Source organism: Gymnodraco acuticeps, unplaced genomic scaffold (assembly GCF_902827175.1).
Source record: "Gymnodraco acuticeps unplaced genomic scaffold, fGymAcu1.1, whole genome shotgun sequence".
Classification (NCBI taxonomy): Eukaryota; Metazoa; Chordata; class Actinopteri; order Perciformes; family Bathydraconidae; genus Gymnodraco; species Gymnodraco acuticeps.
This window is the reverse complement of record NW_022990928.1, coordinates 98,903-239,472: the sequence shown is the minus strand read 5'-3', so window position 1 is coordinate 239,472 and position 140,570 is coordinate 98,903. Positions and strand designations below refer to the sequence as shown.

The window sequence follows — 140,570 nt, the reverse complement described above, 5'->3', positions numbered from 1 at the left end:
CCTGTAAGTGGCACTGTACTTCCACACGAGACGGCTCGAAAGCGCTGGAGACGCTGTAGTCAGGGGTTAAATTGGGCCGGGGCTGTCCGGGGCTCAGCCCCGGCACATATACGATGCTCTGGCGTCATCACCCTCGCTCATTTGTTATTTGTTTAAGCCATATGTTAAAACATCTCTCGTTCTTAATATAGACTTTATTTAGGGTCGATATGTGTTGACTTTACTTTAAAATAGCAGATCTCTGTGACAGGATATAGTTTTTCCGCTTAGTGAACGTGTGTCTCTGCTCCGATCAGGAGCTGCAGCACCGCTGCTCCTTCGTGCAGAGAGTCTGCAGCGGTGTGTAGCACCGGTGTGCAGTGGTGTGTGTGTGCAGGGTTGGGTTGTAACTGAATACGTGTAACAGCGTTACGTAATCAGAATACACAAATCAAGTAGGCCTAACTGTATTCAGCTCGCGTTACATTTGAAAAACGAGTAATCTGATTACAGTTACTTTCGTAAACCTGAAGTGAATACATTTTGGATTACTTATTGGAATTATTGGTGGAAAGATTTCCTCACAACATTTCATATTCATTACTAAAGGTACAGCCGAATCATCACAGCGCACAAAACCTACCGCCGCAGATGGACCAAAAAAGGGAGCGTTTTAAAAAGAAAAGGGGCGGGTCCGCTCAGTGAAACGACCCGTCTTGTAACACGGAGCCCGTTTCCTACACCATCAGGGCCGGTTCTAACAAATTTGCTGCCCTATTTTTGCTGGCGCCCTCCCAGAGCTGACAGCGCAGCGCCCCCCCAGATCTGGCGCCCTAGGCGACCGCCTATGCCAAAAACCGGCCCTGACTTAACCAAACAACTTATTTAATTTGTTATCACAATTACTAATGTCATGTTTTTTTTTATTCTTGAAGAGAATGTCTTTTTTCTGGCATTCTTCCAGGATTAACAAAAATAAGAATAACATTGAGAAAAATCTTTGAAGTAAATGGCTGTTGTTAAACGCTTCCCACATTTACTTCAATCATACAGTAGAAAAGTTAAAAGTATCCAAGGAATACACAATAGAATATATAAAGAATAAATGAAAAATCTCTACAAAAGACCAATACACTACCAAAACAGAAACTTATTGACATAGGTAATATACATCAAAAAGGCTTCAAATGTATTCAGTATTGTATGAACATGTTTTAATTGGGGTGTGGACGTCATATCCCCTAGGGGTCCGGGGGTATACCCCCCCCCCCCCCCCCCCGGGAAAAAATGTTTGAAAATGTAAAGTAAAAGGCTTCAATCTGGTGCACTTTAAGCACACATTACTAGAGACTAGATCTAAGGGGTACAACTCTAAACACCCATATGAAAAAGATCGGTTTACATTTTAATAACCAAATATGTGAACATAACCAATAACCTACCATAGCCAATAACAAATTAATGTAACTTATTTTATTTGTGTTGTTCATTCATATCTTATTTTACCTAGTTAACACTGTACACCATGCTAAATGTATGTCTGCATAAAGCTGAGTTATGATCGGTCATAATAACACAGAATTTGGTGATGATCAAATAGTTAACAGTGAGATTTACTCCCATAGTTTTGGCCATACTCGCGCAGCCCTACAAATGAATTGAGATTTCCACACAAATGTTCTTTAGCAAGTGTGCAGAGCAGTGTTGATTTAAAAAAGCAATTTGAAGGTTGGATATTTGGAAACCTTTTTTTGTGTATATATTAATAATTTAAGATGTAAATGAATTCCAGTTTATTTGTAGTACTTTCTATTTGTATTGTGACATTTGGTGGCATCAATGTGTGTACAGTATTTGATACAGATAATGGAGCAGTTGATTTAGGGCCACAGTGTATATCCCTGAAGGTCAAATAATGAGATCCTCAACCTCCGTCCCCCTCTCGCACCTCCACGCAGAGCCCCCCCCTCCACATATCAAATCGCACTTTAACCCCTGGCTGTAGTACACATGCCGAGCCTGTAAGTGGCGCCACAAAATACACCAAAAGCAGCGAAGAAGACGCCCGAGCATGGTTGCCCAGCCCTTCTGTTTAAGTCCCGCTGTGGATTTAATATGGGCATAGATATGTCTCATAATTATTTGTGTGAACATAAAAATAATTTGTGTGTAAATATGTGATTTGTAAATGTAAAACAACATCCACAAATGCATTTAAAAGATTTGCAAACTCACAAATACATTTGCAAGTGTAAAACGGATCTGCAAATACGCTAAATATGTTCACAAATTAAAAAAAAGATCTGTGAATATCTCTTTAACATTTACACCTTTCGATCAGGCATTTGTGAATCCAATTTGTATTTGTGGACCAAAAATGCGCTTGCGGATCTCAAATCTCTGTTCACGGATCTCAAATCTCTGTTCGCGGATCGTCTTTTTACACACACGGAATTTTGAGACATATTTTCCGCCGGTCTCGGCTAAAATCTACTCGTGTCACTCGGTTATTTTCGGAAACCACGTGATGGCCTGCTGATGGCGACATTTCCGCATGATTTCAAAGTAAGAGCATGATGGTTTGTTTAGCTGTTTTTGTATTATAATGAACAGCGGGACGTTAGATGCATTCTTCATCACCATCACCATCATCATCATGTCATAGTGATACAGTTAGTTTGTGTTATTGATTCAATATAGCATATATCGAGCACTTTCGTTGATGTTGAAGTGCAGGCTATACGCCACTTTCGGGTCCCGGGGGAGCAGCTGGCAGCGAAACAGCTGTTTCGCTGCCAGCTGCTCACCCGGAGCTGCTCCCCCGGGACCCGAAAGTGGCGTATAGCCTGCACTTCAACATCAACGAAAGTGCTCGATAGAATGCATCTAACGTTCCGCTGTTCATTATAATACAAAAACAGAGCATTAAACAAACCATCATGCTCTTACTTTGAAATCATTTGAGATCCGTGAACAGAGATTTGAGATCCGCAAGCGCATTTTTGGTCCACAAATACAAATTGGATTCACAAATGCCTGATCGAAAGGTGTAAATGTTAAAGAGATATTCACAGATCTTTTTTTTATTTGTGAACATATTTAGCGTATTTGCAGATCCGTTTTACACTTGCAAATGTATTTGTGAGTTTGCAAATCTTTTAAATGCATTTGTGGATGTTGTTTTACATTTACAAATCACATATTTACACACAAATTATTTTTATGTTCACACAAATAATTATGAGACATATCTATGCCCATAATTTAACAACATGTACTTCATATAATTCTCCATGTCCACTTGTTGCTGATGGTTGTGATAGAGGAGCTGTAGATTTTGCACTAACATCCGTAGCTACTGCTACTGACCATGCTACAGCAGTGAGCAGCAGAGCTGGGGCAATTTCTTCATCGTTATCAGGAAAATTATCGTATAGGGCGTAGCCTACACACGGAGCCGTTTGGCCCCCCAGAGTGTTCAGTTTGCAGATCTATCCACCTTGGGACCCGTTATCGTTTGCGGGGTCCGTTTCCGCATTTCCGTTACGGCCTCGTGTGAACGAACGGGCTATACGAAAGAGAAAAGTAGCGGATACAACCGTTTGCATTCTCGTGTAAACAGCACCTTAGACAGTTGCTTTGAAGCTTTTTATTGGGTACTTAGCATAATAATCTATGCTAGCTGCTCTGTGAGGCTGTATTTTAAGCTAATTGCTAATGTCAACAATGCTAGCATGTTGATGTTAGCAGGCATTGTTTTATGTTCGCCATTTTAGTAAGTAGAAAGCTACTTCTTCATAACTCCAAAGCATGGTCCTTAAAAACAAAAGTAAATACAAAAAAACATATAGAATGTGACCAGTTTTATGATAAAAGAGAGTTCCATGAAAGGCGCTAGTTCCGTGTCAGCTTCTCTTCCCCACATATTATAAATACACTTGATTCACCTCTGTAGATAGCACCCATCACCTAACAAATACAAATCCATGTTCATTGTGTCCTTTGCCAGACAGGAAGTGGAAACAAACTCTGATAGGCTCTTTGACCGTGTAAACAAATCCCAGTTGCCATGACATAGTTTTACCTCACTGCTTCTATAAATGAATGAAACACTCCCTTTTGTGCCTTCTGATTTAAACTCTCCTTGGCTGTCTTGCGTGAGATGGAGCTCTCCGGCCTTTCTTTAATAGTTATATTGTCGCTGGTGACCCTGAAGTCTGAGTTATTTATACCTTTGAGTCAAAACTGTTTGGGATTTCCCTGTCCTCACATTAATATTTGATAAACATTTCTGGCACAAGAAGACAACAACATCTTGAAAGCAGGAAGATTCATATCAACAGAGTCCTCCGGTTGCCTGACCCGCACAGAGAAAACACAAATTGGACAGCCGTGTGTTTGCTGCTAATTAATAATAGCTGCTGCTGCTCTGGATGCAGTGCAGTGGGGTCATCAGGTCCGTATGTTCAGGAAAACAACTTGTGCGTGTGCTGATTGAGGTTAGGAAAACACGTTATCATACAAACTGAACAAGAAGTCTAGCTGCTTCCTGACGTTTAAACAGAGCAACACGTAGGTCCTGGAAGCTTTTTTCCCGCTTTACTAATTGTATGCCATGTCCCTGAAGGAGACAAGTGGACATTAGTGGGTGATTGTGTAAAAATAGGAGACAGTAAATAAATGTATCTATAGGGCATTGCTTAATACATTATAATGTTAGGATGACCCAATTGAAGCTCACTTGTGTGCTTTGGCACCAGGGGACCAAATGTGAGAGATCCAGCCCATTTAGTTGAAAGCTGCTAGAATTAGCTTTGTTACTAGTGTAGGGACTCAGGCCCATTTGGACCACTCCCAAATTACTTAGCATTTACATTGTCAATGTTGTTTTGTGCTGAAGAACACTTGCATCATTTTCTTTGTTACATTTGTTTATGGTGTCGCTTAAGAGTAGAAAAGCTAATTGAAAGATCCCAAGCTCGTACATTAAATTAAACCTTCACATTATGCCTTTATATTTTTGTCAAGAACAATCCTCTTGCCTGCCTTCCTACTTATCACCTATTCTAGCGATGAGACCAACGCATGATGCTCACTCGCAGATATTAGAGGAGGGCAGCAGTGTTAAGAAATGCTTTTGCCACTCTACCTGCCCACGGCTACTCACGTTAAATAGCAGTCCACTTCTGAGTTTTGGTACAGTTAATTCATCAAATCTGCCATGAATCCGTCAGCCTAGACAACCCTTTAATGAGGGCCATCAGGTATTACTGCAGACAGGAGCCAATGCAAGAGCCCCACCAAAGGAAACATTTGAACAAGGCTCAATAAGAAACACTTATGTTTTATTCCCAACAACAACAATACATTTAGTATCATAATGTGTTGTGTTACATTTTATCCTGTTATGCCCAGTATGCTGCCCTGCCATCTTGTCTTGTCTATTCCATTCATTTTTGATTGTTTTCCATGATCCAGCTTCAGGAGACATGTTTTATTCTCACACAGTCTGACATGCCAATAGCAAGTCCCAGTCTCCTCAAAGTCTACTACAGATCTGTTTCATCCATGCAAAAGGCTCTGGCTGAAGCCACATTAGTCTTTACTGGAACAGTGAGAAAAGGTGAGAACCTCTCCCGTCCTGGTGACCTTTGTGTCTAACAAGCTGGTGTCAATCACCTAACCGTTTTTTGCTGAAAAGAGTAAAGGGACAGCAGAGGCAATGACGCCCAAATGTTCAAACTTTCCAGCCGTGCTGAAAGTGTGAGCTTTGACATCATTCAGATAATTAAAAGAGCAGATCAGACTGGTGATGTGATTGGAAATGTAAATGGTGCTGCTGGCAGTGTTTGTTGTTCTATCATCAGGGCTACCGAGCTACTATCAGGACAGTCGTGTGATATCATGAATTTTAAGATGAGATCGAGTCAGATTCCAAACAAAGCCTGAAGGAACCAGCTGTCTCTGCACAGGGGGGCCTGTGCATGTAGTCTGCGACAGCTTAACTCACACATCAAACAACTGTCAGACCCCCGCCAACCCTCACACACACCTCAACACCAAGAACACACACCTAACGCTCTTTTAGCACTACGAGAGTGCGAGCATCACCAAAAACACTCTCATAAACTCATACAAAGTCCTGATAAAAGATCAAGGAGACGATCTGCGGCCCTGCAGACAGACTGTCACTGCAGTGTGTGTTGTTGTGTGTTTCTGCCTTTGTGTTTATTTTGAGATGCAAGTACTTATCCATTCCTGCATCCCCCGGAGATGCTGTCTGCTAGTCAGTCATTACTGCTGCATGACAGTCAAATGACGGATGGATGAGAGATTATGTTTGGTTAGATAAGAGTGCACAAACATGAGGAATGTCTTCATGGTGTGTGGTTTACAGCACAAGGCCACACATGAGAGAACAACAGCAACAGTAACAACAATCAATTTGAGACACAGGTGGGCAATCTATAGGAAAAACACAAGCTGTGGTGGAAACAGGGTCTACTGCATGCTGAATTAAAAAAAATGGACCCTGCAAGGAGGTTCACAGTCCAATTGAAACTTGTCACTCCTAAAGACTAAAAGATGAAACATTTGGATATTTCTCCTGCCGGATATGTGTCATGTATCTGAAGTAAACATAATTTAGTGTGTTGTGTTGCTTATCCTGTCTGATGAGGGGATTTTGGGAAAAAGTGAGTGGGTGGATTGATGTGTTCATCAAGGCCTGACGTTTAATTTAGCTGTTTATTCACATCCATGTCAGCGTACTCTGCTAAAAACAGACCTCTGTCCCACCAGAACACAGAAAGGAAACTGGCTTTATGCTTTTTTTCCTGTTCTGCCGGACGCACAAAGAGCTGGACGGACAATCAACACCAGTGGAAGAGGACAGAGTTTGGGTTGAGGCACACAATCGCATCAGTTTGATGATCAAAAACCGCAAGATGGTATCTCCATTATTGGCAACAAATATTGAGAGAAAATTACGGAGGAAAAGCTGTAATCAATCCTCATCTTTATAATCAGAGGAAGAAAGGCGGAGATGAGCGGGGAAAGGAAGGTGGAGGGTGGAGGAAGGGATCAGTGGAGGAAAAGATTGTTGAGTGATACAGTAGTTGTGTCTAAAGGTCGCTGCCCTGGCGCCACCGCTGCCTCACTGCTGAGAGACGGACCGCCTGAAGACTGAGCCGACCCACCTGGGCCAACAAATACACCCCAGGGACAGGAAAGAAGAGAAACAGAGAAGAAGAGTGCTACTTGTTGAACCTCTTAACATGGCATACTCCTCTATTGTTTCACTTAAGTAGCATTACACTTTAAAAAAATGCACACTGTGGCAGTATCAAATATTCTGTTTCAGCTATTCATTAAAGCTGTGCATACAGTGTTGCAGTTTAATACCAAGCGGAAAACTCTGGGGAAGAGCCGGTGTTGTGTCAAATTATGCACCCCCGTCGTGAAAGGCACCCCCTTGCCTGCCGTAAAAAGCGACCCCCAAAAAAAGATGCTTCTATTAATCCCACCCTCAAGCACTTTGGAGGGTATAGTTGTTGACTAGTACCAATCAATGGAGCAAGTTTCATGTATGTGACACGTGTATTGTCAGAGATGGCAAGTGGTGCCTATCGTGGCAACCAGGCTGTTCATAAAAAGCACCACTCAAAATAAAAAAAATTATATTAATCCCACCCTCAATCACTTGATGTAAAAATAAACAATACATTGCAAAGCACAAGTACAAGCAAAAGTATACAGACAGGACGTCACAATTAAATTAAAACATATATTAAATAAAAAAATTAACTGAAAAATAAGTGACGAATTAATGCAAAATCCAGGATTCGACAACCCAACCATCAAAAAGACAACATAGAATAGCGGACTTTACATTCAAATGTGCGTTCCCGTGTCAAAGGGTGCATTTCACGACGGGGGTGCATAATTTGACACAACAGCGGGACGCCAATACGAAAGTGCCACACACTGCAGTTCATATATTGGCCGATAGGCAATTTCCATAGACCCCCATGTTAAAATGCCCAATTTTACAGCATATAAAAACATATTTCTACCATAGACTGTATATATAAATGGACGTAGGGTCCGTGACGTCACCCATAGGATTCTGCAGAGTTGCGGAGAAGCCCTTAGTAGGCGGAGTCGGCCACTAACGGCTCGACAGTGACGTCAGAGTTCAACTCCCGCCTGCTCCAAATAAGGGCAAAGAGAAGGAGCCGAGGCGGGACCTCCTGCTGCTGCCACCGAGCTGAAAGTTCCAGAGCTAGCTGAAGCTACCAAGCTAAGCTAACATGCTCCCCATCTGCACACTGCCGTCGCATGTTACGTTTCTAAAGTAAGCGGACATGAAACTATTCAGCAAAACTATAAATAATAATCTAAGTTATTGAGTTTTTAGCATAATACTTCAGAATCTTAAAACCCCTTAACGTTTGTATGCAATTGTGCTAAATTCAACACTGGAATCAAGCAAATATGAATATGTTTGCATGACATTAGTTATTTATATTTTGATATCACTTAATTATACGTTAATACATTTAAGTCAAGCTAAGGTACATGTGATGGTAGCTAGTTAGTGCTCTTACCTGTGAGGCCTCCTCCAAACAACATAATAACCAGACTATATCATTAAAACTAAGTACCAGTTATAGATCCTTGACTTTAGACAAACAATTCAAAAGACAACATGTATTTAAAGACCAATCTTTATTTGAATGTGCCTCTTAACCTGAGATATTAGTTATACAGTAATAGTATTGACAATCTAAAAAAAATGAGCAACTCAACAGTCAACTTTTATTTCTTATTGTCTAAAGCATTTATTATTTTCATTTTTCCCCTCTCATATTCAGTGTGGACGGATTGAGACAGTGTGGTGTCCAGAGAGCTGCAGAGACTTCAGGGAGAAACCTCCGTGTGATGGACGTCCTGTCTGTTGGTTTGGAGAGGACTGAGGGTCTTTCCTCAGCGAGGAGGACCAGGCCTGATGGAGGAGCCCATGCTGGGCAAAGCTGATACCAACTGCACAGGCCTAGTCTGTCACTTTATTTGACTAAATGTGTTTACTTATACATTTAATAGGTTTACACCTTCTGTCCATATGTGCTTTTTATTTAAAACGTGTTTGATTAACTTTTGGTTCACATTTCAATAAATTGTATTTGTATTTGCACTCCTTTCGTCCATTATTCTTACTGAAAATATTACACATTCACATCTGACTGAAGATTGGTCCCATTTATTTTTGACGTTGCAAACTCTGCGATACAAGGCACAAGTTTTGTGAAGCTCATAAAGTGAGGCAAATAGAAATAATCAGCTGATGGAGTGTAGATGTGGAAATAGGTACATTCGATCAGCTGCCTGTGTTTTCACAATACAAGTAGTTTCTTAGTGAATGCCCTGTACTGGTCTTAAAATCTCATAACATCAGCTTTTCATGTTCCTCTTGGATGTTCTTCTTGACCCTCAGAGAAGGAGAAAATGTTGAGTCGTGTCTTTCAGGCATGTCCTTTCCTAACAAAAATTACAGGAAACATAAAACATATTATTGCAGAACAAGTGTGTTATTTATGAAAGCGGTGTGTTATATATATAATTATTTTGTAATTGTAATGTTTTTTTTTATTTCAACAGTGAGCTACAAAGACAATCAGATTATGAATGAACAGTATGAAGTTCATTGGTAACACAACTTCCAAAGTTACAGTAAAATAAAAAGGACCCTGACTCGGACAATACACAATCGAACATGTTCAACAGAAGAGAATCAGTTATATTGTTTGTACACATGGTACTTTACATATATGTTTGTTTAAGGTGTACAGGTGATGCAGACAGGCTGGACCAGAGAGTGAGAGACAGAACTGGACTCCTCACAGCAGTGAACTTCAGCACAGGTACAAAGACTCTTTTTTCATACTGTACAAAGAATCAAGAAAGATATTGGTTTAAATAAATGAAGTATTGACTTTAATACACTGATATACATTCCATTAAACAATACTAAATACTAGATCACCTACACATCAGTTAAGTTGAGGGGTTTTTCCATGCAAAAAGTTACATTTAGATTTTGTCAGCTTTCTAATTTAATGTATTGAAGGCAAATATATTTAACACATAATGAGGACTGCTACTATTTATCTCTCAATATTGTCTGAAAAAACGTGGTAAAAGTTATTCATTCAGTGAGACAACAGAGCAAGCTTCTACAGTTGCACTACGTTTTGATAACAGTTAAATATTATTTTGATAATAACATATATTTCAATGTTGATGAACTTCATACTGTTCATTCATAATCTGATCGTCTTTGTAGCTCACTGTTGAAATAAAAAAAAAACATTACAATTACAAAATAATTATATCTACAGCCCCTAAACACACAAACACACCGCTTTCATAAATAACACACTTGTTCTGCAATAATATGTTTTATGTTTCCTGTATTTTTTGTGAGGAAAGGACATGCCTGAAAGACACGACATTTTCTCCTTCTCTGAGGGTCAAGAGGAACATTAAAAGCTGATGTTATGAGATTTTAAGACCAGGACAGGACATTCACTACTTGTATTGTGAAAACACAGTCAGCTGATCGAATGCAGCTATTTCCACATCTATACTCCATCAGCTGATTATTTATATTTGCCTCACTTTATGAGCTTCACATCACTTGTGCCTTGTACCGCAGAGTTTGCAACGTCACAAATAAATGGGGCCAATCTTCAGTCAGATGTGAATGTGTAATCTAACATTTTCAGTAAGAATAATGGACGAAAGGAGTGCAAATACAATTGATTGAAATGTGAACCAAAAGTTAATCAAATATGTTTTAAATAAAAAGCACATATGGACAGAAGGTGTAAACCTATTAGTCAAATACACATTTAGTCAAATAAAGTGACCGACTAGGCCTGTGCAGTTGGTATCAGCTTTGCCCAGCATGGGCTCCTCCATCAGGCCTGGTCCTCCTCGCTGAGGAAAGACCCTCAGTCCTCTCCAAACCAACAGACAGGACGTCCATCACACGGAGGTTTCTCCCTGAAGTCTCTGCTGCTCTCTGGACACCATGCTGTCTCAATCCGTCCACACTGAATATGAGAGGGGAAAAATGAAAATAATAAATGCTTTAGACAATAAGAAATATAAAGTTGACTGTTGAGTTGCTCAGTTTTTTTAGATTGTCAATACTATTACTGTATAACTAATATCTAACCTGTTGAGGCTATTTAGTATTTTCCATTTTTTTTAAAATACATTTTGTTCAAATTTGAAACAATAACTCTCTTTTTTCATAACTTACCATTATGGTACAGTGTTGCCTCAAGGCAACGTACCCCAAAAAGTACCCCCAAATAATTATTTATTTAAAATGTCTTTAGATTATGTTTATTTGATCTATTATATGACAAAAAAACACTCCAAACATTTTTTTCCCAAATGGCATCATAGTGCGTACCATAGAGGGTTAATACTTTACATGTGCTTTGCATTACTTTTATTTTTGTATTGTGTATCCTACTCAATTTAGTTGTTTATTTGGCATTTTGATATCTAAAAATAATAATAATACACTTTATTTGTATTGCACCTTTCATGCAAGATGCAGCCCAAAGTGCTTTACATAGTAAGACCAGATACAACATGTGAGTGAGGAGTATAATTAAAAACAAGCTATAAACAAACAGAAAGAGTTATATCATAAAACCAATAAAACATGAACAGCGCTAAATACCACTAAAATAACCCCAAATTAAAAAGATAGTTAATTTTAAAAATTCCAATCGAGTTTGCTGTTCTAAGAATTATGATGATAATTTTTCTCACACATTATGAAGGAAATTCAAAAAGTGATCAAATAAATCTTCCCTAAATCATATTCTTGTAAGACATGTTGCACAGCACCCATGAGTGACTTAAAAATGGAATTTAAATATAATGTATTACTATAACTAAAGGTTCTTAAACATGTTTTTATTAAGCATGTTGTCTTTGTTTTAATACTTTGGAGTATTGCATATTCAAATTAAAGGTTTGAGGTTTAGGCTGTGTTTTTCCAAGCTGCAGTTTATTCAATTTAAACATATATATATATGTAGTTGTTGGTTCCTACCTGGATAAACATGTTCAGACATGAAAATATAACAGGATAGAAATGTAAATAGTGCAGCTCATCAGCAGAGTGCTCCGGTGCCAGAAGGACTCTCAATTGATATTGTAATGGTTACTTCATGAAACCTGTCATGCCCAGGCTTGCTCATGGGTGCTGTCCAAACATGTCTCATCAAATTTCACAAAAGTAAAACAAACCTCTGCTATAATATCTGTGGGAAGTTAGAGGGCAAAAAATATTCAGTTTTATAGTTTAATTGTGTACTTGAGATACATGTAACCTACATTTTATGAATGAAATGTGAGGAATAATCTAAAGAAATACTATTATTACCAGAACAAAATCGTTGAAACCCATATTGCATGTATTATAATGACTCCACTATGCATTATGTTGAGTACTAATCAAATGAATGGAAAGAGAAGTGGGTGAACATAGAGAAAGAGCAATAGAGGAGGAGGGCTGTGGGAGGGGAGGAGGGGAGGGGAGTAAGGGGGCGTCCTGGGAGGGCACAAGTCTGAGGGGGTATTTAAGGGTGGGCAGATTACACATGCAGCAACAGACTTCAGAGTGTTATACTGTTGATCTATCTGCAACAAATTTTCTTTTCTTAAAAAAGGGAATAAGAAGAGAAGATGGAGGCAACTGACGGTCCTTATGAGTACTACGACTACGACGAGTCAGAGAACTCCACCATGTGTGACTATTCTGAGTGGTCTCCGTCATACTCAGTCATCCCGGTGCTGTACATGCTTATTTTCATCCTCGGCCTCTCTGGAAACGGGGTGGTGATCTTCACGGTGTGGAGAGCTCAGGGTAAGCGGCGAGCGGCTGACGTCTACATCGGTAACCTGGCCCTGGCTGACCTCACCTTCGTGGTCACCCTGCCTCTGTGGGCCGTCTACACCGCCATGGGCTACCACTGGCCCTTCGGAGTGGCCCTGTGCAAGATCAGCAGCTACGTGGTGCTGCTCAACATGTACGCCAGCGTCTTCTGCCTCACCTGCATGAGCTTCGACCGATACCTGGCCATCGTCCACTCCCTGTCCAGCACTCAGCTGAGAACCCGGGGCCACACCAGAGCCTGCCTCATCGCCATCTGGCTGCTGTCCGGGCTCCTGGCTGCTCCAACTTTGATCTTCCGCACCACCAAGTATGATCCAACCAGCAACCGCACCTCCTGCGCCATGGACTTCAGCCTGGTGATGACCAAAGTGGAGCAGGAGAACCTGTGGATCGCAGGGCTCAGCATCTCCTCCTCAGCTCTGGGCTTTCTACTGCCTTTCCTGGCCATGATGGTGTGCTACGGCTTCATCGGCTGCACCGTCACCCGGCACTTCAACTCCCTGCGCAAAGAGGACCAGCGCAAGAGGAGGCTGCTGAAGATCATCACCACGCTGGTAGTGGTGTTCGCCGCCTGCTGGATGCCCTTCCACATCGTGAAGAGCGCTGACGCCCTCTCCTACCTGGAGCTATTTCCCGCCAACTGTGCCTTCCTGCGCTTCCTGCTGCTGGCTCACCCCTACGCCACCTGCCTGGCCTACGTCAACAGCTGCCTCAACCCCTTCCTGTACGCCTTCTTCGACCTGCGCTTCAGATCCCAGTGTCTCTGCCTGCTGAACCTCAAGAAGTCTTTGCATGCGAGCCCGGCCAGCTCCCTGTCCTCTCAGAAGACAGAGGCTCAGTCTCTGGCCACGAAGGTGTGACGACAGCTCAGGGCCCAGAAGGCATACTGGGGAAGAGGTGAACAATGCAGAACAATGCTGATAAATCAAAACTGTACAGCACCGGGTGCTTGCTCACAGACTGTCTGTGGGTCAGTTTCGGGGCGTCACGTTTGCTCCTCTCTGACTTTGAAACACTGTGGGGGTTTGCATGAGAAACGGCAGACAGGTTTGTGGTTTTGGGGTCCGACCACATTCAAACTTTAGCCTCACTTTCAGGAGCAGGGAAGCAAAAACTGAACTATTTAATACAAGGGACCAAGCTGGCTTTTTTGAAAAAGTGGAATGTATTTTTGAGAGGACCTAAATGCTCATGTGTTTTCTCCTGTGGACTTTTATGCAAAAATACTGAGCTTTTGAACTCTTACATCCTCTCATTGAGTCCCAGTGAAGAAGTGTGTTACTCATGCATTTGCCCCTGCTGTTCTTGTTTTCATTTGTAAGCACTTGAGGTGTGAAATCTACCAGACAACCCTGTAGTAGTATCTGTGTCACAGCCAGCAGTGTTACGTATGTGTGTGTGTGTGTGTGTGTGTGTGTGTGTGTGTGTGTGTGTGTGTGTGTGTGTGTGTGTTTGTTTATGTGTGTGTGTAGAATGGGTGTGCCAGTCGCTAAGAGGTGTTTGAGTCTGATAAGAGTGTTGTAAGCAGAGACGGTGGTTGTGGTAGGGGGTGGAAGTCAGCCCCAGACAGACAGACAGATGGCAGCTGACAAATGCTTTCAGGCTGCAGAGGGCCCAATTAAAAGGTGGCTGCTTTGACAGTCTGCTGGTGTGTGTGTGTGTGTGTGTGTGTGTGTGTGTGTGTGTGTGTGTGTGTGTGTGTGTGTGTGTGTGTGTGTGTGTGTGTGTGTGTGTGTGTGTGTGTGTGTGTGTGTGTGTGTGTGTGTGTGTGTGTGTGTGTGTGTGTGTGTGTGTGTGTGTGTGTGTGTGTGTGTGTGTGTGTGTGTGTGTGTGTGTGAAGGAATGAGTCTGTTCAATGAGCGTCAGCATGATAATGAATTTGTCCCTTCAAATACATGAAAGCATTTTGTGAATACACGTAATTTTGAATTAATTGTTTATGATTTGAAATAAAAACAATAGTCATTTGAAAAAACACAAATATCCTCTCAGTCTGGTCTCTCTCCGTCACTTGTGATCGCTTGTTATGTCTCGCTGCTGGAATGTATTTTCTCCCATCCAGTGAATGTGCTTCTTCCTGTTAGTGCATTGCTTTCAGGAGGCAGTCTCCGTCCCATTGTGTTTCGCAGGGCCGAAATCAAAGCATTTGTCAGCAGGAAATGCAAGTTTGACTTCTGTTTCCCTCTTTCCGCACGCCTGTTTCTCCTCCTCTTTACAACTCGCTCACACAAACAATTATTGAGCACAAAAGTTTCTAAATTGGATCAACCAGAGGACAGCTGTGTCTCAGGCAAGTTTAAAGTCTCAAGGGTTAATTACCATAACTTTAGACTCTTTATTCTGTACCAATGCATCCACAAATACATCTAAATGATATCCTGGGTCGTTAAATTGAGAATAGTTGAATGAATTGTTGTTCCTTTTCAACAGGTTGCTGAGCTTTACATTAGAACTTAACGATATTGACTGTAAAGAGCTTTTTACAGGATGTAATCAGCAACAGCAGGGAAACAGGGATTGGACTAATCCTTGGGTGCTGATTTGTAATGAGACTATCTGTCCCTGAAACCCGTGACAGAGATTGGCTTAGTCTAAATTACCTACAATTAAAGTGTGCTACAGTGTGCCTTTAAGTAGAGGTTTAGATAATGTGACAAAAGCTGAATGTTCATTGAAAAAGTACATTTTAATTGAATAAAGGTGAAATGGGAAAATGTCATTGTCAGAGGGAAAAGAAATCCAACAGCTGCAGTGACATTCACTCTGTCTCTTTCATCACTGTCTCAGCTCTATAATCTCATCTGAGCCAAGACACAAAGACATTCAAAAATGTGTGAAATATGTCTCTAAATTGGGTCCAGAATTTGTATGCTTGGAAGTGGGGAAAAACGAGATACACTCATAGAACAATAACAACAACAGTCCAATAGAAAATGTATTAGTGGCACAATCCATGCACTTTATTAGTGAAACAGCATACAGTGCATTTTTGTAGTCGATGTCTTGTCACATTACCCTCCATACATCAGCTTCAAAGTGAAAGCCCGCTGTGAAAGATAATCTGGATAGATTCATGTCATGGGTTTTCAAGTTTTATGAAGCTAATGTGATCATGTTACCGAGATTTCATGGCAGGAACTTTGCCAAAGCTTGAAAACTAACTTGTATATAAAATAAAAGGGATGTATGAGCTTTGATCCTAAATAGGTTTGGTGTTTGAGATGATGTTCAGAAATGATAACACAAATGTTTTCATTCCTCTGTAATAACAGAGTGTGAAAATGTAATGTGTCTCTCCGGGGAGCATGCTGCCTCGGGGAATCCTGAGGATATAAACACTCTTCCTTCTGCCTCAATAAGAAATTACTAAATTCTTTCTTAAAACAGACATTGACAAGCATACTTGCATTTAACCTGTAAAGCATTAAAACTAGGGCTGTCAAACGATTACAATTTTTAATCAGATTAATCACAGTTTAAACATTAATTAATCATGATTAATCACCATTCGAACTATGTCCAAAATATGCCATTTATTTATGTATATTGTTGTGGGAATGGAAAGATAAATGAAAGAAGGCGGATATATCCATTTCACATACAGTATCTATGTTTATTATAACATTTGTCTGCGTGTCAAAATGAAAGACAACCCACACACCTATCAATCATCAAACCGTGGGGTCTTAATTCATTACGTGTTGATTTCTATCAACGGGGGAGTACTTCAGGAAAGTCGACAGAGGGGGGGCGGCTAGTGGAGTACTTTGTGACCACAGAGTGTGAACGTTGTGATCAGCTGTTTTAGCGCAGTTCTCCAGTGAAGGGGGGGGAGTCTCCCTCCGCAGCCGGTTGGCGTAGTTTTGGCACAATTCCGTTGTACAGACCGACGTTAACAGCAGCCCTGTCTGTGCACACGGAGACCGACTCTGTCGTCCGGTGATCTAACCGCCTTCTGGAAAAGCTTCACAAGTACGTCGGTACGCAAATGCGCTTTGTGACACAAGTGACGGTACGCATTTCAGATTATGCACATAACCTGCGTATACCAGTTATGTGCACCCCTGTACTACAGCAAAAGTTTTCTCCGTCGGGACTTCCTGCAACAACACCACGCCGTTATCTTGATTCTTATTGGCCAGAAGACATTATCAAAGATGTTCTATTGAGAAGACGATCATTACGTGACAAAAGTTTTCAAAACCGTGGCTACTGAAATCAATCTTACTAACTGCTGTCTGTGCAATTTACTCCGCGCAAGTTGGCAGACTTTGTTTTGCTTACTTTAACATCATTTTTCATGGTGGGGCTAAGCCATTTCTTGGTATGGGTGTAGCCTACCCCAGCCATACCCTGGCGCTGCCACTGGTGGCACCTATGGGGCGGGCCATTCTGCACATGCGTTAAATGCGTTAAATATTTTAACGCAATTAATTCAAAAAATTAATTACCGCTGTTAACGCGATAATTTTGACAGCACTAATTAAAACACATATAAAACATCTATGTTTTTCATATTGATTATGTGTCTGAGATATTGTGCTCTGCATCTGTAAGGTAGCAACAGTTAGTTCTGAATCTGCGGAGACAAGCACTGAGAAAATGTATGAAAGCTCCATACAATGTCAAAAGATAACAAACTCCAACCACTAATTATACCTATAATAGTTTCTTGTTGACAGCACAGTTAATACCTGTCAAAACAAGCGCTTCTTTGAATATCTGCCTAACTCAACAATTAATGATAATGTCATACTAAATGTGTAACACACTTTGAATTAGGTCATTTTTAGTGTTCTAAAATCTCAGTTTTCATGAGAAATATTTGGAGTTTCAAATGAAACTGTGACTGAAGTAATGTATTCTTCAGCTCTCTACTCAACCACTCTGAGAGAAATTGTGATTTTCATTCCACATGGCATGCACAGTGTATGTGGCCAGATTTGGCATGTTGCTATGACTATGAAGTGCTATAGATTACACTTTTACCTCATTCACACCAACGCAACTCCGGTTCAAGCTCCGTGCTAGAGCTTTTCAGGTTCAGAACCGGTTCTTCGGTTTAGCTCCGGCTCTTTTCACACTGCCCAGAGTCCGACTGGTGCTGCGTCATTGCGTCATCGTTTGCGTCATGACGTAACCGTTTGCGTGGCTGCTTCATAAAGCCAAACCGCGCGGAAACCCCTCACAGCTGACACCGACAACAACAACAATGGCCGATTGTGCTCCAGCTTCCTCTGTACCTCTTCAGGAGACCAGATTCCCAGTAGGTAGCTGGTCTCTTCAGTGGACCACTGCTGCTTGTTAAGTTTCTCCATCGTTGTAACTTGTGTACAAACTGGATAAAACGCCGGCTTTTTGTTGTTGTTCAGGAGTTTGTTCCCGCCCCTGCCCCCGCCTCGACGTAAGCGTGACGTATGTGGTGCTTTTGCTCTAGCCGGACAATTCTTTGGTGCTCGAAATGAACCGGATTCCGGAGCTAAGAGGCTGCTCCACTGCGGTGTGAACAGGAAAACCCGGTGCCAGCTCCGAACCTGAAACACCGTTGGTGTGAATGAGGACACATTTTAAGCTTGAAACTAAATGCATATGTAATGGTAATGCACAATCTAACACTCACTATAGTCCTTTTTCTGTGTGAGTAAGCTGTGCAAACTGTATTATTTGGTCAGAATCTGGTTTAATGTCAAATCCGTTCTCACATACGCCTTCGTGTTTTGGTGGATAACAATTAAAATAGCAAGAGAAACTCTAAATAAAGCAAACCCTACAAATAGAAAAATGTACAGTAAAAATCTGTAAGTTTCAAAAGTTGTGTTTGTAAGAAGAGGGTGGAATATGAAAAATATAGACTAAAGAATGTGCAAAACATTAAAAGTACAAGGAATAAAGAATATATGCAATGTAATGATATCATTAACCATAAATAATTGTATTATGTAACATATTGAGTCAGATCCAACTGGGGAATTTATGCAATATGTATGTAGTTATTTTGGTTTTGTTTTCCTGAACTGACCCTTTAAGTCTGGACAGAGATGTATGGAAAAGCCCTATCGGTCTTTGGAGGTGATCTATCATCACAGCACAATGCAGACTGTAAAGAAGCCAAACCCATAATCATCCCCAGACTGGACACTGTTTGTTTACAGTGTAACGCATATCAATAGAAACCGCAGGCGAAGCTTAGAAGGCCGAGTTTCTATAGGAGTGCCCACCTTATCTAATTCATTGTCTGTCAATGGAAAATCAGACAGCCTTTGTCTTGTTTTAAATCAGGCTTGCAGCCATGCCTCCTGTGTGTTAGCAGCACATAAATCAGAACCCAATAAACAGGCAGAAAATAGACACAGGAAGTGTGCACACATTTCATCCCCGTTCTAACAATGGAGGCTGCGCAGCACGGCCATCAGACCGGACCTTGAGCCTGGTCAAGCATGAGGTGTTGACCCCCGGAGCGTCTTGAAGGACCCTCATCTTCCTGCCGCCCGCTCTCGCAGCGCTCCTCCCTGCATCGTCCCAGGAGGACGACAGACCACACGGACAGGATAGGACTCCGCAGTCCAGGCAGGAAAGGAAAAGTATGGGGATATCCTGTCTTTCAGAGGCTTCTCCCTGCGTTTAGGGCCCTCTGCGACATAGATAGAGACGCCTGCTCCTCCTGAGGTCTTGCAGGACATGGAGACTCACTTCTGTGCGACAAAGGGGATAACACCATGCTTGAAGCAGACATAGTGGCAAACAGGTGACTCAAACACCTGAGGTGACAAGTCAGATGACTCTTTTCCTCTCCTCACTCTCTCTCCTGAGATGGCAAACATTTCAAAGGCGTTCACACAAGACGGCCATCGTTAGTGGAGACACGTCGTTTCCGACAGCAGAAAGGAGCGGAAGTGCCCAAGCTTTTAGGGTGACTCCGGATCTTGGGTTTTGTGAGTCTCGGAGAAGATCATCCTCTTCACAGAGCACAGAGTGTCCCTTCATTCCCTCCTCTATCCTCTCCATTGTGCATCCTTCCCTCCCTCGAGCCTAAATGGATGCCCTGTCATCTGGAGCAGGAGCGAGCCAGTTCAGAAGCTCAGCTGCACTCACTTAAGCATCACAGGTAGAGATATCTGCACAGAGGAGCACACATGCAAGAGATTACGCAAGAACACGACCATGGGAGGCTGTGTGGCGCATGATGCATTGATTTAGACAATCACTGTAGTGAAGAGCGTAGCGTTAAAGTGTAGCTTTCATCTTAAAGTGATCATTTAGGGTTGAGCAGACTTTCTAAACTGTGAATGATGCAAATGTGGAATGTTTGGTGCAGCAATTTCCCTGAATTCAAGACAATAAAGGAAAATGATTTTTGCCAATTCTCCTCTGTTATTGCAGCCACATCTTAAAGGTCTCCAACAACAACAACCTGCAGCCACACACAGACTCTCTCTGTGTTTCTGTGTCTTTTAATCACATCGTGTTGATGGTTGTGGATTCTGAAATGTGTAACCTCAATTTCCCCTCTAGACACGTTGTCAGACATTAAGAATTTGTATTCAAAGACAAACGAATGTCATGTAATCTCTACTTTGAATACATTCAAGTTGAGCTTTAAAATAAAGACCCTTTATGAATATTTTAACTCTGTTCTATAATACGGGACACTTTTACATTTTTGATTACAGACAGCTGTCATTCACTACACCCCCACAAAGTGTCACAACAACACATGGAATTATTAAAACAAATAAAATGTAATGACCATAGACTGTATATATAAAGGTAATGACCCAACATGTTTTTGAAATGTACAAGATGACATAACTGTGAGTAACTGGAATGCATTTTTGGAGTTAAAAAAGTGAACCATTTTAACCCCTGATGTATAAACCCACACACAGAAGCACACAGATGACTCTTTGCATGACATCCTCCTGACAGGTGGCATGTTGAAAGGAGGCCCAGAAACCCAGAGACAGGCTTATGAATACTGAGTAAGCTATGTACAACCCTTTGCAAATCTTTGAGCACAATTGCTTTACTGTTTCAATATATTGTTGTGGTTTTATATAGTGCATTTACCTGTGTTAATACTTGTGATTTGTTGAACCTTTGTTCAGCTTTTTGTCCTCATGTTTAGCTTAATTTAACTTGATTTATTTGCCTCATTTTTATTTCTGTTTATGTAGTCTTAATTGAAATCAACAGACGCAGGGTAAAATACCTTAAATTAGTACAAATAGCCAATAAATCTGATTCTAGCTGATGTCAACAGAGTCCTGAAATAATGAAGAACGTCACTCACAAAATACATACTGTGAATGGTGGCTTTGTTTTGACCAGCTTTAAGAGACGGAAAGAATATTTTAGGGCATAATGTTCAGGTACAGTGGCCTGCTAAGTCAATAAACACAGGTTATTCAATTTAAAAATAAAATATACTCAACATACTAGCATACTATTTTGAATTGTGTTATTAGCTCTAAGAGAAAAGGTTATACAGTTAAGTCTGTTGTGTTTAATATGATCGGCTTATGCTTTTAGAAGACGTATGTATACAATTAATTACGAAATAATAATTCCTGATTTAGAAAGATAGTAAATGCTGACACCTAGTGACAAAAACAGAACCATTCTGTCCCCGGAACCTAAGTCTCCTAGCTGAGGCGATCTTCGGAGTTATTTATGAGACGGACCCCACTAGCCAATGCTAAGCGATGCTAGGCCTTCAGAAGCTAACACGTCTAATTAAACTCATTTATTTCAGTCTGCTCTGAAGTACTCATGTTATCTCGCAAGCAGAAACGCGTGTGGAGGTACGTGGAGGAGGGCAGCGTGCTGAAGCTGAAGTCGTACCTCCGGAGGCACCGGGACCTGGATGTGAACTTCTCCCACGGCCGGAGGGAGAGGAGCCCGCTGCACCTCGCCTGCTGCCTGGGAGAAGACGCTGCGCTGCGGCTGCTGCTCAGACACGGAGCCGATGTCCTCCAGAAGAACCGCAAAGGAGACACGGTGTTACACGTAGCCGTCAACAAGGCTCTGAAAAACAACAATACAGGTGAGGGAGACTCGGTGAAGATGCTGTGATTGACTTATATCATATATTTATAACTATATCTGTTTACCTCTATATTTAGTGCTTATAGGACATATAGCCTACCTTTACTACGTTCTGTTAACATACATCTATTATTTCTTATTGTTGGATGTAACCAAATTCATTTTTGTTATTTTTATTAATACTGTTACTACATGGTGTTACTTATTATTATTATTATTATTATTATTATTGTTTTTTATTATCCCTGTGTATGAGGCTGTAGCTTCACCCCAAATTGCTCCTGTGGCAATTTCCCACAATATTGAGTGTAGGCCTATGTAAGTAACTTTTGGCAAAAGTGTCTAACAAGTGACATGTAATGTAATTTAATGTGTACTATCTGTGTTTCTCTCTTATTCTTTTACTGCTATAACACCTGCATTTCCATACAGTGATCAATAAAGGTATATATCTTATCTTATGTACTTGAGAAAAGAAGATCCAATGTACTTAAGTAACATTTAGAGGTGAGCCTATTTTAACTTAACTACATTTATTTCACAGCTTTAGTTACTAGTTTATTTGCAGATGTAGTGTATTAAACAGCTATATTATGATGTGTGTGTATATAGCTTAAGCTACACTGCAGTCTGTAAAGTAATAATAATACTAATGCATTTTATTCATATAGGCACCTTTCAAGGCTCTCAAGGTCGCAGACTTGCCGTACAAGATACAAAAACACAAAACAAAAACTAAACACCAGCAGAAAATCAAGACAATATAATCAATAAGAACAGGGGTTTCTGAGGTGTCATGAGTAGTGATCAGGGTGGATATGCCAGTTTGAAGAGATATATTTTTAGACGTGATTTGAAAATCGAGAGAGAGTCAATATTCCGGATGTCCAGTGGGGAGGGAGTTCCAGAGGCGGGGTGCAGAGCGGCTGAAGGCTCTGGACCCCATGGTGGTTAAGCAGAAGGGTGGTGCAGTGAGGTGGATGGAAGCAGAAGGCCTAAGAGTGCAGGAGGGTGTGTTGATGTGCAGGAGGTCGGAGAGGTGCAGAGGAGTGAGGTTGTGGACAGCCTAATGCCCTAGCCACACGGAAACGGGTCGTATCCGCTACACTTCTATCATATACGGTTCGGCCACACGAGGCCGACAGGGAAACGCAGATAACAATAACGGGTCCCAAGGTGGGTAGATCTGCGGACGAAACGCTCTGGGGGGCCAAACGGCTCCGTGATTACGCCCTATAACGATCATTTCCTGATAACGAAAATACTGACGGGCTGTCAGGAGAGGGGGAGGAAAAGAGAGACTCCGTATATTATTCTTATATTATTATGTAGAGCCCTGGCCCCTGCCTCTCCCCACCTCTGCTGCTAAATCCACCGCGGAGAATAAACAGAAGGCAACCATGCATGCTCGTGATGTCTTCTTCGCTGCTTTTGGTGTATTTTGTGGCGGAAGTACAGCGCCACTTACTCTCCAGCGGGTCGAGCGGTCTCGTGTGGACGGACACGTTTCTGGTGCCGATTGCGTGTGGACGGAATACTTTTTTTATATCGTTTTCGTTACCGTCTCCGTGTGGCTCGGGTCTTAAAGGTGAGGAGCGGTCTAGGGCTGTGCGATTATGGCAAAAATCATAATCACGATTATTTGGTCAATAATTGATATCACGATTATTTTGACGATTATTCATTGACCATTTATTGAACTTTAAAACAAATAATATTTTACCAATAAACAAGATCAATAAATGTGTTGGAGCGCACTTCCAAAACCATACTAAACATATATTATTAATATGATACATACAAATAAATTAGACCAAAATAAATGAAATTAAATATGTTGCAGTGCACTGTCACAACCTACTGAAAACTCCTTAACATATAGCCAACATTTTGGTAAAACATATTCAACATATTCCACTCAGTTAAACGTTGAAGGCTGGCCAACCGTCATGGTCCAGAAGTAACAGGAAATAAATGTTGAACTACAATTTAAGACCAAATAAAAATGTTTAGGCCACCATGGCAAATGCTGGTAGGACTGCTCATGTCATCTCTTAAAGATTTTTTGCAAGAAATACCAGGCTGTTTACATGGTCTGGTTTCAGAGATGAGCGCAGGCAGGTGACAATATTGCCACCTGTACTGAAGACCCTCTCTGAAGAGGAACTTGTGGCAGTGCTGCCACATATGACACAGGAAAAAAAGAAAATACTCTGAACCCTTTCTTTGCCATTATATAAAAATAGTGTTGCTACAAAAGTATAAATTAGGCTTACTAATAAGACAACTCAGATCTGAAGCTACACAGTAATCTGCTGCAGCAACAGTGCAATAAAAAAGACAACATTAATAGAATCAAACCCATTTTTTGTTGCATTTTATTAGAGTATAAAAATAAATGCCTTTTAAAATAGGATGCAAGCAACACTAGTTTCTGAACTGATAGACTATAATCAATTTAAACAGAACAGATCTGAATGTTTGCATTCTTATACCATTTTGTACAATAATTATCATGAATAAATTCAAACAAACTAAAACTTACAGCAGATTAATAACGGTATCTAAATTGAGTTTTTATTATATCAAAAACCTGTTGAAATGCTGCTGTTATTTTTACTGTCCCACAAAAGCGCGTCGCAGCCTCCAGGAAAGCTTCTTTCACAACTTCGCCATCTTTGAAAGACTTCATGTGTTTCGCAAGAACGTGACTGACACGATAAGATGCTATGGTAGCAGCCTTGCTCTTGTTGTTGGGCCTGGTGGAAATGGACTGCTGTGCATTTAGCTGTCCTTTCAGGCCCCTCCCCTTTTGGGAGCGTAGGGCAGAATTAGGAGGGAATTCCGTCTCGTAGCGTTTGTGCACTGTTTTGAAATGCCGCTCCTAAATTACCCTTCTTCAATAAAGCCACGCTCGCATTGCAGATGAGACAGATGGACTTTGAATTGGAATAGATACAAAAATAATGATCCTCCCACTTGGAGTGAAAATTATATATTTTGGGCTTTTTTGCTTCTGCCATAATTGCGGTCTTGTGTGTGTGCGGACTGTCACTCCTGTTGACCATCCATGCTGTTGACACGGACAACGTCGGCGAACTAGTGCACTGCTCACCAGCCACGCCCGGACAGTGAGGCCGGCCAATCACAAAGCTTTGATGCGTTCAAGTGCATTATTCTGGCACGGGAACATTATGTTATAGGACATTAACGATAAAACAGAATATTGTTGTTCTATTTTTAGACACATCTCGCGATCGACTGGGAATCTCCCCGCGACCCTTCTTTTTAACTAGTTGCTGCTCTTGTTCTGACATCTTCGCTTGCGCTGAACACTCACAACACATGTCACTCCCACGTGACCGAGTGGGCTTTTAGGGAGGGGCTAAAGCGCACCCAGCAAAATAATCGTATTTTGTCAATTATGCTGTTTTCCTAATCGTCGCAAGCCATAATCGTAATCGCGATTAAAATACGATTAATTGCACAGCCCTAGAGCGGTCTCTTAAAATCGTTATGGTATTTGACAGGCAGCCGGTGAAGTTGCTGAAGAACAGGAGTGATGTGGTTAATGGAGGGGATTCTGGTGATGATGTGACGACAGAGTTTTGGACCAGTTGAAGTTTGTAGATGGACTTGAGAGGGAGACCAAAGAGAAGAGAGATGCGTGGAGGACGGGCGGAGGAGGTTGATGTTACGTATATGGAGATAAGCAGACCGAATGACATTACTGATGTGAGTTTTTAAGGAAAGTCTGCTGTCGAGCATGACAGCCAGACTCTTAACCTGAGGGGAGGGTGAGACTGAGGAGTTGTCGATGGAAATGGAGAAACTGTCAGGTTTGTGAGGGTGGATTTGGTTCCAATGAGGAGAACCTCAGATTTATCACTGTTACGTTTGAGGAAGTTGTAGGAGAACCAGGATTTGATTTCCTGTGTGATTTTCATTTTTCTATTTGTTTTTATTAAAATAATATGTTATGCATTGTTGGAGCCTAACATTCTGAAACTAGGGCTTTAATGTAATTGTTGTGTATATGATGACTAAGAATGTCAACCTAAATATCTTACATGTTTCCCTGCAGCGTATAAGGACCTAGTAGAGCCTCTCCAAAACAGTTGTCCAGAAGCTTTGGATACTCCCAACAATGCTGGAGTCACACCTCAAGACCTGCTGGACTGGAGGAAACAAACAAAGGTAAATTAGACATTTGGAACCATTTTATAGTGCTGTGTTTTGATAGTAGCTATTAAAAGTTGTCACAGATTTTTAAATAGCTTGTTTTTCCTGATCTAAAGCCCAAAATGCAAAGGTATCTTTCTTTATTGATACTTTCTATAACGCTCATGTGATTAATCTATTTTGGTTAGCAATTTATCCTTACATAATTTTCCCATGATAATTCAGTTTATTTGACAAAAATATATTCTCTCTGTGTTGATTTTCATAATATACACCAATGTATCTAATTGGTAATAAAGACAATTCAATGAAGCTGTATTAAATGTGTTATCCGATGTCTAAAGAGCCCAATGTTTGTTAGTTAAGGATCATTTTTACATATATGACCTTATATTCTTCAGGCTGCTGAAAACATGAGTCGTCCATCTGAAAAAGACCCCCAGAAGGAGTGGATCGAAAAGCTGTTTGGGGAATGCGTGGATGAGTTTCATGAAACCTTTGGTGTGTATGATGGTACATTCATGTCTTTCTTTAAGGCTGGATTTTATTCTAGCACTTTTGACTTGATCATAACACAGCTGTTCTTGATTCACAGCTGATGATTATCTTCCTGTCGATGATGATGAGGAAGACTTTGGGGACTGGGCTGACCGTATTAGAAGAGATTATTATGATAAGAAGATCGCTGAAACTCAGAGACTGGCAGCTTCGTCTTCTGGGTGGAAAAAGAAAAAGAAGAGTGATCAAGAGAGAGAGCAGGAGGCGCAGAGCCACAAGGAGCTGCACGAGAAGCTGCAGAGGGAACATGAAGAGTACCTGGCACGAGCCAAACGTAAAGAGGAAGAGACTAAACTGGGTAAAAAGCGCACGTACGATGAAAAGTGCGCGGCTACTTTTGATGGTGGCTCTTCATCTAAAGACACAAAGCTGAGCTACAGCGACATCCCCTGGCCGGCTCCACGAGGCACCGTGCAGGATATGCTGGATGTGATGCTGCACGGCGTGGACAGGAACGACGTGCCGGTGTTCCGTAAAATGCTCCTGAAGCAGCAAGTGCTGTGGCATCCTGACAAGTTTGCTCAGCGCTGTGAAGCTCGTTTAGAGGAGAAGGACAAACAGCGGATCCTGGATACAGTCACAGCGCTGTCGCAGGAGCTCAACAGTCTGGCACAGAGCCTCAAGTCTTAAAATGTTAACTTTATATATAATGAGCGTATTTTCTGGACAATAGAACTGTTGCATTAAAGCAGTGGTTCCCAAAGTGAGAGACCAGGAGGAGAAATGGTTATTAAAAAAAAAAAGATCATAATTTGAAAAATTATTGATTCAAAAATAGTGTGTGTGTGTGTGTGTGTGTGTGTGTGTGTGTGTGTGTGTGTGTGTGTGTGTGTGTGTGTGTGTGTGTGTGTGTGTGTGTGTGTGTGTGTGTGTGTGTGTGTGTGTGTGTGTGTGTGTGTGTGTGTGAAAAAAATAAAATATGATCATAATAAAAAATAAGACAATAAATGAAAAACAGGTATGAAATAAATATGACAGTAAAAACAGAATAAAGTTTAAAAGGGTGATTTGTAAAATATCCATAAAGAAAAAGTAAATCTGTCTACAGTTCTGTTTCATATGGGTGTTGAGAGAGGTATCCATAGCTCTCTTCATTTTGCTCTCAAAGTGCACCAGATTGATGCTTTTAACTTCAATATTTAAAAATAAATCTTCCCGTGGGAGCTTGCCCCCGGACCCCCCCTAGAGGAGTTCAACACACTACCTATTAAAAATAGCACTTTACACCTATATGCCTCGAGCCGTCATTGTAACTGTCACACTGTGTATATACGTGGGGATTGTTGCAGTAGAAAATTCCACTGCAGCGACCGATACATTAATGGGAAACCCTAAATGTTTGAGCACCCTCTATGAAACGTCAAGCTACCCCACAGCACCCCAAAATAAATATCTGGCACCGCCACTGAGCCTGACTATTTATGTTGGGGGGGGGGCCCCGACTTATTTTTTTTCTCCAAAGGGGGTGCCTGACAGAAAAAGTTTGAGAACCACTGCATTAAAGGGTTTTCATTCTCTTCCCCTAGCGTTGTGTTGTGGTATTATTTGTTGTTGGCACTGCTGTTGCAAAGACCACCAGATCACTTTCATTTTTCTCACAGACTCAACTTTCCCCGTCGGGTTGATGATAACACTTTTGTAACTGATTTCATATGAAGCCAAATGCCGGAACAGACCCAAGTTTCACTATTAGGTGTTGCCTTTGACACAGAAGCCCCCACATGACTTCTTATTTGGCATTGTGGTTGCCTCGTCTGTTTTGATGCGATGGTTCGAGATTAATTTAAATCACATTGTCATATTTCTCATTACTAATGCAATACAAGTTGGATTTTCTTCTGAACCACTGACCTTTATGCAAATGATTATGTGATGATTCCGAATATGCAAATAGGTGTCCGACGTTAGCCTCTTTCTTTGAAAAGAGTTGGGGACACTGCACAGGACACACTGCAGTTCTGCTTTCCACTGTTGTAAGTGCAACAGTCGTTTCCCTGCAGGGACGCGGGAAGTCAGTCAGAGTTGGGGGTGCGGTGGGGGGGAGGGGTGCTAGTGGTGCCTCACAGCTGCGAAATTGTGGCGCGCTACACTGTAGGTGCGCCGTGTTTGAGCTTCAGAGGAGGCTCCCTCCGAAAAATGAGGCCCCATCCGCGTGGGGCGGCCCTGTATAATAACTTCATATTAAATGCAGTCATTTGGTCTTTAGCTTGTGAGAGCAGTGCATTCATCGGTGTTCATTTTAATGCTGCCAGTTTGTTGACGGCCTGTGTGTTGATGGGACTTCTCATGCTCCCTAAATGTTTCCCCTGCCTTTCACCAGTTTTTAAACCCTGCTTTCACAAAACTCCCATCCCTGATCTTATCTGCACTGACGAGCTTCTTTTCTATAGCAGAGCAACAGAAGAAGCACACCGCATTATCACTTTCTCTTATAGTGAAGCTTTTTATAGACTGCTTACACTAAAATGCTAACTCAAAAATAGTAAGTCAAAATAAAACGTTTGTATTGATTTGTTTAGTGAACTTTTTGGCGTTGCAGTTACAATTCACCACCAACAGATAGGGGTGCTGCACCCCCCCCCCCCCCCCCCCCTTCCCGTTTCCCTGAGACCGGACCCAGCCTTGTCATAGAGGTAATTTTCTCTGGTAACTTTTTTTGGTAACTTTTGAAGTACTGTTACTAGAATACAAAGCATTCGTCAAAAGCTCCTGCAGCAGAAACCTATCTGTTAGTGCTATAGCCAAATTTAAGGAAGAGATTCCATCAATACTTAACTCGATAGCATGTCTGCATGTAAGGGAGGAAACTTATACAAAATGTACACCACCCCAAATTGATCATGTTGTTGATAGTGCTACAGATGCGCTGCGAATAAAATTGGACTCTGTTGCTCCTATGAAAAAGAAGAAAATAAAACAACATAGATTAGCTCCATGGCATAATGCCGAAACCCGCAAAATAAAGCAAAAGTCGAGACAACTTGAAAAGATATGCGTTCCACTAAACTTGAAGAATCTCGTTTAATTTGGCATATTACTCTCAATGAATATAAGAAAGCACTGCGTAAAGCGAGAGCAGCCTACTACTCTTCATTAATAGATGAGAATAAGAAGAATGCAAGATTTCTTTTCAGCACTGTAGCCAGGCTGACAGAGAGCCATAGCTCGATTGAGCCTTCTATTCCCATAGCACTCAGTAGTAATGATTTTATGTGCTTTTGTAATGATAAAATGGTTACTCTTAGAAACAAAATCAATGACCTCTTGCCTGTGACCAGTATAGTGTTATCAACAGCTCCCGGGAATGTAAGCTCTAATATTACACTAGATAGTAAACTAGAATGCGTTTCAGCCATAAACCTTGAACAATTAAATTCAATGATTCTTTCTTCTAAAGATATACTAGTTAATGGATGGCATTAATTTGGCCTCCAGTGAGACTGTAAGGAATCTTGGTGTTATATTTGATCAGGATTTATCCTTTAACGCCCACATAAAATCAATCTCAAGGACCGCCTACTTCCATCTACGCAACATTGCCAAAATTAGGCATATCTTGCCTCAAAACAATGCAGAGAAACTAGTCCATGCATTTGTTACTTCGAGGCTGGATTATTGTAACTCCTTATTATCAGGGTGTACCAATAAGTCAGTCAAGTCGCTTCAGCTGATTCAAAATGCTGCAGCATGTGTACTAACTAGAGTTAGGAAAAGGGACCACATTACTGTTCTGGCTGCCTTTCACTGGCTCCCTATAGAACACATGAATTTAAAATTCTTCTTCTCGCCTACAAAGCCCTTAATGGGCAGGCGCTATCTTACCTTAAAGAACTCATTATACCCTACTGTCCTACTAGGGCATTGCGTTCCAAGAATGCAGGGTTGTTGGTTGTTCCTATACTCTCTAAAAAAGTACAATGGGAGCCAGAGCCTTTTCTTATCAAGCTCCACAGATGGTGTTATTTTTCTATTGCTGTTTCATTGTGCTAACATCAATTACTTCATATGGTTTGGCAAGCACAAGTGTGTGTTGCTACTTTAATGTAAAAGAACCAAAACATTCCTAAAACAATGTTTTGGTCATCAGACATTGATCTAGTGAACTTCATACAGATATACAGCGCCATGATGTAAATTTCGCCCGGGGGGAAAACACAAATCAGCGGGAGCTTGTTAGCATTAATGCAAATGAGAGATAATAATTCAGGAGGCTTCAGGTTTTACACACCTGTTCAGTAGGCTACAATCCCAGACTGACCAGGGAGCAGTTGAGGGCTATGGGCCTTGCTCAAGGGCAAACTAATGGTGGGAAAAATGCTCTGATCTTGCCAGCCTGGAGATCGAACTGGCAACCTTCTGGTTCCAAGATTTCTCCTTGCACCTTTAGCTGACTAAACACAGCTGTGAACCCCCTGGATTAAATCATTTGAGATGCTCCTCCCATTTGAATACTGAGAAATAGCATCCCATTGTTAAATGCCTGATTTCAATTAAATAAAATGAACCCCAACCATCTAATCCCAAGTAACATTTGTGTTGAGTCATGGTGGTTTATAGTAGCTATGTAACGGCATGTAGCCAGAGTCTCATCAATAATAATATAATTTAATAACTTTATGTAATTATTCATTACATCGTAAGATTTGTTTTATTGACACCAAAAGAAACAAATAATAATAAAACACCATAAAGGATTTCACACACAAAGAAGTACAGATGGTCGGCCCTCTTTCAGTGACGGAACAGAATAAGAAAATGCGGTGGTTGCCAGGTTTGCGAGATAACCCCCCTTTTAAAAACGTTCCATTTCGAGACAAAGGGATTAACTCAATTGTTTAAAAGAAATATGAAAATAGACCTTTATTTATAACTATTGAAAATGGAAGATATAATGGCAAAACTGCTAAAATTAAGTTCCAATAAAACTTTTGAGACATTAAACATTTCAATGATACAAAAGTTAGGATGATTACAATTAAATGTTATTGTTCATCATTTGTTGACTACAGTCTCCTCGTCCCAAAAGCCTTTCGTGCAGGCTTTAAATGTATTCTTGAGCTGCATTTTCCTAAGCAAATAGGCCTATATATTTTAGTAAAGCAAATACACGCTGTTCATACAGCAGGGTGTTAAATACCTGCAGTTTTAATGTCAACACAAGGCAAACGTAAGTAAAATAACATTTACAAGCAAAAATTATATACTTTGTCGATTCAAAATGCTGCAGCACGTGTATTAACTAGAGTTATGAAAAGGGACCACATTACTCCTGTTCTGGCTGCCTTTCACTGGCTCCCTATAGAACACATGAATTTAAAATTCTTCTTCTCGCCTACAAAGCCCTTAATGGGCAGGCGCCATCTTACCTTAAAGAACTCATTATACCCTACTGTCCTACTAGGCATTGCGTTCCAAGAATGCACGGTTGTTGGTTGTTCCTAGAGTCTCTAAAATGTACAATGGGAGCCAGAGCCTTTTCTTATCAAGCTCCACATTTGTTGAATCAGATTCCAGTTTGTGTTCGGGCGGCAGACAGCCTATCCGTTTTTAAGAGTACGCTTAAGACCTTCCTTTTTGATAAAGCTAGTGATAAAATAAAATAATCTAATAAGAGTGCATTGACGTAGATACGTTGTGCCTCTTCACCTATACATTTGAGTTCTTACTCTTTCATTTCAATCCTAAAAACTTAGATCTTATATTTAAAACTTTATCCAAAAACGTTCCCCTCTCTGACCTCTCGAGGTTCTATTAGAGGGTAACAGGTTGCAGAGAAGGCCTAGCCCGGCCGGGGAGTGTGGAACGTAGTCCCTGACCTACTCCTTACCTCTAACCAATTCAGGTTCCAGTGGGGACCTTTCTCCCTGCGTGTGCCTCTTCACCTCTGTTTCCTACTTCTTACTTGCTACCCTTTTCCCTCAACCTATCCTAAGGGAGTGCATGTATGTAGACACGTTAGTTTAGCTGCTAGGCTTGGACTGTTGGGGGGGGGGCACCTTACTCCATCTTTCTGTCTGTTTGTACCTGTGTACTCTCATGTTCCGATTAACCCAGCTTCCCCCAAATCTCTTTTTTGTGTCCATATATACGCCGGGATCCTGAGTCGAGGCTAATCCTGTTGCTGTGGTCGTGTGTCCTGGATCCTCTATCCTGAGCACTGGATCTGAGTCCTGGACTTCGAGTCCTGGCTGAACCTGTCTCTGCGGTCCTGCCTGACTCTCACCATACTACTTCCCTGATGGCTCCCACAGGATTGCTGACATCCTCGTGGATTCATCTTCTTATTACAGACACATGCATTTCCAAACATTTGGACTACCTATGTTGTAAATGTATTATCTTTTCGATTTACACACGGCATCTATTGCACGTCTGTCCGTCCTGGGAGAGGGATCCCTCCTCTGTTGCTCTCCCTGAGGTTTCTCCCATTTTCCCTTTAAACTGTGGGTTTTCTCTGGAAGTTTCTCCTTGTACGATGTGAGGGTCTAAGGACAGAGGGTGTCGTATTGTCATACTGATTGTTGCAGCCAATTTGATGTATTTTAATATTTGTATATGAAGGTGCTGTGATACTACTGAATTGACCTGGGCATAGGCGGGGACTCAGCCAATTTCAGGGTACAGCCTACTATTTGGGGAGGACACAGGTGCACAGCATTAGGGATTGGGAATCACCAGAGGGAAGCCACACAGTTTTTCAACCGTGCGTGTTTTCGCTTATTTTCTGTTTGTTTTGAGTTAATTTCAGTTTATTTCTTTATCACAGTTAGTTGTTTAGTTATCAGTTAAACACCCGGCTCTTGTTTTGCTGTCATCATCCTGCAATCCAAATAAACATCTTAAATGCACTCAAAGAGAAGACCTGATTTGCTGTCAACACCACGCGTCTGGAAAAGCTTCACACCATATCCCTCACTGGCAAATATTTGTTGTTCGGTTGCCTTTACACGGATATTCTGTACAAACTGTGAAGAAGACCACTGAGACAAATGTAACATTTGTGATATTGGGCTATATAAATAAACATTGATTGATTGATTGATAGAGGAAGCAAACTCTAAACTCAGATGGTGTTATTTTTCTATTGCTGTTTCATTGTGCTAACATCAATTACTTCATATGGTTTGGCAAGCACAAGTGTGTGTTGCTACTTTAATGTAAAAGAACCAAAACATTCCTAAAACAATGTTTTGGTCATCAGACATTGATCTAGTGAACTTCATACAGATATACAGCGCCATGATGTAAATTTCGCCCGGGGGGAAAACACAAATCAGCGGGAGCTTGTTAGCATTAATGCAAATGAAGGATAATAATTCAGGAGGCTTCAGGATTTACACACCTGTTCAGTACAATCCCAGACTGACCAGGGAGCAGTTGAGGGCTATGGGCCTTGCTCAAGGGCAAACTAATGGTGGGGAAAATGCTCTGATCTTGCCAGCCTGGAGATCGAACTGGCAACCTTCTGGTTCCAAGATTTCTCCTTGCACCTTTAGCTGACTAAACACAGCTGTGAACCCCCTGGATTAAATCATTTGAGATGCTCCTCCCATTTGAATACTGAGAAATAACATCCCATTGTTAAATGCCTGATTTCAATTAAATAAAATGAACCCCAACCATCTAATCCCAAGTAACATTTGTGTTGAGTCATGGTGGTTTATAGTAGCTATGTAACGGCATGTAGCCAGAGTCTCATCAATAATAATATAATTTAATAACTTTATGTAATTATTCATTACATCGTAAGATTTATTTTATTGACACCAAAAGAAACAAATAATAATAAAACACCATAAAGGATTTCACACACAAAGAAGTGCAGATGGTCGGCCCTCTTTCAGTGACGGAACAGAATAAGAAAATGTGGTGGTTGCCAGGTTTGCAAAAATAACTCCCCTTTTAAAAACGTTCAATTTCGAGACAAAGGGATTAACTCAATTGTTTAAAAGAAATATGAAAATAGACCTTTATTTATAACTATTGAAAATGGAAGATATAATGGCAAAACTGCTAAATTAAGTTCCAATAAAACTTTTGAGACATTAAACATTTCAATGATACAAAAGTTAGGATGATTACAATTAAATGTTATTGTTCATCATTTGTTGACTACAGTCTCCTCGTCCCAAAAGCCTTTCGTGCAGGCTTTAAATGTATTCTTGAGCTGCATTTTCCTAAGCAAATATATATATTTTAGTAAAGCAAATACACGCTGTTGATACAGCAGGGTGTTAAATATGCCTACCTGCAGTTTTAAGGCAAACGTAAGTAAAATAACATTTACAAGCAGAAATTATATACTTCGTCTACATGGAACCTGTTTTGCCTCTTTTCTACAATTCTACAATCCTACAATTTCTACAATCCTACAATTTAAGAAACAACGATTATTTCAGAGGATGCGACCCTACCTGGCAACCCGGCGACGCAATCTGTGTCAAATTGCCGGGCGACGTAGTGGGAATAAAGGCCGGAGCCTATTTCTGACTGTGGCTTCTCTTATTAACGCGTGATGCTGGCTTCAGCCGCGTTTGTTATCATGGCGGGTTAAACATTTATCTTTTTGTCTGCCTGTTGCTCGTTTCTGTGCAGCCAGCGTTGCGTCGTCTCCGTGTTTTAGCGCCGGAACAATGACAGGTGTCGGAGGTAAAACGCTCGCGGGATGACGCCTTTCTCCGCGAGCCTGTGCATCAGGGAGGTTTCTGTCTTTGTTTTCATATTCTTTATTAAATAGACACCAGGCGACGATAAAACTGTCCACAGACTCGGAATGGGAAACAAAGCCTCATCTGGAATGGGACTTTTTTATTTGACGATAATTAATCCTCGAGGGGGTGTTAATTGATTAAATGCACGCGCCGACTCGTTACGTGTTGTGATGTCCTGTGTTGGCGGGTGGTGAAAGGCTCGGTGTGCAGCTTCATTGGGCTACAGACAGATTACTAAACGGCGCAGCAGATCTGAGGCAGATAAAGATGGTGTTTCGGAGTGAGGAGATGTGTCTGGCGCAACTGTTCCTGCAGTCCGGCTCAGAATATGACTGCATCAGTGAGCTGGGGGAGCTGGGGCTGGTCGAGTTTCGAGATGTAAGTATAGAGAGGATGCAAAAACACTCGTATAGAAGTAGTCTTTAAATGCTCATTCATATGCGTTATCTTCTGTTTAATGTAGAAGAAACTGATACCTTACTTCTGTCTTTCTCTTGGTAAACATGGATACATAAGAGGGATGGTGTATGGGGGAACCTCCTGCTATTATATATATATCTGTCTGTCTGTCTGCATTATGACTGACTTTTAATGTAACATGTATTTATTTCGTCAAGGTTTTAGGTCAAATTATTCCACATTGTGCTTTACTTAAATTAACAATATTTAAATATTTTAAATCATGGGTTTTTTGTGAAGTACAGCATATGTTGAAGGACTTTTCCCTTGTTGGTGCATACAAAAACATTAAGAAATCATTAAAATTGAAAAGAATAAAGTCTACCATTACAAAGATATAACAAATATGTATTAACAACAATAAATAATTTAAAATATTAGGGACAGTGTAAAGCTGTGATTGTTTAGCACCTGCCCAGGATGATGCAGTAACCTGTGCTTCTCCTCTGGTTTCAGCTCAACCCGAGTGTCAGCTCGTTCCAGCGGCGCTTCGTCAGCGAAATCAAGAGATGTGAGGAGATGGAGAGGATTCTGGGTAAGAGAGAGAGCACCTGGGGTGGTTCATGTGGGTGTAGTCTTTAGTGTACACCTCAATGATCTATCATCAGGGTTATGTAAGCAACTCACGGCTGATTTATTAAAGCGGTCCTTCTGGGATTTAGCTCCGACACTCCTGGAATAATTACCTCGAAACAAACTGTCAGCATTTTTTCCTGGACAGGTTACCTTCTGAGGGAGATTCAGAAGACTCACATCGCTGTTCCAGAGGAGGATGAGAGCCCGCTCGCTCCTCCGCCCAGACAGGTGCTCGAGATCATGGTAAGATTCACTTCAACAGCCAGATTTTACTGCAAAATTAACCATTTTTTACACTTTCATAGTGTTTATCTTTGTCTGTTTACACATAACACTAGTGTCCTGGTTCTGATCACTTCTGGATAAACTATGTGTATACAACATAGAGATCCTGGCTGTTCATTTCTATGTAAACAATATATTATACAAGTTGTTTGATTGCTTTTGAGCATGTCCTTCCACCTTCAGGTCTTCAAACCTACAGTTTGAATTTCTCCACAGGGATTAATAAAGGTCCATCTTATCTTATCCATATGTTCAGTGTCGACATGGTTACAAAAAGCATCAATTATTCCACCTTGTCTAACGGTATCATGCATAGTTTCCCTTTTATGGAGGGTTGACAAAATAGTGTAAAAACATCATATAATGGTAATTACTCAATGCTGTTTTCAGCCTTTCAAATATTGACATTTCCTGCTTTTCTCTTTTTAATAACCTATTAAACCAAATGTGTTGGGTTTAGACTGACAAGACAATTAAAGACATTGCTTTGGACTTTGAGAAACATAATTACACATTTTAACTTTTTTCAGACATTTCATAGACCAAATGATTAAATGTGTATTGAATATTGGTATTTATCCAGTGATAGTTAATGTAATTTTCTACCTGCTATCAGTCTATATATATTTTACAGTTTAATGTTTTAGATGTGTGGACTTGTGGCGTTTATTTTCCCAGTTGTTCCTCTTCGTAAGTTAACTAAATGCAAACTTAAGGTGGTGTTGGATGTGTGTTGGTGTGCAGGAGCAGCTTCAGAGGCTGGAGATGGAGCTGAGCGAGGTGGCTCGGAACAAAGAGAAGCTGCAGAGGAACCTCCTGGAGCTCACCGAGTACACACACATGCTGAAGATCACACGCACCTTCATCCACAGCCGCTCCAGAGTGAGTGTGCTTCCTAACGTTCTGCTTTGTCCTCCTCCAACTCTGTTTACATCTCAGGTGAAACGCTTCCCTTAACCTCGCCAGCTTGTTCTCTTGTCACGTACGTGTTTAGCTTCCCGTGGTGACAGAGGCTCAGATTAAAGACACGGTCACAGTGCAGTCGCTAAAAAATCTGCCAACACCACAAAGTATAGGATAGTGGTGAAATATAACTAAATGCATTTACTCAAGTACTGTACATTCACATTTGTACTGATCTATAATGATGTGTCCCTACATCTAATAGGAAATCATTTTGTTTTTATCCCACGACATAAGTCTGACAGCTTTAGTCATTTCTCAGCCTCTTTCCTGTCCAGTTAACCCCATATAACTCCATATTATCTGATTTTGAAATTGACCTTTTTTAATAAACTGCAGCATAAAGTATTTCTTTATGGGCTGGATAACCTGGAAAATGCATTATTCCAAAGAAGAAAAAAGAGCTGAATATACAATATATAAAAGAGTTAATATGACCATAAACATCTACAGCAGTCAAATGCAAAGAAGCACAATGATACAGCACTCCTATCAACACTTACAACATTGTTATTATAGTAAAACACTGTCAGGGGACATTTGAATAGAAAAATACTTTTACTTTTGAATTCTCAATCAATATTTTTGCAGATAATGCTTACATTATTTTAATTAAATATGGTTTTCAAAGCAGACTTTGACAAGCAGTGGATTTTTTAATGTCAATACTTTCACATGTTTCCTTTTATAATTAGCACGAGGCTCTTGGTCCTCAGTATGAAGAGTTCCCCACCATGGAGACGGACTCGGTGTCAGGATGCACCGGCATGCAGAGGCTCGGAGCCAAGCTGGGGTGAGCGGCGCGGACATACTTGTCACTAACATCCACACAACACAAGATCTTAATGTGTGCTATCATAAAGAAATGAACCTCTAACCTCTGCTGATCTCTCCTGGCTGCAGGTTTGTCTCCGGTCTCATCCAGCGGGTGAAGGTGGAGGCCTTCGAGCGCATGCTGTGGAGAGTGTGTAAGGGCTACACTATCCTCAGCTACGCAGAGGTGGACGAGAACCTCACTGACCTCGACACTGTGAGTTACTGCATGGTGCATGGGAGATGTTGTATCATTCGTTGCTGTTATCTCTATCGGCTCCTTACTATGAGCAACATGAACACAATGTCTAGCTTCCCTTTATTTAGCTTTTCTGTGTTTCTTCTTGCGTTTCCTATTGGTTATGGGTTGGCAAAGCTCAGTTGGAGGTGATTTTGTATTTCCAGGGTTAGGAAGGTTGCTTTTGAAATGCAATAGGTTACAGATTACAAGTTACCCTGTAACCATTGTTGTGCACCAATCAGAGGTTATAAACATTGGATTTCAAATGTGATGTAAGTTATTGGTGTGTTGGCTTATATTGCTTCTGTAAATCTGATTCAACCACATTTAAACGAGGGATATGTTGGAACCGGTTCCATTTAGGCTTAATGAAGCAAACGCATTAAGCGAAGTCATACAGCGAAGGGCCATGGCAAACATAAAGATACTGACAGATATTTCTAGCTGATTGTCACAACTAAAAATGTGTCTGCTATTCCCTGGTTAGTGTGCTCTCTGCAGCTGGCTTGAATTTAGCCAAAGATGGTTTGTGAATTACAGTAGAAGACACATCGCTCTTATAAGCTTATGAATATTTAGATGTATTTAGAAACGGAGGTCATTTAACGTTTTTGGGTTCTTAAATTAAAACTTCATGACTGGGATTTAGGCATGTCAAAAAAAGGACACTAGTCTCTGACACAATGATGACACTTAAATCCTACTTGTCTACAAACTCAAATAAAAAGTGCTGTACAGTATTCGCTGTAAAAGTATTTTTTTTAAGCTGTGATAAAAACTTGCCTGATCTTTGTTGTTTCAGGGCGAGATCAGCAAAAGTGTTGTGTTTCTCATCTCTTTCTGGGGAGACCAGATCGGACAGAAAGTACAAAAAATCTGCGATTGGTAAGAATACCATCATCACATGATTACATCTTTCAGTGTATCTTTGTATTCTCCTACATCATTAATCAGCGTACATGTCCTGTCTCTGTCCTCTCTAGTTACCACTGCCACCTTTACCCGCACCCTGAGAACGATGAGGAGCGAGCGGATGTGCTGGACAGTTTACGGACACGCATCCAAGACCTGAACAACGTAGGATCAATGAAGAAAGACGGAAACATGAAACACGTCCACACACTCTCGGTGAGTTTGTAGTAACTGTTGTCTTCCCCCAGGTGCTGCACCGCACTGAGGAGTACCTGAGGCAGGTTCTGCAGAAGGCCTCTGAGTCGGCCTTCAGCTGGGTGGTGCAGGTGAAGAAGATGAAGGCCATCTACCACATCCTGAACCTCTGCAGCTTCGACGTCACCAACAAGTGTCTGATCGCCGAGGTGTGGTGTCCCGTCAGCGACCTGGCCAACCTGCGGGGGGCGCTGGAAGAAGGAGCGGTGAGGGGAAATGATTATTAGGGCTGGGTTTTTGTTTATGGGAACCGTAAACTGCCATCAAGCTCAATAAACTTTAAAATGACACGTTTAAAAAAATGCCCAAAAGCCTCTCGAACAATACAATACTTTTTAACAAAAGTGGGGAAAAAAAGCTGTGTTTAAAATAATAAAATGTACATACTTACTAACATTTAATAAAACAGCCTCAATAAACACCAAGTATTGATATTCATATTCAGATTTGATCATTACTTAAGAATCTTTGTTTAAGCCAAAATACAGTTTACACTGAGTATTAAGCTAAGGGTATAGAGTCAACGATTGATTTTGTTAATCTTTTGAGCTGGTTTAAAAATAAATGTTGACCTATTAATTCAGGTGTATCACAATGAGTCTTTTAAAAATGCTTTTCCTATTAATACTGCCAGCAGAATAACTTCAGTTTCTGACTGTTTTTATTGTTTTCTAGTATTATTGTTGGTTGTTTCATTTCCTGTTTTTTGTCGGTTAGCATTTCATGTGTTTGCGGTGCAGTAAGTGCCAGTAAGTCCTACTGCTCCAGGCTGCATTTATGTCTCAATGTTTATTTTTTATTTATGTTAAGATTACATTTCCCACCAAGAATGCTTTAGTGGTAAACTTTCTGCTCAGAGAATCACTCAAACCTGTAAATATTTAACACGACACTGGGAGCTCCAAACGGCATCAATGTGTCGTGTTCTGTGAATATATAACTCAGTCCAGAATTCTCCTTTACATTTTTGTCTTTGTTTCTTCACAGCGGAAAGGTGACGCCACTGTTCCGTCTTTTGTGAACCGCATCCCGAGTTCAGACACCCCGCCCACGCTGCTGAGAACCAACAAGTTCACGTCTGGCTTTCAGAGCATCGTGGAGGCGTACGGGGTGGGGGATTATCGCGAGGTAAGCCCAGGTAAGAACCCACTCTTTGCTCATTAAGAACCAACTTTAAAGTGTCTTATTGTTTGCTTTGGAGAGTAAACAAGCATAATGAAGGGCGTTTCTCTCACTGGCAGCTCCCTACACCATCATCACATTCCCCTTCCTGTTCGCCGTGATGTTTGGCGACCTCGGGCACGGCATAGTAATGAGTTTCTTCGCCCTGTGGATGGTGCTGACGGAGAAACAGCAGAAGAAGAAGCGATCCAGTAATGAGGTAGGAATGAGTCTCATCCATAATGCAGTGATTGTAAGTGAGTTTCGTCTGACAGCTGTGTGTCTGTCGATCTCAGATATGGGAGACGTTCTTCAGCGGACGTTACATCATCCTGATGATGGGGATCTTCTCCATCTACACCGGGCTGATTTACAACGACTGTTTCTCCAAGTCTCTGAATATATTCGGCTCAGCCTGGAGCGTCAAGGCCATGTTCACAAATCAGCAGTGGACGTGAGTTAGCATTAAATACACACCATTTCATCTGTCAGTTTCATTGAGTTCATTTTGATATTTTTCAACATATTCCACTCAAATACTCACTTAGAAAAAACACATTACTTTGAAATAGTGACAAATCAAATGTATACAGACTAAATGGTTCCTACATTTTTACAATTTCTATTCTCCTCAATTCTCATTTAAAAGGATATATTTGAAATGAAATAAAGAAACCAAATCAAATCTATGTTCCTCACATCAAATCATTTATTGTTCACCCCGGTTGTATATTTCTTAATCACCTTATTTTCCTGGTTCTTTTCAAATCTATCAAATGTATTACACCTTGTATTTAAAACTATAAATAATATATTGGTTGTTTTGTAATAACCAGTTCTGTTTACAATTCTCCTAACTCTCCTTTGTAGCATCAAAACCATATTTGTGATTGTCATGAATGTATTTCCCCAAATGTAGGAAACTATGAAAGAAAGGCGCAACATATGTAATTCATTTATATTGCGGATGTCTTTTGTTTTGTGCAATATTGACATTTAATGTGTTTTCCAACTCAGTTTATGGTCTCTAACAAAAGCTGTCAGTATACAACGTGTGGTGTTTCATGGGTTTTGTATTTGATGCATTTCTTCTTTTTACATTGCAGAAATAAAACCCTCCAAACGAATTCTCTGCTCACATTAGACCCCAACGTCACTGGCGTTTTCACTGGACCGTACCCATTTGGCATCGATCCTGTGAGTAAATGCACTCGGGCATTACCGTCAGAACATAATTGACTCATATCTCCAAGTCATTTTCACTGAGATGCTTTTTAATATCCCATCAGATATGGAACCTGGCAGTGAACCGGCTGTCCTTCCTCAACTCCTACAAGATGAAGATGTCAGTGGTTATTGGTGTTATCCACATGAGCTTTGGCGTGGTGCTGAGCATCTTCAATCACCTGTGAGTGGCTCCAGTCCCTGACAGGAACCGTCCATCCATTTTATTTATGTATTCTTACAGCAATGCAATCCATCAATTCAAAAATACAGCGCCCATAGCTTTTCTATCATAGCTGTACCAGCAGCTTCTCATAAATGTCACAAATAAAACTGGAATATGAAACAATAACACACCACAGAACTTCATGTTTATTTCACAGCTCACATATTTTCTAGTAGGATTTTGTTCCACTGTACTGAATCTCATTTTACACCCTTTATTTAATCTTAATCTATTTTACACATTTATAGTTTACCTTCTTCTGCATTTACTTTTATATTCGTCACTTGCTCCATTTTTTATGCATATGTGTGTTGAATTGTTGGAGGAGCTTGGGACTGAAACTAGCTGTTGGGCATATGACAGTAAAGCCTTTAAATCTTGAATCTTTCTCTACTATCGCCTACAAAAACAATATATTGTTTTGAAGAGCATGTAAAGGGTGCAATCATTAAAACCACTCTTATCATTTCCTCTATTCCCATACTCTGTTCTCTCCCCTCAGGCACTTCCAGCAGAAGTTTAACGTCTACCTGCTGTTTCTTCCTGAGCTGCTCTTCCTGCTCTGTCTCTTTGGCTACCTGGTGTTCATGATTGTCTACAAGTGGTTGGCGTTCGGGGCTCGAGACTCCAGCCAGGCTCCCAGCATCCTCATCCACTTCATTAACATGTTCGTCATGCAGGGGAAGGACCTCGCTCCTCTCTACCCAGGACAGGTAACAACCTCAAACACTCTTAGCTCTGGCTGTATTTGATCCTGTGCTAATGCATTTTTTTTATTCCACAGACTGGGCTGCAAATCTTCCTAATTGTCATAGCTATGCTGTCAGTTCCCGTGATGCTGTTAGGAAAACCGCTCTACTTGTATTGGCTGTACCGAGGAGGCAAAGGCCTGCGCAGACGCAGAGTATGTCTGATCCAACATTTCAAATAAATATTTATACTCTACAGGAGTCATTTTTCATTCAACTGTAATGGTGTTGTCTCACCTCAGGGTTATGAGAGGGTGAGGCGTGTAAGTGAGGACGACACCTCAGCAGCAGCATCCTATGAAGATGATGATGAAGATGAGGGACTTGATGAAATGCCGGGCAGAGAAGCTCTTCCCAAAGAGGTCAGAGATCCACAAGTACCATGCCTTTTTAAATGTTGCATTTAAATGTATTTTATTTCATGCAAATAAGATAATGAAACTGATGCACAGAGTTTAAAGCTATTGCACATGTTCTAATCTTATACCTAGTAAGGCTTTTCCATTCACATTGTAGTCAAATATATAGAGCTTTCAATATCATAGAAACAAGATGCACCACAGATATTGAAAAAAACAAAACTATAAAACAAGCGCAATATGCCTTTAGTTATACAGTACGATTTGCAGCTTTGGTTTGATTATAGCCAGCACTTCCCTTTTTTGTAATAGATGGTATATCCTAGTTTAATTTAATTAGTAATGTGGCCCTTAAAAAGAAAATGCTGATATTTAGATTTCTTTCAGCTACTTTTGATCTGGAAAGCTGTAATATGTCACTTTAAATGGCCTGACATTGTACACTGTCTGGCTGCCTCTGTCGGTCATCCTGTGTATGCATGGCTAGATTTAGCATTGTGCCTGAAATTGTCTTTTGAGCTGTATTTAGTTACAGCCTTTTGAAAAAGCGTGTAGTTGTCTTGTGTATTTTAGGGGCGACAGCTTATGAATCTTTAAATCGCCCATTAATAAATTAAATGTTGATTATTTTATCTATTTATCATGTTGCTCTTTGGTCTATAAAATATCAGACATTTATGAAAAATGTTGCTTATGTTTCCCAAAGCATGAGAGGACTTGTAATTTCCAGAACTAAAAGATATATATTTATGTATTAAACAGGAGAACCGCAGACATCATTCCCCTCAGTATAACATCATCAGGGCTATAATATGTATTGTTTGAACTGTTTTTCAGTTTGACTTTGGGGATGTGCTCCTGTACCAGTCCATTCACACCATAGAGTTCTGCCTGGGCTGCATCTCCAACACTGCATCATACCTGCGTCTGTGGGCGCTCAGCTTGGCCCATGCCCGTGAGTGCAGTCACAATAACTACTACTACTTTATTTCCCTCAGATATTAATTATTTTTCTGTGTCTTAGTGCATCCCCATGGACATATTCTGTTTTGTTTTCAGAGCTGTCAGAGGTGTTGTGGGGCATGGTGATGCGTCTGGGCCTGAGGATGACCACGAGGGTGGGGGTGGTGTTTTTAGTTCCCGTGTTCGGCCTCTTCGCTGTGCTCACCGTGTCCATCCTGCTGGTGATGGAGGGTTTATCAGCTTTCCTCCACGCTCTGAGATTGCACTGGTGAGTCTTCCTGTACCGACTGATCTGAATATTCACAATCATTATTCAGTTAAGGAATTCAAAATGAATACTGTGATATGAGACATTGGTTTGGATTTTAGCTATTGTAATTAGCCAATTGTTTTCTTAGTTTATAAAAATGGTTTTGCGCAGAAAATAGTGGAAGAGACTTGTTGTCTTGAAGAAACATCTCAAATAATTCCAATGTGCTAAAATTAGGCTAAAAAACTGTGTATTGTATCTTTAAATCATAAATCAAACAATTGATTTTCCAAACAACACAACATCTATTCATCATACACATTAGCTATATTATTAATATCATGGTATTATTAATGATACTTGATTTGATGATGACTTGTTCAACTTGACCAAAAATACATTTAATGAGAGCTTGAAAAATATATATCTTTAAAACAAAGTAACAGTATTAAGACATGATTGATTTTCTTTTCTTTTAAATATTTGTTTTGGTGGTGTGACTTAGCTCTCAGTTTGCAATTACCTCCCTTATCGTTTATTAAAAGTTCCCTCATTGCTCACTTGGCCATTTTATTTCAGGGTGGAGTTTCAGAATAAGTTCTACCATGGGACCGGTTTAAAGTTTTTGCCCTTCGACTTCTCCCTCCTGCCCTCCGTTTTTGAACAAGATGGCCTGCTTTAGAAACAAATGGACTCTGACGTTTTGCATATGATTGGAAGCAGACTTCAGAATTGGGAAGGATGCTGGAAACAATTTACACTGTGATGACGACAATAAACCTTCAACACAACGGACTGAAACTCACTCTTGTAGCAACGTTTTTCACCATGACGATTTTTTAAATGTTATCGGCTGTGCTGACTGCCTTACTAATGTACCCAGCAAACCCCTGAGCATACAGAGGTTGGAAAATATTCTTCTGATAATTATTTAATTTTGTAGATGAGCTCTACACTACTTGCTACACCAGTTGGGTGAGTTTTCAACTTTAATTTGCATTGTGCTGTGTAAACTGGTTTTGCATTATTTACAACATGGTATTTAAAAACAGTTAAACAGTGCAATGTAAAGTTACAAGACCACATCAAGCATCCTCGTGTAGTGCCATAGAGGTTTATTTCTGATGATAAGGGGATGCTTTGAGGTCTTTTAAAACTGCTTTCTACATGAGAGAAACCCTGTAGGTATCGAAATCTAAAGAAAAAACACACATTGTGAGGCATATTGTCACAAAGCACTTTGCATAAATGATTGTACAATTAAAACGTTTCACTGACGACTGTGATGATGCCAAATGGAAATAATATTCAACTGCTAGCTGTTTGCTTATTTACTTATTAATACATTTATTTAAGCGTATAACTTCCCCTGTAATCGATAGAAAAAGACTCCTGAAGAAGTCTAGAAGCTTTAGGCCTCTCTGACGATACTGCTTGTTGCATTTGTTAATGATAATTAATCTTAGTATTTATTTAAATTATTGTCTGTACAAGAGTCCAATATTTTACCATTTTGATGTGTTGAATAAAGGTTTCAAGAAATGCAAGCAAGTAAAGCATTCATGTGTATTTTGCTCCCTTATTCATTGATTTTGGTGGCCAGTTACAACCTACGACTTAAGCAATCATTAATCCATCCTCTTCACTTACAGGCTGGTTTGTCAGAATCTCAATTGGGTGAATGAGCAAGTGTGCAAAGTTTGTCACAGTCTCATTTTGACAAGGCATCAAACTAAGCCTCAGTCTATTTTTCGGTATGAAATTAAACCATTGGTAGTTGTGTGTTTTCACTTATATCTAATTTCTCAGAGACATTTTGAAAAGGAAGGTCAGACATGAAATGAAAAAATATGTTACTTTTTGTGAGCAAGTTGTTGGATCAATCTTAAAACCTCCAACATAATATCTCAATGCAAGGCATCCAACGGTCTTAACATTTCAAAACTAGTATTTAATGTATTTTTAATGTGATGTCTATTAGCCCTCTATGGAGACGCCCTCTGGTGGCTTTTACCTCACAGTAAAACGATAGTTACGGCTGTCAGAATTCTTGTGTGCTCGCGAGAAGATTCTGGGAACAGATCCTCTGACGACACCGGCTGATATAGCCGGTGTCACGTGGGTCACAGGTGACTTTGTTGTTATTGGTACTCGAGCTGTGCATGCGCGCGATGGACATATCCAGTGCTTAAAGCACCGCCAGAGGCGAGCACACAATAATTCTGAGTGACAGGGAACTCTGGCGGTCATCCGGGACTCATAGAACCGTAGTTACAGCCGTAACTATCGTTCTATTTAGTTCCTACTGACCGCCAGAGGCGGTGCTTTAAGCACTGGATGACTTATACCAACAATGTCATGAAGAATCCAAGCCCTTGCTCACCACTGGAAGCAGCGGAGCTCGGCAAAAGGACCACGCCCAAAGAATGGGGAGTGGTGACATTGACCTGATGACAACTGGAGAATGTGCCAGAAGATGCCCACGACGCCGCGGTGCAGATGGTCTCCAGGGGCACCACCCTCAGGGCAGCCCAAGATGTTGAGATGCTCCTTGTAGAGTGGCATCTCAGCCTGATGGCAGGGGGCGGCCACTGGCCCCGTAAGCCTGTGAGATGGTATCGACAACCCAGTGGGGCAGCCACTGGTTAGAGGGCATAACCTCCTTTAGTGCCGCCAGGGCAAAATCAAGAGTTGCTCCTACTGCCGTATACAGGCAGTAGCCTTGATATGCCCTTTGGGCACCCCCAGGGCACTGCAACTTCGACGTGCCGTACTCCTGAATGTCAAAGCGTGCCAGCTGGGCAGGCTGATTTAAGTGGGTTTGTGGAAGGACCCCGGGCAGGAATGCCACATTTGCCCAAAGGGCAACGCCTGAGAGTCCCACCTCGGGCATGTATTGTTTATGGAGAGGACATGCAACTCCCCGACTCGCTTCCCTGAGGCTATGGCAAGCAGAAATGCTGCCTTCGTGGGCAGCCACCTAAGCCCCACCTGGGCCAGGGGCTCGAAGGGAGGAGATGACAGGGCAGCAGGGGCAGGTCCCAAGCCGGAGCCCTCGGGGTGCTAGGGGGACGCTGCCGTAAAGCCCCTCTCATAAAGAGGGACACCAACCTGTGGCACCCCGCCGTGGCGCCGTCGACCCGAACGTGTCGGGCAGAAATCACAGCCACATAAATTCAGAGTGGAGTGAGAATGTCCACTATCTAGAAGGGACTGTTGTCTAAGCAACAATGTACATGCTGTCCCCAAGGAACACGCACATTCTTGCCCCCCAGTTGGGGTAGAAAGTGCGTGAGTGCAAGCTGCACAGCACGAAGCTCTAGCACGTTGACCTGGCGCGCACTCTCCTGGGCAGACCGCTGACCCTGAACGGTCCTGCCCTGCCGCACTGCACCCCACCCTGAGAGACATGCACCTATGGTGATGGTCTCCTGGCGGGATGGGATGGCGCCCATGGGCACGCCCACCAGGAGATAGGCCCTGCCCCTCCAGCGTGACAGAGAGTGGAGGCAATGCTGCGACACCTTGACTTCCCTGTGCCTGTGCCACTTGGCGTACCGGGGACGGGTGGCGCAGTGGTCTGTGCATCCGATCATCAGATCAAGGGGGAGTGCTGGGGAACTCCAGTTCGAAACCCGCTCCTGCCGCCACTGCGTCAGGCCGTTGTGTCCTTGGGCAAGACACTTCCCCCGGATTTGCTCCTGTGGGTATTGTCCACAGTACATGTATAATACCAATGTGTACTTGTAAAAGCACCTCGAGGCGTGAAGATGGACGGTGTGGCGCAGTGCGCTGTGCAATGATCATCAGATCAAGGGGTGAAACCCGCCGCTGCTGCGTCTGTAAAGCCGGTGTGTCCTTGGGCAAGACACTTCACCTGAACTTGCTCCTGTGGGTATTGTCCACAGTATCTGACCATTGCATGTATGATATATGTGTAATGTGTGTATATGTAAAGCGCTTAGTCATTGAAAAAGCGCTATAATAAATGTAAGGAATTATTATTATTTAATTATTATTATTAAGTGAAGGCTGTTCAGCCACATCTGCATGGGGCGCAACGACAGCGGGCCTAAGGGCCCAGCGGCCGAGGCAGCTGCCAGTCTGCCCAAGGGCCGGAGGAACTAAATATAAGGCACCATCTTGCCCGGCCCACGTGGAAGTAGGCATCCCTCAAGTCCACGGTTGAGAACCACCACCTGTGCATATGCAGTGGTCAGCATATAGAATGGCAGCACCTTCAGGAATCTGTTGATTCCTCTGAGGTCCAAGATCGGGCAAAATCAGCCGACTTTCTTGCTCACGAGAAAGTACGCCAAGTAGAACCCCCTGGGCTAAGCAGAGGGTCTTACTGGCTTGATTGCGTCCTTGGACAGAAGGACGGACAACTCTTGGGCCAGAGCTAGGGCCCCTGCCGGATCGCTGACGACTGTCAATTAGACCCAGCCGAAGGCTAGGGGCCGGAGCTGCGGTCCGTACCCCTGGGTTAAGGTGAAAACCACCCAAGAGCCGGAAGTACAGACCGCCCAATAACTGAGCTTCTGCTGGGAAAGCAGCCGATCACCGCCCCCGGGATTTCAGGGCCCACCCCCCTCGGCCCCTGGAGCCTCTTGGGGGGCGCCGGTAAGGCTCTGGGGCACGAGGCCGCCTGGAAGGCGGGCGACCTGGGGCACGAAAGTCATTGGGAGGCGGTTGAGTGGGCCGCTAAGACCTCTGCAGACCACCCCTGTAATCCGGCGGCTGAGTGCGGCTGCTAGAGCGGCCCCTGGGCCTGCTGGGAATGGGCACAGGTCTGCGAAGACCCGAGAGCTGCTGCCTGGTCTGCCTAGCTTGGGCAGCACGCTCCAGTGCCTCCAGGGCAGCTGACCTAAACAGCTCGACTGGTACGCTACGGAGGACTCGCCTACATGCCTCCGTTAGTGGTGACTGGGCCAGCCAAACCTGGCGACGAGTCTGTACCAGCGACAAGGCGTCCTCATACAGAGGTGCGTCAACCGAAGGAGGTGCGTCAGCCGAAGGAGGTGCGTCAGCCGAAGGAGGTGCGCCCAACCGAAGGAGGGGCGTCAACCAAAGGGGGGGGGGGACAGGCGGCCCGCTAGCAGCCCCTACACCGGGCCCAGGCTGAAGGGCCAAGAGGCGATTTCATCATGCCCCTATCGGCAGCTAGCCGATCCACTTTAGAGGACAGCCTGTTTCTAGTCCTTCTATTGGGGGGAGCACACATAGCCATCGCTCCCTCAAGTCGCCGGGAACGGCTGAATTGATCTGGAGGAGGATGTGACAAGGAGAGGTGTCTGTTGGCTGTTGCCAGACGTTCCACCTCAGTGATTCTAGCCACTCTGAGCGCCCGAGGCATGCAGCTACAGCTCATGCAGGCGTTTACCGTGAGAACCTCCCTCAGATGCTCGAATTTCGTCCCCACTGACCGCCAGAGGCGGCCGAGGCAGGAGGGGCAGCGGTCGTGGCCGTCCTCGGGCTCAAGAGAAGCCATACAAGCGCTACATGAATGAGCCATTCTGTAGGTAGCCAGATGCAGCGTAGCCGGGAGCGGGTGCGGGAACACAGCCTTCACCAGCTACCTGCTTAATGGAAAGAGTAGAGCGTTGCTGCTACTCGCCGAACAGAAAGAGGGATGTAATTACACCCACGTTACCGGGAGCGGGAGCGTGAGCACTGCCTTCACCTGGCTGGATTAATAAACACTGCAGTTCAGCGTCTACCAGGAGCGGGGGCGAGAACACTGCCGGCTGAGTTAGAGACGAATGCCAGATGCAGCATAACCGGGAGCGGGTGCGGGAACACAGCCTTCACCAGCTACCTGCTTAACGGAAAAACAGGGCAGTTCCGCGTCTACCAGGAGCGGGGGCGAGAACACTACCCTCACTGGTTGAGTTTGAGACAAATGCCAGATGCAGCGTAACCGGGAGCGGGTGCGGGAACACAGCCTTCACCAGCTACCTGCTTAACGGAAAGACAAGGCAGTTCAGCGCCTACCAGGAGCGGAGGCGAGAACACTGCCTTCACTGGTTGAGTTAGAGACGAATGCCAGATGCAGCGTAACCGGGAGCGGGTGCGGGAACACAGCCTTCACCAGCTACCTGCTTAACGGAGAAACAAGGCAGTTCCGCGTCTACCAGGAGCGGGGGCGAGAACACTGCCTTCACTGGTTGAGTTAGAGAAGAATGCCAGATGCAGCGTAACCGGGAGCGGGTGCGGGAACACAGCCTTCACCAGCTACCTGCTTAACAGAAAAACAAGGCAGTTCAGCGTCTACCAGGAGCGGGGGCGAGAACTGCCTTCACTGGTTGAGTTAGAGACGAACGCCAGATGCAGCGTAACCGGGAGCGGGTGCGGGAACACAGCCTTCACTGGCTACATGCTTAATGGAAAAACGAGGCAGTTTGGCGTCTACCAGGAGCGGGGGCGAGAACACTGCCTTCATTGGTTGAGTTAGAGACGAATGCCAGATGCAGCGTAACCGGGAACGGGTGCGGGAACACAGCCTTCACCGGCTACCTGCTTAACGGAAAAGCGAGGCAGTTCAGCGTCTACCAGGAGCGGGGGCGAGAACACTGCCTTCACTGGTTGAGTTAGAGATGAATGCCAGATGCAGCGGGAGCGGGTGCGGGAACACAGCCTTCACCAGCTACCTGCTGAACGGGAAGAGTAGAGCGGTGCTACTACTCGCCGAACAGAAAAAGGGATGTAGCTACATCTGCATTACCGGTAGAGGGAGCGGGAGCGGGAGCGGGAGCGGGAGCGAGAGCACTGCCTTCACCTAGCTGGGTAAAATAAAGAAGTTTAACAGTACACGCAAGACGTTAGCCGAGCGGCTGCTGCTAACGATCAAGCGAGATCAAGTCAAATAACACACAAGTTTAAGACCAGATAACTAGCTTCTAAAGAAGAGAACAGCACAGAGCCGTAGTTACAGCAGTAACCATGGCCAGTGCTCACACGGCATATAACCGTAGTTACAGTAGTAACTATGGCCAGTACTTACACGGCTTAGAACCGTAGTTACAGTCGTAACTATGGCCAGAACTTACACAGCATAGAGCCGTAGTTACAGTAGTAACTCTGGCCAGTACTTGCACGGCTTGGAACCGTAGTTACAGTAGTAACTATGGCCAGTACTTACATGGCTTAGAACCGTAGTTACAGTAGTAACTATGGCCAGTACTTACACAGCATAGAGCCGTAGTTACGGTATTGACTATGGCCAGTACTTACACGGCTTGGAACCGTAGTTACAGTAGTAATTATGGCCAGTACTTACGGCTTAGAACCTTAGTTACAGTAGTAACTGTGGCCGGTGCTTAAAAGTGTCAGCCGGCTGCCCACTAGATAATATAATATTGGGAGGATGAAATCCTCCTTAATGGCCACACATGCAGAGCACACAGCACACACAGTGAAGATTGTTCTCTGCATATCGTCCTAGTGCTAGGAGTCTAGTACTAGGAGCAGTAAATACAACGATATAGCGCTACTGCAACCATACCAAATGCGTTTACCGGGAGCGGGAGCGAGAGCACTGCCCTCACCGGCTGAGTTAAATAATTAAGCCTAACAGTACATGCAAGGTGTTAGCCAAGCGGCTGCTGCTAACAATCAAGCAACCAAGTCAGAACACAATGTTAAGACCAGATAATTAGCTTCTAAGAAAGAGAACAGCCCGCATAGAACCGTAGGCCATGGTTACAGTAGTAACCGCACATGCAGAGCACACAGCACCCCAAGCCCGTCTTAACCTGCCATCAGGCCCTGGGGCTGATTGTAGGGCTTTTGTAGGCCCCCTATTTAAACAACAAATCAAAGTCATTTATAGCCTCGGCAGGCTCTGTGATCGCACTTCTCCACTCTGCTCTACGCACGCCTGGTCCTCTCCTCCAGATGAGTGACGTAGCGGGCCTCCCTCATGTATTTGTCCGGTTGCCGTTGGCCCCCCTCCACGTAGCAAGTGCTCGTCGTCCTCTCCATCTCCTCCAACAGATAATGTTCCTCCTTTTCCCGGGGAAAACACTCACGAGAAACACCGGCTGTTGTTATGCCTGCTGTGACGTCAAGTTACTCTGTTCTCCGCTTGTAATTATGCCGTTACGAGCTTCAAAGTTGTATTTATCATCTGAATTTGCCGAAACAAGTTTAATATTCTGAAAGCCAAGATTTTGTTTATTTGAAATCAGATGAAAACAAACTGTAACGGACCCTGCCGTATTATCTATGATTACTATACGCCTTACATTCATAATTTCAGCGGAGTGAGGGGAACAGTAGAACAGCAGAGTGGCGACGGAGAGCTGTCTTCTTCCCTTTACAAGCTTCAACAATTTATTTATCGTGTGATTTTGGAAATGAAAATTTCATATTCTGAAAGCCAAGACTTTGTTTATTCAAAATGTTTTAAAAAAAACATCCGAAATATTCTTTTTTTGTATTGGCTCATGATAGGCCCCCGATCTCCGTAGGCCCCTGGGCTTCAGCCCAGGTCAGCCCGTGCATTAAGGCGGCCCTGAGCACCCGCAGTGAAGATGTTCTCTGCATATCATCCTAGTGCTAGGAGTCTAGTACTAGGAGCCGTAATACAACGATCTAGCGCTACTGCAATCAAACCCTATGTTACCGGGAGCGGGAGCACTGTCCTCACCGGCTGAGTTAATAGTTAAGCTTAACAGCAAGGTGTTAGCCAAGCGGCTGCTGCTAACAATCAAGCGACCAAGTCAGAACACAAATGTCAAGACCAAATAGCTTCTAAGAAATAGAAAGTACTTACCTTACTCTCTGCATCTAAACGAAAAACGGGTTTAAAATATGACACTGGGCTTTCCATACTAAATTGAATGAGGGACACAGCCAAAGCTTGGACTCAAATGCTAATGATAGCTCGGGCACAACGCCACAAGCAGAACTTTCAAAAGAGCATAAGGGCAACTTTATGGGAGAGGAAGCGGGAACACTGTCGTCACCAGAAAGTCTAATTAGCCAAACAAAACATAAGACGGCAATCAGGACAACTTGGCTGGGAGAGGGTGCGGGGACACAGCCATCACCAGCAACAAGCTGACACAAACCTGTCTGTGTCGAGGCTCTGCACAGCGCACAGCCGGCCACAGCTCCTGGAGGACGCGTTAACGACCCGTAGCTCCGACTGTCAGTCGCGAAGCTGCACGCGGCCAGCTGCTTGCAGAGCAATCCCTCAGATCAAACGTTCAAACCTGAACGCTGTAGGCTACAAAAATGTAGCCACGGTCCTCTCGCGCAGCGAGAAGATGAAAGGAACAGATCCTCTGATGACACCGGCTGATATAGCCGGTGTCACGTGGGTCCATGCCCGGCGCCGTGGGAGGGCCAGGCCCTCCCATTTGACATTCTTGCCCTCCCCCAATAAACACGATTTTTATTATTTATAAAAATAAAAACATATTTTTTTTAATTTTGTTTGTTATAAATAAACTCACACTCTGCCGCCTATTCTGGATTTGTTTATTGTGCATTCTGTAGACTCCCATTTATGTTTGAATTACACAATGGACATCAGAAATTGGCTCAAAAGGTCTAAGGATTTATTAAAACGAAATAGCGATGAAAGAACTGCAGCCGATGCAGCTGCTGGCGACCCTGCACCTGCCGTTGCAGCAGCACGCCTTGCCTCGGCAAACCCCGGGGCTGAGTTAGCGAGCCCAAGCCTTGACTCATCAAGGCAGCCGCCACCAACGCTGTCCTCCGAGGCACAGCTCCTTGTGCCACTGCCCCTACCATCACCACCTGCGTTGCCAAACCCTGTACCACACCCTGTACCACACCCGCCAGCATCCTCCTCCTGCTCCGTGCCGGTGCCTCCGCTATAGACGCTACCTTGCAGCACATCAACAGGTACTATTGGGCCAGCAACCGCTCAAAGACCAACAGCCCCAGATGATCTTAGGGTTAATAAACCCAAGGTGAAACTGGATCGTTATCCAGGGAGATTGTTTTCAGGAAAGAAGCGCACTTTTGCCACTGCATGGTACAACAACAGACCATGGCTTGAATATTCGTTAAAAGCAGACGCAGCCTTTTGTTTCCCCTGATGCGGCTTTTACTGTCAAAGGTTTTTGCGACTGGAAACACGCATTACAGACTGATAAAGGACTGCTAAGACATTCCGCATCAAAAGAACACATTTCATGTCTGTGAGAGTTTGCGGAGAGAGAGACAGATACGCGAGGAAACAAATAAGGAAATTAGTACTTTGGTGCAGATCAGCTGGCACGGAACCGTTATTACGTTTATTTCTATGTTGCCCTTTATTTGTGTATGTATTTGCGATAAGTGTGCATCTTTGCGCAATGCTGTTGGCCTTGCTGTTTGATATATATATATTGTGCCACAGGCCCGCAGCACGTGACGATGTTGTGTGCCCTCCCATGAAAATCATATGCCCTCCCTTTAGATTTGTTCTGGCGCCGGGTCTGCGTGGGTCACAGGTGACTTTGTTGTTATTGGTACTCGAGCTGCGCATGCGCGCGATGGACATATCCAGTGCTTAAAGCACCGGCTCTGGCGGTCAGTAGGGACTAAATAGAACTTGACTTAGGCCTATATAAAAAATGATGTGTTAAATCTGAGAACATCATTTTTGAAAATTCTGAAACATATTTCTTTAACTGTTTTAATACGGACATTCTTAATAAAATCACATATTTATTTTATATCAGAACGTTTTTTCTCAAATTTAAAGACACGATTTATCAAATATTTGTGTTAATGTTTTTTCTTTTATGATTATTTTTGGTCATGACCTCATTGTTAAAATGAAAAGAAAAGCCTTGTATTCGATTCAGCACTTTTTTCAGAATCCTGCAATGATGTGGAAAACTGCAGTGAATGTCATGTGTGATATATAATATAAAGACACACATACACACCATGATACACACACACACACACACACACACGCGCACAAACAGACCTGCACCCATATGCTACAGTGAGTCCTGTGATGATGGGGACGTCATCATGATCTCCCCTTCTCTCTCACTCTCATCCACAGGCTTTATTGATAACCGTAGTGCAGTTCATGTATTTTATGTAATAATGTGCTTGTTGTGTATCTAGCTGACACGTTTAGCACATCTACGTAGTTATTTTAAAACTATCTCAGGGTAAAGAGCCAACAGCTGCAAGCTAACAGTAGCTTTAGCTGAGGTGCAGTGCAGCTAGCTAACGGTACAGCTGTTGACTCCACCGACTCTCCGTCCATCCCGCTGCCGAAGAAGAGGAGCAAATGAACGAGCTGGTGAAGAGTCTGCCGTCCCCGACTCTCCCGGGGCTGCACCTGACCTGTCTGGACAGCGGGACCTACAAAGGCTGGCTCTTTAAATGGACCAACTACCTGAAGGGTTACCAGCGGCGGTGGTTCGTCCTTAGCAACGGCCTGCTGTCCTACTACAGGTAACGGTAACTAACGGTTACTGCAGCGACCGTTCGTTGGTGTACACCTGTCCCAACAGATGGGAGCACTCAGATATTGTACTTAAGTAAAAGTAGAAGTACTATAGTGTAGGAATACTCTGTTATATGTAAAAGTCCTGCATTCAAAATGTTAATCAAGTAAAAGTACCAACGTATTGGCATCAAATTATACTTAAAGGACCAAAAGTAGGCCTACTCATTATGCAGATTGGCCAATTTCAGAATGATATTATGTGTTGATTATAATTACTGATACATTCATATGTTTACCATAACTGGTAAAGCCTAAAGGTGTTATTGCTGGAGTTTGTGAATTTAGGCAAGTGCAAATAAAGTCTTTGTTGATTATATTTCACGTCATTAATCTAAATCTTCAAAGTAACAGGTATTATATTAATGTAGTGGAAAAGTACAATATTTACCTCTGAATTAAAGTGGAGTAGTACCTCAAAGTTATACTTAAGTACAGTACTTGAGTAAATGTACCTTAGTTACTTTACACCACTGCCTGTCGCTTTAAATAGCCTGTATTGATTCGATAAATGTCAACATTTTGTAATTGTTAAACGTACAAGCAGCAGGTTGGCAAATAAAAACGTTTTAACGTTTAAGGTTATGTTGATTATGTAGCCATAGCCAAATAGCTGTGCTCTGACTGATGCCAGTTTAGCTCCAAAAATCACCTGAGTCATATTCATAAGATGGATATTGAAGATTCAGGAGTTGTCAATATTTAACTAGTTATCAGCTATCCTTAGTTACATACAGTGTTCTTGCTACACTGTATTTCATTTCAGCAGTTTCTTTATTGGATATTCTATTTCCTTTTCCATAACTTCCTGTTGTGTTTATGAAGCATTGAATCACTACACTGGAAATATAAGAAACAATTCTGCTTATTGAATTTTAGTCCACCCTCCAATTGAAACAAATATTATGGGGTAAAACAATTCTAAAGTAAAACTTCTGAATCGGCATATGTTCATATAAGAAGGTAGACCAAAACAAATGTGTCCAGTGTATAAATACAATTCTGTATTGATTTGGGTGTGTTATTTCAACAGTCAACTTCAATTGAAAAAGGAGCTGCATAATTTGCTCACATTTCCTTCTATTGTTCTCTTTCCCTTCAGGACTCAGGCTGAAATGGCACACACCTGCCGGGGCACCATTCCTTTGGCAACAACACACATCGAGGTGGGGGACACCTGCCACTTGGTGTTAACTAGCAGGGGGCGAAGCTACCACATGAAGGCGACCTCTGAGGGGGAGTGTCAGCGCTGGGTCACCGCCCTGCAGCAGGCCAAGGCTAGCTCCTCTCTGCTGATGCATCACTCAGGTGAGGTGTGTGTGTGTGTGTGTGTGTGTGTGTGTGTGTGTGTGTGTGTGTGTGTGTGTGTGTGTGTGTGTGTGTGTGTGTGTGTGTGTGTGTGTGTGTGTGTGTGTGTGTGTGTGTGTGTGTGTGTGTGTGTGTGTGTGTGTGTGTGTGTGTGTGTGTGTGTGTGTGTGTGTGTGTGTGTGTGTGTGTGTGTGTGTGTGTGTGTGTGTGTGTGTGTGTGTGTGTGTGTGTGTGTGTGTGTGTGACCTATTTAAATGTCAATGGTAACTTCCCTCTTTAAAAATGTGTGATGATTCATGTTCACACATAATACTGTCCTGGTGCTGAGAAATAATGTGACTTAAAATTGGCAGTCCTTTCATGTAGGCAAACAAACCTATCTCTTTTTTCATTTTTGGATTAACTGAATGTGTTGTTGCTTTTAAGCTCAATTCAAAGGGCTTTAACAAAAAGCATATAACATTTAAGCACTGACACAATTAAATGTGCAAAAGACATTATAGGACTTTAGCTTCAGATTTAAAAAGCCAAGAAAAACAAGCTAAAACAGAATAAGACGGGTTTTAAAATACAAGAATAAAAGTTCAAATCGCGGCGTATAATTGAATAACTATATGACTGAATAAAAGGCAAACAGGAAAATCTGCGGCTTGATTTTAAATGTCTAAAAGTTGCAGCAGACCTGCAGTTAGTTCTGAAAAACAACATGGTTTACCTGAGAGTCCAAGGTAGGTCAAACTAATTTTAGCTGTATCTTGAATGCAGGCTCATACCAAAATGCACATTGTATCAGTTTGCAGCATTTAATGTAATGCCAACAACAAACCACAAGACGGCAGTGTTGTACCATAGGATGGGATGGATATATGGTACAATATTGATGCAAAATCTGCGTTTAATCATTTAATTTAAAATAACCTATTCCTTACCCCTTTCACACTATATGTTGTATTCTATGAGTCTGGGAGACATTTTGCTGTCCATCCTTATTTGTCTATTAAAACACCTGCAAAGATGCACCGTGGAGTTTTCTCCCCCTCTATTTCTCCCTCTTCTGTACAAATGTGCACAAACACACATGCAGCAGCTTGGCCTCCCTCCCACTCCGTCTCCTCTCTCCCTCCCTGTCTCCTTCAGTATGACGACAGTGAGAGCTGAATGAAATGACCTTCCTTCAGACTCCTCCCGCTCTGGTCGCAAGAGGGGTACAAAAAGAGAGAGGGTATTAGGATTTTCATTGAAAATATTTTCCACCATACACTCCATACAGTGTAGCCTCATCTATGAGTGTCACCTTGTAAGTAACCTTTAATTATTTTACCGAGAGCAGAACTGAGATAAAAAATAGAAGGGGTGTGCTCGCGTGCCTGCATGCATGTGTGGGTTTGTGAATGTTGCCGATGGGATCTGTTTATGGAGTGTGTGTAAATATGGCAATTGGATTTTCTTATTGGACATAATATGATTTCAAGTTAACAAAATGGCTGTGGAACCTTATTTCATTGCCGAACAACAGAGCGGTATTTATTTGTATCCTCATTCTCGGGATTATGACTGTAAATGCAACACCTTGAAGTGTCATTAGCTCACATGTGTGCACCTTTAGGCAGCATGAACTGCTGAGTAAAAGGTTCGACCTGCAGTAAATCAATGTTTTCTGTTCATCTGGATTCTGGACTATTAACATATGGAGTCCATGATGTCACGTGTGAGGTGTTGATGCTCTATCTCTACATCTACCATTGTAGAACAAAGGACTTTGCCACACTGGGAGTTATTACAGCCAAAATACTAAACCAGATTTTAGAAGGGGTTTTCTTCTACTTTGTTTCTGAATGTTCCCATGTTTCAGGTTTTATTTTGTATTGTTTTCATTCATTTTCATCATATATATTTTATTATCCTATCTACTGTCTATTTCTTGTATTGTCTGTTGTTGCCACTTTGGGTGAGTTGTTTGTGTGTTAAATTGCCGGTATGTAGTATTGCTGTTGCTAGGTCACCACCTCAGGATAACAACACCGGCGGTCACGTTACGTATTTACATAGGATAGCGGACTCTCTGGTGAACAGCTGTGAGAACTTATTTTTAACAGTGGATTGGATTTTAACTAGCTCATTAATTCTCACTCAATTATTGCACCCGTTTTTTAGATTTGTGTTTAATCCTGCATTTATTTGGATATTCCATTTGGGACCTCATTTATTTCACCTCAACGCTTTCCAAATGCCTTCAATTTCCTCAAGAGGCGTTTATTGTTGTTTGATTGCCATTACACTCTCTGCTACACACTATTTCAAACAGAATAACAAATGTGTTTTCATCCACGTGCAAACACACAAGCACAAGTCCTCATGTGTTCTGGTGTGTGGGATGTGATTACAGGTTATTATATCATGAGCCTTGGGTTATTGGCTCAGTTGCAGTAATAGCCGGGCAGATGAAGTGGCGGGAAGTGGATTAGAAACAAAGTAATTGAGTGGACCTTTGCGGAAGTTATCCATCACCTACACAGTATCTTGTAACAGCTATCATAGAGGCACCACATGCCTATGCTGTGACTTAACATGTAGATCAATACATCCATAGTGATAGTTTGAGTGTTCACAAGGAAGAACAGTGGAGCTCATGTTGTGCCACAGAGAGCTCTCAGACTTCATCTATATTTCAGAAGCTTCCAGTGCATCCCCATGATCTTTCAATGTGATTCTCACGTCCCACACTGTGTCCACACCAGTGCTCTCTCTATCACCTGTGGGTGTGTTATCATGATTCAACGATGAGTCACCGATATGTCTCAGACCCTCTGGTGTCCTGCATTTAAAAAAACATTTATGCACACCAGCAAGCCTCCCACCTTCATGTATGTTATTACTCCCACTGATGTGTTGTATGGCTATAAAAAGAACACTTTCTATATGAACAGCTGGTAGATCTTATTCAAATGTGTTGACACCTCGAACACAAGTGGGACCCTTTTCTCTGGGCTGTATGTAGGTCATGAAACCATTAACAGATGCGCGCAGGATTTCTTGTTGCCTTTCATTTTTAATCTACTCCTTCTGAGAGTTAGTCATTCCAGTTTGCCCCGATTATTTGTATTCCTTTTCCCCTCTCATAGTGTTCCTTTGTCTTCCTGTGCTTTACTCACACTGGCCTAGATTCAGTTAACATGGTCAGTCATAGTTTTTCTTTTAGACTACACACACATGTTTTGACCCAGAAAATGTTCATTTCTGCATAGGAGGCAGTCATTTGCATTTAATAGATGGGTTATTTGTGTCGGCATCTATATCAGTCTAGAGATCGATGAACAAGCCGCTGTTCATCTCTACTAAAAGAAAACCTTTTTAGGTGTCTAGAATAAAGCCTCATCTTTAAACCAGTCTTTTTCACTATGACCTTCTTAAACTAACACACACTTTGGCATTGGTCCATTATGACAAATATATTGTGTGAACAAGCACTAAACAAAGTTGCTATTTATTTAAAAGTACATTTAAACCCTAAGGCTTTGTACCCAATATGTCAGGAGGAATTACAAGAAGATGTGTCCTTATTTTATTTCAAGATGCTACCAAAACTCTTTTTAATTGCTCGCTATAGGGAATTAGCTTCAATCGAAAAAGGGCGCAGTAGATTTGAAAAAAGATTGTAAGCCAAAAGAGAGCCAATACAAAGGTATAACTGTAGGGTTCAATTAGTAAAGGATTTTAAATGTTCCTTTATGATGCTAGAAAATCAGTCCAGTCTAAAATCCATGAGACTGATGGAGCTCATGACAACAGGGGGAAAAGAGAGATAGAGAGGAGGAAAGGGAGGAGGAGGAAACGGGGTAGTGCGTCATCCTTTTTCTCCCTTTTATTCTAAAAATAGCTCAGTCTCCTGATTGCACAGGCCTACGTTTCCAGGGCAACGGTTTTCATTCACAGCTTCCTGATCTTGTAGAGGAAGGGGTTTTGGGGGAACAGGGTGTGAAGTTGAATTACCTACCTCCATCCTCAAACAATTTCTCATAATAACCTGTAAATGATGTCATTCTTGCAATGACCTTATTTGTCTGTTTGTGTGTGAAGATGACTCGGGAGATGAAGGCCCTGTACCTCAGGAGTATCGAGCCCTAACCCAAGGGGTGCTCAAGACTCTGGCCAGCAAGCTAGACGACCTGAGCACCTGTAATGAGCTGATAGGAAAGCACGGCGCCGCCCTCCAGCGCTCACTCAGCGAGCTCGAAGAACTACGTGGATCCTCTGAGAGCTCGGACAAAGTGAAAGCCGTTAACGAGCGAGCCACGCTTTTCCGCATCACCTCCAATGCTATGATCAATGTGAGTGTAAACAGGACACTTGTCAGATGTCTCTTTTCAATGAGCAGTCTAAAGACTCTGCCTGCATGTTTTCATGTGCGTTGTGTTCACACCTCAGGCTTGTCGTGACTTCCTGGACGTAGCTGAATCTCAGAGCCGGAGATGGCAGAAGACCCTGCAGTATGAGAGGGAGCAGCGTCACCACCTGGAGGAGACCATCGAACAGTTAGCCAAACAGCACAACAGCCTGGAGAGAGCCTGGAAGGAGAACCCCACCTCATACACAGGTGAGACTCATCCCTCTCATCCGCTCTCTTTCGTTTGGTATGCACACTTCTGTTGAGTCTCACTGAATGAGAATATGGCCCTCTTCTGGCCAGTGGTAGAGATGCATGTGTATAACAGAAATGTGGCTCAGACAGACTGATTGTATGTTTATCTACGTAACACGTAGAGAAACACCTGACTACAAAGAAGGCCTCCCAAACTACCTATTTACTGACAGATATGTGTTGTTTACAATTAAAGAAGGTCATATGTATAAGAGTGTGAAGTAAATATTGTATTAAATATCTTCCAATAAGGGATTTTTCTGACAAATGTTCCCCTTTGTCGGCAAAGGTTTTTTGTTTGGTACATATTCTAATAATGTATAATTTCTTTAGCTTAACAATATTTTACGAAGTTTGCAAAGTATAGCTGTAATCTTTGCATCTACTGTACATCAAACTGAATTGTATATTAGGAGATATTCTCAAATGTTTGTTTTTATGGCAACATGAAGAAGTTGACAGAACTTAAAATGGTCTAGAATATAGTCGAGGCTTTTTTTAAGTTACTGTGTATTATTACTTTCTATTGGGCTAATTATTTGGAATGTTAAATAAAAGAGGCTTATTAAAAAACATCTTTATGGGCAAGCCTTTTAATAGATATCCATCCCTGTCAAATGTTTTAGTTCCATCTAGCTTGATCTGAGTCATGTTTTGTGTTTCATGTTGTCATTTATTTTAACTTTAATAATTGTTTTGTTTGTGTTAGGGTTAGGGTTAGGTGATGCCCTTTGTGGCTGTTTGTTTGAAAACACAGTATCATGTAAATGTTATTTGGCCATACCTTGTAAAGCAGCACAAAACATGCATGATTTTTAGAATGATGAAATAAATAATCCATCCCCTTGCCACTGCAGGTGTAGAGCGGCCTCAGGAGGGGGACGCGAGTGATGAGAATGACGACGCAGAGTTCTTCGATGCCATGGAGGACTCCCGTGCATTCATAACTGTGACTACTGGCAGCATACAGCACAAGTGAGAAATGGCCTCTAATAGCTAATAATAGTCTCGGAATTGTGTTATCCATCAGGCATCACTTTGAACTGCATTATAACGGTGTTGCTTCCTCTCAGGCGCTCAGGGAGTAATCAGAGTATGATGAGTGGAAGGATGTCCAATGACTGGACTCACAATGAGAATGTAAGTCCTGAGCATTGCTCTCTTCTTGCGATACCGACTCTTATAACTCTGACATTCAAGTCAAAAGAATGTGGTTTCTTTTCAGGACACCTCAGGCACAAACCACATCCAGCTCCGAAGAACAAGACGCAGTCGTATTCCTGACAAACCAAATTACTCCCTTAACCTGTGGAGCATCATGAAGAACTGCATTGGCAAAGACCTGTCCAAGATACCCATGCCTGTAAATGAAAAACATACAGTACACATTAGCTGTTATATAACGTTTAAGCTTGAGTGACTTAGGAAAAACCTTTCCTGTGATTTCAGGTCAACTTCAACGAGCCGCTGTCGATGCTGCAGCGCCTGACGGAGGACCTGGAGTACAGCGAGCTCCTGGACCGAGCGGCCCGCTGCGACTCGTCTCTGGAGCAGATGTGCCTGGTGGCGGCCTTCTCCGTGTCCTCGTACTCCACCACAGTCCATCGCACAGCCAAGCCCTTCAACCCTCTGCTGGGGGAGACCCACGAGCTGGACCGGCTGGAGGAGTATGGGTATCGCTCCATCTCTGAGCAGGTATGACCAACACAGACACATGACCCTACAGGTATCATTTACACACATTGCCTCCAGCTGATACCCTTCCCCCTCAGGTCAGTCATCACCCACCAGCTGCTGCCCACCATGTGACCTCACAGCGGGGGTGGACCCTCTGGCAGCATATCACTATTGATAGCAAGTTCCGCGGGAAATATATCTCTGTCATGCCATTAGGTAAGAGACAAGGACATTCACTCAGTTCATGATGGCAATATATACCACTACAAACCCATAAAAACACATTCATATACACAACAATTCACAATTTTGTATTTGTTGCATCATTTTCATTTTCAAAAACTCAAGAACACTCTTAAAGAAGAAAAATAAACTAATGATACAAAAATAATAATAATAAATCAAGGTGAAAACTATTTAAATGAAAATAAAATGTAATTTAATAAAAACATATTTTTTACAATAACAATAATGCTATTACTTGTTATTCAACTGTTTTATTATTATTTTATTATTATTGTGTTTCTCCTTTCTCTTCACTATAGGTAACATTCACCTGCATTTCCACTCAAGCGGGAATCACTACGTGTGGAGCAAAGTGACCTCAACGGTTCACAACATTATTGTCGGGAAGCTTTGGATAGATCAGGTTTGCCCCTCTCTACTTTAATGATCAGATTAAGAATAACATGTCATGTGTGAGTTTGCGCTTATCTTTAAACCAAGAGTGAAAGTATTAACGTAATGTTGAACAAGCAATCTTCTAAAAACAGTTAATTCCCAAGAAAAGAACAAATTAGCTAGACAGATAAATAAACAGATATACACGTCTGTTTTTCTTCCTGTTTTCCTGTCTGTTGGCGTTGGCAGTCTGGGGACATTGACGTTGTAAACAACACCACCAAGGACACCTGCCGTCTCAAATTCTCCCCCTACAGCTACTTCTCCAGGGATGTCCCACGAAAAGTAAGTACCTTTCTATTCTGTCAGGGTTCATTTCAGATGAGGAACTGTCAGCAGCTAGAAGAGAAAAAGTAGAATGAAACAGCACTGGAATGTTTGTAATCCTATTTGTAAACTTTGTCAAAATCTATCTACCCTGACTTCACGAAGTATACATCGCAATAGAAGCACATTTTTAAATGATCACATTGTATAGATTATCATATAGACTACTACACCCTGTTCTGGATGTATATTGATGTAAAAAAAAGTGCTTCAATGTAAGCAGTAGTCAAGAATGTGTTGAAAATGGTCATAAGGCTGCACTGCTGAGAGTTCAACTGTGTTTACACTTGCCAAAGAAACATCAGCTTGTCACTGTCAGCAAATGGTTCCTGTTTACTTACATGCTGCAGCTGGAAGGCTTATAGGTCGGAATTGGAAATATTAACTGGGAGAAATCCTACCTCAGCATAAGTGAAGTAGTACCCAGCTGTGAATATGTCAGCAGTATAGCAGTCTGTGTGAGCACACATGTAACTGATCTCTTCCTGTGTGTCTTCTTCTGTGGTGCCTGCAGGTGACAGGAGTGGTGGAGGACAGAGAAGGCACAGCCAATTACATCCTGTCAGGAACCTGGGACGACAAGATGGAGAGCGCCAAAATAGTGGACAGCAGCCAAGGAGGCTCTGAAGGCAAACAGAAGACCGTTTATCAGACTCTTCAGCCCAAACTGCTGTGGAAAAAATACCCTCTCCCGTAAGTTTAGCTTTCTTTATTTAATTGAAACAGACTCCCTTTTGACTTCTCTTAATTCTCTCTTTCCCTTTCCAGAGATAATGCGGAGAACATGCACTATTTCTCCTCCTTGGCTCTGACCCTCAATGAGCAGGAAGATGGAATAGCGCCCACCGACAGTCGTCTGAGGCCGGACCAGCGGCTGATGGAGGCGGGGGTGTGGGACGAAGCAAACATCCAGAAGCAGCGTCTGGAGGAGTGTCAGAGGCTGGAGAGGAAGAAGAGGGAGGCGCAAGCCAACCAGGCTCTGGAGGAAGGTGAGAAACAGGAAACAAGACAACAACTTGCTGTGACTTCACACAGATGTTTGAGTTCGACCATGTTATCCATACGCAGGTCGACACTAGTTTCGCTGTGTTTCATATCTGAGCTTAAACACACATAATGAAATTGGTTTTCGTGACAGCTGTTCCATTTAATAATGAATAAAATAGAATCAAATCAAACTCAAATATATCAATAATGAGTGAAAATCTGCAATAAAAGATCATACAAGATATATTAACTAAATAAATAAAAGTAATATAACCATTAAAGATAAATTAACATAAAAAGAGATATATTTGATTTAAAGATGTTTTAACCGTTACATTTTACTTTTTTTTTCTGTCAGACAAAAAATAATAATTGTTTTGTTATCAGGTCTGGAGTTGATCGTCATGATAATATTCTTTCTTTTACCTCATGGCATTCAAACTACTGAGACACAGATGTGGGTTAAACCACTTTTCGGCAAAGGCAGAAACTTAATTTGTATTTTAGAAGAATACATGTTACTCATCTTCAAACATAATTTTACTATAACCTTGAACTGTACTTGTTTTCCATTGACAGGTAAAAGTTAAACTGCTTCTAAACTGCAGAATAGGTAGTAATAGACAAAGTCACATTACAGATTCAATGGCTGTCTACAGGGTGTGCGCAGAGATTGTTAAAACAGAACTGCAAAGCCTCGTCGCATTAGAAAAAACGCCTTTTTACATTCTGCCCTGAAGGGACATGTTGCTGTCTAACATAAACATGAACTCAGGTGGAATGAGATGTGCTGGCAGGGCCTGTATGCAGCTCTTCTTTTACTTCTTTCCTATTACCTATATGAATGTACGATGTGTTTCGATGGTTTTATGTGAAGCTGCGGGTGCTGCCATCTGGACCAGGACTCTGTGGAAGGAGAGATTTTTTTATATCTCAATATGCTCAATAAATGATGGATAATAAAAGGGTTGTGCATATAATGTTGCTCTTTCTGAAAAGTAAGGTCCATTCATTTGTATTCAGCTTTCCTCTGACTTAAGAGCACAGTCAACTGAAGCAGAGCAAGAGACACAAGAAAAGACATTGTGACGTTGTGGTATAAATAAACTTGCCTTGCCCTGGTGATCTGAAAAATAGTAAATATTAAAGCCTTGCCTTAAAAATATGTTTTTTTGTGTCATTAGGGCAAGACATCGAGGGTTACCAGCCGCTGTGGTTCGAGAAGAGGGCGGAACATTCGGGGGAAAGCACCTACATCTACAGGGGAGGCTACTGGGAGGCCAAAGACAGACAGGACTGGAACATATGCCCTAATATCTTCTAAGAGGTTCCCCTTACAGCATGGCATCAGGAAAGCTGAGAGGTTCCTCCGTATAGGTTACTCCATGACTTATGGACAGCTGTATGTGGATACGTGTGTGTGTGTGTGTGTGAGTTAGTGAATGAACGAAGTACTGAAAGCAGCCGTCACTCCCAGAATTTCAAGCACAAAACAAACTCCTACTTCCTTCTCTTCTGATATACTCTAACTTATCTTTTCAGAACGCATGGCTTCAGTGTGTGTGAGTTGTATGTGTATGCTTATTCAGCACCGCAAAGAACTGATTTATGGGAGTACATCGAGTTCTCATGTGTGTCTGTGTGTGTCGAGAGGGGGATCGTGCTGGGGAAGTTTTGGTACGGAATGTCTTGTTCTCCTCAAAGCTGGAACAACATGTTCTTCATGCTGGGCTCTGACAGAGGCACCGGGATTTAAAGGAAAGTAGCAGGACTACGCTTTCTTCGTAACTTAAAGACTTTTTCACAGCAGACCATTTATTGATCCCGCTGATTCTTGGGAATTTGTATTTAAATGCCCAAACTGTATTTTGAAGAGTTTACTGCCCAGTCTGACTGACAGCTGACAAGCAGCTACTGGACCTCTAAACCAAAGTAGAAGTCATTCTCTTTGGACGGACAAATGACTGAATACACTGATGTTTTACAGACACTGCTGCTTCCCACATCTTGAACTCAAGCTTCTGTCTGACTACATTAAAGGAGCACCTCCCCTATTAGCTGTGAAGATTACTACACAGCCTGTGGAAACAGTTGTACAGTTGGATGTTTTCACAGGCTCTGCAGAAAATGTGTCGAGTCAGAGAAAATCACTTAAGTGACGTCACTTGAGTACTCTCTGAGAACACTATTAGGTTGCATTATGGGAAATGAAGGCTGCAGCATTGAGCTCGACCAGTGAGAGTCAGGATAGCTATACCTTTGTTGCATATATTTGGATCACTTTCTTTTAAATGTGTCTTTAAGACTTAATGCAAGCGCAACAGTAATTAGCTGCAGGGACACAATGCGAACGTTAAACCGGTTTAACCTGGGGGATTTTTTTCAGCAAAGAATTATATTGGTGCTTAATGGTAATTTTAGCCTTATTTATGTAATGAAGTAGTAAATCCCAAGTAGTCACTGCATCCCCTACTCTGAGTTTGTGTACAGATTATAGAAATCCGTCAAGCTTTGTTTGCGGGGATTAACATTCAGGGTGATTTATTTTAAGTAAAATGTACACAAATAACTGGATTGATCATACTTTAAAGTAGCAACAAAGTTGTTTCCCAATAGTTTAAAGTGTAGAAGATGCTAGCTTTGTATTGGTGTCAATCCTAAAATGGCTTTATTTGGACATGGCAGCTATAACATAACTGCACGGTAACATAAGAAGAAAATACTCCCAGGTCAGAGGCTTGTTTTAGGCAGCACAAAAGTATGTTTTGGCATTCAATTAGCTGAAGAATCATTATGTTAAGGAATCAGATTCAAACACATCAGTCAGGACCAGAAAACCTTATTAAAGTAGGCTTGGCAATAGTTTTTTGTGTGTACATTAGTAGTAAATATATATACTATAACCAATATTAACCTCTGTATTTATAGTTTTCATCAAATGGTGTACTATAATAGGGCATGATGCACATGTACATTTAGCCGGTTGCTTTTGGCCTTTATACAGCAAGAATATAATAGAAATAGAATAGCCTAATGTAGAATCACTGTAAGGAAATATTGTTTCACATTACTTGAACATTTACATTTTGGGCACTTCTTAAAATATATCTGTGTATCTTAAATGGAGTCAGGATTGTATACCAGTTATACTGAGATGTTGGAGGAATTCAATGATGATTATAATATATATAATAAGATGATAGAAATAAGGTGTTGTTTAAATAAAGCACAATGTTATGTTTCCTTGCAGGTAATTATCATGGTAATTACACATATTACATCATCTCAACATATAGCTATGCATGGTTTTAGAGTGCTTAAGCATTTCTGTAGTGGAAGCCTCTTCACCTAGCTAATTGTTTGGACTCTTTACTGAAACATGATGTGAACTCACCTTTTGTGCCCAATGACCTGAAAAGTGTTATATTTTTTAGCTCAATAAAAACATAAAGCTGTGCTGTTGTTATACTGTCACACCACTGTTGTTCATGTGCATGTAAATGAAGCTTTCCAGAGAAACTGTCTGTCTTGATGCATCAAGAACAACAACCCATTTATCTTGGGACAGTGTCACTATTCTGGGATGAGGTCAAATGTCAGACAACAAAAAAAGAAACGAGACACCAGAAATGTGTGTTAATGATATGCTAAAGGAATATAAGGATATCTAAACATAAATGTTAACTCAGGTTTGTTCTCCATTATGTTACAGACATATGCCTACTTAGGTTTTTCTGAACTTTTGCAATAGCTGTTTCTTTTATAATTAATCATCTGGTGAATTTTAGCAAGAACAAGTAAACAAATGTTGCATTCATCGTGGTTTATGTGATGATTTATACTTTCACTTGACTGAACTGGTATCATAAACGACATGAACATTTGAATTGTGAACATATATTTGCATTAAGCTTTACTCAACGCCCTGAACAGTATGATTAACAAACCTGTTTCCTCAACAAACTATGTCCTAAAAGTCATTACACTGTGTAAAGTTGAGGGAATATTGAATGGTGTGGTATAATGCACTATAGCCTATTATTGTTAATATTACTAAACAAACAAAGAACACATGCATCTGTTATAGGTCATTATTAGCATTATGTAAATTAAACCCAGATGTTGCTAACTACTGTATGTTTTCATTTTCTTATTTGCATTTTGCGGTTGAGGTTGCTTTCAGCTTGCACCATGCCCTGAACTGGCATCGCCCTTTAAAGCGAACATCCAATGACACTGAAGCGCGTCCGCTGCCTCGACCAGCCTGACAGCACGGTGACCCACAGCCGGAGGTTTATGAGGGATGCTGCTGCTGACAGTGTTGCGGAGGTACTCGTCGAAGAACAAGGTAAAAACCTCATATATTCTAAGAAAATGTCAGTGACCGCAGTTATAGTTTTGCTAATGTTGACTATACAAATGTAAGCCAACACCGTGTCAGGTAGCCAGAGTGAAGGTTGGTGTTGTTTTGATGTAGCAACCTACTGCTAGCTGTTAGCTTTAGTCGCAGTCATACATCTGCCTTCAGAAGTGCGCTGGTCGTTGAAGCCGATTTTTGGAATGGCCATTGTGGCCAAACGGTGATACTACAACTAACGTGACGTCATGTTGGCCCAAAAAGACTATTTCCCATTGTCTAACATTTCTTTTTAAGCCAGTGAAACTTCATGCATGAATACTTTCATGGCCCTTGTTTAAAAGATTAGGGTTTAAAATGCGCCAAAAGCTGAATCCATGGTTATTTTACCTCTCCATTCATTTGACTCATGGGAGCGGGAGATCGGAGGAGGGGCAAAAGTACCCGGATTATCCGGGTACTTCCTGAATCTACAGCCGCTTCAATGTTAGGCTTCATGCGCCACTGAGCGACTCTCATAGGAATGAACAGAGCCTGTCTCCGACTCAGTATCCAGTTGTCTTTATACATGTTTGGAGTCCAGTGACAGTCTGTAGCAGAGGTGAGCTAACCTAATCAACCTTGTTTATCTTATTCTGGCTCAAAAAGAAAATGTTGTGCTCTGTTTGCGCCAAACGGGAAACCGATAGCTAGCTACATGTTATACTGTGTCAAAAATAAACCGAGCTAGTCTGTGTTTATGAACAACAACAGTGAGTTGTCAGGGTTTCCCTCTGCTACAGTCAGTGCTGGGAAATGAATCACACGATCTCCTTGGGCAATGAAGTACGCTGCTATTTAAAGCCTTAACCATCACCTCTGTCAGCTGCGGCGGCGGGGCACTGTCTGGTATTTATTGCATTTCCTACATTTATTGCGTTAGTTTTCCTATGGTGTTTACTTCAGTGCTGTTTTTTTTTGGTGCAACACCGTGAAATCGTCCGCGTCAGTCCATTGGTGAATGTCAGGGTAGTAACCAATCCCTCGGTCCTCTTATGGGGAGACGGGACGTACTGTTTTCCAGCCCGCCCTCCTCAGTCCTCCCTCCCTGTTTGTCTTGCTGGTCCGGCATATGTAATGTTGCCTGCGCGGGGTAAGTTACACAACCAGCCCGTCATGCAAAATAGAAACACGTGTCTATTGGCGGTGCTGAAAAATACAGGTTCACTGAATAACAAAGACCCGAGAGGATGGATAGATAGCTGTGTCGCATGTTATTTAACCGGTTTTACTGCCACAACCATGCCGGTTTGATCATGAATTTTAATTGGATATGACATGTGTTTTCCTTCCAGAGAGGACAATGGTAAGAACATGATCAGCGCCGATGGCTTCTCAAAATGCGAGGCGACTCTTCCAGAGGGAGCAAGGAGGAGGCCACCCGCAGAGACGCTCCATCTGCTGTCAGCTGTTATTGTTTGGCTTGTGACGGGAACCACCATCTCCAGCCTCAACAAATGGATATTTGCCGTGTATAACTTCAGGTACCCTCTACTGCTGTCAGCGCTGCACATGCTGACAGCTATAGTGGTGGACTATGGGCTGATCAAACTGCAAGTGATCCGCCATAAAGAGTCTGCAGTGCAGGTGCTGACCCACAGTGCAAAATGTAAGGTGTTCCTGTTGAGTCTGACTTTCTGTGCGAGTATCGCTTTTGGGAACATTGGTTTGAATTATGTCCAGCTGTCGTTTGCACAAATGATCTACACCACCACCCCGATCTTTACTTTGGCCATCTCTACGCTGATCCTGGGCAAGCAACACCATTTCCTCAAGTACACAGCCATGATGCCCATCTGCCTGGGGGCCTCCTTCAGCATCATGGGAGAGGTCCAGTACGACCGGACCGGCTGCTTCTTTGTGTTTGCAGCCACCATGTTGAGGGGCGTCAAGACCATTCAGCAGAGTAAGTACAACTGAGCCTCTTCATTCTCCTGCCTCAGACTGTTAACATTTAGTTTTCTGTGTTTTTTTCCTGTCACTATAGAACGTTTCCTTTTTCATCTTTTAATACTCTTTTTATACTGGAAAATGCATCTCATGCCACAGACACCAGAGGTTATTTTAGTGCCTCACCCCCTCCTACATGGTCCTGGAACTTTTTTGATTCACTTCTCAGTTCAGTAACACGTCCTTACATTAAAGTGGAAAGTCACACTGGCATCATTTCTGGTTGCTTAGGGAACGTTATACAAACATCAGTAGACAGACTGTACGTGCTGATCCGTGGTCGGACTGGCATTGCTGGTTTATGAAAGAAACGGAAGAACCTTTTCAGTCGTCATCAGCTCAGAAGCTTAGATAGAGTTTCCTTTATTTGTCCCCTACGCTTCTGGACACTATTTGTTGTTACATACTGCATTTGGTGAAGAGACGCGCAGAATCACTGTAGACTATAGGATCTGGTAACATTTTAACATCTCTCGACAATTTTATTCAATGTCAATTAATAATCTTTTTTTTGTTTAATTTTTACTTGCTGGATAATCCTGGTAAAACAAAGAGGATTTTGATGACTAAACAAACATTTTGACTTTGCATGTATGTCAATAGTTTAAGGATTCCTTTCTTGAACGAATGTTATTAAGGCTGAGTAGTGCCAATTATCCAATGTACTCATGTATCTAATGTTCTGTGTTCTCAGGAAAGCCTTTGTAGCAGGATTTGCCTTCAAGTTAGTTTGTAGAGGATAAGGTTTTCTCACATAATTACTCTCCATAACATTGTAGCTACCAGAGAAAGAAAAGCCAGTAATGAGTTTCTAAACATACATCAAGGTGTATATATAGAGCTCCTGTATTAAATGGTTATGTAACACTAAGCAGTTATTCAGGTTTTCCCAGAAGGTTGGAAGGCTACATACTTGGTACCTCGAGATTACTGAGGCAGGCTTGTGACTATCGGGTCATCAGTTCAAATAATCCGGTGTAGCTGCTCAGTGACGCACAGTACAAGACTGTAAACATGTGCTTCACTAACAGGCAATGTAACTTCTGCCTTCAAAAAAAGTGAATCAAGTTAAAAAAGGAGGCCCTGCTTTTGGATTTGGAGGCAGAATGTATAAACAAGGTCCAGCAGGTTGAAGCACATTAGGCGCAGCGTGAGAAACAAATAACGAGAAAAAGATGAGTAAAGTGTCGCTTGCACACTTTTGGCTGTCTGTGGAGACCGAGTTCCCCCAACTCGCCAAACTCCCAGTCCGCCCCTGCCTCCCCCTACCTGTGTGAGTGCGGGTTTCCCACTAAAGTAGGGCTGAGTGCAATAAGGAGGCAAAGTTGACGTGCAGTGTGTTGCCGGGAGCATGTAAGGATTTATCCACGATGTTGAAAATGTTTCAAACATAAAGATAAAAAGGTTTAATGTTTTAAGGACGGTGACGCTACCCAGCCAATCAAATGGCTGCAGTCAGTGAGTCAGCACGATAGATTCAAACACAGAGACGAGACAAGAAGAGAGAAACACTCGGAGTCATTTCAAATGGCGTGCTCAAAAAAGAGAAAGGTAGACAGCGAAAACAGAGCATTTAATTATGTGTTCTCTTACTGGACCTCTTTGAAATGCAATTGAATACCCCTGGATTCTAACAACAACAACAACAACAACAATAGCAATAATGTTCTGTTCTTATGTTCTCTGGGGGAGGCTCACCTTCCCACACTTTGAAAACCCCTGATCTAGAGGTTGTCTCAAGTTTCCAAAATCTATTTCCATCTCCACATGTTGTTGTTGTTGTAACTCTGTTTCACTTATAAGTTTACTTTTCTCTGAGGCACTCTGGTAGTGCACATGTTTTTGTCTAACACAATTCCCCAGGTTTGCCACTGGCTGTGACGAAGTGTTCACAGTGACGTGAGTTCTTACTAAAACATAAAGAGGTTGTATAGATGTGCTACTTGTCCAGACCCATGATACATGTCCGGTTCCAAACTGGAGGTGCATCATTTCCTGCTTATCAGACAACTTCATAGCTTTGGCTTGAGTTCACAGAGAAGAGTCTGTCCTTGTTGTTTTGACTAGAAGCACACTGGAACCCTCTGTCATTATTCCACTCAAATATAGGTCTTTCGGGTATTTTACAGGCTTTGAAGTGGCTTAACAATTTCTTCGAAGTAGGAAATGCAGTTGAAGAAAAAATACTTTTGTCTTTTGAATCATTTTTGTAACTGCTGCGTATGTTTTTGTGTTTACCTAAGGTTGTGTAAAAGACATTTTGTTCTTACAGTATATCTTATATTGTAGTTCTCTTGAGCACACTTTGTAGTGCACGCTTTGTAGTGCACGCAGGGAATATAAGATAAGACGGGCCTTTATTTATCCTAGGGAAATCACCTGTCATGGCAGCAACAGATATTACACATGAAATACAAGTAAAATAAACATGTATTCACCTATAATATAAGAATATAATCAGCACTTGTACATTTTGACTGTGTCCGGTCACCTTCCACAATGGCTGATGTGTTATCCTTAAATTACAAATGTCATTTTTTAAAGCAACATTCAAAACTTAAGTCATAATGTGTATAAAGAACAAAAACCTTCAACATTGATTTTGGAAGCGCCAGATGAAAAACAAGAAATGGCCAGTAGAAATGTTCAGTTCAAGGTCAAGCGAACTTTATTGTGAATCTTTCAGTTTGTGTTTGAAGACAGAGATCGAAATACTGTTTCCCACAATCATGAAGATAAAAAGAATACAAATATATATATATAATTTAAGTAACAAGATATATATACATACACACACCTTACCTCCACAGTGGCAGTGGAGGTAAAACTTAAGTTCAGACCCCGAGTGAATGACGGACATCTTACAGTCAGACTTGATCTACACATGACACTGTCCATGTCAATAAACACGTTCATGTTTTTAACCGCCACAGATATTTCTGTTTACCTAAGGTTGTGAAAATGGCATATTAGCAATCCTCTTTCACACTTGTTGTTACAGTTGACCTTATTAGTTAACTACTCTTTGTAAAGGAATGACACAAGTGCCTCTCATCTGCCAAATACAGTGTACATTTAACTCTGTCGGGTAAATAGGTCACCTGCAACCACAGCAGATACATTTTCTTTATATATCAATTTTATAAGACAATAAACCTTCATTAAATACATGTATGACCTATTTCTACTGTATGTTACCACTGACTGTCCAATCAAACGCTTTCTACATATATTTTAGAAGTAACAGGGGCCAGTAGAAATGTAACGTAACCCTCACAATAGCAGACCTTGAGTTGTTCAAAGTCTACACATGACACTGTCAATCAACACCGTCATGTTTTGTAATGGCTGAAAACATGTCTCTGTCTCCTCAGGCATCTTACTCCAGGAGGAGAAGATCAACTCTGTGTTCCTGCTCTACCTGATGTCCATTCCCAGCTTCTGCATCCTGGCGGTGGCCGCTCTGGCCTTAGAGAACTGGGCAGTGCTGGAGTCCCCGTTTCACTACGACTGCCACCTGTGGGTCTTCATCCTGCTCAGCTGCCTGGGCTCAGTGATGTACAACCTGGCCAGCTGCTGCGTCATCACGCTCACCTCCGCCGTCACTCTGCATATCCTGGGCAACCTGAGCGTGGTGGGCAACCTGCTGCTGTCTCAGCTGCTTTTCGGCAGCGAGCTCTCCGCCCTGAGCTGCGCCGGCGCCGTGCTCACGTTATCCGGCATGCTCATCTATCAGAACTCAGAGTACATCGTCAGCTTCATGGACGCACGCAAAGCCAAAGCCGAAAAGTCTGAACATGTGGATCCTCACACTACAAGCGGAGAGGACGTGGACAAAACTAGTGAATCTGAACCGACGCACCCTCAGCCGAGAGCAGACGGGAAACGGGAGGATAAGATAGACTGAACAGAGAGGATGAAGGAGAGAATAAAATGAAAAGCCTCTTGCTGTAGTTGTCTACCGTTTGTGTCTGTAAGTGGTCAAGAGCAGCAGCAGAGGGAGTGTGACCTTATAAGGCCATAATCACTGATGATGTGACAGATTTATTCTATTTGACTTAACGTCCTCCTTCATTTCTTCTCTGGTCACACCGAAGACGAGTCTTTAGAGAGGTAGAGCTTGCCTTTACTTGTCATGGTTGAATTCTCTCCTTCATCTGTAGGTCACTCAACCATAGCCTGTAGCGGTATATGCATGCATGAGCACACCAAACGGTCTGATACCTCATGAGGTATTCACACGGTCACTCATACTCCTCCACTGTGAACATGTTCTCATTGACAGAGGGCTCTGAGCGTGTTTTGGGCGGCGGTCGTGGATCCTGCAGAGAGCCTGGTGTGTATCACTCCGTCAAATCTGAACGGCACAGTTTGTACTAAAAATATATTTGAATGGTACTGTGAGCTGACATTCACCTGGCCCTGCCACGTGAGGGACTGGGGTTTTGGCAGCTTTTCTTTTTATTGTCATGTGAAGCAGGCAGCTTGTTAGATAAGGACACTAATCGTTATATTCAGAGGCAGCAACGATGGACAAAGCCAACATAATTGTGCAACTCTTTCAACTCTTTTCCTCTACTGAAGCACATTTGAACTTAAAGAGGTCTGCATGGTTTGTTCTCACATATCACCCTCGGTGTGGCTGCAGTTGAGGCCTAGATTTTGTTCTCAGGCTGTCTCTGTAGAATAAATCCAATTATTTCCATCAGTGCGCTCCTCGCTGTAGCTTTCCTCAATAGTTAGGTTCACGAGTTCTCTAAGGAGTGTCACTCAACTTTAGCTGCCGTGTCCCTGTGGAAGAGATAAGGGAAAAGACTATTTAAGGTTGCTTCTTAAATCCAATCTTCAGTTAGGTTTGATGTTCCCCTCTCTGCCGGGGACATCTTCTTAAAGTTGGGAACACTTCCTGAAAAAAAACTGACCTCTGCTGAACTGTTATGTTTTAGTTTTTTTCAGTATTTGAAAATCATTTTACTGACATTATTTTATTTTGTGACAAAACACATTTTATCCCGCTTTTAATATTTTTGTGTCAGAAAATATAATTTTTTGAACGGCCAGAGCAGTCTCTGGCTTTGTGATGCTGTAGATGTCGGTCCTGAAGTGTCTTGCACATGCATACGTTTTAACATTACAGCGAAGTCTGTTACGATCCCTCCGACATGTACGTTGTGCCAAATGTCTCCATAAGATTTCTGGTACCACTGTGCGAAATATTTGTTCTGTCATCAATCCAACACGATCATTGCTCACTGGCAGTTTGATTTCTCACAAGACGACGATAACAACTAAGCCATACGTCAAGGTTTTTTTATTTATGACACCCGCCACGTTATGCCATAAAAATAACTGCAGGCAGCATTGTTTGCTTAAATATTTTACTATTGCATATTTAAAATGTCAAGGGTGCAAAAATACATAACATCATATGTACACTTTTCCCACAGTCAATTATTGGGAGAATACACATGAAAAGATTTTATTTAGCAGTTTGATAAATAGTTTTGTGGGTGTAATATTTCAAAACTAGTTTGTGTGCAGCAGATCATTTCACTGGTTTTACATGATTGAATACCTCAGATGTTAAATAGGAATTGTTATGCCCTGTGTTCTTTTATTATTAACTACTAGACTGAGACCAAGCAGCTTGACGCCCACCACAATAGAACTGCAGCATGTGAATGATTTCACTGTGTCCAGTAGGCCACAGATGTTAACATATTTCAAAACACTCATGTTGTGTCCAAGGACTCCATCTTTTAGTTTGACCTCTTTTAACAATCACTAACTTGTGGGAGTGTGGCTGCTTGTCTTCATGTACATCATGTTGAGTAGATTGTGAGTGTGGGGCAAAGAAACTGTTGCACTTAAAGAGGTTACGAAGACGCTGCCTTCAAAGCCTACGGTTCCTGTGTAAATACTGGTTTAAACTGTTTGAAAAGCTAGTTTGGTGTACATAGTTATTTTATGATAGTAGTGTATTTTATAGTCATATATGGCTGGTTTAAGCTAAACTGATTCAAGAATGAAGCGTTTGCCTCATGCCTTATTTGGACATTATGTAGATAAGACAGAAGTGATTTGATTTGTCATTTTGTCCATTTCTTTGATCCATACTTTGAATGCCAACAGCGGCTGGTGCTTCTGTTGAGGGGTAAAGAAATGGGCGTTTCATAAACACTGCAGATGCTTGAAATAAAAAATACAATAACAATTACCAAACCAACAACCTCTTTGACTCAAATGTTTTATTTTTATTTTACAGTTAAAGTTTAAATTCATATTTCTATCCTAGTTTTTCAAAAATGTCAATGAAATATCTAACTTCTAAATACATGTTTATGGCCTGATGGTGTTAAATGCTATATTACCTTTTAATTATTTCGTTTTTTTTTGCCATTTACAAGTGAAACTATTCAATTACATACATTTACCACATTGAGTTGATGAAATCTGTACAAATGACGGCTGCAATTTAAGGGTATTTTTATTACAGATTAAACTTTCAATCTTTATAACGTGAACACATCTCCTGCAGTTCAACCTAACACTTGTCATAGTACTTTTTCTTTGTTAAATACATTTTGTTGTTAGACATCCAAATGTTATTTTTAAGCAGCTGTGCATGTTCACCACTAGGTGGAGCAATTTGTCTAATTCTGATTTATTAGATTGTTCTCTAAATCTGCGTGAACTTAAATACTAAATACTGACTGATGTAGTTAAAAAGTGTCACTTGCTAACTGTGTTTCTTTAAGTGTGTGTGTGTTAGTGTGTGTACGCCCCCTGTCCTCAGATTCCTCTGTTTCTGTAAACAGAGTGGTCACTGCTCAGACTTTTGCCTGAATAAGGCAGTGCTCCTCACTTTTTTTTCAACCTTTTTAACCCGTTGTTTCCCAGTCACAGGAGTTTCACGCTGCAGCCTCCAGATGAAGCGGTACAAACTGTGAAGAAAAAGAAAAGGTTTTGCCCCACAACATTTCACATGACATCATCGAGGATGCAGGGACTAGAGGAGGAGAGACTGCTGAGGGGGACAGAATCATCTCCCCTCCTCCTCCTCCTCCTCCTCCTCCTCCTCCTCCTCGTTCTCCTTCCCATCTTGGGTGGTTCATGTAAGCAGCCTCCACTCGCTCTCCAAACATGCATCCTTATGAAGCGCTGCGGTGTGAGGTGGGATGTCAGGGCTGAGATCTCACAGCTCTCCAGTATACTCTGAAGGACCCAGGACAGGCTGAACACTTTCTAAGGAGCCACAAAAGTTTGCACCCTGGAAACAGGTGGGTGACACTGCACCTCATCACACACATCATCAGGGTCTATTTCTCACACTTGTATTGCTTTATTCTTCCCATGTTGTGCTTTAGGCTTCCTGCCACTCCTTCCCCCCCTCTGTCTGAGCACATAGTTGTACGCTGCTATCAGATTCTTAGGGTCTTGTTCCGCCACATTACTATATTTGTACGTGTTTTTGGCCCTTCTCTGGTGCACTCGGGGCCCGAGATGCACTGAGAGGTTCTCCAGTAAGACAAACATTTCCTTCCAAGGCTGCTCACTTTGTGACTCACACAACTGTTTATATTTGAATGAGTGTGATTTTATGCTCTGCTCGTGACATTTGCACGCAACAATACAAAGTATCTCGTCTGTGGAACAGATTCAAACCTTGTCAATAGTTATTCAGACCAAGTTTTTGCATTAATGTTTTTTTTATTCTCAAAACCCTAAGTGTGTTTTTATCCCAACTAGTTGATTTGCTTCTCAAGAAATGGAATCAAAAACTGACGATGGATCAGTGGCCACGGGAGAACTGTCTGCTATTGAAGATGAAGAAGTTCTCAACAAGATGGTGAGCCGATGTGTGACTTTTAATGAAATATGTCTCTAACCACAGTGCTGGAAGAAAAAGGAGAGAGTTGTCTTTGTGTAAAGGGGAACAAAACTCACAGAAAACCTTGCATGTTTAATTCAATGAATCAGCCCTTTGTATTTGCTGCGCTGATGATATTTATTCCCCCCTCTGACACTCTGAACATTTCTCAAATGGTCTTTTAAGCTGGATAATGCAAAAGATTTTGAAGAGAGAAAGATCTTACGTGCTGCATTAAGGGACCTGCTCAAGAAAAAGAGAGGTAAAATCTGATGCAAATTACCATGATAGAATCTGTAATGAACTTCTGAAGTTTTGCTCTATTACTAAATGTCCCACCACTCCTCTCTCCTCAGATAAGCGAGAGCAGGATCGAGGGTCGAGGCAGCAGGACTTGAGGCAGCAGGGGCTGAGTAAAGGAGGGGCCACCGGGGGGGCTGTTAGCATCGGCAGAGTATCCATGAACCAGCAGCCTCCAACAAACAGTGAGCTTATAAAGATGTCAGACACTCTGTGATACTTCTATGTTTTGTTTGAACAATGAAGATTCTTGACTTTTGATTCTCTGCATTTTGTTAGAGACGTCAGGCCAGGCCTCTCCATCAGCAGGCAGGTGAGTCAAATGTATTTTCAGTTTGACATGTTTGGTGTCTTTAACTGTAATGTCTGGGAACAGTTATGGCGCTTATTTAATCCCAGATATGCCCACACACACACATACACACACACACACACACACACACACACACACACGCACACACACTTTTTCTTTTTTCTGGAAAGGGAGTGGTGAGCGGAGGGGGAATTCAGCTGGTTGCTTTCTGCAAACTCACGAGGCCACTAAATCTAACCACTGTACCTTTAAGTACCCAGATCCACAAAATGTTACTTGATGTTTTGGAAATAATCATAAAAGGAACCACATATTTTCTAGCCTGACCTTAGTTATTTATTTAGTTGTTATTTGATGCCTTTGTTTTTCAGTCCTTTTTTAAATACTTTTTAATTATTGGCTTATTTCATTAACAGATGCACTTTGCTCAGAATATAAACTCATATTTACATGGAGTATAGGTAAATCACAACAAAAAACTCAACTGAAATTGTATTTTAACTAACTAAACTATTTGTATCCCTTGCTTTTATTTATTCTAGTGTCTTTTTTATATCTTACGTTGTGTTTTTAAATGTTGCAATTTTTAGTCTTGCTCGATACATTTTTTTGTTGTAGTTTTTGCATTCGTTACTTATTTTCTGTGCTGTTTTAATGTTGCATTGTGAAGAGCTATGGTCTACAATACATCTGATGAAAAGTGCTGAATAAATAAAGTTGAGTTGAATGTTAACTGTGAGGTAAATCCTAATGACATTTCTAGTAGGAGCCTGATGGTTGCAAAGCAAAGTCTTCATATGCTAGTCTTTCACCCCAAAAAAGGACACAATTACATTTATTAAGCAAAGCATTTGTTGTTTTATTTCTCCTTAGCAAGGCCAGTCCCGCTTTAGCCTCAGCCCAGAAATGTCCTTCTCCTGCTGCAGCACCCAACATTAAAAATGTCAAACAGATGCTTCTGGACTGGTGCAGGGCCAAAACAGAGCCATATGAGGTAAACATGGCCTACGTCTTTGTGTCTGTAAATTATTGCCCAATGGAGCTAAATATAGCTCTGCCCCTTACGTTTCATTCTCTGTCACTATTTCTCCTAAACTGAAACAACTCAGGGAGTGAACATCCGAAACTTCTCCTCAAGTTGGAAGGACGGCATAGCCTTCTGCGCCTTGGTGCACCGCTTCTTCCCCGATGCGTTCGAGTACTACACCCTAAATCCCACCAAGCCCAAGGAAAACTTCGAGTTGGCCTTCAGCACCGCAGAGTGAGCCGTCTTCCCTTATATGAAGAAGCAGGAGCATCTTGTCTGATACACAGTCCAGCCCTGTCTTGCAGTTCAAAACAAAGTTATTTATCTAAGTTTGTCTCAAGTGGTTTTGTCTCTGTGTCTGTCTGCAGGAGGCTGGCTGGCTGCCCCCCCCTGCTGGACCCTGATGACTTAATCCGGATGAAAGAGCCTGACTGGAAGTGTGTGTACACGTACATTCAGGAGTTTTACCGCTGCCTGGTGGAGAAAGGCCTGGTCAAAACCAAAAAGTGACTGTAGACTCAGAAAGGCTTTGATAATCAGCTGTGATTTTATAATTCACACAATCAACACGCACAAGCTGAGATCAAAAAGATAATACCAAGCACCTTTTTACATTTTGTCTGAGTTGATATTACGTATTTAATGTGTCTGGCTTATGTAAATGCACAGTGCCTTATGTGAAGCCTTTGTGGTTGTATTTGAAAGGACTCTTGCTCTCAGTGGACAGCTGGCACCTGGGATAAATGCATTCCTCTGAAATTACACATCTGCATTAATCCCAGTCACAGCTATGGAGACTCTGGGAACACATTGTATCATGATGCTGTTGAGGGCCTGAGGGTGTGAGTATTAAAAAAACGCATTTAATAAAAATCCATCCATTATTCACTTTGTTCTTCTTTTTTTTTTTAAATAGCTGATGGCTAAACTTAATTGTACTGTAGATATTTGTGTTTTATTTGCTTTGAGACGTTATTCAGCAAGTATGCATGTATTATTTAAGACTCTTCTAATTTGTAATAGATAGCTTTGATATATATTCGGCTTGGGCTTCAGACTTTACATTTATAATGGAAAACCTGTTAGAAATGTAGGACTATTAGTTTAAAAGAGGCGTTCAATGACAAGAAATATAATTTGTAGGATCCAGTGTTTTATGAGCTTGACAAACACAGAGACTATCTCACTTCTTCTATCCTCTGCCTTTTGTGAGGCCCCTGATACTAAAATGGCTGGAATACTCCTTTTTAATACAACAATAACTCTTAATCTAACTATTATGTGAGGAATCTGTGTGTTTGTAGGTGCATCACATTTATCCGTTCCACTTCACACTTGGTTGCCAGGGCCCCAAGGGAGTGTCAGTGCCAGATGTGGTGTTTTTTGGCCAGATGGTAAAATTATAACAACAAAATTGGCCTGAAACTTTTGGACCGTAAGTTTCAAAAACAAAATCTGTCCATCAAGTTGAATCTATCCGTGAAAGCCTCGCCTGAACCTATTGCCACCTAGATTTTCTTCTTTACATCTTGAGCAATGGTCACCAGTTTTGATACAGGACATCTTTTGACCAAACCAGGAAAAGTCACCGTTTCGTGTTTTTGATGTTCCTGACTGTTTTGCTAGCTGGCCCTTATAACCATAACCGTCTCATATCCTGTACGTTTTGCGCTACTGCAACCATGTTTATAATAATAATAATAATAATAATATATTATATTTCTATAGCGCTTTTCTTGAACCCAAAGACGCTTATGAGACGAGTGTAGATACAGTATGTTGTCTGAGCGTCTATGACCAATTTTGTGTCATTTTGTCAACACGTGGCGCTGTAGCAGTATCATATAAATATAAAGGAAGGAATCTCTTTCTCCAGATGTGCACTCTATATGTATCACTGTCCCTGGCATTTTTCAAAAAACGATGATCCAATCAACATGTTTAATGCTGATTACCCAAGGGAGTGCAGTTTTGAGTGCCAACTTGATTGGATTAATGGTTAATGACAACTTGTCAAGTGCACTTCCGGGTCCAAACAATAGGCTCAACTCAAAATGGGCACGGTCTCCAAACAGCCACCTCCTGAAGAGGCACTGCACTAGTAATCATAATTGCAACGGGCATTTTGACAAATTGCACAGTTCATGTGCTAAATAATGTTTACTTTACATTGGAACTTCCAAGGGAGATGTTCTGTTTCAAAACTGGAAAAGATTGCTCAAAATGTAAAGATGTAGCGGGGGAAAGAGACAAAAAGATACATCTGGGTAAATAGGTCCAGTCTTTTATGGATAATTTCGCATTGATGGTCATATTCTGTTTAAAATGTGATGGTATTTCAGTGTAAATATATATTTTTATAAATCAGGACAATATTAAGAAAAACTCAATGAAATTAAAAAAAAACACCACATCGAATAAAAAAATATATGTATTTACAGAAATGTCCCTGTATAAACAGCAAGATCAAAAGTAGTTTTAATTGCAGAATACATTTATTGATTGCATACGAAAGATAGCACAGACTGAAATGTAGATATTGGCATGCTGATCAATTCTCCCCTCGAGTGACGCACTGGTGCCAGATTAATGCGTGCGTCAGTGAAAGGACAGATGCTCAATCATTTCTGGCCTGATGCCCTTTTTGGCAGCTGATTTTTGTTTTGCCTTTGATGCTCTGCCCGCCCCCTCAGGTGCCCTCATATTTTACCCAGAGTGCATAGAGCGAGGGAGAGAGAGAGAGATGGGTGGCAGAACGGCCGGTGTGCTGGAGGTGGATGACCGAGAAGTGCTCATCTGCTCCGGCCAGCTGTAGACGGTAGAGACAGTGATTAGTAGGATGAGTTACAACCAGCCGTCGTGTCGTTGTTTATACATAAAGATTAAACACACCGGAAACATCAACCGTGACCGCCTCCCCCTGTCCTGACAGCCGGAGTCCTCTGCACCGACACGGACACGCTCGCTGCCCGCGGTACCGACGGGGAGCCTCGGTCCTGCAGGCGGGCTGCTGCTCGGTCTCCGGACCGAACATCTAAAAATCCAAAACATTTTTATGTGACAGCCCTGTCGCGTTGATAGACGTGCGAAAAAACAAAGGAGACTGATGCTGATCCCCTCTGTGAAATCACCTTCGCGGTTCACCTTGGAAATAAGAAAGTAATAAAGGAAAACGCATGAAAGGTAAGACTGAGGTTTTCATGAGGATGTTTTTATTGCAGCTGCGTGTGTGTGTTGATTTTGAATGAGAAATTGTGCTATGTGGTGTTTTCCATGAGTCCAGCCTGGTGTTATGAAGCTGTCATTCCCTTGACTTGCAGGATAATGGACTATGATGTGAAACTGGATCACTGAGGTGGCACTTCATCTATCAAAGTTTCTACTTTTAAAGTGAATTCATTACAACCCCTTCTGACCACCATTAGTCAGAGCTCTGTTTTCCAGGTTACTACTGTGGTCACATGAGATTCTCTGTTATATTCATTTGCATGTCATGAATGATTTACAGAAGTGTATAATTTCTGAGGGCACACACACAAAATGGTGGGAGTCTTCCTCCTCCTTGTGACCTACAGGGAGTGTTGACATTGTCTGATGTGCTCCGGTATCAGCTGCTATGGCGCGATGTACACTCCCATGGCATCCCATAATGAGCAGTCTATTGCTCTGTAAAAGGGTCAGGAGGCTAATTAATGTTGCCAGGCAACAAGGATATAATCCAGGTCGGAGGTACAAAGTTATTTCCTCAGATCAGGGGTGGATAATAACTAAGTGCATTTCATTCACTACAGTATAATTATCTGACAGCTGTGGGTTACAGCCTTACAGATTCAAAATATAACATATAATCAATCATGATTTAATAAAGCAGTATATCAAGTGGTCAGAAATAGCCACACCTTAACAAGTTATAATTGAAATGCTTGCACATCTTTGTACATTTTCATTTTAAACCAATGCCATCAATATGATGCTTATACGTGTTGTGTACTTTACCTTGAGAATACATAGAAGTATTCACCTACTCACAGATTATTTATACACTGATAATTATTCACACTTTCACTTTATTATTATATCCGAGCACTTCTTCTGTCACCGCCTCAGCCCGAGTGCTTACTCATGATAACGTCATCGGTGATGTCTGGGCAGCTTGATGTGGAGAGGACAGCTGCTCAATATGATGTGATACATTTACACCACTTCCGCTCTGCTGTTACACCTGTTTCCCAATAACGACTCACTGATTGATGTTGAGGAGCTTTTTGCAAGCCACACTATCTAATTTGAATGTCAAATGTGTCTTTTCCTTACAGCCCTTTGGAGAAGAATGTGTGTAATCAGCAGTGTCAATTGACATTTAATACTATAGTAGATTTTTGGAGGTACTTGTATTTGACAATTTAAATATAACCTTATACTCTACTACATCTCAGAGGCAAATATTGTACTTTTTTGTCCTTTACAGTTTCTCATACTTAATGTGTAACATGTTACTTTGCAGACTCAGATTATTGATAATAATCAACAAATCAACTCTGATCTATTATTTTAGCTTAAGATAAGACTTTATTCATCCCCAGTTGACAAAATCAACAAGCTACCCATCTGTATTTAAATAAGACCTTTACCAGCTGCAAAATCAAAACATTAATGCATCAATCATTAATAATAATGGGCTATTCAGTATAATGAATGCTTTTACCTTTGGAACCTTAAGTAAATCTTGATGCCCTTTTCTTTGTAACATTTTGAATGCAGGACTTTTACTTGTAATTTCTGTTCTGTAGTATTGCTACTTTTGCTTAATTGTAAAATCTGAGTACTTCTTCCACCTCTTGTTATAATTATTCTCATACTTCCTGTTGCAGGTTGATCATGCAGCAGCAACCAATCAGCACCGACCATTTTGGGCCCAACATGCAGCCTGGACCCTGTGCGTTGATCGGATTCGGTCCTGGTTTACCTCCACAGCTCACAACCCAGGAACCAATACTGTTCAGCCAATCAGAGGAGCCCAAGAAACAGTCTTTATTGAGCCCCATGCAGGCTGTCAGAGTGACTAACGAAATGCAGTCAGGGTACCTAAAATCTGGGTCCACTGCAGCGACACTGATGAGCATAAGCCGCCCGAGACCCACCGCTTTGGGAACAAAACCTGCTTATAAGTCTCCCAGAATCTTAGAGGACCTCTCCAAGGAAATAGATTTGATCCCAGTTTGTATCCCAGGACCTCAGAGTGCCAACCACACGTCGCATTCGCAGACTGAGGCCTCCCTCTGCCGCCTCAGTCCTCAGAGCCCCCGCAGCCCTCAGCCTTTCACCAGCCAGCCTTACCTGAGCTCCTCCAATACCCTCAGCCCTCAGCCACAGAGAACCCCCTCACCTGGGGGCTCCTCACCAAGCCAAGAGCAGCCCAAGAAGCCAGGAGAGAACAATAACTTCAGGTAGACATTTCTTCATCCAGTGGTTAGAAAGGATTGAGTACTGTGAATGTTCCCTGTTGTGTCTAAATGCAGCTGCAGTCAGCGGCTGGAAGGAAACTGATGTGTCCCAGACCATGTCACATGCATCAAGGCTGCCAAGAGCTTTGTGAACCTGACAGAGTGACACAGCCACATTTTATTGGCAGGCTTCCCAGAGGCATATTTGAGTTGTGATGCCCGCTCACTCACATGCCCCTTTCAAACCAACGCGGTTCAAGTTCTAGCTCCGTGCTAGTGCCACTTCTGGTTCGGAATCGTTTTTTCTTTTGAGCCCCCGCTTTGTTCACACCGCCCAGATCCCGACTGGTGCTGCCGCTGCTGCTTCATGACGTCACCGTTTACGTCGCTGATTTTCTCCCCAACGGCGCTCACAACAACAACAATGGGGGACTGCGTTGGGTCGATGATAGTGTTACTTTTAATCATATGAAGCCAGATTAAATTAAATAACGACTTCTCCAACCTTATACTTTTGCAGAGTGCCGTGGTTCATTGTTTATTAATGTGTTTCAGTGGCATTTACCGACCGCTCCAGTGCTGCTCTTCCACCAAAGTTTATTCTCCCGTTAACTCACATGGCAGCGGCCACTGTAAAGTATTCACTGTCACTTTGCTCAGCACTACTGCTTGTTAAAACTTTTATTTGCCGTACTCACCATAGAGTGGTGAAGTCACGCCCATATACTTCCGGTCCATGGGACCTTATTTCGGAAAAATAATGTATTGAAGTCAATGGAGAGAGACAACGTATCTTTCGATCCCGTTTGAATTGTGCCATGAATTACACATAGATGTTTGTCAATCTTAAAAAATAATTTCCATGTCAAAAAAGTCACAGTTTGTCGTAAAACTGTTGAAATATAAGACTATGGAAAAATACGCAACTAGAAAGACTACAAATCCCAGAGTCGCGTAAGTGATGTCACAATTGTTTTCCTCCACTAAGAGATGGCTAAGATCAGCGCCATATAGATATAATCTATCTATATGGCGCTGGCTAAGATAAGATAACTTTAACAAGATGCGTGTGTGCTTAGTACCAGGTTGTTATCATACCAGCAATGGGTCTTGCTCGTTCTTTCGCTTCCCGTCTGATGAAAGGACCAGGAGTGGCTGGATCAAGTTAGCTACCCAGCTAGTAGCTAGCACGTTAGTTAGCATTACAGCCTTGTCATTTGTATTAGCCTTAATATGAAGTAACATTAAGTAACCCAAAATGTTAAACAGTAAGAGTAGTAGTCATATTTCGTGAACCCTTTGAAGAGTACTGTCACCGGTGTGATCATTCTATAATACACAATTTAAGCCTGGGGGAAAAACACTAGCATCGGCGATTGCCGATCTTTTCTACTTCATGCTATCTGCACAAATGGTTGACATTACACATTAAAAAGACCAGGCAGTTCAGAGAGAATCAAAGGAAGGCAGGCAGGCAGCTTTGCATGACATTCTTCTGGACGTGTTTCATTGTGGTGATAGTGAGGGTAGTCAATCGTTTTGTTGACAAGACAGTAGTGACGGCCATCTTGGTGACATGTGTTGTTCTGCGAGACCAGAGATGTAGTTCATTGAGCGTTTCACACAAACAAATGTGTTACTTCACAGTTTTACGACACTTTTTTTTTTTTGACTTGCAAAATTATCTTTTAAATTGAGAAACATCATATGTGTAATTCGTGGCACAATTCAAACGGGATCGAAAGATAATCTTTCTCTCTCCATTGACTTCAATACATAATTTTTTCGAAATAAGGTCCCATGGAGGTCCACCGGAAGGGAGGGACTTCGCCACTCTGCAACTGTTAGCTCAGGTTAATCTCGCCCCCTCCGACGTAAGCGTGACGTATGCGGTTCTTGCTTCTAGACTGACCATTAGTTGGTGCTTAGAGCCGGCTCTGCTGCGGTGTGAACAGGAAAAACCGGTGCTTATCAGGCTCTAGCTTCGAACCGGCCCTGGAACCGCGTTGGTGTGAAAGGGGCAACAGTGGCTGCCTGTGTAAACTCAGCTTACCTTTGTCCAAATTGTGTTAATATGAAAGAGAAAATACCTATTTAGTATTCAGATTCAGCCAGTCATTCTGTCTCAAAACATGTATCATTATATAGAAATACACAAGTACATTACATTCAAGTGCATGTTAGCAGTTATTAGGGATGTAAGTAGGAACAGTTTTTACTTGAATAGACAGAATGTCAAGATTTGAGTTTTCTGCTGAAAAGCATATCTATGATTTATGTTGTGTGTTTGTTAACAAACAAGGACAAAACAAGAACATTTTAAAAAAAGTAAAAGAATTAGGCCAAAATTAGGCAATTTTTGACAATAAATGTTGTTCTAGAGCCAACACTCCTGACAAAGTGTCCTTGAATGCACCAACAGGGGAGAGTTTTTAAAGCAGCCTGTATTCAGAAATAAAACATGATGATGATAACATTGATGAAAACGAATAATAATAACAAAAGCAACAACAAATTAAGATAATTATACACCTTTTCATGTGTCAGTTTTTAAACCAAGGCCGCACAATATTTCACAAGATATAAATGCATGAAATACAACGCTAAAAACATTTGAGAGTAAGAAGGGTACATTTTGCCTCTGATAGTTTCAGTCTAAAACTAATTTCCTTTTACTGTACAATACATTAACTTTCGTGTTATAGACTGTCCAATGAAAAAAATCTTAGATGCCTTTGAACATTTTATTTAGGTAAAACACCAATGTTGTCCTTTAAGAAAATCCTGTTTAAAAGAACTATATATATCTTTAGCTTGCACTGTTTTCATGTGACTGCAGAAATCATAAATCTGGATAGAGAACAGCACAATTTAAGGCTTGATTTAAGGATAATATAGTTGATTAATTGTTTAGCGAATCGGAAGAAAATAAACTGGCAACTATTTGAATACTAATTAAACGTTTGAGTCATACTTCAAGTGAATATGCCAGATATTAAATGTCACAGTGTGTTGCTTTTCTTCTACAATAATTAACTGAATCTGTGCGGGATATGAACTTTAGACATGAGTAGACACCACCAGGTATTTTGGGAACCTGTGTTTGACATTTTTCATAATATTTTGACATTTTAAAATCAATTAATATAAATGTCAGTACAACCCTAGTGAGATGTTTGTTTATTTGATAAAAAAAGTGTTGTTGGTGATTCTGAAGGACAGTTAGTTCCATCTCTTGCTCTTTTCCAACACACACGCATACACACACACCTTAGTCATCTTCAAGGTACAAGGGGTGCTTAATTGTGCGTATCTTTTTTCTAAATACAGAAACACAGATGGAAGCTATTTCTCTGAGGATTATAGCACAAATGATGTCCTCTTACACCCTACATTATATATATATATATATATATATATATATAGTACTTGGATCTAATGCGGCATTTCCCATGCTTCTACCCTCTGAAAGGGTGTACATCGTCACGTGGAATGTGGGGTCAGCTGTCCCGCCAGATGACATCACTTCTCTGTTTGGACCAAATGTTTCAGATGGGAGCGTTGACATGTTTATCATCGGGTAAGCAAGTTTTTTAAACCGGCTCAGCACTGCCAGAGAGACAGCCTGTGCCCACTCAGTCATCTGTGTTCATCTTGATGTGCCCATCACTCTCCTTTTTGTTATTGCTGTTGTATTCCACTTGTTAATGACATTTCTCTATTTTTCTGGCACCGCACAGATTCCAGGAAGTCAATTCCATGATAAACAAGCGGCTAAAGGAGGCTCTTTTTTCAGACCAGTGGAGTGAGCGTTGCATGGATACACTCAGTCCTTTTGGATATGTTTTGGTCAGTAAATTTGCTCATAAGACAATATCCTTTATTAGTCCCACAGTGCGGACATTTGTAATATAACAGCAGCAAAGTGGACAGTGCAACAGGAGGCATCAGTCAAAAAAAATAAAGATACAATTAATAAAAAACAGTATAGATATAATAGTAAACGGTAAATATTAAAAATAACTTAATAATTTAATGCTTGAATTCACATGACTTCACCTATGAAATACTGATATTACACAGAATATTGTTATTGATATGTGAGTTAAACTGTATATTTTTTAATTCTTATCCTCTTTTGGCCATTATAAAATCCAGTACACCGTATTGATATATTATTTTTCATTCGTTTAGGTGGCGTCCCAGCGTATGCAGGGAGTGCTGCTGCTGGTTTTTTCCAAATGGTGCCATCTTCCCTTCCTCAGAGGTGTTCAGACAGAGAGTACGCGCACAGGTCTTGGGGGATATTGGGTACGTGCTTCAAAGGGCGCTGCTGTGAATTCTGAGATGTATTACATTGAAACGTTGGTGGGGGGTTTCTATCAAAGGGGGGGTAGGATGTTAAAAGGTGGTGTGTGTGGTCCCTCCTCTGTGTGGATGCATGCATGTGTGACCTTCCTGTGTGTGGATGTCAGCATCACCCCTGCATGCTGCAGTCTCCTTCTCTTTGAGGTCAGTGCAGCAGCAGCAGGCTGTCTGGTGCTTTGATTCAGGGGCAGAAAAACATCCTGACTTTGTCCCTGAACACAGATACAATCCAGGGAAGTATACAAATGTAATACATAAGGGATCCATTTCTCATTGTGTCCTCTCTCTGCCCTTTTTTTCCTCCCTCTAAGGGGAATAAAGGGGGCGTCAGTGTGAGGATGACGATGTTCGGCCACCCGGTGTGCTTCCTTAACTGTCACCTGCCCGCTCACATGAGGAACCTGGAGCAGCGCATGGAGGACTTTGAAAGCATCCTGCAGCAGCAGCAGTTTGAAGGAGGCACTGCCACGGGGGTGCTGGACCACGAGTGGGTGACATTTGAGTTTAATTAAAGTAGCTTAAGATTGATTATCCATAAAACAAATGTACACGTTCATTCACAAAATAGATTTATCTGCACCAAATTTGCTCACCAATAATTAATACATATTCGGGGCGGCATATTACATGATAGAGCAGGGGTGGGGAACCTTTTTCCTCTCAAGGGCCATTTACATTTTTACAACATCCTCTGAGGGCCGTACAAATTATTGAACTCAACCTCTGCTTAAAAAAACTAAAATCACAGCCCATTCATTTGGCCTTTCTTTCATGCTGTGCAAAGAAAAAGCACCCTCTTAATCCAGATATTTTACCATGACTCGCGCATGCATGCATGTGCACGGTGTGGCGTGACCACCAAAACAGAAAGATATGGACACAAGATGTGTGCAAATGTATTTAGTATCCTATCCATGTGAACATGATTTAAGTGAAGGATGGGCCTAACCTCCTCTAGGGGAGTCCGGGTGCTACTCCCCCGGGAAGATTTGTTTTTAAATGTTGAAGTTAAAAGCATCAATCTGGTGCACTTTGAGAGCAACATTAAGAGAATGAAACAGAACTGTAAGCAGATTTTCTTTTTCTTTATGGATATTTTACAAATCACTCTCCTTTTAAACTGTATTCTTGTTTATTAGTAAGAACTTTTTTTGTCATATAGTATTTTATACCTGTTTTTCATCTATTCTCTTATTTTTTTATAACTATAATGATCATATAAAGGTGTGCCTTTACCTCACTGAGCTGAGGTTATTTGAGCTTCTCAGTCTGACAGGAGAGAGCTCTCTTTCACCTGGTTGTAGGTGTAGGCTCCTTATATTCGTTAGCATAGCTAGCTAACCAGATGCTAACAATCTCCGGTACCGCTCAAACAAAATGCGCTCGTGCCACACACACACACACACCGAGCTTGAATGACACACAAAGACAGAAGTACTTGTACTGTAATGTATCTTATTCTTTTCTATGGCGTTATTGACTGTATGATCAGTATGTCAGATGAACAGATCGCCACTGGGCTTACAACTACAGCCACGCAAAAACTGTGGCATGTGTACAGCTCCTTATGCTACTGCAGTAGTTCCCAAACTTTTTCTGTCAGGCCCCCCCTTTGGAGAAAAAAATAAGTCGGGGCCCCCCCTACACAAATAGTCAGGCTCAGTGGCGGCGCCAGATATTTATTTTGGGGTGCTGTGGGGTAGCTTGACGTTTCATAGAGGGTGCACTGCTCAAACATTTAGGGTTTCCCATTAATGTACCGGTCGCTACAGTGGAATTTTCTACTGCAACAATCCCCACGCATATACACAACTAGGGATGGGAATTTGAAAGCAAATGTATATTTGAATATTCGACCCCCGAAAAAAACGGTTAACCGGTTAACCGAAATGTACATATAAAAAAAAAAATGGGTAAAAAAAATGTTAACTATTTTTTTTTTTCAATACTTTTTGGAAATAAATACATACATGTTCAAATAAGTGTAAAAACCAAGTCGAATTTGTCAAATGTATTGAACTGGTGATCACAGTTTGACAGCTATAGGCCTACAGCTTTCATGTGCAGAGGCGATTCACAATCAGCCCAGCTGTAGAGAATACCCTCTCAGCTGGAACGGAGGTTGCGGGTATAGCAAGGTATAGCATACATATATATATATATATATATATATATATATATATATGTTTAATTTGGCATAGTTTGACCTCTACACCGCACTCACTAACCTGGTCGAAAATATTTCCACACATTACTCATTTTTGACTGTTCTTAAAGTGTAAATAATTACCGGACTATGACTGGTAAAATATGTTGAATACCGGCAAAACTAAATCTCTCCAGTCAAAATGTCTATGTACTTTGCCGCCACACACGGTTTCCAAGCAGCGCTTATTGTTGTTTAGGCTGGCCACTCATGTGTCGCGAGTGTTGACAGGGGGCGGGGCAGCCCTCATGAACTGTTTGAGTGTCTGCGTGATCTGCGTATAGGGAGGAGCAGCAGCAACAGAGGCACGGGAAGGTATTTTGAGTGGGGGTGCTGAGGTGCTGGACTCCAGTGAACACTATACGGGCACTATAGAGCACGCACAAAAGCACTCTCCACACGCAAACACACAGTACACCCGCGACTGTTACAATGAAGGCTCGATAATCAGCTCACGGCATATAGGCAGGGATAAAGTGCTATTTTTTACGAGTGGGGAGCGGACCTCACCTCCTCTAGGGGGTCCGGGGGGATGCTCCCCCGGGAAGATTTTTGTTAAATATTGAAATTAAAAGCATCAATCTGGTGCACTTTGAGAGCAACATTAAGAGATCTATGGATACATCTCTCAACACCCATTTGAAACAGAACTGTAAACAGATTTACTTTTCTTTATGGATATTTTACAAATCACTCCCCTTTCAAACTGTATTCTTGTTTTACTGCCATATAGTATTTCATAACTGTTTTTCCTTTATTCTCTTATTTTTTTTATAACTAAAGTGATCATATGAAGGTGTGCCGCAGAAATAATCTTTTGAATAATTTGTGACCAAACCGTTTGAGACCCACTGAGATAACTTAGACTAAAGTGAACTATCTAAACACTCAGTCCTTTAGCTCACCTGAGCCTCTCAGTCTGAGAGGAGAGCTCTCCTCCAGCTTGTTGTGGAACCAACAGCTCCTTGTGTCCGTTAGTGCAGCTAGCTAACTGCTAACCAGATGCTAACAACACGGTCCCTGTTGCTGGCACCGGTCTCTCTCCCCCCCTCTCTCCCTCTCTCACACACACTAAATGCGCTATTTCCACACACACACACACACACACACACACACACACACAAACAGAGCCGAGTTTGAATGACACAAGCACACTTTTATTTCCATGCAACTCTCTGATTGGTCTGATGTCATGCCTCTGTTGCATTCACTGAACACTGGAAATTACATTCCTGCCGTCCTCTCTAGTGTCATGATGAGGTTCACGTAAAGCACGGTTAATGTATTATATTATTGAGGGAGAATTGTCTGGGGCTACAGAATTGTAGCCAACAATGTGGAATTTATTGGCTACATATTACACAGATTATGCACAGCGGGAGCAGCAATAACCGTCAAATAATAATTCAGACAGGGGAGCTCCGCACCCCCTGCCCGCCGCTAGGGGGTTCTGCAGCACCCTCAGCACCCCCCTTCCCGCGCCCATGAGCAGCCATATCATTGGCTAGAACTAGCTAGATCGGATGGATTTGGACATAAACACGAGTGAAGTATAATCGGACGCGAGAGAGAGAGATCAGCACCTGCAGCTCTGCCCGCTGTGAGGGACCGGTGAGCGGAGCAAAACACACCTTTAGACGTCAACTAACACATTTAGCTATGGCACTGTCGTATATATACACATTGAATTATTCAATTTGATAATATGTAATCAACTTAGGCATCACTCCCAAAAAATTAATAAAAATATTCATAACTCATATTCGAATACATGAATAATTATTCTCTCCTCCTCGGGGTGCCCCCGGGGTCCGGGGGCAAGCTCCTCCGGGAAGATTTATTTTTAAATATTGAAGTTAAAAGCATCAATCTGATGCACTTTGAAAGCAAAATGAAGAGATCTATGGATACATCTCTACATACAACACCCATATGAAACGGAACTGTAAACAGATTTACTTTTTCTTTATGGATATTTTACAAATCACCCTTTTAAACTTTATTCTTTTTTTACTGTCATATAGTATTTCATACCTGTTTTTCATTTATTCTCTTATTTTTTGTATAACTATAATGATCATATAAACGTGTGCCTCGGAAATAATTGTTTACATTAATGGTGACCAAAACGTTTGAGACCCACTGAGATAACACTGAGTCCTTTAGTTCACTGAGTCTCTCAGTCTGACAGGAGAGGACTCTCCTCCACCTTGTTGTTATATCTGTTAGCGTAGCTCGCTAGCACCAGAAGCTAACAACAACGATCTCCGGTACCGGTGCGCTCTCTCTCGCTCGCACACGCACACAAAATGGCTCGTTTCACACATACACAGAGCCGAGTTTTAATGAAACACAGAGACCCAGACGTAATAGTACTGTACTGTATCATATTATTTTCGAATCAATAATTTATTTTATTTTTTTTAATAACCATTTTTCCTCCTGGTCTCTCGCGTCCCCCCTGTCATGCCTCTGCGCCCCCCACTTTGGGAACCACTGTGCTACTGCAATTTTTGAAGTGCCGGAGCACGAGACGACACGTTAGGCTTGTGTTGTGTTCAAGGAACCTGACCTTGGCCAGGAAAAACAGGCACTCGCTTGTTTAATTATTTTGCGGTCTAGATTATTATTTTTTTGCGTGTGTTAATAAATTACCTCGAGGGCCATATCAAATGGTCTTGCGGACCGCATACGGGCCGGAGGCCGGAGGTTCCCCACCCCTGATGGAGCTTTAAAGTCTCATTATTTGACCTTGAATGTGTCTTTGGTTTCAAGTTAGACAATTTATTTGACAAACAATGCTACAGCTTTCTTGGGATAGCATCTAATATAAAATCAATTAGATATTCAATTGAACCTTTACATTTTCCTTTTAGAGTAAAATAAACAACTGCTGAAATGAAAATGTATTTTCTGTGTTTTTTCTGTCCCCAGTGTCGTTTTTTGGTTTGGGGATTTAAATTTCCGTATTGAGGACTATGACATCCATGTGGTGAAATGTGCCATCGAGAGCAGTAAGCTTCCTCTTCTGTTGGAGCGAGATCAGGTGAGGCATTTTAAAATATTTCGCCCCACACATATGAATTATTTTAGAAGGCTTTACACCACCTGTTTGTCTCTAAATAACCAACGACAACCAACAGAGGGCACTGCTCTGCTCTGATTCTCCCCTCATTTGTCTTCTCTACAGCTAAACATGGCTAAAAACACAGAGTCTGTCCTTGAAGGCTTCCTCGAGGGACCTTTACATTTCCCTCCTACTTATAAGTTTGATGTGGGCACTCACACGTACGACACCAGGTTGGTTCAGTCGCCAAACTTACTCCATACATTTTATTTTCTATAAGCAGTTTCCTGTAAAAACTCCACTCTGACATTCAGCCCCTCTTTGACTCTTATATTTTCAGTGCGAAGAAGAGAAAACCGGCCTGGACAGATCGCATCCTCTGGCGCACTCGTCGCACCGGCTCCCCAGTTCCTACCCACAATGCAGCACTGCAGCGGGGTCTGACCTCCTGGCTGGGTGGAGCGACTAAAGTGACACAGCATGTGTACCGAAGTCACATGGGCTACACCATCAGCGACCACAAGCCTGTTTCTGCTGTGTTTTCACTGCATGTAAGACGATATTCCCTCAAATGTTATCTTATCTTAAATACAGCAATACAAATGCATTAATGATATCTTTGTATAGCTTATTTTTTTACTTAGAGGGATAGTTCAGTCAGAATGATGGGTACCAGAGCAAAGCAATGTATTGCTATGAACAGGGGTAGTAGCAAAACACCCTAAAAACAATATCAGTTGAAATTTAAGCTATACCTACAGTTTTTCACAGCTTGATCTTGCCGTCAGACAGCCCTTTTCCCAATCTTGATATGACTTAAAATCCATCAATGCTCTTTTCAAAGCCACCATTGTCAAAACCAGTAATTTTACCTCGCAGAACACAGGAGTGGCGTGGTGTGTGTGTGTGTGTGGCTTTGGTGAATCTTAACTTATCTTAACCTGTTTCAAACACTAAAGTCAACAATAATATACAAATAATTTAATTATCAACCTAGCCCTATACCCATGAAGAGGTTAAACAATTCTAAATATTGATTAAACTAAAACTGATATGGTTACTTCAATGCTACTGGTTCTGCTGTCTATTTCTTTAAACTTGGGGTCACTTACTGAGGATGAGTAACTAATTCGACCTCACTTCAAAACAACCCAAACTGTCCCTTTAACGTCTATGTTCTCGTTCTCCTAGTTCCCATTCAAGGTGGATATGCCCCTGGTGGAGCTGCAGGTAAACAAGGAGTGGTGTAAAGTCTCAGAAGCTACTGTTCGATTCACAGTTGCATCGACTTATCAGCGCAGCTCGTGGGACTGGGTAGCAATATACAAGGTAACACACAGTTTGATTTTGGTCAAAAGCTCAAGAAAAAAATCTATTTTATGTAATGCCCAGTTTCAGCATTTGAAATGATGCCCATTTGTTATTCTGCAACAGGTTGGATTCAGACATCACAAAGATTACCAGGCATACATATGGGCCAAGGGAGAGCATGCAACACAGGTTTTTGTCAGACACTCAAATGCCATTTACTTTGAGCTGCAGCTGAATTTCAATTGTAACTGTATTTCTGTTCTTTTTGTTCCCCAGGTGACATTTTCAGATGAGGATTTGCCGAGAGATGATGGTGAATACATCCTGGGCTACTACAGTAACAACATGAACAGCATTGTTGGACTGTCAATGCCAATTCAGGTAACAAAAGTCAGAGGACAAAAGGTTAGCCACTCACGGCTTGGTATGATGTGTTTATTAATGAATATGCCCATATAGAGTATACGGCCATAAGTATGTGTACTCCCAGGCACGCAGCCATGTTACTACTACTACTACTGGATGCATCATCCTGTTTAAACAGGACAGGGCCTTCTCAAAACTCCAACAAAGTTAGTCAATCGACACAAAATAATGACGCAACTAGATTGACAAATGTATTGTTTTCAATCATTTCATTTAATAATAATATATTTATTTTCCTAAAATGCTTATATTACATTTTCTCTTCTCAAAACGAAGTTACAATTGAGATCCCTTAGCAATCAAAAAACATAAACACATAAAAACAAAGCACTAAAAGAATACAAATATGCAAACCACATCTAAGTTCTTAAAACGGCAAACCCATGAACCAAAACTAACTCGAATCAGTTAAAAATACAATTAAAAGTATGTTATGAAATATAAGCTTGGATTAAAATGACTCGGCATGATACTTTCTTGTACTTTAGTATTTCTGCTAATACATGTTTTTATTACACTGTATAAGGAAATAATGTACCTCTTACTGCTTTATCTAACATCCATTGCTACTTGTTGCAAATACATATTGTTTATTGATTTTTTTATGTGCTATGTGTACAACATGTGATGCATTGCTATAGAATAACAGTACATTAAGTAAATTAACTACACCTAAACGATGTAAAACATTAAAATGTGGCTCCAAAATGAAAAACAAATGATTCAATAACTCTGAAAGGGCATACAATTAGTACTTCGTAAGATCTGTTTTCTATACTTTGAATTCAATAAAAGTTTGAATGAAGTACTTTTACTTATAGTGGAGTATTTTTATAATGTAGGATTTTTTTCTTTTACTTAGGAAATTATATGTAGATGTGTGCCCACATACTTCAGGGCTATATCTCTATATATATTACTGCAACTTATTGAATGCCCTTATCCCTTACCTGCACAGATCAGGATCCCCATCCACAGCCCCACCGCGCGTCGCTCCAGCAGCTCGGAGGTCAGCTCAGAAGACGACAGCACTCTGGTCCTGCTGGCTCCGTGCTCCCGCAGCCCCAGCCCCAGCCCCAAAAACGGCAAACACCGCCATCGCCGCAGCCGAAGCCCCGCCCCCCCTGCTCTCTCCTCCAACCCCCTCCCCTCCCTGCAGGGCCTCAGCCTCTGTCCTCGCTCCAAAGAAGGACGGACTCTCTCCCCCTCATCTGCTGCTAAGAAGGAGCGACTGGTCTCGCCCGACACTGTGTTGTCCCCCACCATCAGCCCGCTCACCCCCCGCAGCCCGGTGTCTCCGGGCAGGGGGGTGACTGCACCCGAGGCTCTCATCGCTGCCATCCTAGGTGAACACAGACCAGCTCAGGTTAGCCCCACAGGGGTCAAACACATAGGAAAGACAGGGAAAACAGACACATAGAATATGAACATCTATTTTTAAAGGGATACTTCACACAAAGAAAGGCCATTTGTGTATCAATAATTCACCCTATGTTATTTTGAATTATTAAAGACATTGTTTCTCTTCCATGCCTTCACATTAACCTCAAAAACATTTTTTAAAGTCATGAAGGAACTGATTTCAATGTTGAAAAAACAGCTAAACTATATCAACATTTCCGTTGACAAAAACACTTAAACAACTTGTGCAGTATAATCTAATTATTATTTATCCTGTATGATCACTACTTCCCAAGCGCATGCATTTTAACGAAACCTTATTATTTAAAACACTCTAGACACGAACGGATAAAAAGCTGTTTGTAGAGGAAGCTTTTAAATGGTAAGGTTTGAGCGAAAATGCATGTTCGCATTAATTGAGTCAGAGTTTGTAAAGATTTTTTTTTTTCATATAGTTTTGCATACCTCTTATTCACTTAAATTAATTGAGAATTTTCTCAGTTATAAGATTATTGGTTCCTCGTGAGGCATGAGAGAAAAACTAAGTTTTATTCAAGAACCCAAAGTAACACATTATTTATGTACAAATGGTCATTTTTTTTGGGAAAGTATTCCTTTAAAAGGAGGTGATGTACAAAGAAAACAACGGCAATATTCATGCATTCAGGGTCCGATCATATCCCACAAAGTGGCAGTGCTCGTAGAAGCAGCACATTCGGTGACTCCTAATGTAGTTTGCAAACAATCCCGTTGTAGCACTGCGGTCTCTGAATCTACCATCACCTCATACACTATGTGTATCCTGGAGTCAAAGATGTGTCCTGACTCCTCAAGACAAGTGCTTTTATTTATAGATTCATAAGCTATATCATACGTTAACAAACATATTGAATGTGAAACCAAAGTCAGAGTAAATCTGTGATGAATGTGACCGGGTTTTAATTACAGCAATACGATTTGGGGCTGCAACTAGATATTATTTTTTATTGTTTGTTAATTTGTAGATTATTTTCTTGATCAATCAAATAGTTGTTTAATCTATTAAATGTCCGAAAACAGTGAAAAACGTTAATGAGTGTTTTCCAAAGCCCAAGATGACGTCTTCAAATGTCTTATGCTGTCCGCAACTCATAGAGTAAACAAACCGGAATTATGTTTCCTTAGAAATCTTCTAAAACCAAATAATTGATTTTCCTAATAGTTGGCATTTCATTTAATCTTTGCAGCTCTACTATGGATCCATGTAAACAGTCCTTTGTGAAAATAAGGACCCTTGACCAGAAGCATAGATGGTATCATAGTTCACATCAGTGTGCGTGTGTGTGTGTATGTGAGAGAGAGACTTTGTGCAGACCTGTGTGTTCAAAACAGAAATGTGTGAAAGGTGCATTTTTTTTTTTTTTTTTTTGGACCAGATGTTTTAAACGTTTAACTCTGTAGTTCTTGGTCTGTATTCTTGACATTTTAAAAATAAACTAAAAAGGAGCATTTTACGTCCTCAGAGTAATTAAATGTAAACGTGTCCTTGTGACTTGAACAGTAATCTTAGATCAATGCTCTTTTTCCTCGCAGCCTTGTGAATACAGCCCCTGTTCTACGGAGTCAGTGAGTGGGTGTACTCACTTGTTTGTTTTGCTTAATGGAAATGACATTTAATTGTGTGAGTGTGCAAATAAAACCAGAACAAAAAGAGTAAACGGAGCCAATACTGTTTATTGGACAAATACTCCAACAAGATGTGTATTTGTGTTTAAACATGGACTCAGTGTATTGACTTTAAGACCTTTAAGTTAATATATGCTAATCAGCTTAACCTTTAAACCTTATTCAAATGATTTACCTCTATTTATTTATTTATGTATGGTAACTTTGCTTTTAAGTCAACTCTTTGTCCCAAATACATTTTTATAAGCTTATACCGATACAATGTTTAAAACACTTTAACAGCTAAACTATTTCAACATTTCCGTTGACAAAAATACTCAAACAACTTGTGCAGTATAATCTAATTCTTATTTATCCTGTATGATCATTTACTTCCCAAGCACATGCATTTGAACTAAAATCTTATTATCTAATACACTTTAGACGCGCAAGGATAAAAAGCTGTTTATCGAGGAAGCTTTTAAATAGTAAGGTTTGAGCTAAAATGCACATGTTTGCATGAATTGAGACAGATTATAGTTTTGTAGTATTTAAATTCATCCCTTATTCACTTCAATTAATTTAGACCTTTCTCAGTTATAAGATTATTGGTTCCTCATGGAGGCATGTGAGAAAAACAAAGTTTTATTCAAGAAGGTAACACAGTAGTTATTTATTTACGGTCATGTTGTTGGGAAAGTATTTCTTTAAAAGGAGGTTATGTGCAAAGAAAACAACGGCAATATAATTCTTATTTATCCTACTTCCCAAGCACATTCATTTGAACTAAAACCTTATTATTTTATACACTTTAGACGAGCAGGGATAACAAGCTGTTTATAGAGGAAGCTTTTAAGGTTTGAGCAAAAATGCATATGTTTGCATTAATTGAGTCAGATATAGTTTTGTAGTATTTAAATTCGTCCCTTATTCACTTCAATTAATTGAGACTTTTCTCAGTTATAAGATGCTTGGTTCCTCATGGAGGCATGTTAGAAAAACTAAGTTGTATTCAAGAAGGTAACACACAGTGTTAGTTATTTATTGTTGTTGGGAAAGTATAAAAGGAGGTGATGTACAAAGAAAACAACGGCAATATTCATGCATTCAGGGTCCGATCGTATCCCACAAAGACGATTGGCCGTGCTTTTTACAGCGCCACGGCTTCCACAGATGCATTTTTTTAAATGTATTTATTGTCAAAGCATTTCAGGTATTGCTATCGGGATGTTAAGAGCATTCCATGGAATATAACAAGTGTTTCTGAAGTGAATTACCTACCCTACCTTTAAGCAAAACTACAAATATTGAACACCACTGTCAAGGTAGAAGACATGGTAGAAGGATGCTTAACCGTCAATTCCTTGTGTATTTGTTACTCCGAGGGACTTTCACTTTATTAAATTAGAGCACGCCCATTTGCACCACATGGTGTGTGCTGAACAACAACATTGGCTGCAGAGAAATGACTAGAAGGGCCTGAAGAAGTTGTTTAGGCAACAGTCTGACTCAATCTGCACTACACCCTGCTGAGGATACACGTGAAGCAGCGTGCTCACTGATTGTTTGACAGCAGCAGATCCAGGTAAAGGCTCTAACAACCCTGCACGGCTTCACTAAAACTGCTAACTGAACGGCTAGCTTGTTAGCTTCCCGCCTGCTTATTGGGTAAAATGAACGGCTATCAGAATGGTTTCCATAACAACTCGCACATTGATGAAGACTGCTTCCTCTTCACGTCTGAATCAGTCGGAGAGGGACACCCCGGTAAGTTTTTAATGTATATTAACTGCATTCCTTGAAGTAGTATTCCTTTATTGTATAATAAGTAGCCTGATAGCACCCTGTTAGCCTCTCAAACAAGGTCACGTTGCTTGTTACTCTTAACGTAGCTCAGCGTGTTGTTGTGTGTCAGCTCTCCAATAAGTACCCTGCGCATCATCTCTGTTTCTCTGTGTCGTCACCGTTAACAAGTGTATATAAAGTAGCCCAGCTGCATGTAATTGAGGCATGAAGTTACAACATACTTCATAAATGCTGGGGTAATGTTGCCAGCTTATGAAATTTGAAGTTGGAGCGTCGTAGCTGAATGCTAACCAAACGGTGGCTAACTGTTTAAGCTAACACGCTGAAGTTTCCCAGCTTCTGGTTCTCCTGCTCTAGAGTGTAAACTTTACTTATTGAATGAGACTTACATTGTGTCTCATACTGTTGGGAAAGCATGTTAGAAAGGTAGGTAAAGCCTTTATGCTGTCTGAAACCCACTTACAACTTTGTCAAAGCTATATTCTGTTATGAATAATGCAAAAAAGGGAAGACTTCAGTACGTGTTTTTTTATTTTTGCCAAAAGCTGGACCACATTGAACGAGGTCTCCTACAAAAATGTCCATACTTTCACTGAACTAGATTATCACAGATAAGCAAGAGATACATTTTCCACTTGTGAAGTCTTTGTCGTATTTGTGAACATGCAAAAAGAAAAAGGAGATTTCACTGCTTTTTAAAGGTCTACATCTAGATTAAATTGAACCAGGTCCACATCAAAACGTACGTGAACAATGTTCTCTATGATGAAGCCTTTTTTTAGAACTCGATTAAGCATTATGGTAATTCGGAAACCTTTAAGTATGTGGTTCTGTGCTGTCAGTGAGGCTGAACTAAATGTTAACGTATACACATTTCGGCCTCCAAAGTATCCATTCAACTTCGAAACTGTTCATAAAAACTAAACAAATAACAGTACAGTACATCTTCAGCATACTGCGTTTCAATTTGATAACATTTTACAGCAGCTTGTACAATACGCTGTAGTTTCCGTCCTCAGTTGGGCGAGCTTCATTGTTAATAGGCTTACCAGTAGTCCTAATTATAGGCAGTGCAGGGGCTTCTGGTCATCTGTGGATGTAACACAGTCACATACACATTGTTTATAGTTGCAGGAACATAGACGCACCTAAAGAGAGTTCTACTAAAGGTGTGTTTAAGTGTACATTTACTCTGCATTAATAGAAAGCTGCTTACTTATTTGGAACAAATTCAAACTGCTTTGATCCTCTTAGAAATGCTGTCACACTAGTCCTGAATTGGGGTTAGGGGATTAATTGCAGTACATGTCTGAAGGCCTCAAAGGGTTTAGGAATTAGGGAGCTGCGGAAGGAAAAAGGCAAACATTCCTTGTACAGCTGTAGCAATTATTTTATCAGTCTTTTCACTGAAACATAATTGGCTAACTGGAAATAACAATCAAAGTATTTTTCAGGCAAAAACGAGTTTCCTGCTTTACTGTTTTGTATCATATAAAACTGAATGTCTTTGTGTTTATTTACAGATAAGATTTGTGACCAAATCAGTGATGCTGTGTTGGACGCACACCTCAGACAAGACCCGGATGCCAAAGTAGCTTGTGGTACGAAAGTGAAATCTTTGTTGGCTTTGACAACCTTCACCACCTTGTCCTTAATGATCTGTTTTACTTAGTCTTACTCTCGTCCACTGCATGTCATTGTGTCCTCAGAGACTGTTGCTAAGACGGGGATGATCCTGCTGGCTGGGGAGATCACCTCCAGAGCCAGCGTTGACTACCAGAAGATTGTCAGGGAAACAATCAAACACATTGGGTATGACGACTCCTCCAAAGGTATGGTTTTAAAGTAACAGTTAAAACCTCTTTCCTAAATACAAACTATCGCAGTTATTTCAAATATGTGAGTATTTAGATTTACACATAGGATTGTATCAAATCACCCTAAAGATTTCCTCGTTTCGTATTGTAGCAGTATTGTCAGAATATGTAGCGAGAATTAAAGTTATTTTGGACTGCAATCATCACACATAATGAATGTTTTTCAGTATTGTACAAAAAAATCCAGATCTACTTAAAGTATAAATACTACAGTCGTACTTTAAGTGAAAAGTCAACAATTATAAGCAGCAAAATTGTATTTAGGTACAGTACTTGACTTAGTGTACTTAGTTATTGTCCACTACCAGTGATATTATATACTAAACTATCATTTTGCATCGTGAAAACTGAAAAAAGGTACATTGAGCGAATGACTTCTGAATTTGAATATAGCAGCTAAGAAAACACTGATAGTCTTAAACAGGTTTGACTATCTGACATTACACCTTTTTGAATAAATAAACACGCACAATTATATGGTCAACATGATGAGTGATCAGAGTTTTTAAATAAAGTAAATATTTAAAAGGGTCTTGGTGAGGATTGTCATGTGAAACAGTTTACTGAGGCTCACGGTCTTGTTCTATAGGTTTCGACTATAAGACCTGCAATGTGCTGGTGGCTTTGGAGCAGCAGTCCCCCGACATTGCTCAGGGCGTTCACATGGATCGCAAAGAGGAGGACGTGGGAGCCGGTGACCAGGTCAGAGGGTTTTTAGATTTATGTTTGAGTATGATCCACAACCGGGTAACTGTAGCCATAAATGTGGTGTTACAAAGTTTATGATTTTTTTTCTGACCTCTATTAATGCTGTGGTTTGTGACTGCACCTCTCACAGGGTCTGATGTTCGGATATGCCACTGATGAGACTGAGGAATGTATGCCGCTCACTATTGTCCTGGCTCACAAACTCAATGCCAAGATGGCTGAGCTGCGCCGAGATGGGACGCTGCCGTGGCTCCGGCCTGATTCCAAAACTCAGGTAGGACAAAGAAATAACACATAATTTACAATGGTGTGTTTACATTACTTATGGCAAACGTAAGTAAATGTGGTATAGACTTGATTGATTGATTGAAAAGTTTATTAACAGCTTGTATATTGGGTACAGTACAGCTCAAAACATACAATTGTTAAGGGGATGCAGACCAGAGAAAGACTTTCGTCTTGTTTACATCAGGGTCCCCCATTTCCAATTCATCATGTCATTTAAGACATATAAGACATACAGATGGCTTATTTACAATTTTCATTTTAGATTTCGTTCCAATACATCCTAAATATAATACATGCATTTGCAGTGCGTACCCTAGGTTTGCTTTAGTGGGATAAGATGGGCTGCTGTGAGTTAAAGGGGTGCAAGGGTTAGTCAACACTAAATGCTTTATGGCACTTCATAAATGATCCCAATGGCTCTAATTGGTTTTAAGCACTGCGTCTCCTGAAAAAACACCATGGTTAAATTTTGCCCTACATGCAAGTTTTTACAGCCTAACATTTTTGTAACAGCATACATATTTGATAATTTACTTTGCAGATTGAGATTGACAATAATATAGTAAACCAATAAATGTATTATTATCTAATCTTATTCTTTATTGTGTTTGTTGTTCCCCTCAGGTGACTGTTCAGTACAGACAGGATCGAGGCGCCATGCAGCCGCTGCGTGTTCACACCGTTGTGGTGTCCGTGCAGCACGATGAGGCTATCGCTTTGGACGAGATGCGCAGATGTCTGAAGGAGCAAGTGGTGAAAGCGGTCATTCCTAGTGGCTACCTGGACGAGGAAACGGTTTACCACATGCAGCCCAGCGGACGCTTTGTCATCGGAGGACCACAGGTGAGACAAGAGCACTTTAAAACTGAATAAAATCATGAAAGTTGTGTTTGTCATAAATGTTCATAACTCCTGTTTTTCTTCCCACAGGGTGATGCTGGTCTTACTGGCCGTAAAATCATAGTTGATACTTACGGGGGCTGGGGTGCCCATGGAGGTGGAGCCTTTTCTGGGAAGGACTACACCAAAGTAGATCGCTCTGCAGCCTATGCTGCCCGCTGGGTGGCCAAATCTCTGGTGAAATCAGGGCTCTGCAAGCGGGTGTTGGTCCAGGTGAGTGTACAGCAAAGTAAAGTGACATCTTGCCCCAAATCGATGTATTACAGAATCAGACATGTAGACTTATAGATGCTTCCAAAAATGCAATAACAGTAATCCCACCCAAAAAACGGTCTTATGGCATGTGGAATAAAATACGTAATGGTTTACTCAAATTACCCCATCACAGAGTTCCTGTTAGTACTAGTAATGCTAATGCATAAAGAATGTAATAAAAAGTGAGAAACCTTGTTGTGTAAAAACGTATTGTATACGCTGTGGTCTCAGCATCTAATCTAAAGTATTATCGAGTAGCATCTAAAATGTCTCTCCAGCTTCACAAAAACATCTTAATGGGTTCATCTGTTTTAGGTAGCATATGCCATTGGGATTGCCCATCCACTCTCCGTCTCCATCTTCCACTATGGGACGTCCGAGAAGAGCGAGAAGGAGCTGCTGGAAATTGTGATGAAGAACTTTGATCTTCGTCCAGGAGTTATCGTGAGGTATCCTGTGGTGTCTAATTTCTCGTTTAGTTAAGATCCCATTTCACACATCCTTTTGGTCTCTAAAAAACTGTTTTTATTTCTGCCTTAGGGATCTTGATCTGAAGATGCCAATCTACCAGCGCACAGCCGCTTACGGGCACTTTGGTCGAGACCTCTTTACATGGGAGGTGCCAAAGGCTCTGAAATACTGAACCCCTTCCTCTAATCTTTAAGCGGGCATGAGGTGTACTACAGATAAACCTGTGCCCGTCTACTCCCTCCTTCATCCTCCTCCCTCTTCCTCCTCACACACACAGCCACATCAGCGCAGCTTCTACGTCATGAAAACCATTCCCTTTCTCCACCTGTTAGTATTGTACACATCTCTATTAAACATAAAGAGTATTTGAGTTGCATGTATGAAGTTGAACAATCATGCTGGAAGAATTGCGCGTACAGATTCGAGCAGTGCTGCCAGCTTTTGTTTATCTTTTATTCTGGCAGCTCGCCACATTTTGAATCAATGATGGCCATCTATATCCCTGATAATGCTAGTTAAGAATAGAATAACTTAATCTCTGCGGTATGTATTTAAATTGTATTTCTAGAAGATTTCCATAGTGATCCATATGGGCATTTGCTTCATGGTATGCAGGATATTTCTTTTACTAGCTTTTATCTGGATCTATTCAAACTGGATCTCACTGTAGTGATCAGTGGCAGTTGGCGTGCTCAGTTTTTTTTCATGTAATTTCCCCTTACTGTGTTCGGTAACAAGCAGTGAAGTATTGCAAAAAGTCTCTGCTCTGTTCCCCTCATAACCTCACCCTTTGTTTGTGTAATTCTGCTGGCACAAACAGGATCAATCACATGACTTGATTTGATATAAAATCAGATCATTTTCTCATTCGTGCTGTCCCTTCAGGCCATTTTCTTTCTGACGATTTACAGAGAAATCAGAAGCTGCTTGTGGTTTTGTTGGACTGCACCATAAAATCGCTACATTTTTGTAATTTATTTTCTTGGTTTAAATCTCATGTGAATGTTCCACATTTTTTTTTAAACTGTTTCAATGTTTTCAAGATAAAGGCGTGGTACACTACACACCCTGCCTGAGCCGACTCTGGGTGTAGCTACAGAGAAACCCAGCTCAGTCGCCTCCAGGCAGGAGCTGCCTTTATTCCAGGGCAGCATCTTGTTTTATAAAATGGCTTTGACTACTGTGGGACAAGTAAGGATGGACAGCTGATTAATGTGTGCCACAATATTTCTTTATCTAAATGGTGGCTCCCTGACACCTTTTAGTCTATTCACTGGAATAACTTTACCTCTCAAATATTTTTTTAACAATATGTTTGCATCCTGTTGCTCCTCCACAGACGAGACAAATGCTTGGTTGGTGTTGTACAGAGAAACCAGCCTGTTTACGTTCTCTCCTGTGGTTGGGTAACATTATTTACTGTTCAATAATTTGTATAACTTGATGAAGTTTCAGTGTGGATGCTGAATGTAAAAGTGCCTTTTCTCTTTTGCTGCAATGTCCTTATCCCTTTCCCCCCAAATATCCTACTCCTTGCCTAATTAAATCTGACACGATCTTCTAAACTGATGTGTTAACATCTCCTGCTTCAACAATTCACACTGATGAGCCCGAGTTGTTGAGTTCCTCTTTCAATACCATTTAAAAAATGAACTGCACTCTTCTTTATGCTCAATTGCTGTCCTTTTGGCTTTTTATTTTGTATCATGAAACGGATGCTGGTCATTTAATTTTAAGAACATACTCTACACACAGACTTCACCTTTACTTTCTTATAATCCTTTAACAATTGAATTGATCATACAACAACAAATGACAAAATGTTGTTTGAAATATAAAAAAAAAAAGTATGTATTGTGAATGCCCCCGGACCCCTCTACAGGGTTTGAGGTCCTCCCCCATTTAAAATATGTTCCCATGGATAGGTTCCAAATACATTTGCACATTTTTTTTAAATAGTAACCCCTGTCCATATGATTATTATTGGGTAGATTTAAACTATAGGGCTTTCACTATGGGCAGCAACGCTGTAAATATTCACAAATAAATCCAGCAAAATGGCACAAAACTGGTAGTGGCCGGCTGGGTGTATAATTCCCGGCCTGACTTATTGTCCCAGTCCGGCCCTGCTTTACACTCAGTAGAATAATTTGTGTTGTGTGAAGTACTTACATTCGGTTTCATGTATTACCAGTTATTGATTTACACCAAACAGCTGCCCATACAATCAGTCTGACAAAAATAATTTACGGAAGAAACCTCAGAATTTTTTTAAAGCTGTTTATTGGCAGAAGAGGAGAAGGATGAAGTGATTTCAAACAACATTTATTCGGATAATTCTCCTGCGATCATCTGACTGTATGAAGGATTAGGTAAATAAACTAAACAGCAGACAAAGCAATGAAACGGTATGACAAAAATTGGTACAAAAATCTTGTCAAGTAAACAGAATATTTGTGAAGACCTTTCATTTTTATATCCTAATCATTCAACTTTCTCTTTCTAGAGTTGAGCTTTGTATCGGTTTGTTGGTACTTTTAATCCCATTACAATTCAAATCACCTTCTTGTTTATGATATTTGGTCAAGCTAGGTCCGGCAGGCGATGCAAAATCAAGAAATGCACAAGATATCGATCAGTGTCTGGAAAGGTTATTCATCATAGAGAATGGCACAGGGGCCGAGCAATAAGGGAAATATTTGCAGCTTGCTGGTGAAAGATCTTGGTCGTCCATGGGAACATTGAAATCAGTCCAATCCTGAAAAGAGAAAAGGGAGAAATGTTTCTGCTGCTGTGTTTTCTATTTTTAATAACACAAATGTAAGTTCTAGTAGAAATCCACTTACTTTAACATTTTAAAGCGTGTTGTAACGATTCCAGGCAAATTTCTGACAGTAGAAAACAGTCTGTGTGGTGTAGAGAAAGCAGAGGTAATCACTACTTAGCATTCAGAAGTTAACCGTGTTTAGAGAGGAGAGGTTTTTTGTGTTTTACTTACTCCACATTTGAAGGCAGTCTCCATGTCTCTGCACCTGTATGTTGCCAAAGTGCATGGGTCTGAAAGGGACAAAAAAAACGGACATGTGAATGTGATGTTTGAATTATTTGTTGATAGAAAATCTTTGAATTTTGATCATTGATTAGTCATCCTTTATCAAGTTAATATTTTTGTTTGGGTTTTTTTCCTACTTTCCCACTGGTAAGATTTAATACTGGGATAACTTAAAGATATAATATGTGCAATCTCTACATAAATAGACATGTGTTGTATTTGTTCTTGAGTTGTGTGCTTGCTTATACCAAATGTGTCCAAAGATGGTCAAACATGGGAAATCGGAAACTAAAGTCAAGTAATGGTGTGTTTCATTTGGCCATCTGAAAGCCCCTTTGCATGTGTTTTGGTTTCCTGCAAGAAGGTGTCATAATTTGACTTTTTCAAGTTTTATCCACATTTTTACGATACACTTTTAGGATGTTGGTCGTTTTTTACATTACGTTGAAAACCAGATAAGACATTAGACCCGGCGCCAGAACAAATCTAAAGGGAGGGTATATGATTTTCATGGGAGGGCACACAAAACCGTCACGTGCTGCGGGCCTGCGGCACAATATCAAACAGCATTGCGTAAAGACGCACACTCATCGCAAACATACACAAATAAAGGGCAACATAGCAACCACTTTGAAACATTGTGTGCGTGGCAGCACAAACACTGGTAAATCACGAGCAAGGCACACTGGTTGAGGATGGCAGCTTCCTCATCGCTGCACTCGGAGATAAATAGTAGAGACGGAGACGATGAGCTGTTTAGCCCGCCTTGGGCATGGTTTATTCTCCTATGCACTGCACTCGGACATGCTGTGGAGTGAACCGTGGTCACCTCTGAGAGGGAGTTGGTTGACAGCTAAAAAAGCTATAATATCAACGACAGCTGACACGTAATAACGGCTCCGTGCCAGCTGATCTGCACCAAAGTTCTAATTTCCTTATTTGTTTCCTCGCGTATCTGTCTCTCTCTCCACAAACTCTCACATGAAATGTGTTCTTTTGATGCGGCATGTCTTAGCAGTCCTTTATCAGTCTGTAATGCGTGTTTCCAATCGCAAAAACCTTTGACAGTAAAAGCCGCATCAGATGAAGACGTATTTACTTTAAACTGTCTACAGGGGAAACAAAAGGCTGCGTCTGCTTTTAACGAATCTTCAAGCCATGGTCTGTTGTTGTACCATGCAGCGGCAAAAATGCGCTTCTTTCCTGAAAACAATCTCCCTGGATAACGATCCAGTTTCACCTGGTTGGGTTTATTAACCCCAAGATCATCTGGGGCTGTTGGTCTTTGAGCGGTTGCTGGCCCAATAGAACCTGTTGATGTGCTGCAAGGTAGCGTCTATAGCGGAGGCACCGGCACGGAGCAGGAGGAGGAGGATGATGGCGGGTGTGGTACAGGGTGTGGCAACGCAGGTGGTGACGGTAGGGGCACAAGGAGCTGTGCCTCGGAGGACAGCGTTGGTGGCGGCCGCCTTGATGAGTCAAGGATTGGGCTCGCTAACTCAGCCCCGGGGTTTGCCGAGGTCAAGCTTGTGACATTAAGGCGTGCTGCTGCAACTGCAGGTGCAGGGTCGCCAGCAGCACCATCGGATGCAGTTCTTTCATCGCTATTTCGTTTTAATAAATCCTTAGACCTTTTTAAGCTGATTTCTGATGTCCATTTTGTAATTCAAACAGAAATGGGAGTCTACCGAATGCACAATAAACAATAAACAAATCCAGAATAGGCGGCAGAGTGTGACGCTGTGATTGGTCTAAATGGGGACGAATCACAAATCACAACAGACACATGCATTTATTTGACGTAGCCTGCGATCTTTTTTTTTAGTTCTGACATCACATACATCGTAGCATAAAAGTTCACAGTTTATTTATAATTAAAAAAAATTAAAAAATATTATTTTTTTTAATAAATAATAAAAAACGTGTTTATTGGGGGAGGGCAGGAATGTCAAATGGGAGGGCCTGGCCCTCCCACGGCGCCGGGCATGCATTCAGGCCCTACTTTTTGATATTAAGTTATCCAAAATCAAGCTTGTACTGTATGTGGTTGATGTAGAGAACCCTTGTTAAAATAAGTAGTTTGAAGATGAAGCCCTGCACACATCCATGGGGGGAACCAGACTCACCCACAACAGGAGCTTCCTGCCCGCCACACATATGGAGCAGAGTGCAGATGGTCTGAGGGGTGGCTTGGCTCACAATTGCATCCAGCACAGTCTTGCTAAACTTGCCAACGATGTCCTCGCACTGATGTCTGAACTTGGATGGCAAAATATGACAGATCTCCCCCAGCAGCTTGATCACAGCATCCTGCAAAAGTCATAGACGTCCTAAAGTCGTCAGTGCTGCCTAGAGTTATCTGCATGTCTGTGTGGGTGTGCAGAACAAAGGGATATTGTTTGTGTGTGTTCCTTGACTGCATGAGCGTGACTCACCTCAGTCCTGTCTTTTGGCAGCATTTCCTCCAAAGTCTTGATGAGTAGAAGGCAGAAGGGGCATGTGACTGTGGGCTGCACCTGAAACAAACAGCAGAGGGAGTAAAGTCTAAAGAGCCTGTCAACAACTATGGTCCACATATGATATGATCTTTTGTCCATTCTAGCAGAATCAAAATTAGGATATTTGCCAAGTAGGTTTACACATTTAAGGTATTATCTTTGGTGTACAATGGTGCAGACATAATACAGTAAAAGGAATTTAGTTGGAGAATTGTTACAAAAACTGTTTAAAAATCTAAAACGAGATAAAATAAGAAAAAATTGTCAAAATAAATACAATTTAAATGTAGCAGGGCTTTGCTGTTTTAAAGATTGTGCAGACATGTGCAAGGTTCAGACTATTGCATATAAGTAATGGCTCACAAGATGTAACAAGATGTGTGTTAATGTAACGTATAGTGTCTATTAATTAGAGGAGTGCTTGCTGTACTTTACTGACATTTTCGTTTGTCAGAGCCAACTGAAGGAGTTCCTTGACCAAAAAGCTGCGCATCTTCTCCTGCTCGTCACCGGAGCCACAGAGACCGATCGCATTGCAGACATCTGCTGGTTTCTACAAAAGATGTGATCAAGACATAAACCTCTCTTTAGCATCAGACACACTAAAGGTAAACTACAGACTATATGACACACGTTTACTTACCACAAAACCAACAATGAAGTTGAGGGCCACTGGGAGCAGCTTCTCCACCTCGTCTTTGCAAAATTTGGCAGTGGTAGCTGGCCCAGGCAGGAGGTCACACACATGTTCAATGCCATCCATCATCTTTTTCTGAAATACAGTTCTGCATTAGGTGTGTGGTCTTTAAAAGGGGTGGAGAGTAGTATATTTACTCAACTGTACTTAAGTTAAACCTTGATGTAACTTACTTGAGTATCTCTATTATTTACTACTTCTACTCCACTTAATTTCAGAGGATTTAAAACACTTTTTACACCACCACATTTTTTCAGCTGTCATTTGCATATCATCTTTAAGGTGGTGCAATGCAGGCCCAGTTGCATTATTATGAATTCTAAATACCACCCCTTTGGCAATCTGCCTTTGAGCTACAAGCATTCAATGTAATATAAATTAACCAATAAATAGTTGAATAAATGTGATTAATACCTTGATATGTATTTACTTTGGACATTCAACAAAATTTTAATTTAATTTAAATTTATGAATTGTATGAAATTTGTCATGACCGTGAAGCTATCACCAGTCGGCGCCCCCTCCTCTGTCAGCCAATCATGTTCCTCCTAGCAGGCTCATTAACGGCTAGATAGCTAGCTATGGCTAGATCCAAATAAATAGTAAAGCGAAAACTGTCTTTTCTTGGTTTCACATTGCTGTATCTTTTCACGAAGAACTTATTTTGACTCATTAAGCTGCAGAGGTAACTGAATTTAAAAGTTAGCCTTTGACGTTATCAACAGCCTTAATTTAATGCCAAATAAAAGTCAAAGCCAGGCAAGCTAGACTGCGGTTAGCTAGTTAGCACATTTAGCCTTGTGTAGTTGTTTGTGTGTAGGATTTATATCAGCAATAATTTGCTTATTTAATTAGGCTACTTTGGTATTTACGGTGGCCCTAAAGTGCAAGACACCACAGCATTTCACAAAACACCACAGCGTTTCACATTGGACGGAAAGGGTATTCCTTTAGGGAAAACACTTCTTGTTTGTGATTGGACAGAGCCAGCCAAAGAAGCACTGCTGTGATTGGTTGTTTTTGCTGCCAGTCAAGAAATTACGCTTCGTGATTGTTCAGCACCCGACAGCGCAACATGTCCCAACCTTTTATACAGTCTATGGTCCCGACACATCAGCCGTTAGCTGTTAGCACACACTCAGAGCTCACAGCTCCTCATATCTGTTCAGAAACTGGACAAAAGTTAAACATATACAAAACACAGACTGTCTATGTCATGGCAAATACAGTCGCTGCTTTATTTATGTCTGTATGACGTTGTTGTGAGTGTGGACGGAGCAAATTAACGTAGCTGCTCCGACGTGTTGCGCTGTCGGGTGCTGACCAATCACGAAGCGTCATTTCTTGACTGGCAGCAAAAACAACCAATCACAGCAGTGCTTCTCTGGCTGGCTCTGTCCAATCACAAACAAGAAGTTTGCAGATCGAGCCATAAGAAATGAATGCAACTGATTATGTAATGTGTAATGTTGTTTTTATAGGCAATAATTTAAGCTTTGTTCGTTCCAGGTTTAATATGTGCAATAAGTTCATTTAAATAAGTTTTGCAATAAATATTGAACCAGTCCGGCCCTCGACTAGTAGGCCTACCGAATTTTTTATTTTAGCCCTCTGTGTATTTGAGTTTGACACCCCTGGTTTACAGCAAGGTCTTGTTAGGGAATAATTTGCTTTGGTATTCAACCTTCGACACAGTTAATAATTTTCTCTTCTCACTGTCTCCTTTCCATGGCATAGTTCTACGGCCTTGGGTATTGCTGCTATCTCTTTTAAGGAGGAGCAGCTTGGGCGCATTGTTGTTGCAAGTCTATGACAGAGCACAAGCCACCATGAGGTAGTTTACTGTTCAGGGACGTAGGTTCCCTGGCGCGCATTCTTTTCTATGGACGAGAGCTCTAGTTAGATTCAGGGTCCATAATTGTTTAGTCTCACTGATAAAGAATGTTGATTATTACACTCTGAACTAGTTAAAACATCGAGCTGCAGAAGAGTTCTTCAGAATTGGTTTGGCAACCGCTGTGTCATCTCGTGACACACCACCTGTCTTGTCAATTCTCCGGCTGTAACTCCAAATAAACCGTCAGTGTTTGCCATCAAAGCTCTAGCTCTACTCGTGTCTCTCTGAGTACTGTTTCCAATTGCTTCAGAAGTTTCCCCCACAGGTCTCACATTGTTTTTTGACTTAGAAATGTAATTTTCCAATGTGACACTCAAAGTAACAGGTTCTATTTTGTACACTTCCTGTTGTTCCATCTTTACTTTGCCTTATAAAGCACTATGCATTATTTTCAATATTGGTAAACAAAATGTTTCTGGGTATTTATAATTACTGAACTGAACTCTTTATTCACAATTACAGTTGTATCTCCAAAGACCAGAATGAGCTCAGAAGAAAGAGGATCTTTGGGGTCAGGTGAGAAACAAGGAAAACCTGTGAAATTTAATTTCAACTTTTTGTAGAAATAGAAAAAAGAGAAGTGATTTGCATAAAAAAAGAAAAGAGATCCTTTACTTTGTGCATGCTTGAATATCACTGGAATGCATGCCTGATCTCAAATGATTTGCATCTCTGAATGTCAAGAATGATTTTCAACTGATAAAAGAACAGGTGGAAGTTAATGTTTTATTATTGGGTGAAATGTATGAAGGTAGATATGGTGCAAAATGCGAGAGCGTGTAAAACCTGATGTGAGCACTTGCAGAAAAAAAATCTGAGTTTGTGTGCATACATTTACACTTGTATAAAATATCCACGTAACTGTGAACCAAATGTACACTTGTATAAAATATCCACGTAACTGTGAACCAAATGTACACTTGTAAAAAATATCCACGTAACTGTGAACCAAATTTGAAGTCACAGAAGAAAAAAAAAAGTTTTGTGGCTTGTAAAAAAAAATTAACTTAGTGATGAAATGTTCACTTGCAGAAAAATACATATTTTTTAAATATATTTTCCATTACAACTGCAACTTTATTTATTACAACCTCTCCAATCAGTCATTACAACTTGACGAATCTGCTCTGTGGCAGTATAAATCGACCAATCTGCGGTCTTGACTTTTGCTACACTTCTTGCGATAAATGTGTCGCAAAAGTAATTTTCACCTGTAGATGTGGGGGGAGGGAGGGGGGTTGGAGCGAAGGGGCGGAGCTATCAGAACGACGAGGCTCGGGTGACTGGAGAGTGGAGTCAGTCCAGTCCGTTGACATGGCGCATCAATCAACGGTAAATGTTGCCCATTACTTTGAATATTATTATTGTGATTGAGGATTAAATCCGCTTTGAAGACCACCGTTTTATATCGTGCAGTTTAGCGGCAAAATAACGTCAGTCAGCCAGCTAACTTTGTTGAGTTTATGCTAGCTAAACAAGTAGTGGTTGTAGTCTACAGCAGTAATTAATATATTATAGCCTACTGCTTTGGCACTAACGGTTGATGACCGTTTATGAAAATAAAACCAATTGAACTGTACTGAAATAATGACAAGTTTTATAATTGTCTTGGGCTCCTGCTGTGTTTTTAAAGCCTTTGTAAATTATCCATGCTATTTTATATTTAGCTAACGTCGAAGTAGTGTATGTGAAATCAGCCTCACAATAAGATGTGTGTATATTACAATTATTAATGTCATATTTCAAGATGATTACTTAGATATTACAATATGGTTGGTTGAGCTGGAGTTCATTATTGAGCTTACACATTAACGTCACAGTCATCTGAAGAACGAACCCAAACCTTGTTGTTTTTATTAATTGTATTACCAAATTGATATCAAATAAACAGTAAGCATTGGTAACACAATTTCCAAAGTTACAGTAAAATAAAAAGGACCCTGACTCAGACAATACACAATCCAACAAGTTCAACAGAAGAGAATCAGTTATATTGTTTGTACACATGGTACTTTACATATATATAATATATATATCTGTTTGTTTAAGGTGTCCAGGTGATGCAGACAGGCTGGACCAGAGTGAAAGACAGAACTGGACTCCTCACAGCAGTGAACTTCAGCACAAGTACAAGTACAAAGACTCTTTTTACATACTGTACAAAGAATCAAGAAAGATATTGGTTTAAATAAATGAAGTATTGACTTGAATACACTGATATACATTCCATTAAACAATACTAAATACTAGATCACCTACACATCAGTGAAGTTGTGGTTTTTTTCCATGCAAAAGGTTACATTTAGATGTTAACAAGCAATATGACTTTGTGAGCTTTCTAATTTAATGTATTGAAGGCAAAGACATTTAACACATAGTGAGAACTGCGACTATTTATCTCTCAATATTGTCTGTAAAAAACGTGGTAAAAGTTATTCTTTCAGTGAGACAACAGAGCAAGCTTCTTCAGTTGCACTACGTTTTGATAACAGTTAAATATTATTTTGATAATAACATATATTTCAATGTTGATGAATTTCATACTGTTCATTCATAATCTGATTACAATTAAAAAATAATTATATCAACAGCCCCATAACACACAAACACACCTCTTTCATAAATAACACACTTGTTCTGCAATAATGTTTTATGTTTCCTGTAATTTTTGTTAGGAAAGGACATGCCTGAAAGACACGACATCTTCTCCTTCTCTGAGGGTCAAGAAGAACATCCAAGAGGAACATTAAAAGCTGATGTTATGAGATTTTAAGACCAGTACAGGACATTCACTAAGAAACTACTTTTATTGTGAAAACAAAGATCTGCACACCGAATATTTTTGTAGTCTATCAGGACCATCATTTGTTTGTGACGCTGCCTGCACCTCAGAGTGTGGCGAAAAACATAGTCAGCTGATCGAATGCACCTATTTCCACATCTACACTCCATCAGCTGATTATTTCTATTTGCCTCACTTTATGAGCTTCACATCACTTGTGCCTTGTACCGCAGAGTTTGCAACATCACAAATAAATGGGGCCAATCTTCAGTCAGATGTGAATGTGTAATCTAACACTTTCAGTAAGAATAATGGACGAAAGGAGTGCAAATACAATTGATTGAAATGTGAACCAAAAGTTAATCAAATGTTTTAAATAAAAAGCACATATGGACAGAAGGTGTAAACCTATTAAATGTATAAGTAAACACATTTAGTCAAATAAAGTGACAGACTAGGCCTGTGCAGTTGGTATCAGCTTTGCCCAGCATGGGCTCCTCCATCAGGCCTGGTCCTCCTCGCTGAGGAAAGACCCTCAGTCCTCTCCAAACCAACAGACAGGACGTCCATCACACGGAGGTTTCTCCCTGAAGTCTCTGCAGCTCTCTGGACACCATGCTGTCTCAATCCGTCCACACTGAATATGAGAAAATAATAAATGCTTTAGACAATAAGAAACATAAAGTTGACTGTTGAGTTGCTCAGTTTTTTTAGATTGTCAATACTATTACTGTATAACTAATATCTCAGGTTAAGAGGCACCTTCAAATAAAGATTGGTCTTTAAATACATGTTGTCTTTTGAATTGTGTGTCTAAAGTCAAGGATCTAGAACTGGTACTTAGTTTTAATGATACAGTCTGGTTATTATGCTGTTTGGAGGAGGCATCACAGGTAAGAGTACTAACTAGCTACCATCACATGTACCTTAGCTTGACTTAAATGTATTAAAGGTATAGTTCAGTGATGGCAAAATATAAATAACTAATGTCATGCAAACATATTAATATTTGCTTGATTCCAGAGTTGAATTTAGCACAATTGCATACAAACGTTAAGGGATTTTAAGATTCTGAAGTCTTCGTTCTAAATAGAAAATAGCATGGATAATTTACAAAGGCTTTTAAAAACACAGCAGGAGCCCAAGACAATTATAAAACTTATCATTATTTCAGTACAGTTCAATTGGTTTTATTTTCATAAACGGTTATCAACCGTTAGTGCCAAAGCAGTAGGCTATAATATATGAATTACTGCTGTATAGACTACAACCACTACTAGCTCAACAAAGCTAGCGTTAGCTGGCTGACTGACGTTATTTTGCCGCTAAATTGCACGATATAAAACGGTGGTCTTCAAAGCGGATTTAATCCTCAATCTCAATAATAATATTCAAAGTAATACTGGGCAAGTAATGGGCAAAACTTACCGTTGATTGATGCGCCATGTCAGCGGACTGGTAGCGACCATGGATGTATAATAAGAACCGTTAGCCCCGCAGTCTCCAGTAGTGATGTGTCGGTCGCTATTTGAGCCGGCTCTTTTAAGTGAACGACGGGAGCCGGCTCTCGCCCGCGAACGAGCCATTTTTGCGGAGGGATCTATATCGGCATGAAGGCACATTATGCAATGTGCAATGTGCACATTATCCCGCTTATTACATGGCCACATTCTCAACAAAGTAACGACATGACTCCCAATATTAATGGAAATGCTTTTATGGATTTAGAAAATGATTTTATTGATTTAAAAAATAGTTTTATGTATTGATTTAAATTGACATGCATCCGCTAAGAAAAGTAGTCCGTTGTTACTGTTTGAACTAACGTAGCAACGGCAGGAACTGCTTCGATAGTGTTTTTGAGGAGCTTTTTGATTACAGATTTGAAAACATCGTTGCTTGCTTTAAAAGTAGCACAATTCAGTATCTCAAACCTTGGAAAGTATCTAGATATCCCTGCCCTAATGCCAAAGTAACTGTCAACTGAATATGTGTCGCCGTTTGATGTCTATGTCTGGACCGCTGCGTAAAAAGGAGGGTTTCTGCCCCATTACTTCTCTTCTTACTTCTATAAAAATAAAACACGGAGGACGGAGATCTCTTTTTCTCCCCCTCTTCTGACAGCCCAGCAGCTGATCTCAGAGCACGCTCCCCTCTCCTGCAAGGGGGCGTGGTCAGCTGCAGCTCACAGAATCAGCCCCCTGCAAAAACAGCGCTGGAAAGAGCAAATAGAGCGAAATGAGGCATGGCTAAAATGCAGGATCTTTTTGGTATTTTGAAAAAAAAAAATATTTATATACTTTATATAGGTCGATACAGTAGCCCCTTTTTTTAAATAGTTTTATAGGTGTTGCTATCTGTTTTGTGTAGCGTGGTTCTACAAGCAAGTCAATGCATTCATTGGGTGGTATTAGAGAGTTGCACGGGTCTGTAAATGCAATGAAAACAATTGGCCACAGCAAATCATTTATATTAAACATGTAATTTTTACTTTTGAATACTTCAGTACAAAGGATGTATTGAATAATTTAAGTGATATATGTGTACACATATAAATCATTAGTCAAAACAGGGCTACATTTGATTTAATTAAAAGGTATAATAAGTGGTAAACTGAAGAGCCGTTTGGGAGCCGGAAGAGCCGGAATAGGCTACATGCACAGTCACTTCCGCATTCTACTCATAGCGGCCGATTCATTTCCTGTTTGAAAATGACGACCTTCTACACCCGCTGCCTACAAGAGCTTCCGAAATAAAAAATGTCAGATGTTCATCGGATTTGCCGGACGACTAAAGCCCCAGCCAGCAAACTCGATAAAGGCTTCAAATTATATGCTGCGTCATATATACACAACTATGAAGGTAAGAAGGTAACCGGTACTAACCAGCTAGCTTATGCTCCGGGTTACGCTAACAAAAAGCTAGGTAACGCCAGAGCCCTATAGTATAACTACTATTATTATTATTATTATTATTATTATTATACTACTACTATAGTAGACTACTATAGGGCTCTGGGTAACGCTATGTACTGTTTCTGGTGTTAATTCTTTAAAACATTAGCCATTTTGATAACAAATACTATCGTTTAATAGCCTTATAGCCTAGCCAAGGTTATCTTGTTGTTAGCCACACTGCATAATGGTATCAGCTTTTGTAAAGCAATGTTGCCATAGATGTGTTGACGTGAGTATAGATCTAACGCTGTTGCTCTGTTTTTCTTCATTCAGTGTCCAATAAAGACAGGCTGACAGGGCAGGTCAGCGTGAGAGCCTTGTGCTACAGGCAGGGGCGGACTGGGACTACAAATCAGCCCGGGACTCTCGACCGGCCCACTTCGGTACCGCCGGCCCACCAATTTACTAGCGGTAGACATTAAGGGTAAATCATGTCTACCTCCGGGCCGGTGGACTTGTATTATCACTGGCCCCACCATTGTAACCACTGGCCCGGAGCATTCGTCCAAAAAAAAAATCTAATAATAAAGAAAATTAATATTTTAATCATCAGTTCTTCCTCATTTTCCTCAATTGTTCATATTTGGTTTATTAAAATAATGATATTGTGGTCATTGTTAAAAAATGTCTGCTATTATTATTATTTGTATAATGCACTTTCTGCCTTCTTGTCAGGCTATGTAATTGATTTGATTAGAACCTGAACCTTCATTATCCTAAACTGCTGGGACATTTCGCCAATACCTTTATATTGTCTACTCTTCACTTACTTGTCAGCATAGGTCGGCATTGATGTACAGAGCCGACAGAAGACCTTGTTTATATTGGCATCATATTGAGACTGAGAGGTGCAGCCAGTGACGCGTCCTAAAACCAGGAAGTAAGCTGCTGGTTCCCTCGATAAGGGTTTTGGAAAATAGCTGGAAATAAGGTCTGTGGAAAACAAACCTGTTAAATGTGAATGCACGTTTTGTTCAGCCGGATAATCTCCACATGTCTACCCTACTTTTATAATTTTCGAATCATAAATCTAATCGATAGATTATAAAAGGGTTTTAGGACGCGTCACTGCAGCCAACTCCATCGATCAAGCTGGCTGAAACTTTCTTTCCCTCTTCTTCTCATACTCCCTGTCACTCTCCTTTAACTCCTCCGGTGACTTTCTTTTATTTGAAGATTGTTTTTTGACCGGCGCTTGGCCGGTTACCGCTGGTATTAAAAACATTTGGCGAATGGTTAGGTGGCGCGATAGTCTGTAGTGAAGGAGCGCGCTCCCGCTCACGGGAGCCTGCTCCCGCTGCGCTCCGCAGCAAACAGCTGTTTGCTTTTCACCCAACAACAACGACAACCGACTCACGGAACGCTATGTTGTAGCGTTGATAAACGAAACAATTTAACTAAATTGCTAGTCAAAATACCAATACCACAGGACAATTTTTTTAATGCAATATTTTTAGTGGCCCGAGCGGGCAAGTGGAAAGTACGTTAGGCCCGGGATGTCTAAATAGTGCTTCTGGACCAGCGGGCCATTTAATGTCGAGCCCTGCCGGTTACCGGCCGGCCCACATCGTCCGACCGGCCCACTTCAGTACCGGCCCATCGGGATTCGTCCCGATGGCCAGTCCGCCCCTGGCTACAGGTCAATGCGGAAGAGCGAGACAGCACACAGTTTGAGTGTAGGCAGGCAGCATTGACACTGTTCCCCCCTGTTTATTGAGTTTCAGTTCAGTTAAACATTAGTTTACCTTAACGGAATCTCAACAGTGTCCTACTTCTCCCTGCTTTATCACAGCTGATTGGTCAGATATTATTACATTGATTATGGATGTGTAAGTTTGGGGGTTCAAATATATAGTCAAAACTGCTTTAATACAATTTTCAAGGCATCTTAGTTTCCAAAGAAAGTTCATTGTGGTATTGTAGGGTAAGAGGGTAACACTAAGCATTCAGGAATACATGCTTCTTCTAGGATAATGGGTCAGTAAAAATAACCAATAATTCTACTCATAATAACCTCCTGGCTCATAGTAACAAGTGAGGTTACTAATCACTAGTATTTCTTCTCTCTTTTTTAGATAACGCTTCGTGATTCATCACCAGTGGTGCACACGCACAACCAGTGCTCCTGTGTTGCAGGAACTGTTTTGTGCAATCACACAGTAGCATTGCTGTTCCAAACAGCACACTACACTGAACTGAACATGCCAGTTGTGCCACCTCTGCGTAGCTGTACTGAATCGGAACAGCAATGGCACAAGCCGCGAACAATGGTAATTTCAATGAGGTTCAAATACTTGTAATCTTTCAGAGTTTTTGTTTTAAAGTGACTCAACGAACAGTAATTGTCTTTTCCTTAAGGGTGTGAAGCCAGGGCCCATCAACTCCATGGTCTTCACCAAGCCTGTACCAAATAGGATGGTGCAGACTGGAGTAAGGTAATTTTAGCTGGAAAATTGTGTTTCCTGTTTTTAAAATTCATAATTCTGGTGCTGTATTCCTAACCTTTATTGTCACATTAATGTGCTATATTGTCTTTGCCATTCTTTGTAGGAGTGGATTCTACAGAGGCATGGTGGGGCCATTACCAGATCCCTGCCTGTTCAGAGTTACGGAGGCATACTCAGCATTCAGCATTGAAGACAGGCCGCTTGTGACCACAATGAACATGAGACCTGACAAGCCCCTTGTGGAAAGTGCCTTCGGGATTGTGCAGGAGGGCAGTGTTCTGTCCTATCAGATGCCTGCTTTGACGTCTCGGTACACCACACTTCACACTGACACACCACCAACACCCCACTTGCCCATAGAGGGGTATGTGATCTTGCCATGTGATTTACCGCTGGTGTGCTCAGAAGAGGAGCAACTACATATGAACAGCTTATCTGTTGATTTGGAAATGTCTCACAAAATTGAGGAGGCTACCCGTGAGCAAAGCTCTAGCTCAGAGTGGCATCTGCTCCGCAAACTCAGGGTTACTGCCTCTAGGTTTAGAGAGATTTGTCACGTCAGAGGTGAGAGCTCTGCTAACTCTCTTGCAGAGCGAATACTCAAAGGTACAAGGCAGACTGCAGAAATGAGGAGAGGTGCCGAGATGGAGCCCACAGTAGCAGCTGAATACAGTAGACTGGCAAACGTGAACTACTCCCCTTGTGGCCTTGTCATTCACCCCTCTACGCCCTGGCTTGGTGCCTCCCCTGATGGAGTTGTTTTTGACCCAACAGAATATCCCCAATTTGGCCTTGTTGAATTCAAATGTCCCAATGTCCCAAATTATGTCGACTGCAAATATGTGCAGATGGAATGTGGCTCCCCTAAAAACTCAAGAAAAGCCATGCCTATTACTGGCAAGTACAGGGTCAACTTCTTGTATCTGGGATGCAGTGGTGTGATTTTGTAGTGTGGGCACAAGAGGACTACCTGGTGCAAAGAATATACACAGATCCAGAAGTGCAAAGAGCAATCAGAGAAAAAGTAGACTTTTTTTTTTTACACATACATGCCGAAGTACCTGTCATTAAAAAAGTAGTGGGCACTGTAGCCATTGTTAACTCTGTAAGCAGTTAGCTGCTAGACCCTGGATCAGCCGTCATTGTTTTTAGGAGGCAATCCCTCAATCATGTGTTCTGAATGACACCAAAATGTGATTTCAATATTTTGTTTTTGATATATATTGTTTGTCACATTTCATATATGTAAATAAATATACAATTGTATTTAAAAAGACAGTGAAGTGATTTGTGTAATGAATAGTAAATCATTGCATTTGTAAGAAATCATCAACGCATTGTAATTTGCTATTTACCATTTATTCAAACAAAACACTAGCGTGTGTCAGGCAACACGGGATTACGGTGTGCTCACCCAGCTTAATCACAGCTACCTACACAGGTGTCATCATCTTGTCTTATTTCACCCATTTCTTGACCAGTGCTTTGTTCTGATAGTTTGACAGCATACATGCTACTGCAAACAGTTGGTTGATGTTGTAGGCATGGGACAGGAGGATGACACCATCAAAAAGTTTGTTCTCTTTTATCCTCCTAATGACACGCTCCACATGAACCCTCAGTCTGGCAATGGCCTGTGTCTCCCTCACCTGATAGCCTGGCATTTGCTTCTGCTTTGACAGAAAAGGTGGGCAGTACACCTTGCATTTGCAGCAATCGCTGATCAGGAAGCCCTTATCTACCATCACTGCCATGTTTTCAGTCAACAACGCAGCTGTTCCAGATTGTTTGAAAATCTCCTTGTCGCTGACAGAACCACCATACAGACTGGAAACAAATGTCACTGCGCCATGTGGGGCTATGCCAACCAGGGCTTTCATGGTGCAGTGAGATTTGTATGTAGAATACATTTCACTTTGGAGGAGGAGTGAGGATGGTGTTTGACACCTCAGCTCTGTGCAATCCAGGATCACCTGTGTGTCTGGGAAATCTTTGAATGCCTCTGGGAGGTGGTCTTGAACTTCTGCAGGTGTAAGCCAGATGCACTGTGACCCCAATAAAGTTGTAAGAAAACTCGTCCATGTTGCAATGATGCGGCTCACAGTGGACTGGTGTACGTTGAAGCGGTTTGCAAGGTCCCTCTCTTTCAAACCCACCGACAGGAAGCAGAGAAAAAGGAAGAACTCGTCAATTGGCTGAAGCAGCTGTCTCTGGAAGATAAACAAAAAAAGGGTACTATATTAATGTCATGAGTGTAGCACACCATGGGAAAAACATTAAGTTGTTTTAGTTCTCTGAGGTATTCAAAAAGGATTGAGTACTATAGCCTTTTAGCCTACACGAAAGCAATGAAATGTCGGAGAAACATTTTCCCTTCAGTTTGTGTTTAGATTGTGTGTTAAAAGAAACGTAGCCTACCGTTGATGGATGTGCGTGTGTAACCACTTCTTCATTCCTCTTGGCGGCTGATATCGCTCTTGTAACACGAACCATTTTATAAATGGAAGGCTCAATCAAAAACCAGAAGGCCATCAGGTGGTTATAGCTCGGGAATCTGTACACAAAAGACACATGTCAGTCATTAATTGACTCGTTAACTGTAACACATGGGCTAATGCTTTCCTCTTGTTTGCTATAATACATTACAATTCAAATAGACTGATTAAGAAGGCACTTGGTGCAGGTATAGTAATATACAGCAGTAACATGTAACAACTACATTAAAGCAGCAGTAATTATAATCTAAAACATACAGGGAACATTTTACACAGAATGACTACTTTTACTCTTCATTCTTAAGTGTGCAACTGGGAGAAACGCAGTGGATATTGACATGTACTTTTACTTGGTAAGGTTTTGAAGATTTCCACTTGTAGTATTATCAGTATGTTGTTAGTATTAGTATGTTTTACTCCACCACATTTAGTTAACCTTCATAGTTTCTAGTTACTTATGAAAACACATGATTTATGATTCTACATGTTCAGTTCAGGAGTATTTTCAAACCATAGTATTTGTACTTATACTTCAGTTAAGTTGAGTAGCCTACTTATTCCAACACTGCATGCAAATAGTCAGCAGTCAAACGGCAGGTAAACAGGATTATTTATAAACTAACCCATCTCAAAAACTTGGATAGAATTTAGCCAAAACATTACCTGGTATAGAATCGGATGTTGTCGTCGGAGCCAGCAAACCGCTGTAAGCAAAATTCTCGCTGGACTCTTAACTCCTGCAGTTGCTTCTGCAGATCCTCCAATGTTTTGGAGTTGTCTTCTGTAGCTTGAGAGGACATGTCCAGTGAAGCTGGTTCAGGGGTTGAGCAGTAATCATGGTCACGGACATCGATGTGCTCTTCCTGCTCCTCCCGAGAGACTGGTTCAGTGGGCCGCTCCCTTATCTCCCAAACACTAGTGTTTGAGCAGTGAAGTGATTTCACTCAAACAGAGTTGGGACAGCACCTTTCACAAGCCTTCTACGGCCATCAAGGGTTTTTGGCTCTATTAGTTGATCCGTAGCGAAGTGACGACTGCAGACCTTGGAGTGAGAGGAGATTGTAAAGTTATCGCGTCGTATTTTAACCAGCCACTGTCTTCGCAGCTCGAGTTCGGTCGGAAAGCCATGGAAACTTAGGACGCCGTTTAATTTAGCTGACGCCGTACAAAGTGGGACACAGCAGTGCTCGGAGTAGTTCTTTACTTGTCTTTGCAAATGCTCCGTTTTGAAAATCTTCCGTCGACTCATATTTAAACCACAGATTTAAACAGTAAAACATTTGTGGACGCTCAGCTACGCAGACCAGAAGCAACCCGGAAGCGTCCGAGCAGTATAACGGCTAAGGCGGAAGTACGTCTCAGACCCTAGTGCATGTAGCCTATTCCCATCACTAGTCTCCAGTTACCCGAGCCTCGTCGTTCTGATAGCTCCGCCCCTTCGCTCCAACCCCCCTCCCTCCCCCACATCTAAAGGTGAAAATTACTTTTGCGACACATTTATCGCAAGAAGTGTAGCAAAAGTCAAGACCGCAGATTCGTCGATTTATACTGCCACAGAGCAGATTCGTCAAGTTGTATTGACTGATTTGAGAGGTTGTAATAAATACAGTTGCAGTTGTAATGGAAAATATATTTAAAAAATATGTATTTTCCTGCAAGTGAACATTTCATCACTAAGTTCATTTTTTTTCTACAAGCTACAAAACTTATTTTTTTCTTCTATGACTTCAAATTTGGTTCACAGTTACGTGGATATTTTTTACAAGTGTACATTTGGTTCACAGTTACGTGGATATTTTATACAAGTGTACATTTGGTTCACAGTTACGTGGATATTTTTATACAAGTGTAAATATATGCACACAAGCTCAGATTTTTTTTCTGCAAGTGCTCACATCAGGTTTTACACGCTCTCGCATTTTGCACCATATCTACCTTCATAAAATGTAGCATTTGAGATGCACTGTGTGTAATCGTGACTTGAATATGGACAAAACTAATATCAATTATATAATTAAATCCTCTTGAACACTTGTACTGCTTAGTTGACTACTCACCTGGAGGTCTGCGTTGGAGATCATGTCAGCAAGGAGTTCAATTATTTTAGTGCAGTCCTGGCAGACATCCCCAGTCTGAGTATAAAGTAAAGGCACCTCATGAAAATATATAAACATCTGAAATAGATTTGAACACTTACACACTCCAGGTTCCTTATTCTAAGTTGATGTGAGCATGAGATACATTTGTGAAAGGCACTTCTTGTTATTTTTAAGGTTTTTTGTATGATTTACAAGGAAATAACTAGTGTATGGCTGTATCAGTTCCGCTATGTTCAAAATCGAAACAGTATTAAACCATGTGAAAGTTGTGGAGCTTCAGCCATGAAGAGACTTCCTGATTTTGAAGAAATGCAAATCTCAGTTCTCTTATAAATCAACCACGTCTTTGCATCTGTCCAATTGCTTTTAATTCATGTGAACATTTCCATTAATTCTACGTTTTTTGCTAAAAATGGAATGATGGCCTTGAAGTATCATATTGTCCTCCTGAAGCACTACCAGAGCTCCTCCAAAATAGCATTGCTGAAAAGTAACTAATGTTTATGTAAGTACAATTGTTGATGCACTTGCACTTTCCTTTACACTTTTCTTTTTTATTGTACCCTCAATAATTGTATTCCACTACAATTCAGAGAAATAATTAACCTTTACTCAACAGCATTCATTTGGTGGATATACATATTAGTACTTTACTTTTGGTTTACATTTTTTAAGGTCAGTGAAATACAATGTATAGTTTTTAAATCAAAACGTTTACATGTGACTCGACAGTGTCTAGTTGTGGCCTATTTTAAAGAATGATAATCACTCAAAAAAATCTGTTTTTAATACTGGTATAATAAGCTCAACCTTATACGATTATGTATTGATGCGTTAGTATTAACCGACTATTAATGTCCTATTTACTACTATATCTGCCCTAGGGGCAACACACATACTTTTGCTTCGATACTTTAAGGAAATGTTTTCTCTTGAGTGTTTTTCACTCTGCTATTATCACTTTGTTGATTTTTGATTACTTTTACTTATGTCAATAATATGAACACTTCTTCATTCACTGCAAAATGTTGTTAAATGCATTACACCATACAATTTAACCACACAATACAATTCGTATTTGCATAAGCTATATCTGAGTGTTCAGAGTTCTTAATCAGTAGGATATGCAATGCAAACATATTGTAATCCTCAACATCATAATCAAGTGTGTTTTAATTCCAAATTATATTTTTGTTGCAAGAAGTTTTTTAAATGATGGACTTACTGCTCTCTGGTCGTCAGGAACACTTTGCACACCATCAACTTGCAAAGCTGAAGCCAAAGCTGCAGGGGGAAATATTCTTAATTAATCTTCCTCATTGTTACATGTCTTATTATCTCTCCTTTTTTGACGATTGACTTTGTTAGGATAATCTTAGTAAAATAAAGTATAGTCTTACCACAGCCTTCAAGACAAACGGCGAGAAGCAGAGCGATCTTGAGCATGGCCATCGTCAGATATTTTCAGGTGTTTATCTGAATGTCCCTCCTGAGGTCTGCACAGGGGAACTGTGAGTGCAGCTTATATTTACCCGGGCCCACCGGGCACCTGTAGCCTCCCCCCGAACAGCTTTAAGACTTCATGTAAGTGTGATGAGACTTGTTGTCAACAAAGCAGAACCGTTTTTTTCTCGGCCGCTCAATAATCTAATATTAGTTTGATTCGCAAAGTTTCATATTCAGTTCCTCAAACAAAGGGGAACAGACTTTAGATAGTTTTGTACGTAACTCAGATGTGTTACATGTGCTAAAACATTCAAATGTACGAGGTTGCATTGTCAACTATAGTATGGTTTATTCTAGCTGTGTATCCTACCATATATTTTGCAGTTATAATGTTCGTAAAAAATCAACCACGACCAACGTTCACTGAAGTCAAGTGGGTCTCAGGACAATCAGAGTTGGTGTTGTTGTGAAAAGGTGTTGTTTCCTTTGCCTTGTAATGGCTGAAAACAGCAGCACATATCGACATTATCTCATACTGCATTTACATTACTTTACATTTCATTTACATCATATACTGATCTAATCTAATTAGTTGTTGTCGGAGAACATAAAAAGTGAGACAAATACTCCCCCTGCTGAAAAATGGTCCCCTCGACTTTTTCCAGAAACTGTAGTGTCTGCAAATAATAAAAATAAACCATGTAAGGCCGTCCCTTTCACCTCAAATCTGACATCTTTGAAACACTTGTCCTGGAGTGTATGCGGAAGATTTAAACTTTATTGTCCCAGAGACGCAATTTACATTACAACACTTCTTAATAATCACATCTACTGCCTAGATGAATCCAAGGAAAATAAGACGTAATGACATCATAGGGTATAATTTAATTATAACAGATTTAAGCATCATTGTTGCAGATAATTAGTGTGAATGCTGTTTACAGCATTCCACTATTGTTCTTCTTTTCTTTAATCATCTTCTTTTTCTTATTTCACCAAATAGATTGGCTCTCAATAACTTCAGCATACCTTCAGCTACAGAAACGATTCAAATATCAACATATTCAGCTTTTTCAGCACATGATGGGAAACTTTCAACCTTTTCAAAATATGTTATACTTTTTGAAATGCTCATCTTTCTAAACTCTTTTTTTAACATGTAACTCAATGGGAGGAACCTTCAAATCCTCTTGTTCCTCATTGTAAATTCAGCCTGATCTTTCATCAGAGCACCAGCTGCACACCTTTAGTAAATCTGCAAAAAATGCCACATTATTGACCCGAAAGTACACAAAAAGCAGACTGAGACGCTCGCCAGGGTCCTGACATGCACCACACGTTGACATTTTACCGATAGCTGCTACCGTTTTTAAACTATAATTAGAAATGCAAGAGGTTTATCTCTCATTCAGATCAATGGAAAGGCTCTCCTTTCACTGCACATCTCCATGGTAACCTTTGATCTCTGGGCTCACACACAGGTGTTTGATAACGTTGTCACCTCAAACACAAACACACAGACTGGAGTTTACTGTCTCTGCCTATTCTTTTCTGTCAGTATGCATGATGTTCAGTAAATGACCAGTCAAAATCGAAGGATCCAATGTGTTTGTAAACGGAGCAGAAATAGAACTAATCTCCCACTTCAAGTATCTTGGAGTCATACTGGACTCAAACTTGACTTTTAAGAAACATATTAAGAAAGTATCCAATACCATTAAATTCAACTTGCAAAATCTTAAACAAATTAGACCTTTCTTAACTGCCAATGCTGCAAAGTCATACCTCCACTGTATGATTATATCCCACATTGAATACTGTTTTACAAACGGGTCGTTTGCTTGTGCCACACACCTTAAACCAATAGAACAGCTGTACAAGAGAGCTATCAAGGTGTTTGACAGAAATCCAAATTCATACCACCACTGTCCCATCCTTGAAAAAGACAATTTCTTGAGTTTTGACCATTTTAAGTCTTTTAAAAGTATGTGGTTTTTTTATAAATGTTTACATGGACTGACCCCCCTGGCAGCTCAATGTGGAATAGCCTCCCAACTGAGTTACGGGATTGTCCCACTTTGAACAGTTTTAAAAGTCAACTAAAAGAATGAAACAAACAAACGTGCAATCACCGCTAAATGCACTTTAACACAGGGGTATCTCCTTTTGCACTTTATGTAGCTCTTGTATCTTCTCTTGCACTTAATATGTCGTAGCTGCTACATTGTACTGCCATATGGTTAATACTTGTATATGCTGCTCATGCTCTTTCTGCATATCAAGTATTTATTTCTGCTATGTACATAAATGTCATGTTCTAAAATGTTGTATGTGAGGGACTACGAATGGAAATTAGCTAAAAGCTCAAATCCGGCATATTTACATTTTGAAGCATTAATTGTTGAAAATGTTCATCAATATGCATTGTCCCTCTTCAAATAAACAATTAAATGAAATGATGGAGACTTCATACTGACTTCAACACGTTCCACATATTTTATACATTATTGGTGACGTATGGTTTTAGTTCAAAAGTTTGCAGTTAAAATATTCTGCTGCTTTTCAAAGCGTTTTCAAAGCTCTTCTTAATACACATTCATTCACTACTACTTACATTTAATATCTAACTCCTTCAGCCTACTTTCAGCTGCAGAAACCATTCAACTATTACATTATGCAGCTATTTCAGGGCATTGAGGCTATACATTTGGTTGTTTATACCTTTTTTAAACCTTTTCTTTTAAATATTAAGCTTCTTCACTATTTTTCCTACTCTTCCAGTTTAACATTTCACTTTCAAGTTTTTAACAAAGTCATTGCAATGCATTTGAGCTGGAACAATTTTGATTCAAATCATTTCACTTTTCTGCATTTCTCCGCTAAATTCAGCAACACACTTACTTGGTTTTTGTAGCTAAAAGCAACTACCATTCAGCTAATAACATATTCAGCTATTTCTGCATTTTCAGCTAAATTCAGCAACAAATACAGTTTACAGCATTACAGCATTTTCAGCAGGAAATGCATTTTCTAGTTATCTAAGGGTGTTGTATTTTTTTGTTGCCAGTAGTTATTAGAAACCCAAGCTGCTAACATAATGTCAACCGTCTCAAGTTAATCTTGTTCGCGTGCGTGACTCATTTTATTTCCTCGACACCTTTCTGTTTTGTCTCGTCTTTACCTGCTGCCTGCTGACATTGTTCAGATGCAACTGGGAAAATTGGTTTTGCACAACAGGGGTATTTTAGTCTTTGTTGTTGTGTGTGTCTACCAGGGGCCGTAGTGGTTGTGAAGTCTGAAGTCTGCAATTCTCAAGAGAGACCGAATGTATCTTGGCGGTCATGGTTAATGGCGAACTCTGATTAAATATGTTTGATGTACAGTCACTTGTTCAAACGGGATCTTTTTTGCCTCATAGCTTTAAAGATGAACTGTCAATTTGTGGCTTTTTACCGTTTATCTTCATTCAATTGGTTTCCAAACATATCCCATGGCTTATCTTTACAAACAGCAGTTTATGTTGTAGCGAGTATCAGTGTGTCATTCCAGTAATTCTAAACTCTGCAGCACGCCTCAGATAAGTGTGCCTAACTGATGTATTCTTTACATGGATATATAAGTAAGCTTCAGGTGATAGATTGATCTTAGTAGTGCTACTACTTTAGTCAAATATTTTTACTGAATTGCAAGTTTGAGGTAGGCCTACTTGTACTATAAACCTTATACGTCTACTCCACTGCTATCCAAATATATTTTGTAATATTGTTTAATATTTCAGCTTTAGTTGCTAGTTACTTAAGAAATTAAGATTTTGGCATAGTTTATAAAATATGATATTTTGTTATTCATCTGAGACAAAAGTTTATAAAGCCAAATGGTAAACCGCTTTTTGAATTGGCATCTACGGGTATAAATATCTGAATAATGTTTATAGTAATTTATTGAATAAGGTGTTTTAAAAAATATATATATTTCAGATATTTCTGTATTGTTTACTTCAGCGTTTAATAACTGCATTTTGCTAATTATATTTTCTTACTTTTACTTAAGTAACATGTTAGTGAGAACTTATACTAGTAATAAAGTGTTTTTACAGGATGGTATTACTAATTTTATTTAAGTAAGGTCAAAATACTTCTTCTACCACTGTTTGGAAATTATACAACATGGTACTTCCTGTTGAGCATATAGTGATGTTAGCGGCCTTTAACACACAGGGGAAGTAAAACAGGTGTGGAAAGAGACTGAGGGTAGAAAGATCTGGAATTGTATGTGTGTGCTGTTGAGTGATCTTGTATGTTTGTCACCTGGCATCACAATAGTTGTCTGGAAGAATAATGGGCATTTTGTTCCTATCGTCCTTCTAACTTTCCCTCCTTGTACTTTTTCTTTGTGTCTGCTTAGCTTGTGTAATGGCTTTGGCATTTTGTGCATTTTGTCGGCTACCTGCAGGCTCTGAATTTGAGACAGAAACTACACGTTTAAGAACAAGCTCCAGGTTATTATTATTATTGCCAAAAATAATACACCAACAACAAGGAAATACTCAAGCCTAGTTATCAATTAGACTTTGCTGAATTACGCACAATATATAAACCAATCTGAAACGCATATATCTACTATAAGACTTCACTACATGTGTTTATCCACATAATCGACACAGTGGTGAAGTGGGCCTAGGGCAAGTTAAAGTCAAGATATGTCATCCTTTTTTAGTGAAATGTTATATTTTAAACATACAGTAAAGCTTATTCATCACTGAACTGAATGAATCTTTCTGTGAAAAAAGGAAATGAACATAGAGAGAAAACCAACATTTGGCCTTGTGTTCCTCAATCTGGCTTTAAGTTTAGCAAGAAATTACAAAACTAAACTCACGCAGTTGCTGACCTTACACTCGGGTCAAATATAATGAACTGGCTGCTGTTTATTTAGAGTCATAAAAAGAAAGGCTTTAATATTTCTTAATGCTTTCGTAAGCTTATGAGATGTCATGCATATAACAAACAGCTGATCATAATAAGATGCATTTTTTTTTATAGTGAAACAGAAACTTTTCTCGACTGTACACACTGATGCTGATATTTGATAACATGGATTATTTTTGGACAGGATGTCTTCAAAATGAGAAAGCTGCATTTATTTTATATGTCAAGAACAGCTACTATTTCATATGTATTTGTTTAGTGCTAATTGCATCTACGTTAATAAGCCCTCAGTCTTGCACATGGTTGAACACATAAGCTTCTGCAGTTATTTTCTTGCTTTTCATATGCAATAGGTTTTTCTGCAAGTGGAAATTCCTTTTAGCGTAATCGGTCTGGTTAAAAGACACCTATCATTTACTGCTCCGGTACAACATACAATGCTTCCTTATTATGTTCATAGTAAAGGTGAGGTTTGTATTATATAACTTTGTTATTGTTATCATAAATAACTCATGACTCGTTGACTTTTCCTCTGCTTCCTGGATTAGGGGAATTACACTGAATTAACCAAGAAAACTGTGGGGCATTGTTGAAGCTGCAACTCACTAAATGATGAACTACATAACCTGGCCTTTTGTCAATTTGAGTTACGATATTCTTTCCATGACAGATCAGAATCTTTGCTTGATTATAAAAGCTGGATTTCCCAACAGCACCCTTTGGTCTTGAACACACCCTCAGGTTGACTAATAGCGTTTCAGCCATTGCTGTACGTTTCTGCTTTTTTACTTCCTCCAAAGAGGGAACTGTTAATGATTAGAGCAACTCTGTGGCGCATGTTGCAAACACAATGATGTTCTGAGAGAAAAGGGACCCTTTACTTTGGTAAAAAAGCATTAAAATGTAACTCTCATTGAAATGTATGAAATTAAAGGGTTTTTAAATATTATTTCTCCTGCATGGTAAGACTATTTGTTTATTTCACATTGCCTTAACGTTATAAAGTAAGGGGGGAAAAAATGATGCTCATTCATGATGTGCAAAGATAAATCTGTCAATCGATCAACATTTTATAGAGTAATTAATTAAATGAATACATTAATATTTGCCTGGAAAGACTTGCCAATAAATACATTTTGATTCACATCACATTATTGTGACACAGAATGTAAACGGACAAATAAAAAGGAGGCAATAGTAATCGATAAACAGTTTTATTTCAAATCATTTTCCGGCAGGGGGCCGACTTTTGCCAACGTGGAAGCTGGGAGCTCCAACTACACAAAGAGGGCTAAACATTACTAAAACATTGTTTTAATAATCTTTCCGGGGTTGTACATCCCATTGTTATGAAATGTCCCATTGTTATTAAATTAGGGAATTTTTGTATTCAACTTGCCACTTACGTTTACTTAAAGATCAACCAATATTGGTGTTATAAGGTATCTGTCCATTTTTATTCTAATTATGACAACTCAAATGTCGGATACAATAACATGTTGGGTTGAAATTGAAAACTGAAATTTGACTTTTTTGCATGGACCTACTACTTCAGTCTGCTGCAGCAACTGACGGCCATACAAAGTGAAATATTTCTTTAAATAAAAATAGGTTGTTAGAATAGAATCATTTTAAAGATTTTTAAATGTGTTTTGGACTAAAATAGTTCCTGATATAACACCCTGCAAATCACATTAATCAGTAACAGTCAGTAAGTTATTGTTTAGCAATGTCTCTTCACGGGTCGACGGCTTTCTCCAGCATTTGTTCTTTGTTTTTAAAGTTTTGGGTGACAACTATGAAAGGGCTTTTGTACCTATAGCAATCTTGTGGCTTCTCACACAACCCAACACATACAGTTGAAAGGTGAACATTACACAACGTCTCACGCAAATTATTTACCTCCGATCCTCTGTGTGACTATTTTGAATAGAAAACTACTTACTGCAACTACTAAAAAATAGATGGCAATTAGTTATCTTTCTGTCGATTCATCCCTTCTTCTTTTTAAAGACTCTGAGAAATCAAGTCAGTTTATGTGTGGTAACACTGAGGGCCATCAGCCACAAAATGGCAACATCAGTAAACAAGCGATATAAAGAAAACTGTCAAAGTGCTGCTAATATGTTTACTGTTGGCTATCAAAAATATGTAAAAAAGTGTTTTTTCCAACATTTGGGATACAAAATATTTCGCCTGTTAAAAAAAAAGACTGGATCCAAATTTAAAAAATGTGCCCACAGAATGTCAAAAAGTAGACCTTTTTTTTTTTCAATAGTATAAAAATGCTTTAAAAACAAAAAACGATGAAAATAAGAAAATAATGTATTCAACAGCTTACATACCTTCCCACTTAAAATACTGTAAATGGTAGTATAATATAATGCAGTTACTTATTAAACATCACAGTTTTCACATACAGTAAGTTCCTCGGGCCTCTTCTATTCAACTTGTACATGCTGCCACTTGCTCAAATAATAAAAAATAACAACATTTCATGTCTTAATTACGCGGATGACACCCAAATCTACATATCACTTTCTATAGATGAATACTGTCCTACTGATTTATTGATCACATGTTTAAAACAAATACATGACTGGATGTGCCGTAATTTCTTACAGCTCAATACGAAAAAAAACAAAGTAATTGTTTTTGGAACCAAAGAAGAGAGAGTTAAAGTCGCTGCACACCTGGAATCACTATCACTCGAACCCAAAAGACAATCAAGAAACGTAGGGATAATTTTAGACTCTGACCTCAATTTTAACAGCCACATCAAAGCAATGGAAAAATTAGCCTACTACCATCTAAAACATATCTTGCGTATTAAAGACCTTATGTCCATGCAGGACCTTGAAAAAATGGTCCATGCATTTGTTTTTAGCAAGCTTGACTACTACAACAGCATCTTCACAGGCCTCACAAATAAATCACTCCGTAAACTCCAACTAATTCAAAATGCTGCTGCCAGAGTGTTAACCCGGACAAAGAAAACAGATCACATTACTCCAGTGCTGAGATAGCTGCATTGGCTTCCAGTGAGTGATATAATTGATTTTAAGATTTTATTGCACACATATAAAGCACTAAACGGGCTAGGACCCAAATATATCAAGGACCTCTTTCAGGAGTACGAACCCAGCAGACCCCTCAGGTCTTCAGGCGCAGGCCGGCTCACTGTTCCGTTTGTGAGATCAAAGCGTGGGGAAGCAGTTTTCTTCATTTATGCTCCTAATGCATGGAACAAACTCCCAGAACATCTGAGAATGGCTAGCACTTTAGAATAATTGAAATTAGGTCTAAAAACATTTCTTCTTAACATGGCTTTTTAATTTTCTATTTTTTGAACTGTTAAACATGGTTTTCTTTCTTTTAATTGTGTGTTTATGTGTTTCTTCTCACTTTGACCATATTCAAATGTATTGTATATATCCACAGCATCTGGCACTATATCGGACAGGGCCACTATGTTAAATTGCTTTAATGAGCATTTTGTGTCCTGCGGTTCTATGTTTGATTCTGTGACTAACTCTGCTTCTGTGAACACCCCAATCCGTGACTCTGAACAATGTGGTCTGGAAAACCCTTTCAGTTTTACTCCTTTTACTGTCAATGTTGTTCATGAAGTCTTAACCAAGCTAGATCCTAAGAAACCGGCTGGCCCGGACAACGTAGAACCTTTCTTTTTAAAGATAGCTGCATATTTTATTACTCTTCCTCTTACTACTCTTTTTAACCTCTCCCTCAGCACAAATGCAATTCCAAAAGTATGGAAGTCAGCTGATGTCTTGCCTTTACTAAAAGGAGGGGAGGCAACTATTTTAAATAACTATAGGCCAATCTCTAAATTGTCAGTTCTGGCGAAGGTGCTCGAACACCTAGTGAGTGAACAGGTAAAGGAGTTTTTATGTAAAAATGATATCCTGTCTAAACATCAGTCAGGCTTCAGAAAACAACATAGCACCATCACTGCCACAATGAAAGTGGTGAATGACATTACGAGTATTTTAGACAATAAGCAGAGTTGTGCAGCTCTATTTATTGACCTTTCCAAAGCGTTTGATACCGTCGATCATCGCATCTTAAAGCAGAGGCTACTCAGTATCGGCATATCCAGCCATGCAGTGGGTTGGTTTGTGAACTACCTCTCTGAAAGGTCCCAATGTGTTCACTTTGATGGGCTGTCTTCTGAGTGGTTAAACATTGCTGGTGTTCCTCAAGGTTCTGTTTTAGGTCCACTTTTATTCTCCATATATATCAACAGTTTAGGTGAAAATGTGGATGATGCTACTTTACATTTTTATGCTGATGATACCGTGATGTACTGTGCAGGTCCCTCCATTAAGGAGGCTGGTGTTCAATTACAGGCTGTTTTTAACATTATTCAGACTCAGCTTGCTGAACTTAAGCTTATTTTAAATGTTGATAAAACCAAGGTAATGCTATTTTCAAAAGCTAAAAAGACACCAGAGCCTGTTTTGGATATTGTTACTATGCAAGGACAAGTACTTGAAGTGGTTACCAGTTATAAATACCTAGGTATCTGGCTTGATGATTGTCTTACTTTTAAACTTCATGTCAATAACCTGCTTAAAAAGCTGAGGGTTAGACTAGGTTTCTTTTTCAGAAACAAGTCCTGTTTCTCTTTTGAAGCCAGGAAAAGGCTAGTCACTGTGACCTTTTTACCTGTGCTGGACTATGGTGATCTGTTGTATATGAATGCACCTGCCCATTGCCTGGAAAAGTTAGATGCCGCCTATCACAGTGCCCTGAGATTTGTTACTAACTGTAAAGCACTTACTCATCACTGTACCCTGTATGCCAAGGCAGGTCTGCCTTCACTAACTGTACGGAGGCTCAGTCATTGGTACATGTTCATTTACAAAGCCATGTTGGGTAAACTACCTTTTTATATCTGCTCTCTGATCTCTCGACGAATTGAAAGTACATATTGCCTGAGATCTCATGATGTTGTTTTATTAAATGTGCCAAGTGCTAGGACTGTCTAAGGGAAGAAATTGGAACAGTCTGCAAACATGTTTAAAACTGAGCACTTTGGTTCCCCCGCATCATTTTAAAACTCTGCTGGGTGACATGCTGTTTGATACTCATGGTACCTGTCACTGTAAATAGAGTTTGTAAACTGTACCCTGTACATTATGTTGTTTGTCATCCTTATTGTTGTTCTGTTGTTTTTATGTTACATGTGTAACTAATGTCCTGCAGGTCACCCTTGAA

The 140,570-nt window shown here is 40.9% G+C and overlaps 11 protein-coding genes across 18 annotated transcripts; 9 read left to right on the top strand and 2 right to left on the bottom strand.

The window, feature by feature from the left end:
• Positions 1-12,662: 12,662 nt before the first annotated feature.
• On the top strand, positions 12,663-14,945 carry aplnrb (apelin receptor b). Its single transcript, XM_034234141.1, has one exon. The coding sequence runs from the start codon at positions 12,754-12,756 to the stop codon at positions 13,822-13,824; it is 1,071 nt and encodes a 356-aa protein (XP_034090032.1). The 5' UTR covers positions 12,663-12,753; the 3' UTR covers positions 13,825-14,945.
• A 6,208-nt stretch (positions 14,946-21,153) lies between these two features.
• nfkbil1 (nuclear factor of kappa light polypeptide gene enhancer in B-cells inhibitor-like 1) lies at positions 21,154-27,558 on the top strand. The gene is made up of 4 exons (XM_034234140.1): positions 21,154-22,007; positions 26,094-26,206; positions 26,593-26,692; positions 26,787-27,558. Exons 1-4 carry the CDS (start codon positions 21,734-21,736, stop codon positions 27,377-27,379), a joined length of 1,080 nt encoding a protein of 359 aa, XP_034090031.1. The 5' UTR covers positions 21,154-21,733; the 3' UTR covers positions 27,380-27,558.
• A 7,628-nt stretch (positions 27,559-35,186) lies between these two features.
• On the top strand, positions 35,187-46,455 carry atp6v0a2a (ATPase H+ transporting V0 subunit a2a). Of its 2 annotated transcripts, none has more exons than XM_034234126.1 (20): positions 35,187-35,838; positions 36,376-36,454; positions 36,641-36,738; positions 37,525-37,662; positions 38,460-38,536; positions 38,647-38,773; positions 39,600-39,682; positions 39,781-39,874; positions 39,958-40,170; positions 40,952-41,102; positions 41,206-41,345; positions 41,422-41,579; positions 42,232-42,322; positions 42,415-42,533; positions 43,078-43,288; positions 43,360-43,479; positions 43,567-43,686; positions 44,521-44,638; positions 44,743-44,914; positions 45,476-46,455. In XM_034234126.1, exons 1-20 carry the CDS (start codon positions 35,728-35,730, stop codon positions 45,576-45,578), a joined length of 2,523 nt encoding a protein of 840 aa, XP_034090017.1. In that variant the 5' UTR covers positions 35,187-35,727; the 3' UTR covers positions 45,579-46,455. The 2 variants fall into 2 exon arrangements, with proteins under 2 accessions (XP_034090017.1, XP_034090016.1); XM_034234125.1 differs by having other exon boundaries at positions 38,439-38,536.
• A 9,426-nt stretch (positions 46,456-55,881) lies between these two features.
• LOC117558126 (oxysterol-binding protein 2-like) lies at positions 55,882-69,460 on the top strand. 3 transcript variants are annotated; one of them, XM_034234127.1, is made up of 14 exons: positions 55,882-56,332; positions 57,487-57,692; positions 61,770-62,020; positions 62,118-62,286; positions 63,189-63,306; positions 63,405-63,471; positions 63,557-63,694; positions 63,781-64,026; positions 64,104-64,224; positions 64,554-64,657; positions 64,879-64,974; positions 65,531-65,709; positions 65,785-66,005; positions 67,188-69,460. In XM_034234127.1, exons 1-14 carry the CDS (start codon positions 56,166-56,168, stop codon positions 67,325-67,327), a joined length of 2,223 nt encoding a protein of 740 aa, XP_034090018.1. In that variant the 5' UTR covers positions 55,882-56,165; the 3' UTR covers positions 67,328-69,460. The 3 variants fall into 3 exon arrangements, with proteins under 3 accessions (XP_034090018.1, XP_034090019.1, XP_034090020.1); XM_034234128.1 differs by having other exon boundaries at positions 56,222-56,338; XM_034234129.1 differs by lacking the exons at positions 55,882-56,332; positions 57,487-57,692 and adding an exon at positions 58,852-58,989.
• A 755-nt stretch (positions 69,461-70,215) lies between these two features.
• On the top strand, positions 70,216-78,575 carry slc35e4 (solute carrier family 35 member E4). 3 transcript variants are annotated; one of them, XM_034234137.1, is made up of 3 exons: positions 70,216-70,351; positions 71,695-72,305; positions 75,724-78,575. In XM_034234137.1, the coding sequence occupies exons 2-3, from the start codon at positions 71,714-71,716 to the stop codon at positions 76,254-76,256; spliced, it is 1,125 nt and encodes a 374-aa protein (XP_034090028.1). In that variant the 5' UTR covers positions 70,216-70,351; positions 71,695-71,713; the 3' UTR covers positions 76,257-78,575. The 3 variants fall into 3 exon arrangements, with proteins under 3 accessions (XP_034090028.1, XP_034090030.1, XP_034090027.1); XM_034234139.1 differs by lacking the exon at positions 70,216-70,351 and adding an exon at positions 70,823-70,961; XM_034234136.1 differs by lacking the exon at positions 70,216-70,351 and having other exon boundaries at positions 71,498-72,305.
• An 881-nt stretch (positions 78,576-79,456) lies between these two features.
• Positions 79,457-82,743, top strand: smtna (smoothelin a). Its single transcript, XM_034234149.1, has 8 exons — positions 79,457-79,629; positions 80,099-80,198; positions 80,406-80,481; positions 80,576-80,704; positions 80,799-80,832; positions 81,706-81,826; positions 81,942-82,093; positions 82,228-82,743. Exons 2-8 carry the CDS (start codon positions 80,118-80,120, stop codon positions 82,367-82,369), a joined length of 735 nt encoding a protein of 244 aa, XP_034090040.1. The 5' UTR covers positions 79,457-79,629; positions 80,099-80,117; the 3' UTR covers positions 82,370-82,743.
• Positions 82,744-84,577: 1,834 nt separating this feature from the next.
• On the top strand, positions 84,578-101,779 carry LOC117558113 (inositol polyphosphate 5-phosphatase K). Its single transcript, XM_034234104.1, has 13 exons — positions 84,578-85,042; positions 86,731-87,306; positions 90,776-90,883; positions 91,044-91,152; positions 91,498-91,614; positions 91,983-92,158; positions 96,812-96,923; positions 97,068-97,177; positions 97,285-97,495; positions 98,136-98,273; positions 98,379-98,444; positions 98,532-98,636; positions 99,640-101,779. Exons 2-13 carry the CDS (start codon positions 86,738-86,740, stop codon positions 100,099-100,101), a joined length of 2,283 nt encoding a protein of 760 aa, XP_034089995.1. The 5' UTR covers positions 84,578-85,042; positions 86,731-86,737; the 3' UTR covers positions 100,102-101,779.
• Positions 101,780-103,141: 1,362 nt separating this feature from the next.
• On the top strand, positions 103,142-109,600 carry mat2aa (methionine adenosyltransferase II, alpha a). The gene is made up of 9 exons (XM_034234108.1): positions 103,142-103,493; positions 105,056-105,133; positions 105,242-105,364; positions 105,999-106,111; positions 106,248-106,391; positions 107,030-107,248; positions 107,336-107,518; positions 107,876-108,009; positions 108,101-109,600. Exons 1-9 carry the CDS (start codon positions 103,400-103,402, stop codon positions 108,201-108,203), a joined length of 1,191 nt encoding a protein of 396 aa, XP_034089999.1. The 5' UTR covers positions 103,142-103,399; the 3' UTR covers positions 108,204-109,600.
• Positions 109,601-110,297: 697 nt separating this feature from the next.
• On the bottom strand, positions 110,298-130,589 carry LOC117558117 (prosaposin-like). The gene is made up of 10 exons (XM_034234110.1): positions 130,356-130,589; positions 130,181-130,239; positions 128,914-128,988; positions 114,225-114,353; positions 114,021-114,134; positions 113,519-113,599; positions 113,210-113,393; positions 111,030-111,088; positions 110,878-110,937; positions 110,298-110,789 (listed from the first exon to the last, which is right to left on the bottom strand). The coding sequence occupies exons 1-9, from the start codon at positions 130,405-130,407 to the stop codon at positions 110,887-110,889; spliced, it is 804 nt and encodes a 267-aa protein (XP_034090001.1). The 5' UTR covers positions 130,408-130,589; the 3' UTR covers positions 110,298-110,789; positions 110,878-110,886.
• On the top strand, positions 121,621-125,402 carry LOC117558114. Of its 3 annotated transcripts, none has more exons than XM_034234107.1 (4): positions 121,621-121,819; positions 123,990-124,184; positions 124,273-124,344; positions 124,465-125,402. In XM_034234107.1, the coding sequence occupies exons 1-4, from the start codon at positions 121,724-121,726 to the stop codon at positions 124,549-124,551; spliced, it is 450 nt and encodes a 149-aa protein (XP_034089998.1). In that variant the 5' UTR covers positions 121,621-121,723; the 3' UTR covers positions 124,552-125,402. The 3 variants fall into 3 exon arrangements, with proteins under 3 accessions (XP_034089998.1, XP_034089996.1, XP_034089997.1); XM_034234105.1 differs by having other exon boundaries at positions 121,634-121,819; positions 124,273-124,349; XM_034234106.1 differs by lacking the exon at positions 121,621-121,819 and adding an exon at positions 122,804-122,845 and having other exon boundaries at positions 124,273-124,349.
• On the bottom strand, positions 125,702-128,240 carry LOC117558116. Its single transcript, XM_034234109.1, has 3 exons — positions 127,520-128,240; positions 126,780-126,915; positions 125,702-126,571 (listed from the first exon to the last, which is right to left on the bottom strand). Exons 1-3 carry the CDS (start codon positions 127,654-127,656, stop codon positions 125,819-125,821), a joined length of 1,026 nt encoding a protein of 341 aa, XP_034090000.1. The 5' UTR covers positions 127,657-128,240; the 3' UTR covers positions 125,702-125,818.
• Positions 130,590-140,570: the final 9,981 nt, after the last annotated feature.

Excerpts from the sequence above, each read along its gene's own strand:
- aplnrb (XM_034234141.1), top strand. The coding sequence starts at position 12,754 with ATGGAGGCAACTGACGGTCCTTATGAGTACTACGACTACGACGAGTCA.
- nfkbil1 (XM_034234140.1), top strand. The coding sequence starts at position 21,734 with ATGTTATCTCGCAAGCAGAAACGCGTGTGGAGGTACGTGGAGGAGGGC. Across the intron at positions 26,207-26,592 it reads ACTGGAGGAAACAAACAAAG|GCTGCTGAAAACATGAGTCG; the intron begins GTAAATTAGACA and ends TATATTCTTCAG. Across the intron at positions 26,693-26,786 it reads TGAGTTTCATGAAACCTTTG|CTGATGATTATCTTCCTGTC; the intron begins GTGTGTATGATG and ends CTTGATTCACAG.
- atp6v0a2a (XM_034234125.1), top strand. The coding sequence starts at position 35,728 with ATGGTGTTTCGGAGTGAGGAGATGTGTCTGGCGCAACTGTTCCTGCAG. Across the intron at positions 36,455-36,640 it reads GGAGATGGAGAGGATTCTGG|GTTACCTTCTGAGGGAGATT; the intron begins GTAAGAGAGAGA and ends TTTCCTGGACAG. Across the intron at positions 40,171-40,951 it reads GGGCGCTGGAAGAAGGAGCG|CGGAAAGGTGACGCCACTGT; the intron begins GTGAGGGGAAAT and ends GTTTCTTCACAG.
- LOC117558126 (XM_034234127.1), top strand. The coding sequence starts at position 56,166 with ATGAACGAGCTGGTGAAGAGTCTGCCGTCCCCGACTCTCCCGGGGCTG. Across the intron at positions 64,975-65,530 it reads CCAGGGATGTCCCACGAAAA|GTGACAGGAGTGGTGGAGGA; the intron begins GTAAGTACCTTT and ends TGGTGCCTGCAG. Across the intron at positions 66,006-67,187 it reads CAACCAGGCTCTGGAGGAAG|GGCAAGACATCGAGGGTTAC; the intron begins GTGAGAAACAGG and ends TTGTGTCATTAG.
- slc35e4 (XM_034234136.1), top strand. The coding sequence starts at position 71,678 with ATGTGTTTTCCTTCCAGAGAGGACAATGGTAAGAACATGATCAGCGCC. Across the intron at positions 72,306-75,723 it reads CGTCAAGACCATTCAGCAGA|GCATCTTACTCCAGGAGGAG; the intron begins GTAAGTACAACT and ends CTGTCTCCTCAG.
- smtna (XM_034234149.1), top strand. The coding sequence starts at position 80,118 with ATGGAATCAAAAACTGACGATGGATCAGTGGCCACGGGAGAACTGTCT. Across the intron at positions 80,482-80,575 it reads CCTGCTCAAGAAAAAGAGAG|ATAAGCGAGAGCAGGATCGA; the intron begins GTAAAATCTGAT and ends CTCTCTCCTCAG. Across the intron at positions 80,705-80,798 it reads CCAGCAGCCTCCAACAAACA|AGACGTCAGGCCAGGCCTCT; the intron begins GTGAGCTTATAA and ends GCATTTTGTTAG.
- LOC117558113 (XM_034234104.1), top strand. The coding sequence starts at position 86,738 with ATGCAGCAGCAACCAATCAGCACCGACCATTTTGGGCCCAACATGCAG. Across the intron at positions 91,153-91,497 it reads GTCCTTTTGGATATGTTTTG|GTGGCGTCCCAGCGTATGCA; the intron begins GTCAGTAAATTT and ends TCATTCGTTTAG. Across the intron at positions 97,178-97,284 it reads ACTCACACGTACGACACCAG|TGCGAAGAAGAGAAAACCGG; the intron begins GTTGGTTCAGTC and ends TTATATTTTCAG.
- mat2aa (XM_034234108.1), top strand. The coding sequence starts at position 103,400 with ATGAACGGCTATCAGAATGGTTTCCATAACAACTCGCACATTGATGAA. Across the intron at positions 103,494-105,055 it reads AGTCGGAGAGGGACACCCCG|ATAAGATTTGTGACCAAATC; the intron begins GTAAGTTTTTAA and ends GTTTATTTACAG. Across the intron at positions 107,519-107,875 it reads GCAAGCGGGTGTTGGTCCAG|GTAGCATATGCCATTGGGAT; the intron begins GTGAGTGTACAG and ends CATCTGTTTTAG.
- LOC117558114 (XM_034234105.1), top strand. The coding sequence starts at position 121,724 with ATGTTCATCGGATTTGCCGGACGACTAAAGCCCCAGCCAGCAAACTCG. Across the intron at positions 124,185-124,272 it reads GGCACAAGCCGCGAACAATG|GGTGTGAAGCCAGGGCCCAT; the intron begins GTAATTTCAATG and ends CTTTTCCTTAAG. Across the intron at positions 124,350-124,464 it reads ATGGTGCAGACTGGAGTAAG|GAGTGGATTCTACAGAGGCA; the intron begins GTAATTTTAGCT and ends CATTCTTTGTAG.
- LOC117558116 (XM_034234109.1), bottom strand. The coding sequence starts at position 127,656 with ATGTCCTCTCAAGCTACAGAAGACAACTCCAAAACATTGGAGGATCTG. Across the intron at positions 126,916-127,519 it reads AACATCCGATTCTATACCAG|ATTCCCGAGCTATAACCACC; the intron begins GTAATGTTTTGG and ends TTTTGTGTACAG. Across the intron at positions 126,572-126,779 it reads CACACGCACATCCATCAACG|AGACAGCTGCTTCAGCCAAT; the intron begins GTAGGCTACGTT and ends TTTATCTTCCAG.
- LOC117558117 (XM_034234110.1), bottom strand. The coding sequence starts at position 130,407 with ATGGCCATGCTCAAGATCGCTCTGCTTCTCGCCGTTTGTCTTGAAGGC. Across the intron at positions 130,240-130,355 it reads CGTTTGTCTTGAAGGCTGTG|CTTTGGCTTCAGCTTTGCAA; the intron begins GTAAGACTATAC and ends TTCCCCCTGCAG. Across the intron at positions 111,089-113,209 it reads GCAGGAAGCTCCTGTTGTGG|ACCCATGCACTTTGGCAACA; the intron begins GTGAGTCTGGTT and ends TGTCCCTTTCAG.